Raw genomic sequence first — 102239 nt, 5'->3', positions numbered from 1 at the left:
CAATAAATGTATCTGAGGCTGAAAAATATAGAGCATACCAGAGTCGGAGTCTTATTCTCATTAGACTTTTTCTCATTCGTCTCTTTGGTATCTTTCTTTGGTTTAGGAGATATCAGCTCCACCTTCTTCTTGCTCTTCTTCTGCAGTTTCTCCGCAGTCTTCACTGGATCCTCCATAAACCCAATCAGAGTCAGCTTGCTTGAAGCAGGTTCTGGCCTCACTGTTTCAACTCCTGATTATAAGAGTAAAACAATCAGAAGAAGTAAGTGAGATTATCGACTAAAATTGCTGTCAAAGAAAACCAAAAAGTTCATGAAACAAAGATCCACAAATCCAAACACACAACAGATTCAATCCTTCACAGATCCTGCGTTTCCAAATGATAGAAACAGAGGTGTTTATGATTATTGAGTAACCAAAAGATCATGAAACAAGGATCCACAAATTCACAAATCACAACAGATTCAACTCTTCACAGATCCTGCGTTTCAAAATGGTAGAAACAGAGGTCAAAACGTAAATCAGAGATCAAAATCGTCAATAGTTTAACAGAACTTCACAATCGGTTCACATACTAGCGTAAGACGAAAGAAGGAGAAGATCAAAATCGTCAGGGTTTAGGGTTTAACAAAAGGTTCACAGTCGATTCACGATGCTTTTATCGGAGTAGAATCAAAACCAAAAGGACTAAACACGGACGATTCGACTCAGATTCAACACAACGTAACCAGGAAAAATCCAAAAACAAAAACTGAGAAATCGAAAACGATTTTAGTACCGTTCGATTGAAAGCAAAAACGAGATTGTATACAAAAAAAAAAAGCAAGCATGAAGAATCATGGAGTATCGATTTCGATTTCTAGGGTTTATACCTTCCAAACGACGAGCTAATCGTACGATTCGAGCGATACAACCATCACAGTGCATATCAACCTTAAGAACGACGGTGACTGGCGTCGTTGTAGCCGTACTGTTCTGTTTCTTCTGCTTCTTCTCCTCTTCAACATGATGATCTCCGTAACATTCACAAACCACATCCTCCATCTTCGTCTCGTTCTTCTTCTACAACAGCTCAAAAAAAAAACGAATCACACAAAAGGAAACAAACAAAATCAGAGACGCATTTACAGAGAACAAAAAGCAGAGAGCGAACCTTTGATGAATCTCTGAGATTTTGAGTTTATCGAGGTTTCAACAACAGAGAGGAGAAGATAGAAGACGACGAAAAGTTTCAGAGACGGCTGCTGCGTAACAGAAGGGTGTGTGTATGTGTATGTGTGTGTGTGTGTGTGTTGGAGGGTTCACAGTACCGTACACTTTGTTGTTATAGTCCTTTCTCTTTTACTCAGCTTTTTATTTTTTTCCTATTTTTATTTAATTAAATACAAACTTGCATTAAATGAGGTATATTAAGGTATTTTAAAAACTTTTTTTCTTTTTTTCTAATGATCTTTGTGTTCTCTCACACGCTATCCTGAAATTACCAAAACATGTTTGTAAGTTGTAACTACTAGTCTACTAACTAGAAATTCGATTTTATTTAATTTTGGTTGTTATATATGTTAAAATTATTAATGTATGGCAGTTGTAAAATATTGATACAAGAATTATATTTCACTACGACTGAAAATGGACTTAAACGTGTGAGTGTAGTAGAAGTGGAAGAAAAATAAGAGATTACAAATCGGGCTAGTTATAAAACTATACAACTTGCGGGGACTTATTTTAATACATTAAGCAGATTGTATAAAATTATTAACATTTTGAACTTGTTTTTGTTGATTTAGATTTCCATTGTGGGAACTCGGAAATCTTCTGTTAAGATTAAAAAAAAAAAAACAAAAAAAAAGGATGGTCTAGTGCATATATTTCAAATTAGAATCGTAAATTAAAGACAATTTGTTGGTGGGAACATTATTTATATTCCTTTATATGTGATTTTGTTAGTGACAAACTATATGATAAATAAGTTAATATATATGCATTCTAACAAATATGTGGCCTTTAAGAAAAATTCTATTTATAAGACAAAACTTTTACTACTATATTTTGCTGTTTTTTTCATAACCATATTTTCATTGTATCTTTAATCTTCAAATTTTGTTTAACGCTTTGAATTAGGGAATAATCAAGTAAGAGAAAAAAAAAAGAAAAAAGTAAATTGCACGACGGCGACGATATAGATGGAGAGCCTAACTTAGCAAAGAAATTTGCATGGTTACTGATGACATTGACACCACGCTCAAGGCTGAACGCTAGACTGAATATGTCGATCGCAAATGAGCCAATGCTTTCTCCACCACCTTCAAATAGGTAAGTCATCTTCTGCCTGATCATTTTCGTAGAAGAAATATCAATTTATTAGACTTGTTACAAAAATCCATCCCTCTTGGGTTCTTAGAATAAATGTGAACCCAAGATAAGCTGCTAGTATTGCTAAAGGTTTATTAAGGTCATAAATTGTCGAGTCTCCCAAATTCTAGATAGTTATATTTGACACTACAAAAACATTTCAGGATAAGTGATATTTGAATGTACCTTGCGATTATTAACTTCAATGTGATCTTATGAACGGGGGTGTCAATTTCGTCTACTGATGAATGTGATCTTTATGAAACCTTATTCTTGATCTTAGAAGTTAGTATAACTGAATAAATTATAAAAGATGTAATAGGCATATCGCATATATAGCAAACTCTACATAGAAATTGAACCATTGTTTTGTCAAAGTTTCAATTTATGTTAAATGAATTTGTCTAATCATATACAAAGTAAATTGTTAACCATGATTTAATAAATTATGTTTCCTGTAAATTTCATATACAGATCTTTGATGATTTTCATTATCCTTACATTTTTTTAAAAATATTAACTTCATAAAAAAACATATTTGTCATCATAATTGTTATTAAGTCCCATAGTTACAAAAACAATATCTATTGCGTTTGCATTAAGTTTCCAACACACTAATTACAGCCAAAGCTAAAGGAATAGAAAAAGCTCAAGTGGAAAACAAAAGAAACAACAAAAACTCCATTGAAGGACCTAGACAAGAAGAAAATGAAGAACCAGAGTAAAGTCCACTATAATCTTTCAAGAACCATGAACTCTCTAATCACTCTCCTCTTCTTCTCAATCCTCTCCACCTTCAAAATCTCAAATTCATCTCCATTAAAACCACACCCACTTCCAATCTTACCCATCCCTTCATCCCAACAGCTCCAATGGCAACTCGGATCCATGGCCATGTTCCTCCATTTCGGACCCAACACATTCACCGACTCAGAATGGGGCACCGGAAAAGCCAACCCATCTGTTTTCAACCCGACCCATCTCAACGCAACCCAATGGGTCCAAATCGCTAAAGACTCAGGCTTTTCCCGCGTCATCCTCACAGCTAAGCACCACGACGGGTTCTGTCTCTGGCCTAGCGAATACACCGATTACTCCGTCAAATCTAGCCCCTTTAGAGGCGGAGCTGGCGACGTCGTGGCTGAACTAGCTGCTGCGGCGGCGGAAGCTGGAATTGGACTTGGTCTTTACCTTTCTCCATGGGATCGTCATGATCCGTGTTATGGCAAGACATTGGAGTATAACGAGTTTTACCTGAGTCAAATGACCGAGTTGTTAACAAAGTAAGCTCCTTTTTTCTCATATCAATCAAATGGGTTTGTGATTATAAATTCAAAGTTTTGAAAAAGGTTGAATCTTTTATAGTTATGGAGAGATTAAAGAAGTTTGGTTAGATGGTGCTAAGGGAGAAGGAGAGAAAGATATGGAATATTTCTTTGATACTTGGTTTAGTTTGATCCATCAGCTTCAGCCCGGAGCTGTTATTTTCTCTGACGCCGGTCCTGATGTCCGGTGGATCGGTGATGAAGCTGGACACGCTGGTTCCACTTGCTGGTCACTCTTTAACCGAACTAATGCCAAGATTGGTGACACTGATCCTTTGTAAGTCATTCTCAAATAGTCAAATGGTCAAACTTTTATAGAAAAGAACTTGAATTTGTTGGATCTTGTACAGGTATTCTCAGGAAGGTGATGGCTTTGGGCAAGATTGGGTACCAGCGGAATGTGATGTATCGATTCGACCTGGTTGGTTTTGGCACGCTTTGGAGTCTCCGAAACCGGCTGTTCAGCTTTTGGATATATACTACAACTCAGTTGGAAGAAACTGTCTCTTCTTGCTTAATGTGCCTCCTAATTCTTCAGGATTGATATCTGAACAAGACATTAAGGTTCTTGAGGAGTTCCGCGAGATGAAAAAGTCTATTTTCTCGAACAATCTCGCCCGTAAAGCCTTGGTTAACTCGAGCAGTATTCGTGGCGGTCAAGTTTCACAGTTTGGTCCTAAGAATGTTTTGAAAGAAGGATTAGACAAGTACTGGGCGCCAGAGGAGAATGAGAAGAAATGGGAGTTGTACTTGGAGTTTAAAGACTCAGTTAGTTTTAACGTTTTGGAAATTAGAGAACCGATACATATGGGTCAGAGAGTCGCGTCTTTCCATCTCGAGACGCATAACACTGTAAGCGGGAAGTGGGAGAGAGTTGTGAGGAGCACGACGATCGGGAACAAAAGGCTATTACGGTTTCCGAAGGTTGAGTCGCGGTCTCTAAAGCTTGTTGTGGACAAAGCGAGAGCCGACCCACTTATATCATACCTTGGAATCTACATGGACAAGTTTTCAGTTTCAAGTGGAAACACAACAAAGATAACAACAATCACAAGGACACTCAAGGAGGAGCAACAACTACATGATTTGTAATAAACAACTCTCAAGGATACACCACATAAGTGTTTGGTTTTCCTCTAGAGTATCCTTTTATGTGCATCACTTCATATATGTGACAGTATGATTGTCAATTCTAAAGTAAATAATATGATGAATCCTTGTATTTTGAAGCCTAGTCATAAATTCACCTATGACCTATAAAGCTAAAGAAACGACCTTTTTGCCGAGATTGGGGGTTTATGTACTAATTGTAACTCGGCCCAAGTGTTTTAATGGAAAAGGAGAAAACTTTGATGACAAAACCAGAGAAATCCCTAAAGTAAAGAAAAATGGAAGCCACTGAAACGGTTCTTTGCACGTTGCTTGCCGTCGACCTCACTGACTATTGCTACAGAGTTTGTTCTCGCTGCCAGAGAGTCCTTCCCTCAGACAAGAATGGCGTTACCTCTTCATCACTATGCCAATTCTGCAAATCAAAAGAGCCCAAATTGCTCTACCGGATTCTCGTAAGAACCCTTTCGATTTTTGATTTGCCACTTCATCACTATGCCAATTCTGCAACTCCAACCTTTCGATTTTTAGATATTTTAGCAGTTGTGAATTAGGGATTTTAGAAATTGGGTTTACGTAATCTCTTGTAAGAGCTGTGGATTGAGAAACTTGGAATTCAAAGTTTCAGCCTTTTCTGAAGAATCTGTGTTTTTGGTTAAAAATCTAACAGATGTCTATAGCAACAGATACATCAGTGAAAACTGTGATCTGTTTTGATAGAGTTGCGACTGTTCTCTTTGGTTGTTCAGCTGATGAGTTCTTTCACTTCACCAAGCTCAATCCTTTAACCGGTAATAATAAACCATCAAATTCACTTTACTAAGTTTGAGAAGATTATCAATAGCATCTGACATTACATTGAAAGCTTTGAGATGTTTTTGTTCCCATTGCAGCATCAATGGTGAATCAGGTCTTTGATGGAGAAATGCTAAGGGTGACATTGACTCGGCCTCACAACCGAAACGCTCAACACATGAGAGTTGCTTCTATTGTTCCTCTAAGATCAGGATTTCAGCCTGCAATTGTAACCTTGAGAGAGATTTTCACAAAGAATGCTTCTTTGGGGAGTTGCTCCATAACAAATCACAATCTCTAATGTTGGAGTAAAACATATAAATGCTACAAGCACAAGTTGTTTGATCTCAAATACTATGATTCGTTGCTAAGTCCATTCTACCATCTCTATTGATCAAATCCTTCGTTATCATCGAATTCGTGGTTAAATGATGCTTCAATCTTTGTGAAAAGAACCTAATTCATCACGCTTCAATCTTTCAGAGGAAGGTCCGTCAAAGGAGAAATCGATCCTAATTCATCACGCCTGTTACTTTCTCTTTAGCTTAAGTGAAGCAAAGAGATTGCTTTATATATGTAATCAATGTGAGAGTTGATTGTTGAGAGTTGATTGTTCTGAATGCAGGAGTATCCAGAACATACAGCCTACCAAACGCCGCCGCTGTTTTCTGATGATTAGCTTAATATCTATCTAGACAATTACCATATGCATGAGGATAGAGATAGTTTCCAGAAGTATGATCAAATTAGCTGCTCTGATTATCGGGTTGTTTATATGGGTGGAAAAGGTCTGAGTAAGAAGATCAAACAAACTGTTTGTGTTGTTGTCTGTTTGAGTGTTTTGGCCTTTGGACAAAGCTGATGATTTCTGAACTCTTGCTTGTAGGATCTTGGACACCTCTACACGCTCAACTTTTGTATTGGAGAGTGCTCTATTAAGGTTCTCCAACAGATTCTAGTTAAGTTGCATCAGTGTAACAAATCTGTTATGTGATCTACTGCACAAAATATTGACAAGAAGGTAAAGGCTGAACTATCTACAAAAAAACAAACATAAGCTTTTCGAATTTGAAATCTTGAGTAATCTCGGCCATGGCTTCTGGTATATACTAAGAAAAGAAAAGACTCATTGTTTTTGATATTTGAGATTGTTATTTTCTTCTTCTTTTTTTCTGTTCTCTTCAGGGCATGTCACCTTGCCAAGCAGGCGTTCGATGATGCTATCTATCTCAGAGCTTGACACTCTGAACGAGGAATCATACAAAGACAGCACCTTAATTATGCAACTCCTTAGGGACAATCTGACCTTGTGGACTTCTGACATCCCATAAGAAGGAGGTAATAATCATTCTGAACCTAACCAATCTCTTATTTTATGATGTTCTGTTTTTAGCTTTTTTCCCCCATTCTGGATGTATCTAGTCAGTACTCAATGTTATGTTTTGTTTTGCTTGGAATCTATAAGACATTTCAAACATTTCCATGGACATTCTTGATGATAGATGGTTGAAATAGCATCCAGAAGATATTTCCTATCTGATTATGATTCATATTTTGCTGCGGATTTAAAATGTTTATTTTGTCTGTATATGCAGCAGATGATTCCCATAAGACGAACGGTTCTGCCAAAGCCAGTGCAGGTGGAGATATAGCAGAGGTAAAGTAGAAGGGATTCCTAATCTTGAAGGGAATCAAATTAGTCAATTCTGATACAAGATCTCTTTGCTCTTGATGCAGTGATCAGATATGTGTGCACCCATAATGGCGGCAGCCATGGTCATTATGTTTCAAGAACAACTAAACGCGCGGTGAATAATAGTGAAACGTAGGGTTCCTCTGTTTCCTGTATCATTAATGTCTATGTTACTTGTACAATGGTTTAGTCCCAAATCTCTCTGGTTTGAATGTATTGCATCATTTTGATGCCTGACTCACGACACTGCGTATTTGTAATTTCAACCAGATCTGATGTGTTTTAAATATGCAATTGTTTGTTTAAAATCTTAGGAAATATATTCATTTTCAAGTTTTTATAAATATACAATATTAAAAATATTAAACAAAATTTATTAGACTATAATAATTTCTAAAATAAAAATTTTAAATTAAGGACCCCTATTTTAACCGATGGACCCTTAAAAATAAAAAGTTTCTTCAAAATTTGTTTATTTCACTTTTATTCACTTTTATTCAAAATTAACAATTAAAAATGTTTTTCGCAACTTTGCTAAGACTCCATCAATGGAGATGCTCCATCAAAGTTACTAGCTAGATGGTCACTTGTTGTGCAAAATTTGACAAAATCCCTATATGACATTTTTGTGATTGGTAGTAGTAATTTGTAGTACTAAAATTGACAAATTTATCGTAAAATAAATAAAAAAACATTATGTACAAATAACATTAAATTCATCAGAAATCCAAATGAAAGCTTCTATCAATAACTTTGAAAATAAGAAAATCAAAAGTTATTTACTATTCCAAATGTTGTGTTGTGAAAAAACTCTTCCATCTGATTCTTGTTGCTAAACGTTGTGATCTCTAGAAGTTGGAAGATGATGAAGTAAGAAGATGTTTGTTTATTATGAGTTATGATTGTGATTTTTTTTTTTAATGTTTCTTGCATTGTTAACTCGTTGTATAGATCGGTAAGTTTCAAAATCTAAATTACTGTTCATCACCGAACACAATTCACTTTTAGGCCTTATTAGCTAAATGGTCATTTATTGGGCCAAAATTCGTAAAATAAATAAAAAAATAACATTACATTCATCAGAAATCCAAATAAAAACTTCTATTAATTACTTTGAAAGTAAGAAAATCAAAATTCATTTACTATGAATATTCATTCAACTTTTTAATTCTCAAAGTAGTAGTAATATACAAATTACAAAACTCTCACCAGCCACACCAAAATAAAAATGAAAAGGAGAAAAAAGTAATATACACGTGTCAAAATTATATTGGTTTACGAATAAGAGTTTGACCTTCTAACAGACCTATTCAATCTCTTTGACAAAGCCTCCAAAACTTGCCACGTGGCATCTCCCTCTCTTGAAGGAACATTAAACACAAGGGCCCTCTTAACAGACTCATCCTCCAAGTTTCTCTGTATGACAGACAAATTAGTAGCCGCCACGTGTTCCAAAATCTCCCCTAGCTTTCCGACGTCTCTCTCCGCCACCGTGAGCGAGATATCCGGCCAACGCACGGCGGAAGGAAACGGCAAACGGATCCCGTCGGCGATAATCACGGGAACACAGCCAAGAGCCACCGACTCAACAAGTCTTGGACTCCACGGTGCCCACCCTAGAGGACACAAACAAAAAACAGAACGTGCTATTTCTGACTGGTAACCGGCGAATCTTTGCCGTTGAAGATAAAATCTCCGGTCACCGCCGTAACTCCGCCATATCTTCGTCCTTACTCTCCTGATAGGTTACAAAAAAATTAAGCGTCTTTAGTTCAAGTCACGAGTTTAGAGATAGAGATTGGTACAAGAGAGTGTTTGTTACTTGCTATAGAAGCGACCACTGATGTTTTTGGGATGAAGCTCCATCTTGCCCCGGAAAAAAACCCAAATGTCTCGTTCTTTATTTACCGGAATATTCCTTTGAGTCTTTTCTAAACTTTCCGGTGAGATGTACGGTGGTATCACAACGTTCTCTACCTCTTGGCATGGATGGTTATATGTAACACCAAAAGTTTGCAAAACTATAGAGTTTCTCAAAATATTTGGTACTCCATCAGCAATTGCTCTATCCTCCTTCACAACCAAATATAGATTTAAGTATATAAATAAATGTATATATATAAAACTTGGCAAATCATTTTTTAAACTAACCATAGTGTGGAAGCAAGAGCCAAAGTCGTGTGTAGCCGTGAAGACGTGGTCAGAGCCATTGTTTCGACTCCAAAACGGGTATTGAGTCGAGATGAGGCTAATCGCTTCATTGATGAGTGATCGTGCGTGACCAATCGCTGGAAAGCCATTGATGGTGCTGAAGTTGCAAGAGACATAGACAGGGACGAAGAAGAAATCGGCTTCGTAAGGATCTTTCGTGCGCACTTCTTCATCGAGGCTGAGAAACGCCTTGTGGAGAGCCACCTCCGCGGCAAAGAGGTGGTTGCTGCATCTGTCGTTGGCTAACCAGTCTTTGTTGAACTTTGAAGGTAAGTCATACACGTAGATTTTCAAATTGTTGAATACATCTAAGGGAAAAAAAAACATAGTTATAACTTATGACAAGAATATTGTTTTTGTTCGTGTTTTTTTTTTTGTTTTTCCTTTTGAAAAGTAACACACAAGCCATGTAAAACGTTTTTTTTCCTTTCCCTCTTTTGAATATAATTTAACATTTATTCAAAAAAAAAAAAAAAAACTTATGACAAGTTAAGATTGTTCAACTAAAACGTGCAGTAGACCGGACCGAAGCCTAGACTTATCCCCGATGCCTATAGATAGTCTTAGTCTTTGTGAATATACTATAAAACATAATTGATCTTACCTGTTCTTATGTTGGGACGTTGAGGGGCAAACCCAAGTTTGTGGTCATGGATTTTGGATTCAAACATGGCACGAGAAGCGAAAAGCTTTGGTTTAGGGTTAGTAAGAAGAGGGTTTGATCGTGGAGGAGAAGACTTATCTTCTTGATCTTGATCTTGATCATGGTCGACAAAAAAGGAAGCAAGAAAATAGAGAGTAAGGGAGAAACAGAGGATCCATTTGTAGTATTGTTTGAAACAGAGACTTTTCTCTGTTCTTCTCTGTTTATGCGTTATCATCGTTCTTGTTTCTTCGGGATGAATCTTGTGGCCTGAGCTGGTTGTTCAATTCGAAACATCTGATTTGTTGGGATGGAGTTAATAGGGTTTTGAGTTGGTGAAGAGGGGTTTTCGGATTCGGGTTTGGGAGATGAAGTGGAGATTAAGGAATGGTGAAGGCAGAACAAACAATAGAAGAAGTTTGGAGAAAGATTGATGAAGACTCTCTAATTAAATCTCTTTTTTTCTTTTTTCTTTGTTGACTATTATTAAGCGATATTATACATTCAAGTTTCTAATATAATTTCTTTATTTCTCTTGTATTTGGTGTTTTTTTTTTTTGTTTTTAATTATTATTAATTTCATATGCCAAAAAGTCGTATTTTTGTAGATGATAGCAATACTAGGAGATTATCATCATTCTTACGTAGGAGGTATTTAATTGCATACAAATTTATTATATGTTAAGAGACTCAATCTTTAAAAATCCTTACATCTCAAAGTGACAATGACAGATTTTGCATATTTTTGTAAAGTTGTGAAATTAATAAGTATGACACTTAACTGATTTATGTGAAAAGTATATTTTCGGACTCTCTCAAACCTAATATGAGGTTTTTGGGAATCGGGATCAGGACGCTGTTGGATTCATGCTCATTCATTTCAAGGAAGATTTAGAAAAATAAAATAAAATAAGAGGAAACATGAAGAAAAAAAAAGAAACATGATACTTTTTTTAAAAAGAACATGATAATATTTGAAATATATAATAAATACGAAATTATTGGATTGTTAGGAAACACTCTTTTGCTAAAATAATAATGTCTTTTTTTTTTCTTACTTTTTGCAAAAGGGGAAAGAAGCATGAATATGAGTATAGAAGCAAGAAGACAAAACTTAATTTGGTATATAAGGACGTAAGGTTCACCAAAATATTCAGAAGAAAATATGTCTATGTTAGGCGACTACATAAGGTTGTGGTGTGGAATACGATTCGTTGTGTTACCAGTGAGATTGGCCATGGTTTGGTTCGTCCAACTGATCGTGTGTATGTTTATGTGTCACCGCGTTGATCATTGAAAGATATATTCGAATAAGTAACCTGTTGTGTAACACTATTTTGTAAACAACACACTTAATTTTTTTATTATATGATATTTACAGAAATTTTATCTTAGTTTACGAACTTAGGATTAGCGTTTAAATGAGAAAAAACGCGCAAACATGCGGTAATGGGATCAATTCATTTCATCCAAGTTTTTTTTTCCCTTCAGTTCTAGATAAAGTTATTTTACATCACATATTAGAAATGAACGAGCGAAGGTACAATTCAGGATTAGACACTATATATTAAACTTTGCCCAAATTTTTTTGTTTTTTTTAATAAAACTTTGATTTAAGCCGCAATTTATTTAAAGACTATAAAACCTTATCCTTGATCAGATTAGGTTGAGTATTATATCCGTACACGGCAAGAGATAAGGACCCAACTCGAATAGGGAACCAACTGGAACCATTGTAGCCACCAAATTTTGTTAATGGTGTTCCTTTACTAAAACGAAAATATATAATTATATTAATTAGTATCAAACCAATGAACATTTGTCATACAACGCAATCACTTTTTCCTTCACAAACCAGAGAAATATGAACGAAAAAGCTATAATTACGACATGTAGATTTTTCTTAATGTTATAATTAGATTTAATGACACAGTAAAACTTAATTAGTGGTTTCGACTGGTAACCCCCATACAATTTCGTACTGTTTTGAGTTATGTATCTGACCCAGTTTGTAAGATAATTGTTATGAGGTATATAATATATAGATTCGTAACTATTTTTTATTTATCAATTAAACCTTGTAAATCATATGGTTGCTAATTTGATTAAAAGATATAATATTATTATTTTCTTTATCAATCAAACCACGTAAATCATATGGTTGCTAATTTGATTTAAAAATATAATATTATATTAACTAATTTAGATTATATGAGAAGTAGGAATATGGACAAAAATAGGTTTATAAAACTTATACTTATCCAAATTTATAAAAACGATTTACAATATTATTTAACAATAATAGTGGTTTGAAATAAATAAATTTGTATCCACTTAGAAAATGACGCGCCAACTAATTTTCTTTGGCTTCTCTATATCTTCAATACGATCAAGCTAAGCCAGAGAAGTATAGTCAGCAAGCTAAGTATGGCCCATGGGAAAGTATAAGAACATCGATGTGATGTTTTCATAAAACTATTTAATGAGACCAAAAAAATAATTCGATGTTCAGTTTAGTAAATAAAATGTTAAATTTGGCTCAAAAAAAAAAAAAAAAAACATTACAAGACAAAGAAGAATTGAAAATGAGTTGAACCACCTCTTTGTTTCCGTAAGCATCAAGGAAACTTGTATCAGTGCTTACCACCACCACCACCACCACGAGTGGTCCTTAATATTTTCGAAAACTTATACATGATCGCATACATTTTCTTTTCAATCTTTGCACTAATTGATCAGAGTTCTCGAGAAATAGAATACTAGTGTCCCATGATTTTACATACGCTTTCAAGTTATACTTATACACATTCTCAACTCAACGCGTTTTTGTTTGTTAACTTTTATGTGATACCTTGTTTTTTGTTAACTTTTATGTAATACTTAGGTACGTATAAGAACTTATAAGAAAAAGGAAAAAACACTCTACCAGCCACTTCTTTTTACACCTTTTGTTTATGCAAAAAGAAGGGATAAAGAAGTCCATGCATGTTCGGTTATCAACTTATCACAAATCATTCTTTTTGCTAACCGACCGCATTTCAATAGTGTATGAATAGATAGTTTAGTGTTAGGATTAGCGTCCAATCGCATATTACGTTTTATATATAATAAACCTGATAATATAAGGTATAGTGTCATTTTCAAGAGGTTGCTTGGCAAAGTTGGAATGACATAATGCATGACCAATAATATAATGTTAAAAAAGAAAAATAAAAAAAATACTAACGTAAAAACTGTAGAAATGGGTGGGTGGGTTAGCGATTACTCTATTACGTTTGGTTTGTTTTGTAATCCTTGAAACTATTCCATCTGTTGTATATTCTTTTATTATTCATTAAACATGTTAACACGAATATGGACATTTACATTAAAAAAAAAAAAAACTAAGAACGCTATTACTCCCAAAATCCATAAAGCCTCCATACATACTATTCAAATCGATATGTATTTTCAAATGACGCACCCGCTTATCGTGGGTATTGTTCAGAAGCTAAGAGAAGTAAGACACACTCGATAATTTAGAGGGTTTGTTGTTACATCATCTTTTCTAGTTAAGTCACGATAGTTGTTTTGTAATTTTTTCATGCTTTGATGTTCTGAGTATGGCCAAGCGATATGTTATCTTGGATTTATATTCTTGACATCAATCTCTTTTTGTAATCGTTCTGTGAGTGAGAGACAGAAACAATTTGTTATCTTGGATTTTTCTGGTTACAACTTCTGCACTCGTCGAATCTCTTTCTATGATTATCGGAGTTTTTTTGGGTTTCCAATAATTTAACAGTACGACTAGTTAAATTTAACTATTTTAGAACATGGTTTATTGCTAGATTTAAATCGGAATGATTCTACAACATGGTTTAATGCTAGATTTAAATATTTAATCATTTGATAATCGCAAGCAGCTGTGATTGCGATTGCGCCTACGACTGCAACTACAATTTTAAAATCGCAGGATGTTGTTCGTTTAGCAATCGCACGATTAGTTGCTAGTTAAATAGTTGCGTTGCTGATTTTTCTTGCGATCAAACAATTCAATCACAAGTCACAACGACTGATTGCGTGTTTAGTAGCCGTGTCTTGCAACTGTCAAACGAACTTCTCGCAGTCGCAGGTCGTAAATGAACAACACTTGACTTTATAACTCAAAACCAATGTAAATGAATTAGTCTAATCTCGTCTTTTATAAATACATGCATGTTTTTCAAAAAGAAAAATGAAATTATAGTCAGACAATTATGATTTCGACCAGGACTTCCATAAAAAAATTTAAGTCCCAATCTTACATCATAGGCAAGACCTAATATTATAACAACTCTCCTTCGTAATAGAAGAATATGTTAAACATATTTTTAACATGAACCCCAAGATCTTAAACATCTATATTAATCACATAATAGAATCATAAAGAGAATTAAAGTAATACTTCCACTCATTGTAGAAATGATATTTCCTTGAATGGTTTCTTCTTTTTCAATGGTTTGAAGGCTTGAAAAGAAACTCTTAGATGATCTTTAGGTGGAAGATAAGGTTTCTCTCCCCTTTCCTATAAACTCTTTTCTTTATGTGTTGTTTTTGTTCTTGTGTTGCTTTGTGATGGAGCAAACCATCTATTTATAGGAGGGAAGAGGACCTTACTCCTCATAAGGGTTTTGTCTTCTAATTAATCTCAACCATCCATCATAGTAGATATGAAGACAGTGATGACAAGTGTGAGAACAAGTGTCTAGCATTGCTTCACTCACAACATGCAACTTCACACTTGTTCTCTTATAAGCTTTAGCATGACATGTAGCTTAGTACTTGTCCTTATAAGCATAAGCATGACATGTAGATTAACACATGTCCTTTTGGTTTCCAAATGATTAAAAAAAAAATACAACAAACCCAATTAAATAACTTACTAACTATAAGACCACATACATGGGTAAGAAATAATTATTTTCTACGTTCTCCCACTTGGTCGTTAGTATAATGGTTTTATTCGGGAATCATAAGGCCGGCATAATATGTTATATTTTTTATTTGGTCTTTCATAAGTGTCTTAGCTAATCTTGGAACCAATGAGAGTCATGGCGGTCACACATCATTTTGCAACATGATTCCTTCCATGTACTACTACATTGACTACTTTTCATAGCTAGACCATAAACATTATTCCATAAGTAGGAGTTATCTATTAATGGTCTCTTTGGTGTCTTTTAAGACGTATTCTGTTATCAATAATTCCAACAAACAATAATGTGTGCGCACGTTGGAAACAGAATAGAAGATGTAAAAGTCATAAGAGGGATCTTATAAATGTCAAACATAGGCTAAAATATTTACAAGGCTAAAAAATTAACAGATAACATAATTAAGTGCTATCCTCTAGACCCATACTTTCTGCATGCTTGATAAATGTCTTTGGAGGTAATGCTTTCGTAAATATGTCTGCTACCATTAGCTCAGTGCCTATGTGTTCAATGACAAACTTTTCTCTGTTAACATCTTGCTATAATGATAGATATTTGAGTTCCTCCTTTAGATATCCTATCATGCTTAGAGAAGAAGATTGCGGCTTGATTATCACAGTAAAGAGTTAGAGGTTTGTCAACAAAATTCAAAACCCCAAACTCTGACACGAAATTCCGCAACCATGTTCCTTGAATAGAAGCCTCATAACATGCTACATACTGACCCTCCATGGTGGATGTATAAATCAATTTTGACTTCTGATTTTTCCATGAAATGGCACCTCCACCAAGGAGATACACATAGCCGAGAGTACAGTGCCTAGAATCTTCACATCTACCAAAATCTGAGTCTGAAAATCTAACCATCTGTGGATGTGTTGATTTTTGATATGTCAACATGTAGTTTCTTATTCCCTTTAGGTATCTCAAAACTTTCTTCGCAGCTTTCCAATGAGCAAGTTATGGGTTACTCTGAAATCTACCCAACATTCCGACTGCATGGCTAATATCAGGTCGAGTGCAGACCTGTGCGTACATCAAACTTCCCACAAGAGATGCATAAGGGTACTTTTGCATTTCATTATGTTCCATTTCGTTCTGCGGACATTGCTTAAGGTTAAGCTTGTCACCCTTTTGCATAGGAACATTATTAGAAGAACACATCATCATGCCAAAACTCTCAAGAACTTTATCAATATATGCTTTCTGAGACAATCCTAAAATTTATAGTGATCTATCATGGAATATTTCAATTCCTATCACATAGGATGCCTCACCCATATCTTTTATATCAAAGTTCTTAGAGAGATAACTCATAGTCTCATGTAGTAGACCAAGATCAATACTGGCTAATAAGATATCACCAACATACAATACCAAAAATATGAACTTACTCCCACTGTGATATACATGGATCCACAACATTTTCTTTGAAACCGAATTTCGTGATGGTTTCATCAAACTTTAGATACCATTGCCTCAAAGCTTGTTTCAGTCCATATATTGATTTCTTCAATTTGCAAATCATATCTTCCTGACCTTCGATTATGAAGCCTTCAGGTTGGCGCATATAGACTTCTTCTTGCAAGTCTCCATTAAGAAAGACAGTTTTCACATCCATTTGATGTAACTCGAGATCATACTGAGCTACTAACGCCATAATAATTCTGAGAGAGTCTTTTCTAGACACAGGTGAAAGAATCTCACTATAATTGATGCCTTCCTTTTGACTAAACCCTTTGGCTACAAGTCTGGCTTTATATCGTTCTACATTGCCATTACAGTCGAGTTTGGTCTTAAAGATCCACTTACACCCGACTGCTTTGTGTCCATCAGGCAATGGAATGATGTCCCAAACTTCATTCTTAACAATCGAGTCTATTTAATCTCTACTGGCATCAATCCATTTATCAGAATTCACATCATTCATGGCTTGTGAATAAGAAACCGGATCTTTAATGTTTTCTTCTCCAGATTCTATTTGATAGATCACAAAGTCATGAAAATAGCTGATCTCCTCGTACGATTTGATCTTCTTAATGCTGGTTCCTCTTGTGCTTCATTATCATTATTGGCAAGTTTTTTATTATGGAGTGTGTGATCATTCAATGGGGTTTCCTCATTGTTTAACGGTTCAACAATGCTAGGAACCCCAAAATTTGAAACTAAGGGTAATGGAATATCAACCCTAGTTTCCTAAATAGTTATATCACGGACTTTATCACTCCCACTAATCTCATCATTCTCAAAAAAACTGGCATTATTGGTTTCTACTATTCTCGTACTATGGGATGGACAATAAAATCTATATCCTTTAGACTTCTCAGGGTAACCTATAAAGAAACCACTGATCGTTTGGAAGTCTAATTTCTTTTCTTGTGGATTGTATATTCTTACTTCAGCTGGACACCCCCAAACTTGGAGGTGTGACAGACTAGGTTTCCAGCATTTCCACAGTTCAAAAGAGATTTTTGAAACTGCTTTGCTAGGCACCCTATTCAAAATATAGACCACAGTACGTAATGCGTCCATCCACAAGGATATAGGTAGGTTAGCATGACTCATCATAGATCTAACCATTTCTATATAAGTACGATTACGCCTTTCAGCTACACCATTCTGCCATGGAGAACCAGGCGTTGTGTACTGCGCAACAATTCCTAATTTTTGAAGGAGTATGGCAAATGGTCCAGGATGTTGTCCTGTTTCAATATATATGCCATAAAATTCACCACCTCTATCTGACCTTATGATTTTCACCTTTCTATCTAATTGCCTCTCAACTTCATTAATGAATGCTTGTACAATATCTACAGATTGAGATTTTTCATGCAATAAATAGAGATAACAATAACGTGAATAATCATCGATAAAAGTGATGAAGTACTTTTCACCTCCAAAATTTGGAACGTCAAATGGTCCACAAATATCTATATGTATGATTTCAAGAAGCTGTATACTTCTTGTGGCTCCTTTCTTAGTGTGTCTAGTTTGCTTACCTTTAATGCAATCTATACACATTTTCTTATTGGTAAAATCAAGATTCAGAATGACTCCATCTTTTACCAATCTTTTAATTCTTTCATAAGAAATATGTCCTAATCTTTTATGCCACAAGAAATATGAGTCACAGTACATGTTTTATTATTAAGTCTACTTTCATAATACAAGGAGAGATGTGTCTCATAAGGTTGATCAGCCAGTTTTAACATATAACGACCATCAACTAATATTCTAGAACTAATTCGTTTAGAGTTCAGAAATATATTAAAACAACCATCTCCTTGAGTAGATTTAAAACCATCCAAATCAAGTTTGCTTATAGAAACTAAATTACGAGAAATAGATGGAACATAAAGAGTCTGATATAAATCTAGAAAAAATCCCTCATCTAAAATGAGACGATATGTGCCAACAGCTTCAACTGGTGCCTTGTCTCAATTTCCCATTAATAAGTAGTTTTCACGTGAATTTATGGTCTGGATCGTAAGAAATCCCTGTACGGAATTAGTTACATGTACATTAGCACCGCTATCAATCCACCAAGTTTTGGAAGAAACATAAGTAAGATTAGATTCGGAAAATCTTACGGAACCCATAGGATTACCTTTCTTTCGAACCATTCTCTTCTTTTAGGGCAATCTTTCTGAAAGTGTCCAACCTTTTTACAAAAGTTGCACCTGTAATCTTTCTTTGCCTTTTTCTTCGGATTAACTTGAACATAATCGTTCATTGTGGGTTGTGCTCTTTGATGACTCTTTTTATGCCTAAACCCAACTTTAGGTCCAGCTCCTTGAACATGATGGGAAACTTTAATTCCTTCACGACCAAGTCTAGCCTCCTCTTGGACTAGTTTATTAGCCAATTCATTAGATGTCCACCTTTCATCAATTACATTATAATTGATCTGAAAGGGTCCATACTGAGGAGGTAGTGAATTTAGGATAAATTGGACAAGAAATGAATCGTCCACACTCATTCCTAAATTCTTTAGTTTAGCCGCAAGGTTTCTCATTTCAATGCAATGTTCATGCATAGACCTTGTCCCATCATACTTAATGGTTGTAAGATCTGCCATAAGTTTCCCTGCAAGGGATTTGTCTGCAGTCTTAAACCGTTCTTCTATAGCTGCTAGATAATCTATAGCTTTATCTGCATATGGAAGGGAAGTTTTGATGTTGCTAGCTATGGTCATTTTTTAAAACATCATGCTTAATCTGTTCGCTTTCTCCCATGCTTTATGGAGGGCATTTTCTTCCTCAGTACTAATTACATTTAAGGGATCTGGCTCTTCTTCACAAAGTGCCAAATCCATATCTAGTACTCCTAATATGAACTCACCTTTCTCTTTCCATTATGAGAAGTTGGTTCCTGTGAGGATCGGAACAGTAGAGACCATAGATGGCAAATTAGTAGGAAATAACGCTGCGATTTAGAGATATAACAAGCTTTAATTGAGGTTCAAAATTTAAACAACACATTAATAAAAAAAATTATTGAATGCATATGACTTCAAATTTTAATGCTCCTGTGGGTAGTCATTATTATATATCTTAAGGTCATAGCTTTCAAAGACTTTTCTCGAATGCTGTATCAGATCAATTAAGTTATCTGTGAATATACCTAATTAACTCACATACAAACATTCTAATAAATTATTGATCATGTTTTATGTCAATAGCCTACCTGTGGGTAGCTAATTAATACATAAACATATCAAAATTTAAATATTTTGGTTTTCTATGTGCAAATCACCTGTGGGTAGCTAATTAATACATAAAAATATCAAAATTTAAATATTTTGGTTTTCTATGTGCAAATCATTATAAGATAAAACCATTATGGTGATATCAATTTCTTAATTATGCACATTAAGAGAAACCAATCTTTTATCACTTATTTTTTTTTTAAACAAAGATTGTAACTTGAAACTTAAATCAAACAAAATTCAAGTGTACAAACATCATAACTTAAAGCTTTAATTTTCAGTTCTTTAAACTATAAATCTATTATTCTTAATGGATTAATTAGATGTTCATAACCATAAGCTCTGATACCACATGTTAAACATATTTTTAACATGAACCCCAAGATCTTAAACATCTATGTTAATCACATAATAGAATCATAAAGAGAATTAAAGTAATACCTCCACTCATTGTAGAAATGATGCTTCCTTGAATGGTTTCTTCTTCTTCAATGGTTTGAAGGCTTGAAAAGAAACTTTTAGATGATCTTTAGGTGGAAGATAAGGTTTCTCTCCCCTTTTCTATAAACTCTTTTCTTTATGTGTTTTTTTTGTTTTTGTGTTGATTTGTGATGGAGCAAATCATCTATTTATAGGAGGGAAGAGGACCTTACTCCTCATAAGGGTTTTGTCTTCTAATTTAATCTCAATCATCCATCATAGTAGAAATAAAGACAGTGGTGACAAGTGTGAGAACAAGTGTCTAACACTGCTTCAATCATAACATGCAACTTCACACTTGTTCTCTTATAAGCTTTAGCATGACATGTAGCTTAACACTTGTCTTTATAAACATAAGCATGACATGTAGCTTAACACCTGTTCTTTTGGTTCCCAAATGATTAAAAAAAAAATATAACAAACCCAATAAATAACCTACTAACAGACCACATATCTGAATAAAAAATAATTATTTTATTACAGAATAACCTTTCTCAGGTTGTTTTAGTTTATCATTTTCATCAAGTATTTCAAGATACCTAAAATAACTAGCTTTCTTATATCATTCTTCAGCGAAATGCCCACTCCCCATTTTAGTTGTCGTGTGTTGTGAACCATCTTTAAAATTTATAATTTCTTCACCCCAATGAATTTGTGTCGCACCAATTTGTGGATCCTATATTACCACCAATTCCCTGAACGAGGATCCTATATTAATGTAACATTCATTCTTAGTTGCAATATATCATATATCATATGATGGTAGTTATATGATGACAAAAATTCTTTACTATATTTACCTTCCATATAGTTGTGGTAATATAATATTGTTGCCCATTCAAGATAGAAACCTCTTTAATAGCCTCACCTAGGAGGCTAGGACAAATGCTTGGTTAATAGTAACAAAACCTGGAAAATCAATTGTAGCATCCTGACTTGTACACATCGGCCTATTTTCATGTTACCAAACAACACATAAGGAAAAGTTTCCGTCTATTAGTATATATAACTACCATCATATGATATATGATGAAAATTAACACACTGAAAAAAGTAATCAAAAAATGAGTTAACACATTGACTTACTGTCCAAAAAGTAAAAATTCTAGGGTTTTCGTCATCATAACGACCCGGATACACCTGATTAATAATAATAGGGTACCAATAAAAGGAAAAAAAATATAATTTATTTATACACTTATAAAAATGTTGTTGAAAATATAATGTAAGACCTGCCATCCAACTTCAATGCTGTTAACTTCTGAGTAAGAAGGGCCAGCCAAAACCCACATTTGTGCTAGACTAAACTCTTTTGCCGTTTGTACGTAAAATTTCCACACGTTTATATCTACCTTGGCTCCATGGAACTTTCCATCCACTTTCATTATGGCATACTATATATGTACATGTACATATAAGAAACTCGAGACATGCATATATATTAATATATATATATATATATATCAATAAGATAATAATTACTGCTTTTCAAATATTTGTTGAATAATATATGCACCTCATGTAAAGTGTTAGGAATGTCGTTGGATTCTTTTTTTCCATATATTTCAACTGATTTTCTTCGTAAAATATCTTCTCTTCTCGTTCTTCTAATTGGAATACTGTTTTTCAGGCATATACCATTGATTGTCCAGAGTTGAGTCAACATATTTTGATTCTTGGTGTTTGTTGATTCATTTTTTGATCCTTTAGGAACAAAACGTAGTTGCATCTTAAAAAATGACGTTAGAAGAAATGAAGCTTATCAAACATAATAAATGATATTCCAAACATAGTTAGTTCAATAGTTAGCTCAATAATTTAGAATGGTGTTATATAAGTTTTTTTTTTAAATAAATTTTATCTACTATTTGTAGAGCTTTGACAAGTACATAGTATCTAACGATTGTTTTGGAAATAAGAACACTATATTTATATATATATATATATATATATACAATCTTGAAATATATGTTAAAAAAATATTTTAGTGACTAAAGATCAAGTAAATTTTATGAACCTGAATGGTGTGGTTTTTAAATAAATGATAATCATAATTGGATGATTCTTCATATGAACGCAATCTATTATATATATCTTCATCTGGACTCTACACAAAATTACAATATTTACACATGTAACTACAGATTAAAAATTAGCGAAAATGAAACGTTTTGTGTTTTCTAGATGTAATCATTCTCCGTAAAATCCCGAAAAAAAAAAGAATTTACATTGATCGACTTAAGAAAAGGTTTGTTGAGCTTTTCCAAGAGTTGATCAATTTCAGCTATTAGACGATTCGCTTATCACTACTATGCTTAGAATGTTTAAAACCTCCGCGCTCTTATACGCCAGATGCCTCGGTATGGGGTTTGGCTGACGAATGCGTTGGGCGATTACTTGATGGGGGACGAGTCCAGTTCCGCTTTCAAACAGAGAAATCAATGAATCTTGTTCTGCACCGAGGGCCATGGTCTTTCAACGACTGGATGTTATCCACACACAGATGGTACCCCAATATCAGTGAGGACACGATAAAAATCATCCCCTTCTGGGTACAAATACAAGGTATTCCTATTCTCTACTTGACGAACGCTATGGCTAGATGGGTGGGTAATAGACTAGGTTTTGTCACGAAAGTAGACTATGATGAAAATGTAAACCAAGTAGGAGCAGTTCGTGTGAGGATAGATTGGAATTTAGGAATTCCCCTCTGTTTTCAAAAAAATATCCAATTTATTGTGGGAGAAAATACGATTGTTAAGTTCCGCTATGAGAAGTTGAGGAATTTCTGTAAGAAATGCGGTTCCTTGAAACATGATGCAAAAGAATGCCCTTTATTCTTTGATGCGGCTGATGACTCGGACCCGGAGGAGTCTGATGATGAACATGATGGAGACAACCATTTTGATGGTGGGAATGATATGTCTGAGTCTCCAACTCTCGAAACTGTTGATCCTGTGACTCTCATCCCAAGACTCCAAATGCCTCCTCTGTCAACTACAATTGCGCCAACAAATGGTGTTCAATCTGTCTCCTCATCCACTCTGCCAAGTCTTTTTGAGGATCCTGACCTAACTGCTGAACGGATGCGTTACCTTCATGCAAAGTATCAAGGGAAAGCGATTCAGAGTAAGAGACAAGGAGATCTCCTAGAGGAAAGCAGTGATAATGCACTGTCTGAATTTGTCTTCAGGAAACGTAAGAGAGTAAGGTTTGAGGGGGAGTTTAACAAGGCTGAAGCAGCAGAGGAGATGGCGGTCCTGTAGCCAACTCCGCAAAAGAGGAAAAGTTTCGGTTTCAGTGGGTTCTTGTTCATTCACCAATGGATTCGACGGAGACGCAGGGGGCCCGATACCCCCAGATCCAATATGAGAGTCATATCTTGGAACTGTCAGGGCATTGGTCCGCCGTTGACAAAATCTCGTTTACGTCGTCTATGTATAACTACTAAGTATGATGTTATTTTTCTTTCTGAAACTTTAAACCAATGTGATGTATTATCTAGACTTATGTGTGATTTAGGATTCTCAAACTTAATAGCTGTACCTCCTCAAGGAAGGAGTGGTGGTTTAGCTTTGATGTGGAAAAGTCATGTATCTCTCTCCTTAATTTCAAAGGATGAGAGACTCATTGACATCTCTGTAACTCTAAATAATACATGTTTCCACTTGTCTTGTGTGTATGGTCACCCAACTCAGAGTGAACGCTACCATCTCTGGGATAGATTAAAAGCCTATCATCATCTCGTCTAAATACGTGGATACTCATTGGAGATTTTAGCGAGATACTCTCAAACGAAGAAAAATTGGGAGCACCAGCTCGAGAGGAATAGACATTCCGAGATTTTAGAGATATGATCTCCATATGTGACCTTTTAGATGTTCGATCACGAGGAAATAGATTTTCTTGGGTGGGTGAACGCCATTCACATACGGTCCACTGCTGTCTAGACCGAGCAATGATAAACTCCTCAGGTCAAGCAAATTTTCCTAATGCAGAGTTTGGATTTTTGGATTATACTGGTTCAGATCATAAGCCTCTACTTCTTCACTTTAATGAGAGGCAATTTCAATGCCGAAGAACCTTTCAATTTGATAAACGACTCTGTGATATTCCATCTTTCAATTCAGTGGTTGAGCAGGGATGGTCAATGGAAAACAATAACATTGATATCCCCATAAACCAAAGAATATCTAGTTGTAGACAAGCCATGGCAAAACTAAAGCATCAATCAAGCTTAAATGCTGAAAAAAGAATAAAATGTCTACAACAGAAATTAAACTTGGCAATGGAGAGTCCAATCAGACTAGTACGACAACAAGTTCCACTTTTGCAGGAGCACCTAACGAAAGCTTACAATGATGAGGAAAAACATTGGAAACAAAAGAGTCGTAATCAATGGATGGCTGTAGGTGATCGTAATACTCAGTTCTTTCATGCCTCTGCAAAGTCAAGATATGCACAAAACAGGATGATCTCCATTTTAGATGGTCAAGGAAATCTACTTCGGGGGGATAAAGAGATTGGTGAGCACGCGCAGGAGTATTTTACTCGAGTTTACTTCACCAATGATCACCTTGTCTTTCCCAATGAACTGGCTGATTTTGTCCCAATTGTAACAAATGATATTAATGTCAGTTTAACGAGAGAGTTCACTGACAAAGAAATATACGATGCAATATGCCTAATTAGGGATGATAGAGCACCTGGACCAGATGGCCTTACAGCCCGGTTTTACAAACAGTGTTGGGACACGATAGGAAAGCATGTAATTCAGGAAGTGAAGTCTTTCTTCAGAACGTCAACAATGAAACCAAACATCAATCACACAAATATTTCTATGATCCCGAAGATAGATAATCCAACAACACTCTCTGACTATCGACCGATAGCTCTCTGCAATGTCTTCTACAAGATAATTTCCAAGTGTTTAGTCCAAAGATTAAAACCACACCTAAATGGAATTGTTCTGAAGCACAAGCTGCTTTCATTCCAGGACGCATAATTCAGGATAATGTCATGATAGCTCATGAATTGATGCACTCACTGAAAGTTCGAAAACGTGTTTCACAGACTTATATAGCAATAAAGACGGATGTTAGTAAAGCATATGACAGAGTCGAATGGAATTTTTCACAAACAACGCTACAACTGTTTGGTTTTTGTGATCAATGGATAGCTTGTATGTCAGCAATAAAATCGGTTAACAACTCTGTATTGATCAATGGTGTTCCTTATGGCAATATAAGACCACAACGGGGAATTCGTCAGGGTGACCCTCTATCACCATACCCATTTATACTCTGCTCTGATATTTTAAGCCATTTGATAACTTCAAGTGCAAAGGATGGAGATATTAGGGGAATCAAGATAGGAAACAGAGTACCGAGAATCACTCATTTACAATTTGCTGATGAATTCCTATTCTTTTGTCAAGCAAATAGACGCAACTGTCAAGCCCTGAAAGATGCTATCGATATATATGAATACTACTCAGGTCAGCAAATAAACACATCAAAGTCAATCATAACTTTTGGCTCTCGAGTATACGGTGCAACTCAGGATAGATTAAAGGCGATTCTTAACATACCAAATCATAGCGGAGGAGGAAAATATTTAGGTCTCCATGAGCAGTTTGGAAGAAAGAAGAAAGAGATGTTCACTTATATTATAGACCGTGTGAGAAAAAGAACCTTTCATTGGAGTGCAAAAACGCTATCCCCTGCAGGGAAGGAAATAATGATGAAATCAGTTGCAGTTTTGATGCCCGTGTATGCTATGTCGTGTTTTAAACTACCATAGGGGGTCACCTCAGACATTGAAGCTTTAATAATGAATTTCTGGTGGGAACGTAATGCTAACCATCGAGGTATTCCTTGGATATCATGGAACAGACTAAAATACTCAAAAAGAGGGTGGGCTAGGATTCAGAGACCTAGAAAAGTTCAATGGTGCTTTATTGGCTAAACAAGCGTGGAGACTACTAAAATTTCCTAATTCTCTCTTTGCAAGAGTCATGAAAGCATGTTAATACCCAGATGATAAGTTTTTGGATGCAAAAGAACAGAAAAATCAATCTTATGGATGGTCTTCTTTGCTACATGGACTTGACTTGATAAAGAAAGGCTCACGTTTCTTGATTGGAGATGGTAAATCGATTCGACTAGTATTGATAATTTTTTGGAGGGCAAGCCACCTCGACCGATAAGAACAATTGATCCAAACTGCAACCTGACATCATATATTTTAATAAAGAGGACGGGGAATTATCGTACTTGGGATACACAACAACTAGACACCATTGCGAACCCAAAAGATTGCACAGCTATCAAAAAGGTGTATTTATCCCAAGTAGAAACAGAGGACAAGTTAATCTCGAGATATACACTCTCTGGCGAATATACAGTTAAATCAGGGTACTGGTTTCTCACTCACAACCCCTTTGATCCAAATCCCGCACCAGACATTCCCCATGGTTCAATTGAGCTAAAGAACAATATTTGGAAACTCCAAATATTACCAAAAATCAAACACTTTTTATGGCGGGTTCTCTCAAAAGCTCTACCAACAACAATCCGTTTACGTACTAGAGGTATGTGTATTCCTGCTCTTTGTCCAAGATGTAATCAAGAGGATGAATCAATTCTCCATGCTCTGTTCACATGTCCTTTTGCAAGAATGGTTTGGCGCATGTCAGGCATTTCACCACGATACATAAATCAACTGCACACGGATGTGAAATATTCTATTCGAACTATTCTTAATCTATCAACACATCACAACAACACACATGACTCACTTTTGCCTTTCTAGATATTGTGGCAAATATGAAAAGCTAGAAATTCTTTAGTCTTTGAAGGAATTCGTGAAGGACCTACATTAACTGTTTTAAAAGCTCACTCTGTAACAAGAGACTGGACAAACAACCCCTTACTCTTTGGAAGTCCCAGTCATAACAATTCGACACCAAACATAGATTCCTGGTCACCTCCTACTTTTTCTATGTTTAAATGTAATTTTGATGCAGCTTTTAATGCTCATAGCAATATCACAACGGGTGGATGGATGATCAGAAACCATCAGGGAGATCCTCTAGTTTGGGGAGCATCAAGGCTACTACCTTCAGAATCAGCTTTAGAAGCAGAAGCAAAGGCTCTTTCACTGGCCCTCCAACATGCATGGATCCGAGATTATACTTCGACAATATTTGAAGGAGACTTTGCGACCCTTGTTAAACTTGTTAAAGGACATAAGGAAAATGCTTCTCTATCAAACCTGCTTAGAGATATACAGTTTTGGAGATCAAAATTTTGCCTTTTTCTTGTACTTTTAAAAAGAGATCATGTAATTCAGTTGCTCATTCTCTAGCAAAATTTGGTTGTCAAAATGTTGAATATTATGTTGATTCTGTAACAAAGCCTGTTTGGCTATCGCAACCACTTTGTAATGACTCAGTTTAAATCAATATAATTTCTTTGAGAAAAAAAAGAATGTTCAAAACAAAATTCGCTATCATCCGAGTGATCTTGACAATAAAATACAAAACATTTTGATATGTCTTAAAGAGTTTATTCTTATTAGATCTGTCAATTCTTTTATATATAATGGCCTTGTTCGCTTTCAAGTAGCTCAATGAGCGCCTGCGACAGAGAAAAAAAAAGATAAGAACAGTTCAACCTGCTGTGAAGAAGAGTCGCTACTAGTGTGAAGAAGAGTCACCGCACTGTTCAGATGAGCTGTCGCAATAGTCGCTAGAAAATCTGGCGACTCCTCTCTCCCCCGTGACACTTTTTCTCTTTCTAGCAGACACATCCGCGTCTTCCACTTTTTTTTACCATTATCGTTTTGCTTTTTAGTTGCCGTTATCACCGCTGTTTTAAGCTGTCGCAGTTGCTCATTCAGTGACTTAAAAATGAACAGAGCCAATATGAAATGTCGATCATAGAATATACCCTTGTGATTTGGGCTAGTATTATCGTTTAGTCACCAGTCACCACCTAAATATATACATGTTTATTGCATATTATTGAAAACATCGCTAAATAAACTTCATGCAAAAGAAAAAGCAACAAATCTATGCAATAAAATTTGATACTTAGATTTTCTTATTATTAAAAGAGTATGAATTAACATAAAAATAATATCCAATTAAAATTATATATTGTGTCTTAAAATAGATTATATCATTACATCATTTTGGATATGTATACAAATACAATTAATTTAGTCATATAGATTTGTACATACATGTGGACAAAAAACAATTTACATACTTTTGTAACTATGCAATTATTTGAATATAATGTTATAAAATTGTATTATAAAAAATTGAAAGGATTTTTAAAAACTATATTATTATAAAATATTTTAATTATGAGGGAACCTCTCCAGTAATATATATAAGGGCAATTGACAAAAATGGCACACATTTTAGTTTTTGTTCCAAAGTTAGCATTGATTCTTAAAAATGACAAAATTAGCACAAAGTTTTATTTTACTCAAATTAGCAAAAATGATTGGGCTAACAAAAACTAAAGCCCAGTTTTATTTTACTCAAAAATATTTCAAAGCCCACGATATCGAAATCAACTTCTTCTTCATCTCTTTTCGTCGCCACATTCCAATAATCTGATACGGTGGTTACCGGAGGCTCGCCGCTTTACCAACCTATCTCCTCGCTGTATGTCGTCGCTATTGTTGTCCCGCCGTTCCGTGCTATCAACCGTTTGATTCGCGTCGCCGTATAAACCATCTTCTCAGTTTCCTCTTCGCAACAAAAACCCAAAACGCTTCATCTCTTCTTCTCGTCGTGGTTAGAAATTAAAAGGTAACCACCATTATCTCAAGATATTTCGATTTGCGGTTCTTTTTGGCTGTGTTTATGTGTGTTTAATTTTGAATTTTTTTAAAACCTAAATCAATTGGATGCAAATTTGATAGGGTTGTGTGATTATGTGTTTGATTTTGTGTAAATTGATAGGGTTAGTGATCAAAGCAATCGAATTTCAAATCGGATTATATTTCTTGATAATCAAATTGGATTTTGTCTAATTTTGATTTTCTTAAACCCTAAATCAATTCGATGGAAAATTAAGTAAGATTCTTGTGGGTTAAAATTCAATTCTTGTTGTTTTTGAGTTTTTGAGTTTTTGTTATAGATTATTTCAGTTTTCGGGTCTAAGATATATTCAACAGTTACCTCACTAGATTAAATTGTGATCTTTTGTTCCTGTTTCACTTTGTTCTTATCTGTTTCCGTTTTGTGTAATAGGCTTCTCCTATATACTTGGGTGGAAGACAAGTATACATTGAGGAAGGAAGTCCTAATCCAGAGCAAGTAAGTCTTCCTTTGAAGAAATTGTGTGATTTATGTGTGATTATGTGTGATATTATGTGTTTTGCAGCTTCCGGTAACCCTATTCATCTCATTAGTGATAAAGCAATCGAATTTCAAGTTTGTTTGTTGACAAGTTTACTCACATTTCCTCCATGGTTACTCCATTACTGCTTTCTCATATTTTTCGATCCCTTTAGCACAATTAAGTTTGGTATACGGTTTCTAATTGCTAGAGTTTCAGTGATTAGTGAATGCATATGAATCCGTTTAGTGAAAGCATAATTTAGTCAGATGCTAGTTTTTAAAAAAATTTATGAAAGCATCTATATAATTTAGGATCACTTTCCTGATATGATATGCATTTCATCTTTACAGTCAGATGCTAGTTTTTTATATAATTTAGGATCACTTTCCTGATATGATATGCATTTCATCTTTACAGTCAGATGCTAGTTTTTTTTAAAGTTCATGAAAGCATCTATATAATTTAGGATCACTTTCCTGATATGATATGCGTTTCTTCTCTTTCTTTTATATGTTGCAGGATATGGGTGATTCTTTCCCTATAGATATAAAGCTTCCTGAACTTTGTTTCAACATAGGAGAGGAACCAAGATCAGATGTGAAGATAAACCAGTTTCCAAACTACGATGCTGTCATACAAGTAAAAAGCATCCTCTCAGTTGCGGAGTATGTGAGGATCAAGAATTCGTTCCTGGGACCAATTTTGAAGGTTATCAACAGAGGACTGATGATGTCTGGGAAGATGGTGCACTGTTTTCTGAGCAGAAGTTTAAAGATATCAAAGGAAAATGAACTATGGATGCATTTTGGAGGACAACCAATGAGATTCTCAATAAGAGAATTCCATATGGTCACTGGATTGAAATGCACTGAATGGGGAGCTAATGAAGATCAACGGCACAATCGTTATGATTGGGCTAACACTGAAGATGCTCACACATATGAAGATGTTTTGGATATTCTACAAGGAACTGATCCAGAGGCAGCAGATGAAAGATACTCTCTTGCGATGCTGATCCTTATCGAATGCATCTTCTTTCAGAAGTACAGAGGTAACAAGCTTCCTGCAAAAAACCTTAAGAGAGCTCAGCATTTGGATGTCTTGGCTAATTATCCGTGGGGGAAAGATGCTTATAATCTTCTGATTAAGTCAGTAAAGAAGAATGTCCCATCAAATCTGATGAAGCAAAAATATGACTTACATGGATATCCGTTGGCACTGCACTTGTGGATTCTAGAGTCTGTTCCTATGTTAAAGAAATCTTTCAGCACATTGAGTGTAATTGAGTGACCATCAGCATATCTCTGTGAAAAATACACACGTACAGTTAATCCATCGATTGCTCAAGTGGAGAACATTGAAGCATCAAACCATGTAAGTTATTCTCTTTAATTTAGGACTAAATCGTTTTAAAATATAATCACGATCGTAAGAAGAACTAATATCATTTTCAAATATTGATTGTGTGCAGCTCAAGGTTATTCACATATTACCATCGATACCCGATGATACAGAAGATACAGTCTTCTTGGAAGACACTCCTGATCAAGATTTGAGTATGTTAATAGATGTACTGAACAAGGGATACAAATTGACACTTGAAGACTGGAGAAAAAGAGCATTGGATGTTGGTGCAGTGATGGAAGATATTGCTAGGAATTCTTACCAGTTACGTAACAAGGAGACACTAAAGCCATCCTCTTCTGGAGAGTCACTAATGGAGAAGCTAGATAAACTTTACAACATGGTTACGGATGGGTTCAGAGATATCAATTGCCGGTTATCAAAAATAGAGGAGAGTCTGGGAAAATATAAACCTACCAATACAGACGATCAGGTAAAACATCTTTTTTTTAATCAATTTCCAGCTTCCTCTTTATCAACTGCTAACCATTTTCGTTTTGTGTTGTAGGAGCAACACCAAGATAGTGGAATGTCTCCATTTGCCAGTTCTCCAACTACAAACCCTACATTCCCCAGTTCTCCAAGCGCTGAACAAAGTACAGATAATGTGACTTAAGTTTCTGACACTGAGATTCCTACGGAGGTAAGAATTTGTTTCTTACTTGTATATTAGTAGTCTTAATTATGTACTAATGCTTCAGAAAAACGATTTGTATTTGCAGAGTGGTGATGGGATCCATACGACTAACAATCCTACCACTGAACAATATACATGTGACTCTCAGATTCCTACGGAGGTAAGAATTTGTTTCTTACTTGTAAATTAAAATTTAGGGAAAGTAGTCTTAATTATGTACTAATGCTTCCTAAAAACGATTTGTATTTGCAGAGTGGTGATGGGATCCGTCCGACTAACAATTCTCCCACTGAACAATATACATCTGAGACTCAGATTCCTAAGGAGGTATGAATCTGTTTCTTATTTGTAGTTTGAATATTAGGGAAAGTATTCTTAATTATGCACTAAAGCTTCCTAAAAACATTTATATTTGCAGTGTGGTGATTGGATCCGACCATCTAACAGGTCTACCACTGAACAAAAAACAGTGCATGTGGCTCTGACTTCTGAGACTCAGATTACTAAGGAGGTAAGAATTGGTTTGGTACTTGTATTTTGAATGATAGGGGAAGTATTCTTAATCAATGTATTAAAAGCTTCTAATGTTTTTTTTCAGATACAATTGCTGCAAGAAGTTGAAGTTAGGTATGAGAACAAAAGGAGCAAAGGAAAAGTGAAGGCAATCCTTGAAAACGGAATCAGTGTTTTGATGGATAAATCAAAGAAAGAAGAATTTTTTGGAAAAGACCAAATTCGGTTCTTCGATAGAGAGAATGAAAGTGAACCAAATCCAGAAGTTTTAACTACTGAGGTAAATGAAATGATTCTTAAAAGTTTTTAAAAGTATTCTAACACATTATATTGACAAATGAAATAATTCATATCCAGTTCTTTACTCCAAGGGAAAACCAAACGGAGGAGTTAACCCAAACGGAGGAGTTAACCGAAAAGATCAATACCATCATTGAGGAGATAAACCAAACTGAGGAGATGACCCAGAAGCTCGATTCAGCTGTTGATGTAAGATTTATTATAAAACTTTTTCCTGTTATTTAATTTTGTAGGAAAGTCTTCTTAAGCTAAAAAGGTTTTAAAACGTGTTTTGCTTGTAGGGTGATGAGGAGAACCTTCCTCAGGAAGGTGATGATGAAGAGAACCTTCCTCAGGAAGGTGATGATGAAGTAAACCTTCCTCAAGAAGGTGATGATGAAGTGAACCTTCCTCAGGAAGGTGATGATGAAGTGAACCTTCCTCAGGAAGGTGAGAATCTAAATGATGGTCTTGATAAAGAAGAAGATCATGTACCAGAAGGAGTGAGCCCAAATGATGGTGATGATGAAAAAGAAGACAAACAGAATCCACAAGACGAAGGACCATCATTTGATCTTAAATGTTTTAGTTCACCTGAGGTATGTCAATTTAATTCAGTTCTTGTTTGTTTTGTATGTATCATTGCTGATTTTTGTAAAAAGTACAAAGAGGACATTCATAAACACGTTTCTTTGTTACATCTTGATTTCAGGAAAAAAAGAGAAAGCTGGATAAGAAAGATAAAATTGTTATTCCAAGAAAGAAGCAAAGAGTTGATGGTGGAGGTGAGAAGCATGTTCCAAGGCGAAGCAATCGGCTGACAACTCCATCATTTTCAACCATTACTCCATATAAAGCACCAAGAAACCCTGCCACATATGCTATTCTTCCAATGTTCAACCCTTTCCTGTCTCCATCTTTCAATGATATTGAAAAATTGAATTCTTGGAAGAGCTCAAATATCAGAACAGGGTTAGTGTGACGTTTTAACAATTCTTGTCAACTTTAAAAATTAAGTTTTTATCCAAGTATAAGAGAATGTTTTTTGATAATTCCAGGGTAATAACGGATACAGAACCATTAACCACACATTGGATACATTTGCTAGGAAGACCAGAGAAGAAATTGCAAGAAACGGTACTGCTCACAAATTTTGTTTCAGTTTCTTTTGTGTTGGGTGGATTCATGAATCCTATCCTGAATGTCAGATTATCAAATATTATCGTGTCTATATCTCCTAATACACTAAAAGTCTTTTTTTTTTTTTTTAATGTAGCATATTGATGCAGCTTTGGGATTACTTTGGTTGAGAAGAAACAAGGATCCCATTTATTTTCACAACAACAGACTTCCGAAATCAACCTTTGTGAGGCCAGACTTCTTTTCAAATTTGAAAGCTGGATACTTCAGTTTCAAGGAGGATAACTTTAAATTACAACATGTGTTTCCAAAAGAAGTCACTGATATTGTGAGTGGGAAGTTGCCTTCGGTCTGTCATCCTACTGAGAAGTGGCAGGATCTCGAGGGAGTTTATGGTATTGCCTATAACTCTAAATACAAACAGTTCATTGGTATGGAAATAAGCTTCAAGTCCAGGAAGATTACTGTTTTTGATTGTCGAACTCATGAGAGTAAAGGTGACTTGGTGGAAACTCATGTTAAGCCAATTGCAGGTAAGAACTTATTTGATTATGATAATTTGATTATGATGTGAATCTTATGCTTATGATATATTACCGATAACTATTTGTGTGTATTGCAGAGATGATATCTTATCTCTTAGGCACTGAAAGAAACAGAGGAACAGTTGATCTGTCTCCATTTAAAGTCTTATGCCCTAAGAAGTACTTTCGTCGCATTAAGAGTGAAGCAAACTGTGGATTATTCATCCTCAAAATGGTGGAATGCCACTCAATGGGCGTAGAAGAGATGATGAGTAAGCTTCATGAAGAGGTTTCAGAAGATATTAGAGCCAAGTTATGTTTTGATATCTATCATGATATCATTCTTAAGAAGATTGAGATGTTTAGAGGTTGATTTTTTGTTTTCAGATGGTAGACTTTTTATTGGATTTATAAGTTTACAATGGATTTATTGGAATCATATGTTGTGTGTTTTGGGATTATGATTTAAATGTTAAAGATACTTAGTAAATGGTGTGTTTTGTGAAACTTTTCTTATTTTGGATGGTATTTGTACTGATTAGGGAAAGAATGAAAGTTATTTAGGAAGGGTTTATAGTAAATAAGGATGGCTTTCCTCAAAAAATATAAAACAAGAATGGCATTCCTCAAATGCACATCCGGAGGATCGAACACGAGACATGGTGAAATTGCAAGTGGGAGAGTAACCAGTAGGCCAAAGCCTGTTATTCGGGAAATAGATATAACCTTTAGTATATAACATGAAACATGAAATATTTAGGAATGGATTAGGTAAAGACTGAATGGTATTTAGGAAGGGTTGAGGTAAAAAAACACATACACTCCACAAAGAAACACTCACCACCACCACACACACAATAGAGATTAAGAAACACATTTGTTTAAAAATTATAATATTCAGGAAGGACTCCTTGAATCTCAGGATATCCTTCATGAAACTGTCTTATGAATATCAGTACGCTATGAAGTATACATCTGTAGAGTGTTCCTGGATAAATCTAGTAACAATTGTAAAAAATCAAATGCATAAAAATCATCATATTGGGAATCTGCAAGTACTTTTATTATGTCCTTCATTACCACATCTGCTGCACTTATGATTTTGAGATTTAGAACCTGGTACACTAAACTCTCCAACTGATCTCTTTCTCTTCTTTGGCGGTCTCCCACTCTTTATCCTAGTTTGTGGTGGAGCACAGAAGTATTCAGCTACTGCATCTGGAAATACCCATTTCTTCACATCTCCACTTGGATGAATGCTCTCAGCATATGCTTTAGCCCAAATATCTGTCAAATAGAAATGATCAACCAGTTTGTATTCATCCATGTTTGTACGCTTTGCAGCAACAATGGCGTGAATGCAAGGAATCCTTTCAATGTCAAAGAAACGGCAGGTACAAGTCTTGTTCTTTAGGTGAACAACAAACTTATTCCTATCATCTTTGACCTCAATGTCATGTTGATCCACTTGAAAAACATCTAGTTTCATTGCCTTACTGAAGCTTAATATTATCTTATCTGTAACATTTGGTGTAGCACGCTTGTTGTGTTTGGCAGCTTTTTCCCGTCGCTCATGAAACCATGTTGTAAGGGTTATCCTGATTGTCTCAAGAAGTGAAATCACTGGCAGCTCCCGAGGATCCTTTAACATAGAATTCAATGACTCAGCAATGTTGGTTGTCATAATATTGTAGCGGTTAGATGGTGCATAACAACGAGCCCACTTCCTGAAATCAGCTTCTTCTAAATACTTGGCCAGTTTTGGATTAGAATTCTGTATATCCCTAAAAGCACCTTCAAACTCATGAAACGTAAAAGCATTAGCTGCTGATTCGACAAGAGGCAAGAAGCTTTTACTCTTGAACTTTACTTTGATGTTGTTTTTGAGATGAAAATTGCAAATGCCTTGATGGGATGTTGGATACAATTCTGAGATTGCTTTTTCAATGGATGAAGCACGGTCAGAAACAAATACCAAATCTGGTGCATCAGGGATGATAGTGAGAAAACACCTGAAGAACCAATTCCATGCAATATCATTTTCTGAATCAACAATGGCAAATGCTATCGGGTATAAGTGATAATCTCCATCTTGTGCAGTAGCTGCTAGCAAAGTTCCCTTATATTTTCCTTTTAGGAATGTACCATCAACAACAATCACTCTTCTCATTAAAGAAAAACCTCTAATCGACTGGCCAAATGAGATGAATACGTATTTGAAATTCTTCATAGGATCCAACTCAAGATAAGCAACTGTTCCTGGATTTTTTTCCCTTGCCATGTACAACCATTTCGCTAGATGTAAATAACTGTCCTCAGCAGTGCCTCTAACCAAATTCTGACCTTCCTCTTTTGCTCTCCAGGCTTTTTTGTATGGTATGTATACTCCATGATCTTTTCTGGCCAATTCCATAATCTGTTTTGGTTTGAGACCAATTTTCTTTTCTCCATAGTTGTTGCAGTAAAAACTCCCAAGCAACTTTGCAGTTGCTTGTCTATGGTTGGCATTCCTGTGGGTTGTGTCACAATTGTGTTCATGACAATACTTCTTCACCACAAAGAATTCAGTTTAGCCTAGTCGCACGCAATTGCCAACTGCATTTATCATCAACACATCCCAAAATAACTCTCGTTTTGTTTGACCATCGAACTCTGAACTCAAACCTCCATTCAAGTGCCCAGTTTCTCATCTTGAACATCAACTCTTCCTTGTTCTTGAAATATCTGTCCACATATATATCATCAGCCCCTCGAGTTGAATGTGAACCTACCATAGATATAGGAGAGAGATCTGGAGCAGGAACCAAATTCTCTAAAAAAGATCCTATTCCTTTTTCAGCTGTTGAGATTTCTATATCATTATGTGTCGTAGAAACATCACTTCCAATAGACCGATTAAGTTCCTAGAAAAATAAAAAGATTAGTAAATGAAAAGTAACATTTGCAAGTAACTATAGCTTTATACTTGAACCGTTCCTAAGTAGTTCATCCTTAAAATTCTTGATATTCATCATGTTCTGTGATTTAGGAAGGGGTTCCTAAACATATATGAATCTTGTCTAAAAACTTATATTAAGGAATCTAACCTTGTGTGTTTCATGTGCAGTCGTATGTGAACTTCCTGCAGAGATCAGAATAGGATCTCGATCAGCAGGCAAGGCACATGAATTATTGTTCTTTGCTTTTTCAGCGGTTGAACATGTATCACCAAGTGGCTTAGAAACTGAGATATCACTACCAAATGATTGATCAAATTCCTACAAGAAGAATTAAGTTAAAAAAATATGAAGAATTAAGTATAAGAAAGTTACAGTGAAAACAAAAGTAAAAGTCATGTACTTACCGATACACACAAACGTCCTATCTCAGGATTTTCTTGTATCTTCCTGATAAAAGTGCAGACTTGGCGTTCATTGCGAATGAAGATAGGAGGAGAATCTTCTACAATTAATTTCATCTTTGGAAGTTCATAGCTGAGTGAAATCTCTTTAACTAGACCATCAAGTCCGAAATCTTCAAAAAAAATCTTCATTAAATCCTTGTAAGTGATATTCTCAAAAACTTCACAAAGACATCCACCTTTGTTTGTGTCAACGAAGAATCTCCAATGAAGCTTGTCATTAATTTTCCACTCACCAAAGACAGAGTATATCTCCAACATTCTACAATCAAGCCAACACAACCAAAATCACAGAACAAAAAAACTACCGAATCTGCTAATTCATCTATATAGAGCCATAAATCGCAATTTCTTCCTTAATTCAAAGAACTCAACAATTTCAAACTCTGAAATTAATGATTGAAGATATCGATTGAAGAAGAAGAAAGATAACCCAACAATTTCAAACTCTGAAATCAATGATTGAAGCTATCGATCGAAGAAGAAGAAAGATAACCCAACAATTTCAAACTCTAAAAACGAAGAAGAAGAAAGAGAAATTGAAAGATAAGGCAACGGATTTAGTACCTGATTGAAGCTTCACGGGAAAATCTGAGATCAGAAATGAAGATCTCTGATCGGAAAATTCATGAAGCTTCGCCGGAGAGAAATGTAAGAAATCGGGTTTTGATTTTTTTGAATTTTTTAAAATAAGAATATATCTCTCTATTAATTACTCATTATGCTAGTTTTGGAACATTCCAGCATGTGTGCTAGTTTTGGAACAAAAACCCAAATGTGTGTCATTCTAGGGTATTTCTCTATATATAATCAATACAATGAAAGTACAATGTGTTGCTCTCCTTTTCTGACACATCAGCTTTTGTATTGAAGCAGAGATTGACACATCAATTAAAATGGTTAACCTATCAAATTATAACAATTAATACATCTCAGTTTTTTTCTTCCTACATGGACAAAGCAAATCAAAAACGATTTTGATTAAACGCAGTGATTTATGTTCTTCGTCGCCGAGTACGGCTTGTTCAAACCAACTTTGTTTGCTTCTTCTGTCCAATATCCGGCCAAAGCTCTGATTTTGCGACCGCTAAAACCTTCGAAACTCCCTTTATTTCGTCGGACGATCATCACCTTCCAGAAATTTTCAACCGGAAACGTTCGTCCACCATCAGCTTCATCTCCGTCAAGTTCTGAAGACTTTCAACCAATCGAAGAGCTTCCTCCGAAGCTACAGATAGTGAAGCTTGATTCAAGACGAGGGAGAATAAAGTCCAAGGTTGCGTTTCTCATGTTTGGGTTAGGGCTTTTTTCGATGACCAACGCAACGTTGTCTATGAAGCTCATTCTGATTCGTCTATTACTAAAGGCTTAGCTGCTCTTTTAGTTCAAGGTTTATCTGGTAGACCTGTCCCTGAGATTTTGAGGGTTACTCCTGATTTTGCTCTAATTCTCGGTTTGCAGCAGAGTCTCTCTCCTTCTAGAAACAATGGATTCCTTAATATGCTTAAGTTGATGCAGAAAAAGGCTCTTCATTTGGATGTCAAAGGTGAGGAAGATTCAAGTTCTGGAGAGAGTTTAGAATCCAGCTTCGTACCTACTCCTGAAACAAACGGTGGAGCAAGTGTTGTGGTTTACAAGGAATTCTCTGCCTTCGTCACAATACGACATCGTCGAGGTTCGCATCAGCTCTATTTTATGCATCACTGGTTTAGATTTTAATTCAATTTGTGCTCCATTCTTTTTTTCCTTGTTCATTAAATTCATGTTTTGTTTGTTGGGGATGTTTGGATACAAAAGCATTTGAAGTTTATGTAGAAGATAAGGTCTCAGGAAAAAGGCCTCAAGCCCAAGCCCAACATCAAAGTTTGATTTCCCAATATCAAACTTTGATTCGTGACACACCTCAACGGTCAAAACAGAGTGCAGCGACATTACGGAGAATTGCAGCGACAATAACGGAGAAGTGCAGCAGCGACAATACAGAGCATTGCAGAGACAGTACGAAGTTGGTGACTAACCCCAATACAGCTGTCCTCCAAAATCAAACTTTGATGTTGGGCTTGGGCTTGAGGTCTGTTTCCTGAGGCCTTATCTTCTACAGTTTATGCATAGTAACACTTTCCAGAGAATACATCTATATTATTATTTTCACAGCAACTCTAGCAAATAAGGTTTGAAGTTGACAACTATTTACAATCCTATGCCATTGATATTTATTATTTTCATATATTTATAAATAAAAAATCCAGTCAATCATCCCAAAATCATCCCAAGAATCTCTACCATATCTATGCAATAATCGATTTCAAGATATAAAGTTATGGAAAGCCTATAAATCAGCTATATTCGATTTTGTATGTCCTTAATTACTCACCACATTTAATTTTAAAATATAAACAAATTCAAATACAGAAACAAATTAATGGCTAGGAAAAATATCAAATCACATAAACTTGGCATATTCCCTAAAAATATATATTATGCAATATTTAATTCCTAATTACGTGGTAACCAATTAAATATGTTGTGTGTTAAGAGGTGAAAAAATAAACCTAATTAATTGCCAATAAATAATTGGTCCTTAATCCCAAGTTAGCACCACCAACAACAACAATCATCAGTCTCTTCCTTCCAATACCAACGTGAGTACGAAACAAATTTGGTGATCCTCAGTCTGTTTCATTGTTTTCCGATAAGAGTTTTTTTTTTCTTTTTTTTTTTGTGAAAAAGAGATCTCAGAGAAGTGTCGTAGAGAACCTCTGAATCTGAACAGATTCAAACCGTTTTATATGATAAGATTGATTGTCAATTTGTGATGATGAAAAAGTATACATACTGCTAAATATTTCACTCTTTTTTTCTTTGTAAGTATATTTTTTTGTTAGAGCAATATATATGTTTCGCTTCCAAATGTCATTATCCTTTTTTTTTCCAGTAAATCTCATATTTCAACATGGATTAAATCTTCAGATTACTATTTTTTTAACAACACCAATATAGGGCATGCATAATTAAACTGATTTAATAAGAATTGGTATTATGCAATCTTAATAATTATTAATAAACTCCAACAAAATCTGTAAATTCCAAAAAAATGTGAATTCCAAAAAAGAAATGTTTACACCGCGGGTTAAAATATAATAATAATGTTTACGGATTATAAATATTTAAACTTTATAAGATTTATAAATAATTAAATTTTATATGAATTATAAATATATCATATAACTTAAAAATCATGCGGTGAACCTAAAAAAAATAGATGTGTCATTTATAGAGTTAATCTCAGAATTATAAATGTTTTTGACTTAAAAAAAAATGTTTTTTTTTTGACTAAAAAGAGATATCAAATACAAATATATCATGTTACACAATATAAATATTGAGTAAATCAAATTTAGTCCTATATGAGTAATATCAACAAATATGGTACTAACTTTGTGATAATAAAATTAAATTTGTGTAAATACAGATTTTAGCAATTTAACATATGCACAATACTAAAAAATGCAACAAAATTTTATTGAAATTTTTATGTATCCACGGGTCCAAACCTTGACTAAAAATAATCATAAGTATGTGATGGGAATTAGCGTTAATATTAGTACACTTATATATTTTTGCGGGTTTGCTAAAAAATACAAGCAAAATACACTTATATATTTTTTTATTTTTACAACAACTAATTTCGATTGATTAAATTCCAAAATAAAAGAATTGAAATTAATTAAATTCCAAACGAAAATAATATTTGTAGATAGATAAAGCAAATAAATTACAAACATCAACTTTTAAAAATATATATTTGATCCAACATAATATTTTGGTGTAAGTTATATTTAATATTTTTAAAAAATAATATAATCCCGCGGTGTATCGCGAGTTAAAATCTAGTTGAATTGATATGTCCTAAAGTTGTTCCAGTTTACATCATCATGATATGGTTGAGATGAATTTTTTGTTTTGTGTGTTGAGAGTAATCAAAGTTTCTCATTTTTTTTTCGCTATCCTAATAGTTGAAAATTTGATTATTGAGTAGCATTGTGATAAATCAGATTTAAGTAATAGATCTCAGTTTTGGGGAATGTGCTGTATAATAGTTGAAAGGATTGACTCAATTTGGGGATTTTTTTAATTCGCAAGTGTGAGATTCTGCTTGTTGACGCAATCAAAGTGTGTAAATTTTCAGAGAGGGGAAAGAAGGTGAATATATTGTGTTTTGGTTTTATTCTTGTGGAAATGGATGATGTTGCTGGTTTACAAGAGGCAGCTGGAGCCAGATTTAGCCAGTTTAAGTTAATCGGCAGAGGATCCTTTGGTGATGTCTACAAAGCGTAAGTATCATCTATCTGATTGGGCTCTCTGCAGGTGTGGTCCTTGCAAAGTGGTTGCTCCCAAATACAAAGAGCTATCTGAAAAGTACCAGGATATGGTGTTTCTTAAGCTTGACTGCAACCAAGACAACAAAGATTGTTCTTCCTTGTGTCTTTCTTCTGATGAAACAATACATGAGTCAACGTATGCATCATTTTACTTTGGATATTTATGTCATTAGTTATGTGAGTATCAACGTATATGTATATACCAAATGATATATATAATTTATATATCTAAAATAATTAAATTGTCTTACGCGAAAACAATTATGTTTAGTTATCCTTGCCTAACCAAAGACTTAACAACTTCTCGTATTTAGTTTGATTGAATAGCTTGATGAACCAACCGGTGACTCTGGTTATGAACTTTATGTTCCTTGTTTTGGAAATGAAAGGCTTAGAGCTCCTCAAGTGAGGTTGTGGCTACAAGTTCTTATAACCAGATTCTGATTGTTGATGCAATCAAAGTGTGTTAATTTGGAGAGAGGGGAAGAAGGTGAATATATTTTGTGTTTTGGTTTTATTCTTGTGGACATACATCAATAAAAAAAAAAGAAACAACTACAGCAAATCAAAACCACACAATGAATCATCCTAAAAACAATTCACAAATAAGATGCTAAAGATATAACGAATCTCTTCTCCAATACAAACATACAAAAAAACAAAAAAAAAAACCCTCCCCGCGGCGTAGCGCGGGTACTATCCTAGTTACATTAAATGCATTGTATAAGTCTAACCTCTCCTGTTCTCTTGAGTGATTGACGATGTAGCGATTAAGATTTCAGTCTACATAAGACGACACCAGCGACTGGAACGGATGCTGTCACCACAGAGATCTCAATCTCCCTAAAACGTTTTTGAAGATTCTCTCAGATTTCCCAAAATTATACTTATAGATCTTTGTATTTGTGCTTAATTAGGTAGCTTTCGTTATAGGAGATTTTGATGTTGCAGTTTTGGGTTGGGTGAATCAAAAATTGATGATTCCAGAGTTTCAAAAACGGATTGTGGCTACCTTAAAGACTGCTTTGGGACTGAGCATTGTTATTGCTTGCATGCTAAATGCTGGTCTAGCAAACGTAAAGTATTATCTCACGTGTAGTAGCACTATATATATTTATGTATTTACTTATTATGTTATTTTTCAAATCTAAGCATTTTTTTTTGAATAAAATTTAAAATTTATTCGAAACAATACGTTGTACAGCATGAGTGCAATTTTGCTTAGACTATAACATCTTACAATTCCAAGTAAAAAAGTATAGAAAACTTCCTTAACTCTCAGTTACTTGCGAGCCAAGACAGAAGACAGCTATCAAACTTACCATCTCTTTGAAGCTGAGTCGAATATACCCTACTGCAATTGTATAATAACTAACTATCAAGATGCGAAGAATAATGATCACGCACGTGGAGAAGCAGTGCTTTACAGAAGACGTTGGTGATGTAATTGGTTCTTCTAACAAACTGTCTATGTTCTTTAACAATCACTTTATGAAGTTCAGAGCCGGTCCTAAGATTGCGTAGGCCTAGACATCGAACCCGCGACCTTGGGTATGTTTTTGTACAACAGAACCAACTTAGCTAGGAACTTGTTTCGTTACTTAACCCAAATTATTTTGTATATATTATATGGCCTAAAGCAGATGCTTTGGCTGATTTAGGGGTGGGCCGGGCCTGATGAAATTATAAAGTTTTGTATAGTTACTTATAAGTTATAACTATATAAAACCATATAAAACTTTTAGAAGATTTTATAACTCTAAACCATTTTAAAAAGCTTGAAGATCTGGATTCTTCAACATGCTGATCACGCCGTTTATTCAATCCCCTTCCAAAAGGCAATAAAGATGATCAGTCTGAGCCACTAACTAGGTGATCCTCATCCACAACAACCATATCTCCTAATCAACAGAAGTTACATAACATACCACTATAGATCTGACCAACACTAACCATTAGGCCTGGACAAAATAACCGAACCCAAGGAACTGATTCGAAAAACTCGACTTGAAACCGAATTCAATTTTAAAAATATCTGAATGGGTCCTAAACTTCAAGATCCGAAAATCCGAAGCTGAACACAGACAAGTACCCTAACATATTAGAAAAATAAGTATATATTTGTAATATTAACATATATAGTAAGTACTAGGCCTGCGAATTCAGGTCGGGTCGGATACTTCGGGTCGGGTAATTCGGATAGTCGGATAGTTCGGAATCTGAGAAGTGTTACCGAAAATAACCAATTTAAATAACGGGTCGGGTCGGTTCGAGTATCAGGTTTTTCGGTTATTATTTTTGGTTACTGAAACTAACCGAAATTTTTAGTTTTTTTGGTTAGTTTGGTTATTTAAGTTAAATCGGGTCAAAATTTTTGGTTATTTTTGGGTAAATTCGGGTAATTTCGGTTATTTACGGGTAGTTTGGGAAATTTGGGTAATTCGGGTTGGTTAATTTAGGGTAATTTTGAGTAATACGGGTAATTCGGTTAAATTCGAGTAACCGATCGGTTAGGGTGAACCGAACCGACCGAACCGATAACCGATTATATATTATAACTTCTTCCGATCGATTTTCTTCTCTTAACCGAAACCGAACCGAAAACCGAAAATTTTGGTTTGGTTCGGTTTGGAATTCTCGGTTCGGATAATATTCCCAGGCCGAGTAAGTACGTGTCCAAATATTCAATTTTTTGGGAAATTTTGGAGATTTTTGCGTATATTTTGTTGTTTTGGAATAAATTAAAGTAAAACGCTTGTGTATTGTTGTGGGAATTTTGGATAACTTTAAGTAATTTAAAAGATTTACGGACATATTATTTTTTAGTTTTTGAATATTGGGTAAACCCAAACCGAATCTGATCCGATCAAATTTGAATTGAAACGGACTCGAACTCGAATGTATCCAAATTTCTAAATTCGAAAACCCAAACTTGAAAAATCCGAACCTTAATCCGACTGACTACCCAAATGCCCATGCCTACTAACCATGATGGGTTAATACCCTCGGCATATCGGGTTTTCTTCCTTACCTTTGGATCCGTACGTAATGGTCTCGCACACAATGAGGATATCCAACCCCCTTCCATTGAGAGAGTTATCTCTCCTCTAAACTCTATTAATAAATATCCTAGACTAATTTCGGCTTAGACCCATAATTTGGCTCCTACTTATTTTTTGGAAATTGACTCTTTGTCCAGTCACACTACTCAACCTACCCTAAATTTCCCGATTATTCTAAACATATGAAGTTCTCCACTGAAGAAGAAATTCAACTATCTGGAAGCATCCAAAACAATAACATTACAGAAAAAAATAAAAGATCATGTATTGAGCTTGTAAATAAATTAGTTAATTAACTCAATGTAATTTCTTGATGATTTTAGCTTACATTATGTATGGTTCCAAGACTGAATTTTTTCTTATAAATTATTTGCATAATCACATATATAATTAGATATTATCTGATGGTACATACCTGACTTGTTTTACAACATACTTCTATAACACATATGTTTATGGTTATAGACAATTACAATTTCGACCAGGACCTCCATAAAAGAAATTAAGTCCCCATGTACTATCAAAGCCAGACCTAACATTGTAACAACTCTCTTTCGTCATATAAGAATAACCTCTCTCAGGTGGTCTTAGTTTATCATATTCATCAAGTATCTCAATATTCCTAAAATAGCTAGCTTTTTCATATCCTTTTTGGGCGAAACGTCCACTCCCCATTTTCGTTGTCGTGTGTCGTGAACCATCATTAAAATTTATAATTTCTCCTCCCCAATTAATATGAGTCGCACCATTTTTGAGATGGTTAAACAATATGGAAGGCCAATATCCTACAACTACGTTTTTATTGAATTTTAACCACCAATTCCCTGTATGAGGATCCTATAATAATGTAACATTCATTTTTAGTTTCAAGATATCATCCGATGGTAGTTTATGAAGTTATATGATGACAAATAGTCCTTAACTATATTAACCTTCCATATAGTTGTTGTAATATGATATTGTTGGCCATTCAAGGTGGAAACTTGTTTTATAGTAGCACCTACGATAAATGCTTTGTTAACAGGAACAAAACCGGTGATATCAAGATTGTAGCAGCCAGACTTATACCCATCGGCCTGTTTTCATGTTAGGAAACAACAAACAAGGAAAAATTTTCCCTAAATATAAGTACATAGTCGTGAAAAAAATATATAGAAAGAAAAAAAAAATATCAGTATAAACATTTGACTCACAGTCCAAAAAATAAAAATTCTAGGGTTATCGTCAGCATAAAGATCCGGATACACCTGATTTAAAAAATAGGATACCAAATAAATGAAAAAATTAAGAATATATGTATATAGTTATGAAAATATAGTTGAAAAATAATGTAATACCTGCCACCCAACTTCAATGCTGTTAACTTCTGAGACAGGGCCAGCCGTAACCCACATTTGTGCTAGGCTAAACTCTTTTTCGTTTGTATGTAAGGTCTCCACACGTTTATATCCGCTTTGGCTCCATGAAACTTTCCGTCTACTTTAACTACGGCATACTATAGATGTACATATACATATAATAAATTTAAGACATGCATATATATATGGATAAGGTACTAATAATAACTGCTTTTCAAATGCTTATTGAATTATATATGTACCTCATGAAGTTATGGATTGTCGTTCGATTTTTTTTTTCTTATATCTTTCAACCGATCTTCTTCGTAAAATATCTTCCCTACTCGTTCTTCTAATTTGGATACTGTTTTTGGGCATCTACCATTGATTGTCCAGAGTTGAGTCAACGTACTTTGATTTTTGGTGTTTGTAGATTCATTTTTTGATCCTTCTGGAAAAAAACTTGGTTGCATCTTAAAAAGAAATAACGTTAGAATAAATGAAGCTTATTAAAAATAATTAATGATAACACAGACATAGTAAGTTCAATAAATTTTTTTTTTGTCGGCTATCTCTTCTCATTGATTAACCCAACATGGGCTTATTACAACAGAGATTATAATGTGAATTTTCGGAGTCCAAACCCAAATACAAAGCCCAAACATAAACCCATATAAATAATACAGCAAATAGGAAATTAGGTTTAGAGTGGACACGTGGTAGATACGTGTTAAACGCAAGGGTGTGGTGGAAAAACAACCGACTCGACAGTCCCCACCGTCGTTCCACCGGAGCTAAAATCCGATCGAATCTGAAAATTTTCCGATGAGAGAATCATCTTTTTCGCCGCAAGATTCCAGAAGATTTCAGCATCTCACTCCGAATTTCACCAAAAACTTTTGCAGTTTTCTTCTGAGTATGAAGAAACAGAGGTTCATAAATCTTCAGATCCGTTAACTCTGGAAGACGCGAGAAGATGAGATTGCCAAATTAGTCGCAAAACTTCGCTCTCCTAATTTGTTCTTCACCAGCCACGAATTCCTTCCAACACGATTCACAAACCAAAGGAGAAACCATCATCCAAAGCCGATAAAACGGCTACCAATATATGGTATGAGGATTTACTCTCCTTAAGAATAAGATCGAGCAATCAGAAGATCCAGAAACTCCGATCCACTTCTCAGCTTTTGCCTCTTCAACTGGTAAAAGAGGTTTAATGAGATCTGCAAAAGGAGAAAAAACGAAAAAAACTAAAAAAGATAGCCACAAAAGCTAAATACAGCTCGCACCTAGGCGAGAAAGAGAAACCGGACTTAGCCGGTGACAAAAAACCCACGAACAAAGTCGCCGGAAAATATAGAACAGAGCTTTCTCTCTCTGAAAGGTTTTAGAGAGAGAAGAGAGAAAAAGCTTTTGGTAACTTTAGTTAGTTCAATAATTTAAAATGGTGTTATATTAGTTTTTTTATAATAATAATTCAATAATTCAATAATTTAAGATGGTGTTATATAAGTATTTATTGAATGTTTATAAGTAGTACCAAGTGATTGTTTTGGAAATAGCAACACTATGGGTGCAAATGGTTGCACAGTTGAAAATGTTGAAGGAATTGGAAAAAATTATTCAGCCAAGTTTCACCATTTGAATGGAAGAGGTTGAAGAAGTTGGAAAAAACTATTCAACTCATTCAACTTAAAAAGTTGAAAAAATTAACTAATCCTACAGCAAAAATGTTCAACTTGTTCAACCACTATTTTGGAGATGAATGAGTTGAATATTTTCCAACGCAATTTTGTTCAACTCATTTTTTCAAATTTAAGCAACCATTTGCAGCCTATATATAGAAGATCTTGAATTCTATGTTAAAAAAAAATTATTAAAGAGAAAAGATTAAGTAAATTTTATGAACCTGAATGGTGTAGTTTTTAAGTAAATGATGATCATAAATTGGATGATTTTTCATATGAACACAATCTATTATATCTTCGTCTGGACTCTACAAAAAAAAAAAAATAATAATAATAATACACCTTTAACTACAATTTAAAAATGAGCATAGTTAGATGTAATCATTCTCCGTGAAATCCCACAATTTTTATGTTTTACTTTGATAGATTTAAGATAAGGTTTGTTGATTGTTTTCAAGAGTTGATCTATTTCATCATCACGAGTATTGGAAAATTTGCTTCTTGTGATGATCACTGCTATGATTAGAATGTTGAACACAAAATTTGCTATTATCTGAGTGATCATGACTAAAAACACACAAAAATATTTTGATACGTTTTGAAGAGTTTATTCTACTATCTATACAGCTGGTATTGCTCTAGATAATCGAGCAGAGATTCTCCAGCAGTTCCCATTCGCTTCTAGCCTCTTATCAGTCCGATACTTTGGTCTTCCCCTTCTAACAAAGAGAATGACTGCAGAGGATTTCCTTCCTCTCACGGAGAAAATTCGTTCACAAATTAGCTCATGGACTGCACGGTCTCTCTCCTTCGCAGGGAGACTGCAACTCATTCGTTCTGTCCTCTTCAGCACAATAAATTTTTGGCTCTCTGCTTTTCGACTACCTAAAGGGTGTATTGCAGAAGTCAACAGGTTATGTTCTGCGTTTTTGTGGTCCGGTCCGTCTTTGAACTAAAAAAAGGTTAAGGTCGCCTGGTCAGATGTTTGCTTGCCAAAAAGTGAAGGTGGTCTAGGTCTTCGCTCCATAGAGGAGGCAAACAAAGTCAGTATGCTCAAGCTGATATGGAGGTTACTCTCTGCAAAAGATTCCTTATGGGTGAATTGGGTTAAGCGACATCTCATTCGCACGGGTTCATTGTGGTCGGAAAAAGGACATGCTTACTCAGGTTGTTGGATTTGGAGGAAGCTTCATATATACAGAAACATAGCAAAGCAGTTCCATCGGGTAGAGGTGCGGAATGGAAGATCCACCTCCTTCTGGTTTGACGTTTGGAGCCCTCTCGGCTGCTTATATAATAAACTTGCTGACAGGGGTCCTATCGATTTTGGAATCCCCCTAAATGGTACGGTAGTTGAAGCTATGGACAGCACCAGGAGAAGGTCTCACAGAAAACCTCTGCTCAATCTTGTGGAAGAGGAGATACGGAAGTGTCAAAATTTACGTGTTCAGGGAGAACAAGATGTGGTTCTCTGGAAAGGGGAAAATGACAACTTTCGCAGCAAATTTCTGACTAAGGCTACCTGATCTCAAATCCGTGAAGTAAAACCAGTAATGGAGAGTCACAAAGCCATATGGTTTCCTTTTGTGACACCAAAATTTGCCTTCATCACCTGGTTAGTGGTGAAAAACAGAATCTCAACAGGGGAGAGAATGCAGGCTTGGAATGCAAATACTGATGTGAGCTGTGTCTTCTGTCGACACCCACTGGAAACAAGAGAGCATTTATTCTTCTAATGCCCTTATTCTCAAAAGGTGTGGAAAGAGCTAGCTGAAGGTCTTCTCAGAGACAAATATGTATCAACCTATTCGGATGTTATCTCATTACTACTGGGAAACTTGTTAGATAAGGCAACAAAGTTCCTATTGGAATATACTTTACAGAACACGATCCATTCCTTGTGGAGAGAGCGAAACACAAGACGACATGGAGACACTCCAGCTCCGGAGGTAAAGCTCATCAAACTGATCGATCAGAATGTTCGGAATCGCCTTCTCACCATCGGTGGAGGATACCTTCTTCAGCCCTGGTTTGCTGCAAGACTCCTTTGAGACTATTGTTTACACTAGTTTCTACTTGTATTTACTTTTGAAAAGTATCACAAAGGCCATGTAAAACGTTTTTTCTTCTTCTTCTTTTGAATATAATTTAACATTTCTTCAAAAAAAAAAAAAGAGTTTATTCTTGTTTGGGTCAATCCTTTTTATACATAGTATGAAATGTTTATCATAAAATATAGAGCCTTGTGATTTGTTCTAGAGTTGAGTCACTACATGAATCTATACATATTTATTGCATATTATTGAAAAGAGGCCTATAGAAAGTTCATGCAAAAGAAAATGCAACAAATCTATGCAATAAAAGTTGATACTTAGATTTTCTTATAAATAAAGTATACATGTATTAAAATAGATTAATTCATTATTTCATTTTGGACATATATACAAAATACAATTAATTTAGTCATAGCTTTTAATGTTATCACAAACAATTAAATGACAATCGTATATTCAAAAGCAAAAAAGCAACTAAATAAACAATCTTAACGAAATCATATTTAGATTTGAATTTCATTAGTTTACGGTTATTGTCGATTAAACTAAAATCTAAATATTTTGTATTCGTAAACTAATGATTTATGACAATAACCATACATAATTGAAATCAACCAGGAGGACTCTTTGAATCGAAAGCATCAAATCTCAATCAGGATTTCTCAGCGTTAGTTCAGGAATTTCAGTTGAAGAATGATCACAACAACATGTATTAATTTGCAAAAACCTTATGTATTTGTTTAAGAACATCTCTTTTTCCTGTAAGAATCTTATGTGTTGTTCTTATATCTTAATTCAACCAATCTTGTCTATTATTTTCGAAATATACACATTGTTTAGTCCTTTCTTACTAGAAACTGTGATGACTAATGAAGTTTTCATACACGTATACTTTATTTATATTTTGCATAACGCATGACATGCAAGTATCTAACATCCCCTGTTTCAGTGATTCATAGTGATCAATATATGTTTATAATCTACTAATAGTAACAATAACCTAGACAACTTATGCTGACTACTAGTAATTGCAAGCTTCACACTCATATTAGAGGTGACTCTTTATACTGATATTATGTCATATGTGGATGCTTTGCTCCCTTCCATTAAGTCTGCAGAAGCTTCCCACTCCTCTTGACCTCTGTCTCCTGATGGTTCCATTATTTTCCACACTTCCACTGTTTGATGCTGTTCACATCATCAGCGATAAGGAGAACTTTCCGGTGTTTACGCCTGCTTCGGTAGTTTCAAGCCCGTCGTGATCTGAACTCGTTATTACCGTTGGATCTTCTTCCCCTTCGAACTTAAGAATCTTGTCTTTAATGTTTTCAACATTATCTAGGAAAATACATGTTTGAAATTTGACAAATATCTCGGCATAAGTTTGAGTATCCAAGCTATCTAGCTTCTCTCAAGATTTATCATATATGTGTCCAAGCTATGTTTTTAATTTTAACGAGAGTAGACTACTTCAGACATCTAGTCTACCGAATCTCTCCACCATCCCTAACAGTTAATTACATTCTGACAACTCAAGTTGAAGCAATCACCTCAATGGTGAAGTAGTACAATTTTTGTGAAGCTGTTTCTATCTTTTAGTATGAGTAGATGCTAAAACAGATGCATTATTTGTTTATTACCTTAATTTTTTTTTATGAATATGAACATTTTGTTTAGTTTATATACTGTATGTTGTTCTTAGTATTCAGCTAAACAAATAAAGCTCAATGTAATACCAATCTGCTCTATTCCTGACATTTCTCTACGCATAATCAACCCAAACACGCAAAAAAAAAAAAAAAAAAACTCATTCTTCTTCCTATTTTGCTATTCATTAATCAGTCCCACAAAACCATAAAATTGGTCTATCTAGGTTAGATTTGAGTTATCACAAAGTCTACAAGTTCAAATAGTACAACTTGTAAGAACCGAAATAGAATTGCACTATTTGAAACCTCAAGCATCACATCACATCACATCACATCACACAAACAAAAATTTGAAAGCCAAACTGTGTGGAGGAAGAGACTCTTAAGCAGGGGAAGACAAACTTTCCTCAAAGGAGCCTTACGAAGACAAAGTTATGTTCCTAAAGAGAGCTTGACCAAGTTCGGGTGGTGGCTTGTGCATCAAAGGCATATTGATGTGAAGATCAAGTTCGGAAAGGCCATGTTCCAATGCCTTTGATATCCATCTGCGAGTAAGAGCCATGCGGTGAACATCATCATGTTGATATTTTAGTGAAAATTTCTTCAAGGAATTGTTGTTGCAACATGAAAGTGTTTTATCCACGACATCTCTGAAGCTATCAAATGCGTCTTCACTGTGTGTCTCGGGATAGAGTAAATCAGAGTCGTCAAAATATAAGGATGAGCAGAGAAGATTCATGATTGGGAACAGAGTCCTCCATCTTTTGGGGAGAATTGAGGTAGAAGCAGCTCGTTTAGTAGAAAGAAACGACAAGATATGAGCAATTATCTCATCTGGCCCCTTGCCAGCATTTTCCTGAGGTGTGATGTGGGTAATGGCCAGCAGGTAAGCTTCTGGTTCGACAATTGGACTCCGTTTGGTCAACTTATCCATTTTCTGGGGTCCTGAGGGCCGTCTCAGACCGGAATACCATTAAATGGGAGTGTGGCACTTGCATGCTCTTCAAATGGCTGGCTTATACGCCCAGCAAGATCGCCTCAAGCTTAATTGCTCCAAATTCACCTTACAACAATTCAATCCCCAGCTCTAAACACTGAACAAGATTAATTCCTCTGGTGCACTCAAGGAGACACTCGTGGCAGCTTAAGCACTAAAAGAACCTGGGAAGCACTAAGGGAGAGACATGACCCGCTAACTTGGACAAAGCATGTTTGGTACAAGGGAGCTATACTAAGACATGCTTTCATGATGTGGCTAACACACCTCAACCGTCTACCCACAAGAACTAGGCTGGCAAGCTGGGGAATGCAAATCAAAACTACCTGCTGCATCTGTGGACTTTACCCTGAGACTCGCGAACATCTATTCATCAACTGCGAGTACAGCGAAGAGATTTGGTTGCAGGCAAAAACGCGACTAGGATACAATCATTTTGTCTTCCATACCTGGGAAGCATTTGCGTCCTGGCTTGATAATCCTAATACTTCTTCCCAGCTATCCCTGCGGAGACTGGTGGCTCAAGCAGTAATTAATCTATACTATCTGGCTGGAAAGGAACAATCGACTTCACAATAACATCATGACTCCAACCCATATTTTGTTCAAGATGCTGGACAGGCAGATTAGGGACGCAATCCTAGCAAAGACTCACCGGAAAAATTTTAAACATCTCATGCGCGACTGGTTAAGATATCTCTAGTGATCACTACACTGTGTTAGCACATTCTAAGATAGCCCTTGTTTTTTTTTTTCTTTTTTTGAGCAAGTTCCATCTTCCGGTATCCTAGGTATTGTCTTTTTTACAATATATTTTCATTAATGAAAATTCACAAATTTTCAAAAAAAAAAAAAGTATCTCATCAGGAAGAGAGCTGATTGAATCTACGAAGGCAAATAATAATGATACCTTTTTGCCTTTGATCTCCATAACAAAATTGCATGGCGAAGACGGTATCAATTTACGGTTCTCAAAGTAATTCAACAACGGCAAGAAGGCGAAGATGGTAACAATTAATGAATTAGGGTTCACAAAAGTCAAAAATTAAAATGGACCAAACTTTATTTTGATTATGTTGCATGATTTATTTGCCACTCGTTGTCATTTCGTATACCATATATATAAAATTACTAATTTGAAATAGTTTAATAATTCGACAGAAAACCTTTATATTATAATGGTCAGAACTCAGAAGATATATCATGAGATGAGATGCTTGGCCCCCGTGCGCGAGATTGAAGGACTTTTAAAACCGTTTTAATTTCACTGATTAAAATTTTAGACGAACTAAAAACTCTTTTAGAGATACTATTGGACAGATGTTTTAACGGATTTTAAAGTTTAATTGGTTTTCAAAAGTATTTAATGTGGATTTGAAAGGATTACTGGTTGACTTTATTATGGGGCTATTGGTTGTTTTCTTTACTAATAGCTTCAATATTTATATAGTTTAGCCTTTTTTAATATATAATTCTATTATATTTGTATCCTATACTTTCAGAATATTTATTATTTTTCAATTATTTCATAATGTACAATTTAAATTTTAAAATTTAACTGAAATTTTTTATTATCTTAAGATTTTTAAATAAGTATTTTCCACTACATTAAGTGGGTCTGAATCCTAGTTTAAATAAAAGAATTATCAGAAAGTAAGGTATTACTGTTTTAACTCAGTAGCAAAATCTAATATACATATTTAATAAAGTGGCATATGTTTTCATGATATGAGCTCCTTATAAGATCATTCCGTTCAAAGGAAAAGTTTTTATATAACCGTGGGATACTAATACCAAAAAAAAAAACAAATCAAATGAAAAGGGTCGAGAGTAAAAGACTAATAGAAACACATTATTTTTATTTAAAAGATAGGAAGTAGAAGGCATATACAATCTATAGATCGACAACCTTCTACGCACTTTTTGTCACATACACGACAATTATTGTCACATACACAAATGAGCATGAGAGTTTTAACATTTTTGTCACATACACGACAATTATTGAAAACATAAAAACAACACTGTGAAAGATGACCACCCTTCACCTCCAGATATATGGATGGGTGGAGTTGTCTAGGCAGTTTCAACTGCATTCATCGAGTCTTTGGTGCAGACTGTAGAACATGCGTTGGCACATTTTTCAACCGTTCCATTCACAATTTCACTTGCATCTAATTATCACGACATAATATGAACGGGTATTATATATATTATCAAATATTAAAAAAAAAATTGAGACTGATGATATATATGAGTATGGGAAGTTTGCTTTACCAGAGTTCTGAATAGTAGTTAAAACACCGCAAACAGAGGATACACATCCAACCTTGCAGTATTCAGTGACAGCATCACCTTGAAACAAAATTTCAAACACATCAAGAAAATAAAATCTTGATCCGTTATATTACAGATAATGTACATAATAAATTACAATATTGATCAATTTACCTGTGTTTTCGAGAATGTCATGCATATATCCAGGAGGACATTTCGTCCCACCAATGTTTTTGCAGCCACTGAGACTTGCACATATTGGCCTGGGACTTCCAGCAAAGCGACAAGTGTTATAAATATTTCTAGCAGTGGTGGACGGACAGCAGCTCTTTGCGTCAACTTGAATTTGCGCCATGAATAGACTCATTAGGAGCACACTTAGAATCAAAGTTTTGCCTTCCATCTTTTGATTGATTAGTTGTTTGATTACAAAATGTATGTTGAGAGTTATAAGCTTGTATTGATGAAATGGTGATGAAACAAGGCTAGCTTAAATACTAGTTGGTCTGCAATTTGCAACCACAAAAGTTGTTTGATACCTAAATATCCCATGCTCTACACACACTCTGTACACGCTGCGTGGACCACCCTTATCTCAATTGCTACCTTCACTTCCGGGAACTACATTCATCTCTTTCTTTTTTTTTTCCTTTTTTGGTTAATAGGAACAAAAGGAAAACTCTTAAAATTTTGTTTTTTCTTAATAATTGAATTTGGCTGCTTACTGTTCTTTTTACAATTCACTACTCCGTGTTAATTTTGCTGGTTATATTTATTTTGTCCGTGCTAACCGTATGTACGTTCTTATAATTTGGCTTATAAGATTTGGATGGTGAATGTTCGTGCTAAGCTCTTAGAATTTGCTGTCAACGACATGACGTCCAAAGTTTATGAGGCGGTGAATCGTTTTTCTCATATCTTTATCAAAGAAAAGAAGAATTAGTTTGTACTGGATGGCATAAACTCTGTACTTGAATTAGTTTGTACCTTCATTACATGCTCTACACACACACTCTTACACGCTGCGTGGACCACCCTTATCTCCATTGCTACCTTCACTCCCAGGAAACTACATTCTTCTCTTTCTTTTTTTTTTTTTTTCCATTTTTTGTTAATAGGAACAAAAGAAAAACTCTTAAAATTTTGTGTTTCTTAATAATTGAATTTGGATGCTTAATGTTCTTTTTACAATTCACTACTCCGTGTTAATTTTGCTGGTTATAATTATTTTGTCCGTTACGTTCTAACCGTAATTTATTATGTACGTTCTTATAATTTGGTTTATAAGATGTGGATGGTGAATGTTCGTGCTAAGCTCTTAGAATTTGCTGTCAGTGACATGCCGTCTAAAGTTTATGAGGCGGTGAATCTTTTTTATCATAGCTTTATCAAAGAAAAGAAGAATTATTTGGTACTTGGATGGCATAAACTCTTGGGTAAGTATGTTTTTTTTTTTAAAAAGATAAACCTCTAAACTGAGTAGTGATGGGTTAAATACATTTAAAAATTCTATTAACTTTGGATAAAAGATATTTCTCATTAATGAATCAGAAAGTATACAAAGAGTATTTATACTCTATACAATAAGTGTAGTTAGTTAGAAAGCTAAAGGAGACTTCTCTATACTAATACACTATAATAAACCTTATACAATAATAATTCAATATACCCCCTCAAGTCGATAATTCTTGTGTAGAATAGAGACTTGAAACAGATAACCGTTGGAGTAAATGATGAAAAGGTCTAGGGTGCAGTGGCTTCGTAAGTATATCAGCCAACTAATTCTCTGAGCTCAAATGAAAAAGCTTAAGAAAACCACTCTTAACCTGATCTCTTGTCAAATGACAATCTATTTCTACATGCTTCGTCCGTTCGTGGAAAACGTCATTGCTTGCTATATGAATAGCTGATTTGTTGTCACAAAACAGCTTCACCTGAGTTACCGGTGTGATGCGCAAGTCTCGTAAAATTTGTTGAAACCAGAGTAATTCCTTCGTTGTTTGCGCCATACTCCGATACTCAGCTTCTGTGCTACTTGAACTCACTATATCCTGCTTCTTCGACTTCCAAGATATAAGCGAAGTACCAAGAAAGATGCACATACCAGTGATTGACCTCCGTGAGTCTTTGCAAGTTCTCCAGTCTGCATCAGCAAAGCCATTGAGACAAACCTCCAAAGAAGCAGAGTAGAAAAGTCCTTGTCCGGGGTTACTCTTCAAGTATTTGAGAACATTGCGAGCAGCCTATAGATGGATATCCGTAGGACATGAAAGAAACTGGCTCAACTTGTTGACTGCGAAGGTTATATCAGGTCTGGTGATGCAGAGATAAAGCAATCGTCCTATCAACTCTCGATAGGGTCGCTCATCAGATAAGAGAACTCATGTCTCCTTTGTAAGAACAACTTTGGGATCCATGGGAATATTATTAGGTTTGCAACCCAATAAGCCTGAATCTGCCAACAAATCAAGACAATATTTCCTTTGGCAGACTGATATGCCACTAGCATTTCTAGCTATTTCTAAGCCAAGGAAAACCTTTGCTGGGCCTAGATCCTTCGTCTTGAAAAGCTTAGCAGGACAAGACTTTACGGAGGCAACAGCCTGATCATCGTTGCTTGCTATCAAAATGTCGTCAACATAGACAATTAGAGCAATATAAGAGGTACCTTTCTCCTTAACAAAGAGTGTGTTGTCAGCATAGGACTGAGAAAAGCCATCATCCAGAAGAGCCTTGGAGAAGCATCGATATCATTGCCTTGAAGCCTGCTTTAAGCCGTATATAGACTTGTTTAGTTTGCAAACAGCATTCAGTGGTAAGACTCCAGAAGAAGGCGTATACCCCTGCGGTAGACTCATGTATATCTCCTCATCAAGCTCACTATGCAAAAAAGTAATTGTAACATCCATTTGAGTAAGACTCCAACCATTCTTAGCTGCCAAGTCTAAGATTAGTTTGACACTAGCAAGACGAGCCACATGTGAAAAAGTGTCAAAGTAATCGACCCCTTCCTGTTGAGTGTACCCTTTAGCAACTAGGCGAGCCTTATAACGCTCTATGGAACCATCCGCAAAGTATTTGATCGTGTAGACCCATTTACAGCCCACCACATTCTTACCAGGAGGCAATTCGACAACATTGAAAGTCTGGGTATGCTCCATGTTGTGCAACTCCACATTCATAGCCTCAGTCCACTTCTCTGATGCTATAGCTTGATAAAAGTTTTTGGGTTCTGTTTCGAGAGAAACAGATAGAATATAGGATCTATAGGGTGGTTTGATGTTAGAATAAGTGAGATAAGAAGAAAGAGGATAAGGAGTGATAAGCTTTTTGGTGGATGGTGAAGTAGATGTGGAAGATGTAGGAGAAGTAGAAGATGAAATGTGAAATAGAGAACAGTGATAGTCAGAGAGATAACCTGGTGCTCTAGAGGTTCGCCGTGGCCTGCCATTTGATGGTGAAATAGTGGTCGTCTCGGTAGTCACAGTCTCATTAACAGGCGAGTCACCAGTAGATGCATACGATGGAGATGCATGAGATGTGGATGAATTAGATGTAGGATTATGAAAATAGTCGATGCTATGAGGTATATCTAAAGGTAATACAGTCATGTCAAAAGGGTCAGTTGACCGGAAAACAGATTTATTTTCGATAAAGGGGAAAAAGTTTTCGTGAAACACAACATTGCGAGAAATAGAAATCAGATTATTATCTAGATGCAAGACCTTTTAACCTTTGTAGCCAAAAGAATACCCTAAAAAGACACATTTATCAGCTCGTGGACTAAACTTGTGGCGATCTTTAGAGAGGGTAGAAACATAGCAAAGACAGCCAAAAGTTCGTAAAAAAGAATAATCCGGTTTCTTGTTATTAAGAAGTTCATAAGGAGTGCGATTTTGTAATAAAGGAGAAGGTGTCCTATTAATAAGAAACACAGCAGTGAGGAGGCAATCTGTCCAGTATTCTAAAGGTATCCTAGATTGAAAAAGAAGAGCTTGAGCAACATTCAAAATATGTTGGTGTTTGCATTCAACAACAGAGTTCTGCTGAGGTGTATAAGCACATGAAAACTGATGTATCATACCATGCGTCTTAACTAGATCAGTAAAAGCAAGTTCCGGGACATTATCAGTCCTAATTTTCTTAATATTCGTTCCATATTGAGTAGAAACATGTTGTATAAAAGATGGAAAAACAGTAATGACATCATTTTTATTTCTTAAAAGATATACCCAAGTTGCTCTAGTACAGTCATCAACAATAGTAAGAAAATATCTAAAACCCTCTATAGACTCAACAGAGAAAGGACCCCAAACATCTAGATGGATCAAATCAAAAGGAGTAGAAGATAGATGATTATTTGAAATGAAAGGCAACCTTTTCTGCTTAGCTAGAGGACATACATCACATGGTGTATTACACTTAAGACTAGTAGAAGGTAATGTACCAGAAAGAAGCTTTAACTTGTCCGAGGATGGATGTCCAAGGCGTTGATGCCAAAGATGCCCATCAACTTCCAAGGATCCAGAGAAATGCGAAGATGCGGATGATGATGCAGTAGATGAAGACGTAAGAGCTGACGATGATTGAAGATGGAGAATGTAAAGATTATGCAACATGAACCCTTTACCAATCATCAAGCCCTGAATAGACTCCTGAAGATAACATGAATCAGGATAAAAATGAGCAGAGCCTTGGTTATGTTGTAAAAGACTACTAATAGAAATGAGATTGAACTTAAAAGATGGGACATGAAGAACATTATGCAAGATGAGTGTTTTTGTCAACTGTACAGTTCCACAATGTGTCATTTGGTAATGAGACTGTAACTCCAATGAGGAATGTCAAGTCAGAGCAAACATGACTAGTTGCTCCAGTGTCTATAATTCAACTACCATGAGGAATGTGTTTGGACAGAGAAGATAAACATTGATGCTGAAAAGTAAGGCGGTTGTTCTCAAAACGAAGAGAGAAAGATGGAAAAATAGAAGGAAATGCGAAAGAAGAATTACCAGAAGAAGATTGTATAGCCATAGCACCATGATCGGTGATAGATGAGACTTGAGAAGATGAAGCTGGACTCTCTGAAGGTTTAACCTGAGCATGCAGTTGCTGAAGAAGAGCCTGTATCTGATCACCAGTGAGAGTGGTAACATCAAGATTGACATTCAATTGTGATGGAACTTGTTGTTGTGGATAAGGCGAAGGCTGCTCAGTGATGATGTTAGCAACAGCATGTGTCTGAGGACGAAGATGATTAGAAGATTGTCCTCGAGATTGAGTCGCCGGAGCAGCAGGATGTTGAGAAGCTGGATAGCTAGCAAATGTGCTCTTAAAGCCTGGTATATAACCTGGTGGATAACCATGCAACTTAAAACATTTCTGCACCATATGTCCAGTTTGACCACAGTGAGTACATACAGGCCGAGAACCCTTAGGTCGATAGTTATTTTGAACCGTAGCATAGGCAACATTGTCATACGGTCCTTGATAAGAAGCATTCTCTTGAATGGGAGCCGAGGGAGCCAAGGTCTGAAAGATCATGTTAGCAGGCTTTGGTTTAACAGTCTTTTGTCGTTCATCAGATGTGACCATATTAAAAGCTTCCTCAATACTTGGAATCGGCTTCAACATCAGAATATGTCGACGAGTAGAATCATACGACTCATTAAGCCCCATCAAGAACTTAGTCACTCTACTTCGTTCTTGAAGTTTCTCCCACAAAGCAGCTGCATTGCACTCACACTTCCCACACGTACACACTGGCAGTTCTACATAGTTCTTATACTCTTCCCATAATAAAGTCACCAATAGAGTATAGTAAGAAGTAACATCTAGCGATCCTTGCTGAATCGAATTCAACTTCTGCTCTATTTCAAAGACCCTCGGAGCATCATCTTGTTTAAAGCAAGACATTAGATTCTTCCAAATACCTTCTGCGGTAGAGATAAACAATAGGCTCGCTCCAATTTTTTTATCAACTGAGTTAATGATCCAAGTTGAAACAATATCATTGCAACGCGACCAAGAACCAAAATCACGATGATCATCAGGAAGTTTCTTGATCGTTCCATCTATAAAACCTAGTTTGTTCCGAACATTAAGAGCAACTAGAACTGACCTTTGCCAAGAGTAGAAATCAGCTCCAGACGTGAGACGATCGGATACGATACTCATCCCCGCATGATCTGAGCTGTGTAGAGAGAAAGGATTCTCTTAATGATCTATTATAGTCGCTGGAGCTTGATTCGCAACCGGAGGCATGATTCGAATTAGAGATTAGATCGTGCGATAGGAAGCAACAACCCAAACCTAATCAAGCGAGAACAACCCAATCAAACCAATTAAGACTCGGGTAAGCAAATACGAACAGAGAACGAGAACGATTCCAACAAGATTCGCAACAAAAGAGGAGAGAATGTGAAGATTTGAGGCGCTCATCGAAAAAGAACAAGAAAATCTCCAACAAATCAAGTCGATTCAATGGGAGTACGAATGATCGGAGTTCAAACGAAGAAGAGAGAGAACAAATTGAAGAGAAGATCGAAAGCGAAGCTCAAAAACGGCATCAATGGAGTTCAAAAAAGTTTGTTACACGGAAGAGAGAATGAGAAATTTTATTTTGCTCTGATACCATATTAACTTTGGATAAAAGATATTTCTCATTAATGAATCAGAAAGTATACAAAGAGTATTTATACTCTATACAATAAGTGTAGTTAGTTAGGAAGCTAAAGGAGACTTCTCTATACTAATACACTATAATAAATCTTATACAATAATAACTCAATAAATTCTCCAATTGCTCTTGCACCGGGATTGTTCAACCTGGAATGTTGATGGCATGCCGCTCTAAGCATCTTTTACTTTTTAATGTAATCGTCTCACTTATAAAATATAAAAGACATTTTAGCAAAAAAATCGGTGGAAGAATCGAGTAGCATATGAGTAGATTGAAGAGGGACAGATAAGAGTGTAGTTTGCAGTGCCAGCCCGTCCATAAGGCAGCCAAAGCATTCGCTTTAGGCCACATCCTATATTCTAAATTTTTGTGTTGATTTTTTAAAAATTTCTCTTAGCAGAATGGTTATGTAGCCTCGAAATGCATCCAAGTTAGTGGGTTCTAACACTCAAATAGGCACTATTATTAATTTTTCTTTTGCTTTTTAAACTTCTATATTACATTATTTACAGTTCATAAATTTAGAAAACACTACGTATAAAAATTGCTTTAGGCCTCTATTTTCTTAGGACCGGCCCTGGTAGTTTGTTATCACGTGTTATGTATTTCTTTTGTATTTTAACCAACTCTTTGTAGTTATATATAGATGTACAAATCAAAGATTTTTTTTAACCAACTCTTTGTAGTTATATGTAGATATACAAATTAAAGACAAAAAATCCAAATCGTTTGCTAGGTGTTTCGATTTCATATTATGTAGGGACCAAATGAACGCTTGTTGCCTGATTTGTGTATTGAATTTTCTATTAAGGAAACAAAAAATTGTTGTATAATTTAATTGAACAAAAATAATGAAATGTGAAATAGTGAAAGAAATGGAATTGTGTTTATGTACTTTACCAACAGTTGACGATTCATTTATTTTTGCGACGCAATAGATTATAAGATTATTACTCTTTAAATCTGAAGAAACACAAGCTAAAGTAATCAGCTGACGACAAAAAAAAAAAAAAAGTAATCAGCTACGGTGTTAAGAGCGCTAAGCTTCATGTAAGTCACAAGGTCCAACCATATTACATTTATCTGCATATGACATACTATGATACCATTTTTTGGGGTAGGGCTGCTGAGAGAATTAATACGCAAATTGCTTAGTTTTTTGAACTGGACCGATTACGAAGTTGAGACAGACAAGCAGAGCAACCATTGCAGTCCAGATGGTAATGAGAACAATAGTTGAGGAATGAAGAAGATGACGGCCACCACACTGTTCAACCTCAGATCATTGGAGAAGCTACCATGTCCACTGCGATGCGATCAAGACACAATCTATGATTTGGTAGACACTTAGAAAATAGTATATCGCAAAACCAACAACCATTATAATAAACATTTTCTAATTTCGATGATGATAATGATTAATAAATGACAGCTTCTTACATTATGTATACCAAGAAAATGAATTTCATTCGTAATCCTGTTTTTCATGCATGCGTATTTTTTGTTAATTCACAACTCTAATTGATTATTAATTGAAAAATCCTTATTGTAATGTCATCTTCTTAAGTTGTTTATGAACACGATATAAGAATTGGAAGACAGTTTGAATTATATATCACGAAATTAAACCAACAACCAAAAATAGGTTGACCCAAAGGTAGGGTTTATGTGTTGTTTACCAGTCATGAACAAGCTAGAACAAAGCAAGAGGGATTCTTAACACATATTGTATTTGTTGCTCTCAATTGAACAGAGGACGCGCACCTGGGTCGATCGATTGTAAATTTAACAACAAAAGTTGTAATCTTAGAGAGGATATATCCATATATTTGTTGTGTAACTACTACATAAAACAATAAAACACAACGAACTTATTTTTCTACAGAATTTGATTGATGACACAATGCAATGCAATTCATTTTTTTTTTTGAAGGAAACAATATAAGTGATATCGAAATACTTAAAAACTAAAAAAAAATAATAATAAAAAATTGATATCATTGTTATTAGTATTACTAACTTTAGAATAATAACCAGGTGTGAATTATTAGGATTTAAGTTTTGAACCAAAAAAAAAAAAAAAAACATTTTTTGTGGTTGGGCATGTCCCTCTTGCTTTGTGGTGTAATTTTGGGATACTAGTGTTACAATATGGGTCAATTTTTGAGTAGTCATCAAAAGCCACTAAGCCAGTCCGACGTAGCAGTAGTAGATTAGAGTCATCACAAGGTAGTTCACAAAACGACGCAGTGCTTAGCTTCTCATTAGTGTCCATAAAACAAGCAATCAAATCCGCCTCTTCTATGGTTTATCAGCATCATCCTCTCTTTATAATTGGCTTCTCTTGGTTGTTCAGACAATATCACCATCTTAATCCTGCGAGTCTGTATTTTCTCGTGGTGATATAAGCAGCAAGCTTGTTAAGGAGACGTGCACAGACAATGGAGGAAAACGAAGATGAAAAAGTAGTGCTCGGTGTCTTGTTGGAGACGGGACGTCATTGAGGAGGAGGTGGCTTCATCAACGGTGAGGATTGTCGTCTCATGAGTCATTGGATCGATTCTCCCTTTAGTGTTCACCGCATGGTGAAGAAACAGAGTGTTTGTAAGACTTACAAGCTGTGTCTGAACATGTCTGAAGGTCTTCAACGAAGCGGGAAAATGTCAAGTGGCATCTGCCAGCAGAGCACATTGGAGACAGTGCAACACATCGAGTATGGAGATGGGAAGCATGGGCGAAAAAGGTGTCAGCCTAAAAAATGTTTGTTGGAAGCTATAAATGGGTTGTTAAAGTCAACATGATGATGGGGAACTTCTAAGAACCTACTGGATAAAGAGAGGTGCTGTGAAGGACATGAAGCATTGTAGGATTCGCTGGACAAAGAAGAGTATGGTGAAGATTGTTGAAGCCTATATAAGTGAAGAAAGTCATCTTATTAGGGTTAGCACTTTTAAGGGTAGAAAAGTGTGAGTCTAGAAAGCAAGAGAAAAATATATTGTTTGAGTGGTTTCGTTGGTGAGTGAATAAACGAGTGAGCATAGCTTTTGCTTTGCAGGTAAAGTTGGATAGATTAGGATCGTTTCAGTGGCAAATCACATGTTGTGGTGTTACATGAAACTAATCAAACAAACTTGTAAGATAGTTGTTCGAGGAATGTCTAATAAAGCTCAGTTTACTTATATCTTTAGTATTCTTGTATTAGTATGCAAGGTTCTAGTTATTTCACATGACTCTTACTCGCAGATGGATATCAAAGGCATTGGAACATGGCCTTTCCAATCTTGATCTTCGCATCAATATGCCTTTGATGCACAAGCCACCATCTCTTCTTACTAGCACCTCTGCTGAAGAGTCTCATGAGTCATTGGATCGATTCTTCCTTTAGCGAGTCTTTTCTTAAGACATGATTTCCAAACTTCCAATTCCAATGGTTCTTATGTCATGGTCTGTTCGGTTCGGTTTGGTATTTGCTTTAATATATTACTGCCCACCTTTGTATTTAATTATGTATCATCATCAATTTAAAAGAAAGGACAATATTTCTATAATAATGTAACGCTGCATAATTCTATTATTGGGTTTAGCATTTAATCACTTTACCTGTTTCCAAAAAGAGCATGGAACTTGATGATTTCGTTTTCCTCCGAGGAGTGAACTTGGTTCTTTTAGTCCCAGGCCTCTAATAATTCCGCCACCTTAATCTACAACGACTTCTTCCACATCTTTGCATGCTTTTTTTTTCTATGAATCTAGATAATAATAACGATCTATTTAAATGCCAATGAGATTTTTAGATTCTCATTGTACTTTTTGTTAAAAAATTGCGTCAGTTTATTGTAGAGTTATAGAGTTGTGTTCTTTCAATATATATTATTTACATTTTTTCATGATATAACTTTTCATTTAAGAACTAGCAATTGACCCGCGCTACACGCGGTAGTTAGCGTGTATTTTGGATTTTGTTTTGATTTTGGTTTGTTAGTTTTTTTTGTTGGATATTTTATATACAAATATGTTTTGCAGTAAGTATAATTTAGTATGCTGTTTTATCTATAATAACTTTAGATCATTTTCTGTATGTTGTTAGTTTTCCAGATTTTTCAAGTGACTGGTATAAATCTCTTAAACTCAAGAGAATCACTTTCTCTCTTCTGTGAAACTCTAAAGTATTATTTTATATTTAGTATATCATGGTAGATGGAATTAATTTAAATATATATATATATATATATATATGTATGAAATAGTTGGAAACTGAAATGAAAGAGATAAATACATAAGTTTTAAATAGAATTGCAGAAACTGAACCTTTGCATGCCATTTTCTATAATTGTTGAAAGGTTTTTTTCTTTATTATTATTACGTCTTCTGTTTCTGACATTTGAAAGTGAATGCGAACCATTAAATATAATTATAATTATCCAATATTAAAATAAAAATTTGTATAGATATCAAATTTATTTTATTAAGCGATATATACTTATCTATTTCTTTTAATATTTTCACAATTAATTCTTTTATTTTCTGATATACACTCATCATATTTACATCTACTCTTTTTTCACATTTCATTATCTCATATCACTTATTGCTGAGATTCACTTATAGGTACAGTGTTCGATTCCCTACAAAATAAAATGTGCGATTCACTTATTGCTGAGAGTCACTTATAGGTACACTCTCCTTTCAACGGAAGTCGCACACCTAGGCCATGAGTCCTCTCTTAATCACTTATTTACTCTATGCAAGTCAGCATCCTTCAGCATTACCTCTTCCCTACCCTTTATCGTCTACCCTCTCACTCTCTGTACCAGACTATACTGCCAATGGAGCTACCAATGTGGTCCATGTGGAATTCTAATATTCTTGGGAAAAATGCCATTTCAGATGGCTTAGGCTGGGATTTAGTCTATCAATCATTCAATTGCCTCATCTGGTACCTTAGCAATGTGAACTGTCACCAGGAGTAAACATATGTATGAGATTGTTCCAAACTGTAAGTGTTGGGGATATGGAACCAAGCTTGGGTTTCAACCAAAGTGGTATGTTTTGATGGAATTCATAAGCCTGATGCTAAAATGGAACTTGGAAATTTCATTGTACTTTGGAGAATTTAAGACAAAACTTCTCTTTAAGGACATGTTTTAATCATTCTAACAGAGCTGGGTTCATTCACAAGCTTGGAAGATGGTCAAAACTCAACGAAAACGGCGAGCTTTATCTTCCTGCCCCAACCCCATAGACCTCTGTGCATTTTCAATGCCTTCAGGATCTGCATCAACCACACCAACCGTTTTTAACTACATACCAGCACAATAGATCAAGGGTCATTGACGGGGTGAAGGTAGAAAAAGATTGTCATCACAACTTTTATCACACATGTACACGACAAGAAAAAATTTGACTAAAGAGATGGTATTTGGAAAATCATGCTCACCAAAGAACTGAGTGAAAATGCGGGTGAAGAAGCTCAAGTTGCGAGAGACGTTGAATCCCATGGCAGGAGGAAGAGGCTTCACCAAAGTGTCTATAGTGAATACTCTTTGCAGGAACTGTAATAGAGAGGCAGACTGTACAGCTTAGGAAATGGTTTTTGAAGTTACAAAATTTTCCAGTCTGAGGTTACAATCTAAAAAACGAAAAATCAAAGCTATCCAGCAAACCTATGAACACCCTGTAAATGCGTAAAATATGTTTTCTGAATGTAAAGATGGTTCGAGATGCATGCAGTGTGTCATGATCCAGATTCTATTAGAAACATACTCATTCATATATAAATAAGCAGAAAGGAATGAAAAAACCATTTGAAAAGAAGTAGCTCTAGAGTATCTCCCTAACCAAGATATAAGTAGTCTATACCTGATATGACCTTTAATAACAATAGAGAAGTTCACAAACCTGACCAAGCAACTATTCATAAACTCTCCAGCACTACCAAAGATAGTTTTTGTAACTAAAGTATGTCGCCAAGAAGAAGAAGGCTTACTACGAAACTACACAGTTTGGTTCCACTTAAGACCACAAGCTCTTAACATAATGCAACACATAAAAAATATGATGATCCTTTTAAAAAAATCTTACATTTAGAGATGTTAATTTGATATATGAGATTCTAACCAAGCTAGTATATGAACCATTTGCACTCAGTCCATTAAATTGAATTCGATACAATGTGTTCAAATCCGAAACTTTATGTAACAAAGAGAATTCAAAAATCCATTCTTTTCAGCTTCACATAAGGCTTAGACACAAAACTGTATCAAAGAGTTGCAGAAACATAAAGGATATATATTTTTCCAATTTCTCCAATACCCATTTCGTAAAATATGTGGGAAGATGTCACAGAGGCAAGGTCTCACTATTCACTACTAATTTCCCCCAAATTCCTAAAGGCAGATACAGAGAGGAGCAAATTCATTGTACGAAACCTAGAATTACAATTAATAGAGAGAGGGGGTTTAAGAGACCTGATAGTTGCGATTGAAGTTGTAACGAAGCTGAGGATTAATCTCAAGTAAATCATCATCATCATCGGCGAGACTACCTTTTTGGCACTGCGGCTAGGGACGTGCATCTTCGACATACCATCAGAATCCTTTGTGACCTTAAGCTTTGCGCCGCTAAACTTGTCAGAGTCACCATCGTCGTCGCCTCTCCACGGCGCTTTTGATAACAATTTCTTCTTTACTCAAGATTCATGAACCCGACGATTTGTTGGTCAAGTCGACCAAGTTTGAGGTCAGCGAAAGGAAGGAAAGCATAATTCATATTTTTGAAAATGGAATTATAAGTTGACAAAATGTAAATTGCAAGAGATTGCTATAAATAAGAGAAGGACTTACGAAGATTTAAGGAAGAAGTAGTGGTCTGCACATTAGATGCGAGAAGATGAAACAACATAATTAGCCGTTACCAACAAAAACGCCCCAATTGTAGCGAAATACATGGAAGGAACGGTGAAAGTGTAGAGGAGTGGAGGAATTGAATTTGAATAGTTTGTGTAGGAAGAGAAGATATTAAAACGACATAGCTCGCGAGTAAAGACAGGGGAAAATCGTCTGAAAGTGGAGCGTCCCCGACACCGACGACCAGAGACATTACGCCGACGAAATGCGTTAGTAGGTTTAGATGGATTTAGAAATGGACTGGGCCTTTAAACTTTAAAAAATTTTGGGATAAATCAAGTGGATCAAGTAATATGATTGTTTTATTAGGCTTAATAAAATCCGAAAATCCATAAAAATATTTAAGAGAAGGTGGATGAGGTGGCATCACCAGGAGTGAGTAAAGTGAACTTTATATATAATAGATTGTGTATATTTAAATTTTCATGTTGTCAAACCTTTGTTATTTTTTTTGTTAAAAGGCTTTCAATTATAAACATATAATGCCCAGTAGGCTATTTTCGGAGTAGACCCATACATATATCCTAGAGGGTCCAACTCATTTACATCAAACCGGACTAAACCGTTAAAAAAACAAAACTGGTCAGGTTACAGCTACCGGATTAAACCGGCTACACACGAAACCCTAATCTACAAAACAAAGAACTCGTTTTGTAGCCGCCGTCCATAATTGCGGATTCTCGACCGTCCATAATCTACAAACCTTTGTTCTTTGACACAAATATTTCGCTTAATGCTCAATTATATACTCTAACTACAAAATTTTGAATGACTATCGTAATCTAGATTTTTTTCTTTTTTTTTGTAGAAGAGAGAAATCATAGCCTCGCACAATTTATATAGTAATACACCCTCCCACAATTTATTAAGCAAAAATATTGAACGACCATTTTGCAGGCACGCATGTCTTGTAAGATCCTTTAAAATAATCGAGTTCATCGATTCCAGTCTAGAATGAAAAATATGAAAACATATCGGTAACGAAAACACATAGTTTACCGATTTATCTACTAGATGATTAGGCTTTCTATATACATAAGAAATATAAACAATTCATTTCTTAACTATATCATAAACGTAGTAGGAAGGACAACAGAAGAGATTCACTAATAATCTATGTCTTGAGAAAACCAACCAACTCAACCACCATCTCAGAGTCAATTTCTAACTCTAAGCGTCGAACTCATTTCTCCCTAAGCTATATACTCGTCTCTCCATTTCTTTCACTATTTCACATTTCATTTTTTTTTGTTGAGTTAAATTATCAAACAAAAATTATTTTCTTTTTCTTCATATAGAAAATAGTACAATACACAAATCAGGCAACAAGCATTCATGTGGTCCAGCAAAACGATTTCGATTTTTGTCTTTGATTTGTATATCTACATAACTACAAAGAGTTGGTTAAAAGAATTTTGGCTTTAATTTGTATATCTACATATAACTACAAAGAGTTGAATCTACCCATACGCTTCTCGATTCTTCCACTGATTTTTTGATAAAAATTCTGGTTTTATATTTATAAGTGAGCATGAAATAAAAGATGCTTAGAGCGGCATCAACATTCCAGGCTGAACAATCCCGGTACAACAAGAGCATGGACTAGCAATTAGAGAATTTATAAATGCATTTATCCCATCACTCACCTTAGCCTTTATCTTTTCTAAAACATACTTACCCAAGAGTTTATGCCATCCAAGTACAAACTAAATCTTCTTTGATAAAGAAACGATTCACCGCCTCATAAACTTTGGACGGCATGTCATTGACAGAAAATTCAAAGAGCTTATCACGAACATTCACCATCCAAATCTTATAAACTAAATTATAAGAACGTACATAATTTTAAGAGTTTACGGTTAGCACGGACAAAATAAATATAACCAGCAAAACTTACACAGAGTAGTGAATTGTAAAAGAACACTAAGCAGACAAATTAAATTATTAAGAAACACAAAATTTTAAGAGTTTTTCTTTTTTGTCCCTGTTAACCAAAAAAAAAGAGAAAGAGATGAATGTAGTTCCCGGGAGTGAAGGTAGCAATTGAGATAAGGGTGGTCCACGCAGCATGTACAGAGTGTGTGTAGAGCATGAGATATGAAGGTATCAAACAACTTTTGTGGTTGCAAATTGCCAAGCAACTAGTATTTAAGCTAGCCTTGTTTCATCACCATTTCATCAATACAAGCTTATAACTCTCAACATACATTTTGCAATCAAACAACTAATCAATCAAAAGATGGAAGGCAAAACTTTGGTTCTAAGTGTGCTCCTAATGAGTCTATTCATGGCACAAATTCAAGTTGACGCAAAGAGCTGCTGTCCGTCCACCACTGCTAGAAATATTTATAACACTTGCCGCTTTGCTGGAAGTCCCAGGCCAATATGTGCAAGTCTCAGTGGCTGCAAAAACATTGGTGGGACGAAATGTCCTCCGGGATATACGCATGACATTCTTGAAAACACCGGTAAATTGATCAATATTGTAATTTATTACGTAAATTATCTGTAACATGACGGATCAAGATTTTATTTTCTTGATGTGTTTTAAACTTTGTCTCAAGGTGATGCCGTCAGTGAATACTGCAAAATTGGGTGTGTATCCTCTGTGTGCAGTGCTTTAACCACTATTCAGAACTCTGGTAAAGCAAACTTCTGATACTTATATATATCATTATTATCAATTTTTAAAATAATCGATAAGAGAATATAATGTCCGTTCATATTATATCTCGATAATTAGATGCAAGTGAAGTCATGAATGGAGCGGTTGAACAATGTGCCAACACATGTTCTACAGTCTGCACCAGGGACTCGATGGATGCAGTTGAAACTGCCTAGACAACTATATCTATCCATGAAGATACCACGTACATCTGTAGGTGAAATGTGGTCATCCTTTATAATGTTGTTTTCATGTTATCAATAATTGTCGTGTATGTGACAAAAAAATTTAAGACTCTGATCGCACTCATTTCTGTATGTGTGTAAAAGGTTGACGATCTATAGATTGTATGCCTTCTACTTCCTATCTTTTAAATAATGAATAATGTGTTTGTAATAGTCTTCCACTCTTGACCATTTTCATTTGATTTGTTTTCTTTTTTGCATCCCATGGTTATATAGAAACTTTTCCTTTGAAAGGAATGACCTTACAAGGAGCTCATATAGTGAGAACTGAGAACATATGCCACTTTATTAAAAATGTATGTTACATTTGTCACCGAGTTAAAATAATAATACCTTATTTTTGCGGGGGAAATAATTCAAAAATCTTATAACAATAAAAAAATTAACTTCATATTTATAATTATACATTATGAAATAATGTTAAAATAATGAAACATTTTGAAAGTATAGGCTACAACTAAAATTTCAAAAATCTTATAACAATAAAAAAAATTAACTTCATATTTATAATTATACATTATGAAATAATTTTAAAATAAGGAAACATTTTGAAAGTATAGGCTACAATTAAAATTTTTTCCCTCGAACGGTTTCTTTTCAGCGATCCAACACAACTTTTCATAATCTTCACTGTTTCCGACCGGCGTCGGTTTTTCCAGCGTCGGTCGGCCCTCCCTACCCTCTAGACTTCCCATCTTTCTTTTTTGTTAAGTTTTTAGATAGTCAATAATGGTAAATCATTGTTTTCAAACTTACGTCTTTGGCCTCCTCACAATGATGGTGTTACATGGTCTAAGTCTGGTGGCTTCAATTCAGGCTTTGATCTTGTTGATGATTCCATTTTTGGATTGGGAAAAGCATCGAATCAACCAGTTTTCACTAATTGATCCGAACGATGCAGTTTCAAGCCATCACCAAATTTGTTTCTTCTTTGTAGTTTCGGTTCGGTGGAATCGTGATGTCCTTCCTTGTAGAAGATTTGTTTCCGGTGAGTTAATCCTTTTCCGGTGGAATGTCCGATTATCAATTAGTGAGCGTCTCCCTACCTATAGGTATGGAATTTTCATTTGGGTTTTTGATCCTGGAATCAACAATTTAATCACGGTGGATGAAGGAATTAGTCTTCATATCAGAAGATAGAACTTATGTTCTCTCATCAACAATCTCCTTATGGAGTTTCAAGTCGACAATGTGACTAAAATAAAGACAGTCACATGTGTAAACAAATCAAAACAAAAATGTGTCCAGAATCCTATTGGTCTTATACTAGGTGGAGACGAAGATGAAGGACTTTCAAGTAGTCTTAGGAGATAATGGAGACGTCATACACTATGGAAACAATCGTGGATGAGAAGACAATGGATTTTTCTAAATGATCATAGAGAATCTTTGCCAGAATTATCAATTATATCAATCTCAAGAAGGCGACTCGATCTAGAATCATTTTCAACAACATTAAATCTAATTTTCTTAGTTAAAGTAATGTTAATGACATTTTGGAGTTTCAGCACCAAGCTGATAGCCAATAAAAAGTGTGTCAAGGGGGGACTTAACATATTTTATCTGTTGCCTATAAGACTAAATAACAGCAGGGTCACTTCCACTCCTTCACTGAAATTGTTTCAATTTTATGTATTTGCGTACAACGGTTGTATAGAAATGTTTCTGTATTTTGTAAACACTTTTTGATATCAATATAATTGATTTGTGAAAAAAAGGCTATAACTAAAATTAAAATTATCTTAAGAATATATGGGCAATGTTTGTTAGTTATCGAAGAAGAGATAAATATATATAGAGTTCAAAAAACAGAACAATTTAGATATATATAATTGGTTTTAAAAGATACAACTATTGGAACAAAAAATTATAATAAAAAAAATATGAATAACATATAGTGAAAAAACACAACTTTACAATTAATAGATGTAACCCACTAGATATAAATATTTTACGAAAAGTATAATGAAAAGCTGTAACTATTGTTGACATTTATTCAAATAGCTACAAATTGCTAACTATTATTATGTAGATTAGGAACCGATTAGTAAATATCATTTTACTTTTACACATCCTTTTCTACAAAAAAAAAAAAAGGAAAAAGAAATTAGCCAGAAGAATCCAAGGGTCACAAAGTCAGAATCAACAGATCGCGTTTATCTCGAACCCACTTCGGTTAAAACAAGACTCCGCCCATAAATTGTGTTGTGGACTAAAATCAAATTAAAGAAATTAAATTACTAATGTCAAATAGTATTGCAATTACTAAAATATAAAATACCTAATTAAATATGCATATTAAGATCTTACTCAAATAACAAAATAAATACTTCAGAAAAGCTATTCATGGATTGTTATATAAACATTTTTTAGAAAAAAAATAATAGTAATAAACTACATATATTTAAATTATTAGTCATCTAACCTAATTGATGGTGAAAGGATTAATGGCGGCCGCACTTTTTTTTTTTTTTTTTGAATAAAATGTTAAATTATATTCAAAGAAAAATAATGTTTTACATCAGTTTAGTTTGAATGAAATAAATACTTAGTTTGTTTAAACAAGATCCCTAAGTGATTAAAACTAAGAAAACCATCTCCTCAAAACCGAGTAGCCAGCCAAGCCTGGAGACCCATGGAATAGCGTCGATCACCCTGCCTTTCAATGGCCAAAAGTTGAGCTCTTATTTGCTTGTCAAGCCAGGTAATAAGACTTGTCGCAGATGTGGGATTCTCCCCATGACTTCGTGCGTTACGCTCCCGCCAGACAGAGTACACCGTTAGTTGAAAGGTATATCTAGTTAAGAATCCAGACACCCGATCAGGTTGCGTTCCAGAAATAATGTCGAGAAGCTGTGACCAAGAGGTAGTAAAACGAGTCATGTAAAGGTTTTGTGCTATACCAGACCAAACTGCAGTGGTATAAGGACAGGAGAAGAACAAATGGTCTCTTGTCTCCACTGGAACAGAACAGAACACACAGCTTACATCACAACCATTTCTCCAAGTAACCATTCGATCTCCCGTCGACAACCGATTGTGTACTGCAAGCCATGTGCAAAAAGAATATTTCGGAGTTGCATGACCAAACCAAACACCCTTATGCCAAGCAACTTGATTTGAGGCTGTGCGTGTATGGTTCCAGGTATCCTTTGTAGAAAATGTGTCTTTATAAACATCACCTTTACCGCGCCATAGTACACGATCTGCCCGAGAAGGATTTCTAGACTGATATGGTTGGTGCAGAACCGCTTCAATATCGTTCAACACGGGATTACGGTGAGTCCTTCGCCGTCTCTCATACCATGCGTCATGGAGGGTCATATGTTCTCGGATACCCAAATCAATCATACCCCGTGGACCAACTTTATCCAACAGTCGCCCGTGCACTGACCAGTTATCATACCAGAAGGACGTGTGAGCTCCACTCTGCACTTCCACCTTAACAAAAGTTTTTGCCATATCTCTGTATTTCAACAATTTTCGCCACATCCAGGAGCCAGAAAGTGAAGCAGGCGGTATCGACCAAAAGCAACCCTCTTTAAATAAATTCAGTTTTGACCATTGAACCCATAATGATGCTCCCCCAGAGACCAAACGCCATATCAACTTTAAACAACTTACATCATTTGTCTGTTTCAATGATCTCAGTCCTAAACCACCTTCACACTTCGGTTGACACACTACAGACCAGGGTAACTTAGCCTTATTAGTATTCAGAGTCGGACTAGACCATAAAAACGCAGAACATAAACTGTCCAGCTCCGTAATGGTTTCCCGTGGGAGTCGAAAAGCACTCATCCAAAAACTAGCGATACTCCAAAGGACTGAGCGGATGAGGTCGAGACGTCCTGCAAAGGAGAGGTGACGTGCAGTCCACGTTTTTACTCTGCTGCGGATTTGGTCAAGTAAAGGGGCAAGAGTTCCAGTACTAAGTCGTCGAGAAGTAAAAGGGAGTCCAAGATATCTAACTGGGAGCTGTCCCAGACCATAACCGTATCTTGTGCCCATTAACTCGCTAGCGTCTTATGAGACTCCACCAAGATACAAAGTCATTTTTCCATACTAATTCTTAAGCCTGATCGCTTAGCAAAGAGATTCAATACTTGGACTATACCATCAACAGATCTAATTTTCCCATCAGACAATATCATGAGGTCGTCGGCAAAGCAAAGATGAGTTAAACGCAGATTCTTGCAACGCGGGTGGTATCCAAACTCCTGTAAACCGGCTGCCTTGTCCAACATTTTGGAAAGCACATCCATACAGATGACAAACATGTAAGGGGAGAGCGAGCAGCCCTGTCGCAGTCCCCTAGCACTGCGGAAATAACCTGCAAGCTCTCCATTGACCTGAACCGAGAAAGAAGCCGTGGTAACACATAGCGAGATCCAATGGATGAAAACAGGAGGAAAGTGCAGAGCGCGTAAGACATTAAACAAGAAAGACCCCTGAACGGAGTCAAATGCTTTCGAAATATCCACCTTCATCGCGCATCTCGTGGAGAAAGTGTTCTTATGATAGTCCTTTACAAGCTCTGTTGCTAAGAGAACGTTTTCAGTTAGTAGTCTATCTGCTACAAAAGCTGATTGGTTTCCGGCAATGAACTGAGGCAGTATACGTTTGAGTCGGTTAGCAACTACCTTCGAGATGACTTTGTACAACACATTACAACATGAGATGGGTCTATAGTCTCGCATCACCCTTGCCTCTTTTTTCTTCGGTATGAGGGCTAGTATGGTAGAGTTGAGTCCCTTTGGGAGAAAACCTTTAGCAAAGAATGATTGGACCGCTACAACAAACTCTCCACCAACAATATCCCAAGCTGCCTTATAGAATTCTGCAGTGTAACCATCCGGCCCCGGCGCCTTATCACTTGGCATGGCAAACAACACCTTTTTTATCTCCTCCCCTGTTACCACCCTTGTGAGCCAGCGGCTATCCTCCTCTGAACAGCGAAAAGATAGCAACTCTGTGAGAAAGTCCACTGACATTCCCTCATAATCCGCTGGTATAGTCTGCAGAAAGTCCTGAAAGAAAGTCTCAGCCTCCACTTTAATATCCTCTGTGTTTGTTAGTAACCTCCCATCCCTTGCTTCTATCTCTCGCATCGTATTCACAGCCTCCCGAGTGGCCGCTGCACGATGGAAAGCCTTATTGTTTCGATCCCCCACTTGGAGCCAATGGAGTTTGGATCTCTGTTTTAAAAACTTCTCTTCCAGGGCAGAGAGGCGATCCCATCGTTCATAAGCTTCTTTCTCCTGTTCCAGAGCAACCACAGACGGGGAAGCCAAATTTGCCTCCTGCCGCTTACACAACTCCTCAAGGGCTTCCGTAGTTTTCTTAGATAAGTGACTCAACTTTTGCTTGGCTAAGCATCTGATATGCGGCTTTAGAAGCTTTAATTTCTTGGAGAATCTGTATAGAGATGACGTAGATAAATACATATCTTCTGTGTTAGTCCAGTAATCATGAACGAGCGGTTTAAATTCCTCCATCTCTGCTATTGCATTAACAAACTTAAATGGTCGACGAGAAAGAGGTGTGCCTGCAGCTCTCTGCATATGAACACGACAGCGGAGGTGATCCGAGATGCCCCCTGCTTCAAATACACTAAATGAGGCGGACCATTTGTCATTTACCAGAACCCTATCCAGCTTCTTCGAAATTAATTTCCCATCTTGCTTATTACTCCAAGTAAATAACAGACCATGGTGAGCCAAATCCTTCAAACGACAATCATTGACCACTTAATGAAACTCTTGCATCCCGACAGAGAGAACAGGTCTATTATCCATCCCAGAATGCTCATCCAGTTCTAAAGTAACGTTAAAATCACCCATAACCAGCCAAGGTCTATTGCAAATGATTGGAGATGCACGATGTGCTCTCAAATCTGTCCACAACTCCCTTCTACCTTCAACACTATTTGCCACATAAACAAACGTACAGAAAAACTCATCCACTTGCTCATTGAGCTTGACTGAGCACGTTATGAGCTGGCTACTTTTATAAAACGGTGTTAGGCGTACCTCATTCCTCCAGACAACCCAAATACGACCCAGATTATGATGCTCATAATTAGTCAATAAGGACCAATCCTGAAACATCTTATTCCCAATTCTCGAAACTTTCCCTTCTTTCACCTTAGTCTCCAATAAACAGCCAAACTGAAACTTACCCTCATCCACCCATTTCTTTATCACGGAATGCTTAGTTGATTTATTAAGACCGCGCACATTCCAACAGAACATGGTCATCTAATTTGTTTTTGTGGCATTCCTCTTTTTCTGATCTCTAGGAAGAATCCTAGTGGACTGAGAAGAAGATTGATGTATCACCTTGTGTGCCGTTTTTGAGTCTCGTGGGAGAGATGGACGTAGAGATGACTCGCCCCCTCTGTCACAAACCCTGAGCTCCAGCACTGATTGCACAGGAGGCTTAACAGAGTCACCTAGTCGAGGAGTATCCTCTACCCCTGTCTCTTTTGGATTCACTATTTCCTCTGTTTTCGTTGTTTCCTCTGTTGCCTCAGTGTCCTCCTTTTCTCCATTTCCCTCCACTTCATCCTCTTCCTACATATCCTCTTCGTCCAACACCGCAAAGGTATTGGTGGAGGTCGTGACAGGGGCTTTCGGCAGACCTACTATTTTTTTCCCCGGGCTTAGACTGGTGCGAGGCGTTATCCAACCTTCCTTGTCCAGTACTGCAGTGTTCTTTATGTGACTTGTGTGTTCCCCCTCAGATTCTGTGACTGTTTCCACGATCGAGCTATTAACTTGATTAACTGGAGCAATGACCTTCACTGCCGGGGCAATCTGCACAGAGCTATCAACTAGAGCAACAACAGAGTTATCCACCGGGGCAACGACATTCTCTACCAGTGCAGCCTGCACAGAGCCCTGGTGACTCACTTCGTCACCCGACGTTAAGGTTGCATGAGCGGTGACCTTCACAGAAGCAAGACAGTCCGAGCTCAAATGGCCCCATTTCCTACACCCTGTACAGCGTGGAGGTAACCAAGGGTAAGAAAACTTAATCGTTGATGCGAGCTCACCATCCTCCTCTCCCAGGAAATCATACTCGGTTGGTAATTCCTTAGTTAAGTCTGCTTGAACCAACATTCTTGCCTCATCAAACATAGCACAAGCTTCAGTCGTAGGATGCAGACGGATTGGCTTGCCCACCGCACTAAAGAGAAACTCCAAACCCTTCTCCGTGAACATAGTTGGCGGGACGTTCTTAATCGTCACCCATAATTGAATAGAACGCATCGCAGGCTGAGCATCCTCTGCAAAAGGTGTCCACTTTGATACTATCATGGGAATGTCCATGATATTCCACATCCCTCTGTTAAGGATTCGACGCCGCATTACCTCATTGCGTATGCGAAACTTGACTGTGGTATCGTTAACTTCATACACATCAATTAAGGACGTTGTGTCACCTAATCTCCAGATTTTGTTAACAATCATGTGTATTTTCCCGATGTGTGGTGCTTTCGTACTTAGAAAATTGCCAATCAGAAAATCTTCCCAGAGAGGCTTTGCATCCACAAAAACCTCCTTCGGAATCACAACCCTCGTTTTTCCATTTACCTTTGAAAAATCCAGTTTCTGCTGAGTATAACCACGTTTCTGTGAACCCTGAGTAACAGAAGCGTAAGATTTCTTTTTGGTCTCCAGAGCAACCTTAGAGGAGACCTCATGCGTATGCAAGTCCGAATCTACCTTTTCCCCATCCAATCGATTACTGTCTCCCTCCGTACCAGAACCACTTCTCAGTGACAACCCCACCTCCTGCGTTGCGACTACCCCCTCCCTAGAGAGCAATCACCGGCCGACTAGGAGAAGCCGCCGTCATCGGCAAAGCGTGGCGAGAAAGTTAAAAAAACCCTAGCAGGAAATTGCCTTTGGAGTCGCCAGGCCACGTCAGCAACCTTTCCTAAAATATGGCGGCCGCACTTTTCCATCTGCAAAACAGAAAGAAGCTGACAAGTGAAGAAGGAGATGGAGCAATGTAGAACAGAAATCATATTTTTTTTTGTGTCCTAGCAGGTTCAATTAATCTTATGCAGTTGTAATATTTAAGGTGTCAATCCAGTTGGGATGATGCTATCACTAAAGATGCAATCAAGTAATCACTAGTCAAGCCAAGTCAAAAAGAGTGTTTGTCTAACAATTCTAGAATGATCAGAATGCAAAACGGAAATGAGCTACAAAAATAGAAACGAAAATGTATGACAAGAAGTAACCGTGAGTACAAACAAAATCGAGTCTAAACAAGAATTAAATAGCAAGATGAAAAACGGTCTCAGGAATGCAATATCAATCAAAAGATAGAAGTCCTAAGGATGGGAGTAATTGATGTCGGTGAGTATCCTAGTCTACAGAGTGTTTAACATGTCACAAGCAAATTATCCCTAAACAATGAACATCACTGGCTTAGCTAATCCAATCTCTTGACAGAAGCTACTCAGACTCAACCACTTCCAAACCTAGCTCTCGCTAGAGAAACATAATCAAGCATGGCATGACAAACAAGTTCATTCACGTCAACAAACATCCTAGACAACTAATCTCTTAGGCTAGGAACATAAGTCTCTGGCAATAGTTGGTCAGACATTTCATCAAACACCTTCTGGGCGTAGAAATGTCTAAGACCTAGTTCTAATTGATCAGAGAGAAACTAGTATTTCTAACTCTAGTCCAGAAGGGAATCATACAAATCAAAGCTTAAACACTCTACATCCTAAGATCTTCCACCTAATCTATCCCATCCTCAAGAACTCTAACACTACTCGGATCTAGAAATCATCATCAACGATACAAACTCAGAAAACATTGAATCAAGCATCATTAGATAGATAAAAACAAGGTGAACAATTTTGTAGAAGAAATCAAATGCAAAAACTGAATCAACTCAAAGAAATCGGATTACAAAGTCTGAGAACGTTTTAGGTGGCTAGGTAAAAACTTCAGGTAAAGAACAGAAAACAAGATAAAAGATGTCTTAAGCCAAGACAACAAAATGTATTTATAGTAAAAGCATTTGAATCTTTAAAACTTAAAACGACAAGGTAAATAGTCGGTTTGGGAATCTCCTGAAGCGTGTGAGACGGAGCGTCTTCCTAACATGTGCGATCAAGTCGGTGTGCGTCTAGTGGCTCGATTGGTGACTCGAAAATGGCTCGAACGGGTGGCTCGACTGGTGACTCAAAAGTGGCTCGAGTGATGATACTAGGATTTTTGTGTGTCTTATCCTAGCAGGTCTCAATTAACCTTATGTGTTGTAGTACTTAAGGTGTCAATCCAAATGAGATGTTTCTAACAATCAAGATGCAATCAAGCAATCACAAGTCAAGCCAATTCAAGAAGAGTGTTTGTCTAACAATCCTAGAATGGTCAAAATGCAAAACGAAAATGAGTTGCAGTACTAGAAACGAGATTGCATGACAAGAAGCGGAAATGAATAAAAACATAAACGAGTCTAAACAAGAATTAAATAGCAAGATGAAAAACGGTCTCAAAAATGCAATATCAATCAAAAGATAGAAGTCCTAAGGATGGGAGTAATTGACGTCGGTGGGTATCCTAATCTACAGAGTGTTTAACATGCCACAAGCAATCTATCCCTAAACAATGAACATCAACACTTAGCTAATCCAATCTCTTGACAGAAGCTACTCAGACTCAACCACTTCCAAACCTAGCTCTCGCTAGAGAAACATGATCAAGCATGGCATGACAAACAAGTTCATTCACGTCAACAAACATCCTAGACAGCTAATCTCTTAGGCTAGGAACGTAAGTCTCTGGCACTAGTTGGTCAGACATTTCATCGAACACCTTTTGGGTGTGGAAATGTCTCAAACCTAGTCCTAATTGATCAGAGAAAAACTAGTATTTCCTACTCTAGCCTAGAAGGGAATCATACAATCAACGGTTAAACACTCTGCATCCTAAGATCCTCCACCTAATCTATCCCATCCTCAAGAACTAACGCACTACTCAGATCCAAAAATCATAGTCAAGTTTGCAAACACATAAAACATTGAAACAAGCATTATTAGATAGATTAAAATGTGAAGAACAACTTTGTAGAAGAAATCAAATCAAAATACTGAATAAGTTCAAGGATATTGGGATACAAAGTCAGAGTACGTTTTTGGTGGCTAGGGAAACCTTACAAAAGAAAACGAGATAAAAACTAAGATGATGTCGCAAAGACTTAACAAAACGTATTTATAGTAAAGACATAAAATCCCTAAAACTTAAAACGACAAGATGAAGAGTCTGTTCGGGAATCTCCTGAAGCGTGTAAGATGGAACGTCTTCCTGACATGTGCGAACGAGTAGTGGCTCGAGTGAGTGATGGCGTTGGCTCGAGTGGAGTGATGGCGCTGGCTCGAGTGGAGTAGGTTCGAGTCGATGGGTGGCGACTCGAGCTGGAGGGTCGAGTCGACGGGTAGCGACTCGAGCTGGAGGGTCGAGTCGACGGGTGGCGACTCGAGCTGGATGTATACACTCCCACTAAAACGATGATAACTTTTGAACCATACCTCCGATTGGCTTGAAATAAACGGAATTGGAAAGACGACTCAATTCTCCACAACAATGATGAAGACATCGAAAGCTGAATCCCCCGACCGGTGGCTCGAAGAACGACTCGAACGGCGACTCGATTGACGGTCAAGGTGTTGCTCGAGTGAGTGACGACTCGATCGATGGTCAAGGTGTTACTCGAGTGGGTGACTCAAACGACGTCGAACGGCGACTCAAACTGTGACTCGAACGATGTGTTTCCGACGTCTCCTAGATACCTGAAATACTCCGAAATGCACAATGTATGCAAGAATGATGCAAGAACTACCTAAATATGCAAAGTGTACAAAAGAGACTATAAATTTATGCAAAACAACTAGTTATCCTAACTAAATGCATGGCAAATACATGCTTAGCAGAGACAAAATATGGACATATCAAGTGATGTGTTCCCGACGTCTCCTAGATACCTGAAATACTCCAAAATGCACAATGTATACAAGGACGATGCAAGAACTACCTAAACATGCAAAATGTATAAAAGAGGCTAGAAAATGATGCAAAACAACTAGTTATCCTAGCTAAATACAGGACAAATACATGCTAACGAGAGACAAAATATAGACATATCAACTCCTCTAAACTTATTCTTTGCTTGCCCTCAAGCAAATGACCAAGAACAAAGTATGGAAAAGAGGTGTGAAGATGGGGTCTCAAAACCTAAAACATGTTGAATAGAGTAGTTAGAATCAAGGTCCTTGTTTTTAGTTCTATGATTCATGGTGAAGGGATTTTATTTAAAAGCTGGATTGAAACGATTCTGATCTTTAATCTACACATACAATCCTATCAATCATTCCCTTTAACATTCATTAACAGAGAACCGTGAACCAAGCTAAGCAATGTCATTGAACTCATTTGGCTAGGGTAAAAGGTCAGAGACAAAGATAGTCTCCTTCTCAAGTGATTTTATCAACACAGAACAAGGTTCTCTCATAAAAAGGAGTTGAGCTTAAGAGAAGGCTAAAGGTTGAAACCAACTGATACATACAAAGCAGCGCCCTGTCTACCCAAAGGTCCCCAAAGAAACTCAGCCCTAACATTCTAACCCAGAAGATGGTCCTATCTCTACCCTTCATTAGAAACATCATCTCAAACTCTTTACACTTAGTCTTAGGAGGAGTTCACTTCTTTTCATTCTAGCGGATTGGAAAATCTTTATTATCACTATCGTTCCTTTTCTTTTCTTCTGAGGACTCTAGACATCTTAAGCATTTTTACTTTCTTTTCTTTGTCTAATCTTTTTATTTTATGCCCAGAACCAATAACTCTTTTTACTTTGCTCAACTTAAATCCTTTACTAGACTTGTAAACTTTGAAAACACATCCCCCTCCTAAAGACTTTCTACCCTTTACTTTCTTTTTACTCTTCACTTTTCTGCACAAATCCATACCCGATACCCAAAATCGAGTTCTCACCTAGTCCAGTAGTCCAGATAACGCGAATTAGAACTACACAGGATCCTACTCTTGTCGGTGAGAACCTAACACTTTCTAATAAGCTCAACTTGGAAAATGCCTGACACTCAAGAATACAATTGGCTTGAAAGAACGGTTGGTTACGGGTGCGGGAAACTGTTCCAAAGATGGGAATCAGCTACTTGGATTGACAAGGGTGGTAAAAATGTGAAAGACAATCCAAGTATGTATATGGTATCCATGAGTTCAACTTCAATGCATAACAAGATAATTGCGATTCAGGATTAGGTTCAGATAGATAGGGAATGACGTTAATTCAAAACATGCTTCAATCAAGACTAGAATGCAATTTCAAGAATTCAAAACCTGGTTCAGTCTTACATTTCAAGTTCAATCAACAAGCATCAAAGAACTAAGAACAAGGGCATTGATCCTATCCTATCGAATCCAGCATGCTAACAAGGTTACAATCATCATCAACCCCTATGCTAAATGCAACAACCCTATATGAATAACCCTAGACTCAATCCTAATATGCAAGTGCAAACTACATGAACACTCTGTTTTTGTGGAAATTTTTGATTTTTTTTCCAAATTTTTTGGTTTTTCAATGCAAATAGATGGATGCAAACTCAAACATGATATGATGTAAAAAAATTGAAATAAGAATCACAAAACACAACATCAGATACATCATCTCAAACCCTCCCCCAAACTTAAATTACACAGTCTCCTGTGTAAGAAAAATTTGCAGAAGAATTTAAGAATCACAACAAAAACAATGCATGAATGAAATGGTATATACAAAGGAAAGGTGGGAGTACCTCAGTAGTAGAAGAAGGAGTCGGAGCTCGCCCAAGGAGTCGGTACGTGATACTGACTTTTTCCTTCACCTTGTTTGGGATCCGTGGGAGTGGCCTCAGCTGATTGGTCGACTTGCTGCTCAACTGCTTGCGTGTTTTGATACATGTTCGGCTGCTCGTCACACTACATGTCATCGACTCTGGACTCACCATGGTCCGATACCAACACAAAAACCTTCGTAGGCTGATAATCACCTTGATGTTCGATCTGTTTCTCAACCCCTTGCATACCCTGATGATCACCCTGATCTTCAACTCGCTACTCAACCTCAGTCTCATGCTCATCTTGAGCTGCAGAACGACGCGCTGATCGATGACTAGAAGAGGCTCTGGAACCTCGCAAACTGCGTCTCTGTCTCTCTCTAGACTTGTGTGACGAGTGGCGTGAAGGAGCTGGTGAAGGTTGAGGCTGCCGGGACACATATGAAGATTGGCAAGCTAGAGAATGGACCGGAGAGAGTGTTCGTTGGCTAGTTAGCTCTAGGGTCACGGAGGCACATCCTGGCATTGGTCTGGTGTCCTCGGTGATAGACCTAGGGATGGCGGTTGTGGAAGTCGAGCAGCTAAACTTACGCCTGAAGTTTGTGATAGTCTTGGTGAAGCTGCTTAGCGCCTTGTCTCTGGCCTTCCCCCATCGCTGAAGCTTGTTGAGACGTTCATGAGCTGCTCTGACTCCCTTAGCCATTCTCGGTTCTGAGTACTCCTTGAAGTAAACCAGCTTTGGGCGGTACTCAACTGCGTCTTCCTCCATCGGCTTGGCTCCTGCTTCCGCAACGTCTACATGTTGCTCCTCAACCTCATAATTGTATAGGGTATCCGCGGGAGGGATAAACTCAATATACTCACCCCCCAAGATTGTAGTCAACTCGACGCAAGGGAGGAGTAATCTCGAGGGACCAACCTCACGATGCACAAACTTGTAAAGCAACCTTTCCTACCCCAAACCCCGCTCCAGAGTGCGCAACTGCCGCGGGTTGTTCACGTCGATCCAGCGTGGTGGGTATGACTTGGATAGTAATGGAACACCATCAGCCTCAAGAAACCAAGTCACCACGCTGCCCATACACATCACTCCTGGAGAGTGGTTGCTGTTGAGTCTCGATACCTAAGTCTTATACGACATCATGTAGTTGAAGAGGTACAGCGAGATGGAAGTGTTGGACGTGTCACCTTGCAGCTTGGTGCCATCCATTACCGTGAATGAGAGTCTATTAAGCGCTAGATCAATCATCTCAAGCTCGCCGTTCGTGATGTATCCCTTAATCTCCTTGGCGTAGAATGCATTGGCCACCTCCTTCTGGAAGTAACACAACACTTGGCTTCTCAGGTTTGTCGTCTTCGTTTTCGATGAAGTGAATGTGGGCGTGCTTCCAATCGTCACCCAGAGTGCTGATATTTCATTCCTATCGAATATCTCTTTGATGGTCCTGAAGGTAAGAGTGTAGAACTGGCCGTGAATGCGGAATGTAATGTAGCCCAGACCTCTATCAGACATCATTCCCGGCTCATCCGCATACAAGTGCATCTCCAGAGTAGAGAGGAACTGAACTGTCTCCTCCCTGTATCCATTCTTGGCCAGATGGCACCGCCTAAATAGATACTTAACATCCTCCGCAATCCCGAGTTGTTCCATAGTCTCAACATGAAGGTATCTTGTTTTGTTGAACTCCAACTGCTGAAACAGCTCGTAATACTCCTTGGAAGTCAATTTTGTCTCGGTTGATTTCTGTCGTACAGATTTCCTGAGAGCTTGTCCTGAGCGCAACTCAAGTTCCTCCTGTTCATAATCACTGCCTTCCTCTCTTGAGTTAGAAGCTTGTGTCGGTCTTCCCGTGACTCTTGCTCTTAGTGAGCGGTTTGGCTGGTCTGTTTGACCCCGCTGCCTGTCTTGAACCCCCAACAATTTTATCGACCATGTTTTTCATTTCTAAGAAACACTTCGCCATAGACTTTGGCGATGAGCGCTCTCCAGCCTTACAACCATATGCATCTCTCATTTCATCTATGAGCTCAGTACTCTTCCTGCTCCGCTGAGACATAATGAACTCAAAGCTAAGCGTTAATATGTTAGTGAGCAGATAACTTAAGTTGTCCAGGAAATAACTTAAGTTTGGTATTGAAAAGCAAAACCTGATCTCCAGCCTTGAGCTCCTTGACAACAATTTTCTTATCATGAAAATTCTTGGTTCTTTATTTATATATCTTTGAGCTCTCATAGGCATCAAGTCTGATTTCTTCCAACTCATATAGATCAAGAGTCCTCTTAGCATGAGCTGTATCAATATCCAAGTTCAGCAACTTGATTGCCCAAAGCGCCTTGTACTTAACTTCCACAGGGAGGTGACATACTTTACCATAGACCAGCTGAAATGGTGTTCTTCCTATCGGCGTCTTGAACGCTGTTCTGTACGCCCATAGAGTCTCGTCCAACTTGACAGACCAGTCTTTCTTCAAACCCCAACAATCCTTGACAAGATACCCTTGATCTGCTTATTCGAGACTTCAACATGCCCGCTAGTCTGAGGGTGATACGCGGTAGACACCTTTGTGCTTAACGCCATACTTTCTCAACATATTTCAAACACCTTGTTGACGAAATGAGTTCCACCATCACTGATCATTGCCCTGGGATTCCATACCTTGGAAAAATTATACTTTTGAACAACTTCAGAACAACCTTGTGATCATTGGTAGGACTGGTATTGGCTTCAACCCACTTAGAAACTTAATCAACTGCCACCAGAATATAGACATTACCATTTGATGGGGGATTGAAAGGTACCATGAAGTCTATACCCCAAACATCAAATATCTCTATTTCCAGGATCAGATTCTGGAGTATCTCGTTCCTCCTAGTGATGTTTCCCATCCTTTCACAAGCGTCACACTTGGTGATAAAACCGTGAGCATCTTTAAACAAGGTTGGCCACCAGAGACCTGCTTGAAGAACCTTTTGAGCTGTCTTGAATGTGGCGAAATGACCTCCATAGGTGGAACCGTGATAGTGCTCAAACACTCCCTGCACTTCCCCTTCTGCTATGCATCTTCTGAACAGACCTTTCAGAACCTCTTTTGTACAGATAAAGTTCATCCCAGAAGTAGTGGTTGACCTCTCTGAAAAACTTTTTCATCCTGTAGGGATCCATGTCATCAGGAACTTCTCCACAAACCTTGTAATTCACGAAATCTGCATACCATGGTGCAGTGTCTGAAGTGATCACCATACAAGTGATTTTGAGGTTCTCAACCCCTGTGTCATGCATCTGCTCACAAACCTGGGCGACCAGAAGTTGTTCCTCATGCATTGAAGTGGTCCGCAACTCCGTTTTCAATGCCTTTCTTGTCGACAATCTCCATGTCAAACTCCTGAAGAAGCAGAATCCATCTCAACAGTTTTGGCTTGGTATCCTTCTTCGAGTAAATGTGTCTCAGAGCAGCATGGTCGGTATACACTATGACCTTCGAACCCACAAGATAACTCCTGAATTTTTCGAATGCAAACACAACTGCTAGGAGTTCCTTCTCTATAGTTACATACCTTCCTTGAGTCTCGTCCAAGGTGCGACTTGCGTAGTAGATGACATGAAGCTTCTTGTCAATTTGCTGTCCCAGAATTGCTCCAACTGCAAAGTTTGAAGCATCACACCTAATCTCAAATGGGTGATCCCAATTCGGGGCTTCTACTATGGGTGCCAAAACCAAGGCCTCCTTGATCTTGCTGAAAGCTTCCATACATACTGCATCAAATTCGAACTCAACCTCCTTGCACAACAACCTTGTTAATGGCCTTGCAATTTTTGAGAAGTCCTTGATGAATCTCTGTAAAACCCAGCATGTCCTAGAAAACTTCTGATGTCCTTCACTATCTTAGGCGGTTGAAGCTGAACCATGACCTTAATCTTTGCTTTGTCAACCTCAATTCCTTTTTCAGAAATCTTATGTCCTAGAACGATCCCTTCTTCAACCATGAAGTGGCACTTCTCCCAGTTCAGCACTAGGTTCGTCTCCTCACATCTTGATAATACCCTGCACAGATTTAACAAACAGGAGGAAAAAGTGGAACCGTATACAGAGAATTCATCAATAAACACTTCCACTGACTCCTCAATCAAATCCGAGAAAATTGATGTCATGCACCCCTGAAAGGTAGCAGGAGCATTATACAAACCAAATGGCATACGTCTGAAGGCAAAAATGCCATAAGGACAAGTAAAGGTTGTCTTTTCCTGATCATTTGGGTGGATAGGGATTTGGAAGAATCCACTATATCTATCAAAGAAACAGTAGTAGGGATGACTGGCTAATCTTTCCAACATTTGATCAATGAAAGGCAGAGGAAAATGATCTTTCCTAGATACAGCATTCAACTTCCTATAATCAATGCACATCCTATGTCCTGTGATGGTCCTAGTTGGGATTAGCTCATTTTTTCGTTTTTGATTACAGTTATTCCTCCCTTCTTAGGTACACAGTGCACTGGAGATAACCAAGTACTATCAGAGATAGGATAAATAACTCCAGCATCAAGCAGTTTTAGGATTTCTTTCTTTACTACTTCCTTCAGATTAGGATTCAATCTCCTTTGGGGTTTAATACTAGCATAAGACTCATTTTCAAGATTGATCCTATGCGTGCAAAGACTAGGTGAGATTCCCTTGATATTATCTAAGGAATAATCTATAGCCTTTCTATACTTCTTAAGCTCAGTTACAAGCAATCCCAATTCATCATCACTCAACCTAGCATTCACTATGACATGATAAGTGGAATTGGTTCCCAGAAAAACGTACCTGAGTCCGGAAGGAAGAGTTTCAAGTTCTACCTTGGGAGCCTTCTGTTCTGACCAGTCGTCAGCATGGGAGTCTGGAATGATCACGGTCGAGTGGAAAGAGTGCGGCTCGAGCTGCGTGTCGACGCCAATCGAGTCGGACGCTGGTGACTCAAGTAGGGTCTTGAGGTTGGTCGAGTGGGAGATCTCACGTTTTGAAGTCTCTGCGTCAACTGCACATACCTCCTCTACGTCAGATAGCTGCTCCAAAACCTCTTGTCCATCCGTTTCTCTGTGGGAGTCTAGCAGATTCTTGTAACAAGTGGTCTCCTCATGCATGAACCCTTCTTCTCCATCCTTGGTCAAAGCAGTTTTGAGATGGTCCTCCTCAGCTAATTTCTCCAACAATTCGTCAGCCAGCTGATACATCTCTTCAATGTAAAAGACTTGTCCTCCTATTGTTAGCTTCTTCAAAGTATCCTTGATGTCAAACTTCATAATAAAGTTTTCGCCCAGATTGAGATCACTCTTGCCATTTCTGACATCAATGATGGCTCCAGCAGTCGCCAGGAACAGTCTTCCGAAGATCAGAGGATCTTTTGGTTCTTCATCCATCTCCCGAACCACAAACTCAGTTGGCACTTCCACGTCTCTGATCCTGACAGGTAAGTCTTCTAACATACCATGTGGAAGTCTCACTGATCTATCTGCAAGGATGAGGGAGATGTCGCAAACCTTAAAACTTGTAAAACCCAACCTCTTAGCAACAGAGAGTGGCATCAGATTAACTGAAGCGCCAAGATTACATAGACACCTCTCAAAAGACATAGGTCCAAGGGAGCAAGGTAGAGTGAATGATTTAGGATCTTTGAGCTTCTTGGGTACAACCTTCTTCTGGATGATTGCACTGCACTCAAGACTTAGTACCACCATGCCTTGAACTTCTTTTGATCTCTCCATCACTAAGTCCTTGAGGAATTTCTGGTATTGAGGAACAAGTGCGAATGCATCCAGCAATGGCATCCTCAACTCAATCTCCTTGACTTGTTTTTCGAACAGAGCTTTATAATTCTCAGTAAGCTGCTTCTTAAACCTCACTGGAAATTGTAGAGGAGGCTTGTAGAGTGGAGGATGAACCTCGCATGTTTGTCATCAAAAACAACAGGTTCCTCAACATCTTCAGATTCGGACTGCTTCACTGGTTCAATTGAATCATTGACTGCGTCGACTGGATCCTTCATCTGAGCTTCATCTTGAACAAAATCCTCCCCATCCAATCCCTCACTGTTCAGTGATGTCTGGAACTCCTTTCCTGGGAGGTAATGTTTTCCCACTTCTCAGAATAATTGCATTTGCAAACTCTTTGGAGTTCTGAACAGCCTTCCCTGGGAATTGGCCAGGTTTTGGTGCAGAAGTAGAAGCAGATTGGCCTTCCATATACCTTATCTTTGAATTGAGAGCTTCAAATTTGACGTTCAGATCATTGTAAGAACATTCCATCCTCTGACTGAGGACAGCAAACTTCTTGGCAGTATCCATAGAACCGCTAGCTTGACCCTGAAGAAGTTGTTGCATTATTTGCTTCATTTCTTGAACTGGAGCTGGAGTAAGCTGAACTTGTTGAGGGCGGAATCCTGGCGGTGGTCCTGAGGGAACCTGATAGCCCTGCTGGAACTGTTGTTTATGAGCGAATCCTGGATTGTAAGACCTTGATGTTGTTGTTGAGGCGGGTACACCTGATCTTGTGGATGAGCAACGTTGTTACTTTGGTAAGATAAATTAGGGTTTGCCTTGTATTGGTTTTAACCTTTGATGTATCCAATTTGATTCTGGACATAGCTGATCTCCTCAGACTGCTCACCCTCCCCATCTGGAACTTGGAAAGGGTCATCCTCTTATACGAAGTGGATGCTCCTCTGATGGCTTAGCAAGATACGGTCAAGCTTTTCATTGACATTCTTGAGGTCCTTCCTGTACTTCTCCTCCAAACTGGCATCACCTCAAACTGTGCAGTCGTAGTATTCATTGTAGTTGTCGTCAGACTGGGCGAGACTCTCAACCAGTTGCCATCCTTCATCAACGTCTTTATTTAGGAAATTACCGTTAGAAGCAGTGTCAAGCAGCATGCGGATTTTTGGAAGAACACCATGGTTTAGAGTGCTCAGCAGTGACTCGTTGCTGAAACCATGTCCACTGGCTTTTGTAACCCTTGAAACGCTCCCAGGCTTCATAGAATGATTCTGAGCTCTTCTGAGTAAAACCAGAGATGTCATTCCTGAGACGTGATGTTCTAGCGTTGGAGAAGAACTTGGCCAAAAAGGCTTTCTTGCAGTCATCCCAAGTGGTGATGGTTCCCTTGGGAATGTTTTTCTCCCACTGATGAGCTTTATCTCCCAAGGAGAATGGGAAGAGGCGCAACTTGTAACCATCCTCACTCACACCGTTTATCTTGGTGAGACTGCACAGACGGTTGAACTCGTCCAAGTGGTCGAGTGGATCCTCCATAGGCAACCCATGAAACTTGTTTCCTTGGATCATGGTGATCAGACCACTTTTGATTTTGAAGTTGTTATTCTACATGGCGGGAGGGACGATTCCAGCACACTGAGTATGAGTGTTTGGTGCATCTCCAGCACCAATGTTTCGCGTGTTTCGCGGCCTCGGATTTGGTCTGTTAGGTTGTTCCATAGTGACTGGTGCGGGATGATCAATGGAAGTACGAGATTTTTGTGGTCTTTGTAACCGATTGATGTCGTCAATAGCAGGAAGGAGATTATGATGCCCTCTTGATCTGGTCTGCATGCAAGGTTGCAATGAACAGGTATCTAAGATGCAAAACAAATAAGCAGACGACCAAAACAAGTTAGTAATCAGAATAATTGTGTAATAGAACTTACTCTTGCAAAACCCTAAATCTTAAATGTATCAAAACGAATCCCAAATGGCAACGGCGCCAAATTGATACTAGGATTTTTGTGTGTCCTAGCAGGTTCAATTAACCTTATGCAGTTGTAATACTTAAGGTGTCAATCCAATTGGGATGATACTATCACTCAAGATGCAATCAAGTAATCACAAGTCGAGCCAATTCAAAAAGAGTGTTTGTCTAACAATCCTAGAATGATAAGAATGCAAAACGGAAATGAGCTACAAAACTAGAAACGAAAATGTATGACAAGAAGTAAGCATGAGTACAAACGAAATCGAGTCTAAACAAGAATTAAATAGCAAGATGAAAAACGGTCTCAAAAATGCAATATCAATCAAAAGATAGAAGTCCTAAGGATGGGATTAATTGATGTCGGTGGAGTATCCTAGTCTACAGAGTGTTTAACATGCTACAAGCAAACTATCCCTAAACAATGAACATCATTGGCTTAGCTAATCCAATCTCTTGACAGAACCTACTCAGACTCAACAACTTCCAAACCTAACTCTCGCTAGAGAAACATGATCAAGCATGGCATGACAAACAAGTTCATTCACGTCAACAAACATCCTAGACAACTAATCTCTTAGGCTAGGAACGTAAGTCTTTGGCACTAGTTGGTCAGACATTTCATTAAACACCTTCTGGGCGTGGAAATGTCTAAGACCTAGTTCCAATTGATCAGAGAGAAACTAGTATTTCTAACTCTATTCCAGAAGGGAATCATATAAATCAAAGCTTAAACACCCTACATCCTAAGATCTTCCACCTATCCTCAAGAACTCTAACACTACTCGGATCTAGAAATCATCATCAACAAACAAACTCAGGAAACATTGAATCAAGCATCATTAGATAGATAAAAACAAGGTGAACAACTTTGTAGAAAAAATCAAATGCAAAAACTTAATCAACTCAAAGATATCGGATTACAAAGTCTGACAACGTTTTAGGTGGCTAGGTAAAAACTTTACGATAAGAACAGAAGACGAGATAAAAAGATGTCTCAAGCCAAGACTTAACAAAATGTATTTATAGTAGAAACATGTGAATCCCAAAAACTTAAAACGATATGGTAAAGAGTCGGTTTGGAAATCTCCTGAAGTGTGTGAGACGGAGCATCTTCCTGACATGTGCGATCGAGTCGGTGTGCGTCCAGTGGCTCGATTGGTGAATCAAAAGTGGCTCGAACGGGTGGCTCGAACGGGTGGGTCGAACGGGTGGCTCGACTGGTGACTCAAAAGTGGCTCGAGTGATGTGTTCCCGACGTCTCCTAGATACCTAAAATACTCCAAAATGCACAATGTATGCAAGGATGATGCAAGAACTACCTAAACATGCAAAGTGTATAAAAGAGGCTAGAAAATGATGCGAAACAACTAGTTATCCTAGCTAAATGCATGACAAATACATGCTAAGGAGAGACAAAATATAGACATATCAATAACCAATCATTTAAGTTTGGTCCCGATAACCAAAAAAGTTGATTCTTTCGGTTTCTTCCAAACGCCTAGGGTTAGTTCCATCTCTCTACATTTGCCGAGCCATTATTTACTCGATATATTAGCACTTTCTGTTTCTTAATATTATGTCTCAAAAACTTCTTCATTATTTTGAGAACCATCTAATAGAGAGTATTGTCTTCCATGTTTTCTTCATCAATAACTTCAGCAACCTCTTCAACAGGAAATTCATCCGACTGACAATACTTACGCAGAAAATTGTGTAAGGCTACACAAGCCAACACTAATTATGTTTGTGCTTCAGAAGGATACGGAAGAGCGGATTTAATATCACAAACTGTTCCTTAAAAACTCCAAAATTATTTCAGTCACGTTTCATAGAGATGCATGACGATGATTGAACAATTCATGCAAAGTTTCCAGATCGCAACTTTAGGCAGTAAATTCTTAGAGGTAATACTTAATAGTTACTGATAAAGAAGTTAACATGTCAAAGTGAAACCAAAGAGCTCACTATCAATGAAGTGCTCAGGAGTTCGCCGTGGGGGGCGGAGGAGATAAGCTCGAAGAAATCCAATAAGTGTCCGACAAGATTCAAAGGGAGACGTTACAACATTAATCATAGTGTAAACGCATATTTGTGGCTAAGTATTAATTATGTGTATAATCAACTTAGTATGTATGAGCATAAAATAGACAACATACGAGCTTTGTTAATGGGTTCAATTTTTTCTACATCTCCGGGACCTAGTCCAGAACAAATTCACTTAAAAAAGATTGCAATTACAATTGCTTATGATATCAGCACTAATATACCTATCATTCTTTTCTAGATGAATAAACCATCAAAAGATCTCTCTATCTTATTGATGGGGCGATGCCATACACCTTGTGTGTATCTTTTGTGAATACTTTACTAAGGAGCGCAAATTTTCATTAAGCGCCCTCTTGGTATTCATATCAATTGCTCAACACTAGAGTTGACAATTTTTCTATTCTACACCAAAAAGAATTTTTCTATTATACAACAAATAGGAATTGAAAATTTTTCTTTTCCTTATGGACAAGGAAAGTTTCTCTTCATGTTCCTATCAAGAATCTTCCATTTAAGATATTGGCTTGACCAAATTGGCCCCAAGCTCTTGTACTCAAACTCTTCAGCTCAGCTTCTTGTACTACTTCCTGTATTATTCTCGGAACTAGTCCAAGAATTGCTTCAGACGATTGATACCATCTTCGTTGTATCTAACCCTCTTGGCTTATCCAAGTCGTCCCCAAACTTCTGTATTTCAACTCTTCAAAGTATTCATACAGTTTGGTTTCATGTACTACCTCATGTACTACTTTGGAACATCGCATATGTTCTTACCGCAACTGTATCAAGTAGTGCCTCAACACCTTTTTCAGTTCTGCTCATTGTCTTCATGTGAACTTACACACCATCTATGAGACATCTATGCTGATTCTATCTTGTTGTCTCATATATCACAATAATTGTATGAGATCCTGGTTTAATAGCAATCCCATGACATGTTTGGACAGCTTATAAAACTCAGTCAACACAATACCTTCATATAGGAACGAAACAAACGTATCAAAGGATGATTAATACATTTATTAGGCAACTGATTACTGGATATAAATATACACCATTGTAGACCCAAAAAGGGGATCAAATCCTTTCATAAGATCAATACAACACTACCTTACTTTCTACATTTTGCACACGTTTTATACGTATTTTTCTTGTATTTTCGTTCTTGAGAGTTTAAACCCACAAAATAAACAAAAATTTGAGTGTGTGAATCCAACATATATCCAAAACAAGGAGCCAAAAATTTGCGTCTATTCGTAAATCCACAATCAGATAAATAAATTTTTTCGGAGAGAAAATTTAACATGTGTAATTATTAGGTTATCATGTTTGTGATATATAAAATTAATAGTTTATCAAATATTGTACAGAATTACCTTTTGCAACCACAAATCTAGTAGTCCTTGTTAAGAATCATATAATACTTTTGAATAGTGAGTTGAAACCTCTCATCCACTAAAATCATATATAAATTTCTTATCAAAGTTGCAAATAACCGATACATTTTGTGATATTACTCATTTTTCTAATACGGTAGCTTGGAGCGTCACTGTTTTATACCTGTAACGTCTGTGTCCTGGAATAAAAGTGGAAGAACCGATCAATTTATGTTAATCATGAAATTGACCAGTTTTGTTTAAGTTTATCCGGTCTAGGGCCGGTTTTAGAAAGCCCTAAGTGATGGTTTTTGTAATGCTTTGGACGCCTCTTCTCTCTTATTTTGTGGCTGCTCTTCATTGATGATGTTGAGAGGAAAAAAAAAGAGAGAAGGAGAGAAGTTTGTTGTGGTGTGAAAGATATCTATAGAGGATGATCTAGGGTCTCGATTGTGTTATTGGTCATGTTATTTATGTTGGAACCTGGTTTAGAAGCATGTTAGGTTGATGATTTTTATTGGTTTTAATTGATATGGTATTTATATTAAATTGGAGTTGGTTTGGTTTGTCTTCCGCTGTGCATGTTGATTTTTTTGTTGGTTTATGATTTGGATTGTAATTAAATATTTTATGGTATTTAATTATATTATTATTATTATTTTAAAAAAATTGGGTCGGGTTGTTTCAGTTTGGTATCATAGCAGTTAAGGGGATTCGTGTTAGAGTGGTTTAAAGAAATTTAATTGGTGGAATTATTTTCCTGTTGCTTGGTGCATGATATTGTGAATCGTTGTTATGTGTTGGAAATTGATTATGAGTAGTTAGTCAATTTAAGTGAGTATGGAGTCTTAGAATCATCCTCTTCGAGCCTTCAATGAGATTCCACGGTAAGTTGTTTTGTGTGTTGTTAGTTGTGTAGTGTTTTTTTAGCTTATGTGCGGGAAGTGCAGTTGGCTATTGAAAAGTTATTGGAAAGAGGTGGATCGGGGAATACCGTTAGTGGTGATTTTAGAAAATGGATGTGTTGCAAATGGATTTCCGAGAAGTTAAGATGGATATTTATTATGGATTTTTCTTTTAGGACTTGTGTGTCATTTAGAAAAGGAAATTTCTCAGGATTTCTATAAATGAAAAGTTTCCATAAATAGAAAGTTTCTAAAAATAAAAAGTTTTATAAACAGTTAGAACTTGTCTATTTTTTGAAAAAGTGCGTGTGAACATCCAAAGTGGTTGGAATGTTTGGAGTGTGGCCTAGGAGTGGCCAAGGTAGAGGTGAGTTTCCAGAAGTGAATAAGGTGGTTGGTAAGACATTACGATGTTTTACGAGGATCACGGGGATGGTCCTGGTTGAGGAAATGCTTATAGACGTTATGACCGTTTGCTGTAAGGGCGGGAGGTCCTAAACAACTCATGAAAGAGATGGGGGTTATCCTGAGGGGACGGAGGGTTTCCTAGATACTGATAGCTCGAGGGACTGCGGTCCTGAGGGTGGCAGAGAAGATGGGGTTCTCCTGGTACCGAGATCTCGAGGGTGACGACCTGAGGGTGAGACGGTATTGTTCGAAGACGGGAGGTCTGAGAATGTGATGGTATGGCTTGAAGGTTGCGACCTAAAAGCAGATGAGTTGGGGGCAAAAGTGTCAAGGACGTGGAGATAGGCAGTGAGACCAGATGCGGATTAAAGAGATTGATGGGGGTTCAATCTCAGATTTCCTATTGTGACCGGATGCGGGTTCAATAGACTGATGGGGGTTCAATCTCAGATTTCCTGTGGTGACCGGATATGGATCTCAGGGTTGATGGGGGTTCAATCTTAGGATTTCTGAGTGTTGGAGGGTCAGGTTTATGTTGGTCGGGGGTCCAGAGTTCTGTTGATTGAGAGAGTCATGTTTGGGTTGACCGGTGGTGATGTGATCATGGGTTCGACCCCCTGACCAAGACGCCCGAGACGTCCCGGACGGCTCCGAGACGCATGACCGAGAAGCATCAGACATGGACAGAACGCCTATCTCGAACGCGGCCAAGGCACCGGCGACCCTCCCAGGAGCCTCAACGCGACCAAGGGAGCTCCAGCAAGGCGACCAAACGAAGAATCAACTTGGAGGAGCAAAACATTTCACCTCTTGAGTATTTCAAGGCCGAGCTTCAACCTACACACAAAGGACCCGAGGTTAGCATCACCACTTAGGCACATTGAGCCGCGACCAGCTTTGGGAAGCTTGAATTGAGTGTCTTCACCATCACGCCAGTGTGAAGACATCCCTAAGCCATTAGAAGGAGCTGTACTCTTTTTCCTACTTCGGGTTTGTCCCATTGGGTTTACCGAAGAGGTTTTAACGAGGCAGAGACTCTAGTGCATCTCCACTTCATTCCCACTTGGCTCATGACTTGGAAACACTTATTGACATGCTTGGGAGCCAAGGAAGTGAAGATCCTATCCACGTTCAGCCAATGACGTGGCCACCCTATCCCCTTCCCTTCTTTTCTTTTGAATTTCTTCTTGAACCTTCTTTGACCGTTGGATTGGTCTTTGCTTTACTTTACTTTTGCTTTTGCTTTTGGCCATGTGTATGGTTTAGATCATGGCCACGTCTCTAGGGTTTTAGAGTCTCCTTATGTAAGCCTCACTATATAAAGGCATCAACACTCATTGTAAAAATCAGACTTGAAGTATTGAATTTAATTTCACAAGAGAGAATCTTGTTCTTGTCTCGCCTCTCTCCTTAGTCCAAGTCCGGGACTTGACTACCAAGAAACCCTAGCCGATCTCGAACCGGGTTCGACATCGACTGGTTGACCATATCACGGGTCGAGCCATCTCCCATGTGTCGTCGCATCAAACCACCTTCGCGTCCATCTCTACCGTATCACGTCCGGTTCCTACCGCTTGTTGTACTTCCGCTTTGACTCCACCTTCCTTATCGCATCACCGAGAATCCTTACCGTATCATTGAGGATTCTTACCGCCTCAGCGAGAACCACTTCCGTGTTGCCGAGAGCCGTTTCTGCAGTTTACCTTCAAACTCCGGGAACCGATTTCCGCATCGTCCGTACCGCGACCGAGACTGCTCGACCGAAGCCGAGACCAAAGGCCAGATCTCTCGATCCGCTCGTTCGTTTCAGCTCATCTCTTGCTTCCACCGTTTGTTTCCTCTCTGGATTCAAATCTCCGAGCCTTGTCCGAGGAAAGCCTCATCTAGTTTCCTCGGCCCGAGAGAGTTTCGTTTCGTCCGTCTGCAGTGACCGTCCGTCTGTGCGACTCGGTAGACGACCGCGTCCGGCGGTCACATCAGGTGGGGTCTGAATTGTGTTGACCAGTGAGGTCAGGGTTGTTTGGGTCGTTGGTGTCCTGGTTGCAGTAGACCGGATGGTTAGGTGGTGCGAACCGTTGCAGCGGTGTTTGGAGGAGTTTTGCGGATGATGGCAGTGTGTTTAGATTTGAGGACGAATATTTTGTTAGAGGAGAAGAATTATAATGTCCGTGTCCCAGAATAAAAGTGGAAGAACCGATCAATTTACGTTAAATCATGAAATTGACCGGTTTGGTTTAAATTCACCCGGTTTAGGGCCAGTTTTAGAAAGCCCTAAGTGATGGTTTTTGTAATGCTTTGGATGCCTCTTCTCTCTTATTTTGTGGCTGCTTTTCATTGTTGATGTTGAGAGAGAAAAAAGAGAGAGAGAAGGAGAGAAGCCTGTTGTGGTGTGAAAGAGATCTAAGGAGGATGATCTAGGGTCTCGATTGTGTTATTGGTCATGCTATTTATGTTGGAACCTGGTTTAGAAGCATGTTAGGTTGATGATTTTTATTGGTTTTAATTGATACGGTATTTATATTAAATTAGAGTTGGTTTGGTTTGTTTTCCGTTGTGCATGTTGATTTGTTGTTGGTTTATTATTTGGATTGTAATTAAATATTTAGGGTATTTAATTAGATTATCATTGTTATAAAAAAATGGGTTGGTTGTTTTAATACCATAGCAGGTATGTGTGTACCATCAATTACCCCCAAGCAGTTCTAAAAGAAAAATAGGACTTAGGTATTATTTTTACAAAAGACAATAGTAAACAAAAATATAGATATAAGTATATAACCTAAAAATATATACCATGAACTAAGGCTAAAACTGGAGCTACCATAAAGTTAGGATTGACCATCAAACTCGAAGCAATTGCATATATTGCCATTAAAACCTTACGAAAATTTGTACTTGTTGCAAATTTTGATCTTCTGAAAGTATCTTTAGTATGACCATACCTTGAATTTTGGCCGATAGTGATAAGAAAGGTGGCAACCATTTCTTCAACACAGATAAATATTGTATCTTTCAAATGCGTCGTGTCTTGAATAAGCTGACATAGCTTGAGAAACACATCCGGATACATACGATATGACTGTCGAAAATCTTGAAAATTTTCTCGTAACACATGCATGTATAATCTTGTCTAGTTCTTGTGATGATAATGCTTAAAAAATAAAGTTTGTTGGTTTTTTTATTGTAGTGATAGCTTTGTTTCTTACCTCTCATGTCAAAAGATCAGTATATTGTGATCTAACTTTCAACGTAAGTCTTTCAAACTTCTTTTGAACCTTTGGGGAAATCATGTCTTTTTGTGTTCGTATCAGTCATGCTTCTTGTCCATTTATTTGATAATAAAACTTAGTCTGAGAAAACAGTAAAAAAAAAATTTGAAGACATTTGAGTGCCTTTGTTATTTTTCCATTTTTCTCAACAGAGGCGAAAATCTGAGGAGAGATCAGCTTTTGAGACATTTGAGTTTGTGTGTTTCTTAAATACCCTTTTCAGTTAGAGAATTTGGAGTAATTCTAAGAGGATTGAACTCTTTATACCCTTAAAATAAATTTGTGTAAGTCCACAGCTATGAAGGAAACAATTTTCTACGAAGAGAGAATCCAAAACACCACTAAATAGACCTAGGTGAACCTAAGAAGATTTTAACTTAAATATACAGTATGTTACAAATATATACAGTATGTTACAAATATATTCTGTAAAAAGTGTATTTTTTACACCTAAATATACAGTATGTTACAAATATATTATTTACCATCATCTAGGAATATATCTATATAAACAAATTAAGCCAACTATTATATGTCTATTTATTTTCACTTTTGTATAATTTCTTTAATCACTAAAATTGTTGGTTTAAGAAACTTCTCGAATAAAAAATATATTATATAGTATACTAATCAATGATGTATCATCACAATAGTGTATGACTAACCATGGAGAGAACCTCGGCTACGCCCTCCTCCCTTATGCAGAGAACCTTCCATCCAACCTCCTCCACCATGAAGAGAACCTTGGCTCCGTCTTTCTCCCTTGGGGAGATAACCTTGCATGCGTCCAACCTCGTCCACCATGGAGAGAACCTTGGCTCTGCCCTCCTCATGTGTGGAGAAAACATGTTCACGTCATTTAGCTATCTCAAAGTGGCATGCTACAGCAACCAATGAAACTAAAAGCTCTTTTCCAACGTCACAAAATCTTCTGATAGTAACTAATGTTAAATTTCTTAATGTATTTGTGGAAGTGACTTTGATACATCATGATGTAGCCTCTGTCTCCGAACTCCTATGGATCTATCAAAAACGGTTTATGGTTTTCCAATCTATCTATCTATATTTGTTGTAAGCTTTCGTTTGATCAGCCTATTTTATCTTACTATTAGGTGTATTTTTTTACACCTAAGTATATTGTATGTTACAAATATATTTTTTACCACCACCTAGAAAAATATCTATATAAACACATTAATCCAACTATTATATGTCTATTTATTTTCACTTTTGCATAGTTTCTTTAATCACTATAATTGTTGGTTCAAGAAACTTCTCAAATAAAAAATATATTACATAGTATACTAATCAATAATGTATCATCACAATAGTGTATGACCAACAATGGAGAGAACCTCAGCTACATCCTCCTCCCTTATGCAGAGAACCTTGCGTCCAACCTCCTCCACCATGAAGAGAACCTTGGCTCCGCATTTCTCCTTTGGGGAGATAACCTTGCATGCGTCCAACCTCGTCCACCATGGAGAGAACCTTGGCTCTGCCCTCCTCATGTGTGGAGAGAACATGTTCACGTCATTTAGCTATCTCAAAGTGGCATGCTCCGGTAACCAATGAAACTAAAAGCTCTTTCGCAACGTCACAAAATCTTTTGATAGTAACTAATGTTAAATTTCCCAATGTATTCGTGGAAGTGTCTTTGACACATCATGATGTAGCCTCTGTCTCCGAGCTCCTATGGATCTATCAAAAACGGTTTATGGTTTTCCAATCTATCTATCTCTGTTTGTTGTAAGCTTGTGTTTGATCAGCCTATTTTATCCAACTATTAGGTGTATTTTTTACACCTAAGTATATTGTATGTTTCAAATATATTCTTTACCACCACCTAGGAAAATATCTATATAAACAAATTAAGCCAACTATTATATGTCCATTTTATTTTCACTTTTGCATAGTTTCTTTAATCACTAAAATTGTTGGTTCAAGAAACTTCTCAAATAAAAAATATATTACATAGTATACTAATCAATGATGTATCATCATAATAGTGTATGGCCAACCTTGGAGAGAACCTTGGCTCTGCCCTCCTCCCTTATGGAGAGAACCTTGCGTCCAACCTCCTCCACCATGAAGAGAACCTTGGCTACGCCTTCCTCACTTGTGGAGATAACCTTGCATGCGTCCAACCTCATCCACCATGGAGAG

At 36.8% G+C, this 102239-nt stretch overlaps 8 protein-coding genes, 1 non-coding gene and 6 pseudogenes across 11 annotated transcripts; 7 read left to right on the top strand and 8 right to left on the bottom strand.

Annotated features, from left to right (window-relative positions):
* Positions 1–2910: 2910 nt before the first annotated feature.
* Positions 2911–4901, top strand: LOC104786917 (alpha-L-fucosidase 1). Its single transcript, XM_010512393.3, has 3 exons — positions 2911–3635; positions 3718–3954; positions 4028–4901. Exons 1-3 carry the CDS (start codon positions 3061–3063, stop codon positions 4767–4769), a joined length of 1554 nt encoding a protein of 517 aa, XP_010510695.1. The 5' UTR covers positions 2911–3060; the 3' UTR covers positions 4770–4901.
* A 66-nt stretch (positions 4902–4967) lies between these two features.
* On the top strand, positions 4968–5981 carry LOC104786916 (uncharacterized). The gene is made up of 3 exons (XM_010512391.3): positions 4968–5242; positions 5458–5578; positions 5681–5981. Exons 1-3 carry the CDS (start codon positions 5066–5068, stop codon positions 5881–5883), a joined length of 501 nt encoding a protein of 166 aa, XP_010510693.1. The 5' UTR covers positions 4968–5065; the 3' UTR covers positions 5884–5981.
* Positions 5982–8413: 2432 nt separating this feature from the next.
* On the bottom strand, positions 8414–10808 carry LOC147943780 (putative glucuronoxylan glucuronosyltransferase IRX7). The gene is made up of 4 exons (XM_087450112.1): positions 10091–10808; positions 9427–9794; positions 9098–9348; positions 8414–9013 (listed from the first exon to the last, which is right to left on the bottom strand). The coding sequence occupies exons 1-4, from the start codon at positions 10365–10367 to the stop codon at positions 8551–8553; spliced, it is 1359 nt and encodes a 452-aa protein (XP_087306238.1). The 5' UTR covers positions 10368–10808; the 3' UTR covers positions 8414–8550.
* Positions 10809–14272: 3464 nt separating this feature from the next.
* Positions 14273–22741, bottom strand: LOC109132855 (protein neprosin-like; annotated as a pseudogene).
* Positions 18333–19455, bottom strand: LOC104786913 (uncharacterized). The gene is made up of 2 exons (XM_019245931.2): positions 18692–19455; positions 18333–18581 (listed from the first exon to the last, which is right to left on the bottom strand). Exons 1-2 carry the CDS (start codon positions 19277–19279, stop codon positions 18522–18524), a joined length of 648 nt encoding a protein of 215 aa, XP_019101476.2. The 5' UTR covers positions 19280–19455; the 3' UTR covers positions 18333–18521.
* Positions 22742–24230: 1489 nt separating the features above from the next.
* Positions 24231–27640, top strand: LOC147943779 (uncharacterized). The gene is made up of 6 exons (XM_087512364.1): positions 24231–24798; positions 25248–25951; positions 26075–26141; positions 26311–26421; positions 26679–26864; positions 27300–27640. The coding sequence occupies exons 1-6, from the start codon at positions 24231–24233 to the stop codon at positions 27638–27640; spliced, it is 1977 nt and encodes a 658-aa protein (XP_087368490.1).
* A 2513-nt stretch (positions 27641–30153) lies between these two features.
* Positions 30154–34621, top strand: LOC104789265 (uncharacterized). The gene is made up of 13 exons (XM_087450254.1): positions 30154–31008; positions 31106–31471; positions 31547–31681; positions 31761–31835; positions 31928–32002; positions 32094–32186; positions 32274–32468; positions 32546–32677; positions 32770–33066; positions 33180–33439; positions 33526–33604; positions 33744–34140; positions 34230–34621. The coding sequence occupies exons 7-13, from the start codon at positions 32367–32369 to the stop codon at positions 34502–34504; spliced, it is 1542 nt and encodes a 513-aa protein (XP_087306380.1). The 5' UTR covers positions 30154–31008; positions 31106–31471; positions 31547–31681; positions 31761–31835; positions 31928–32002; positions 32094–32186; positions 32274–32366; the 3' UTR covers positions 34505–34621.
* A 372-nt stretch (positions 34622–34993) lies between these two features.
* LOC147943778 (uncharacterized) lies at positions 34994–37915 on the bottom strand (annotated as a pseudogene). Its single transcript, XR_015557393.1, has 3 exons — positions 37475–37915; positions 37218–37388; positions 34994–37034 (listed from the first exon to the last, which is right to left on the bottom strand). The product of XR_015557393.1 is annotated as an uncharacterized LOC147943778 (transcript).
* Positions 37916–38528: 613 nt separating this feature from the next.
* Positions 38529–42357, top strand: LOC147943777 (sufE-like protein 1, chloroplastic/mitochondrial; annotated as a pseudogene).
* Positions 42358–45434: 3077 nt separating this feature from the next.
* LOC104789264 (protein neprosin-like) lies at positions 45435–48565 on the bottom strand (annotated as a pseudogene).
* A 5974-nt stretch (positions 48566–54539) lies between these two features.
* On the bottom strand, positions 54540–55494 carry LOC104786912 (putative thionin-2.4). The gene is made up of 3 exons (XM_010512387.3): positions 55152–55494; positions 54978–55055; positions 54540–54874 (listed from the first exon to the last, which is right to left on the bottom strand). Exons 1-3 carry the CDS (start codon positions 55378–55380, stop codon positions 54777–54779), a joined length of 405 nt encoding a protein of 134 aa, XP_010510689.1. The 5' UTR covers positions 55381–55494; the 3' UTR covers positions 54540–54776.
* A 4370-nt stretch (positions 55495–59864) lies between these two features.
* LOC147943776 (uncharacterized) lies at positions 59865–61241 on the bottom strand (annotated as a pseudogene).
* Positions 61242–66733: 5492 nt separating this feature from the next.
* On the bottom strand, positions 66734–70370 carry LOC104789262 (uncharacterized; annotated as a pseudogene). The gene is made up of 4 exons (XR_015598068.1): positions 70272–70370; positions 68127–68341; positions 67097–67211; positions 66734–66931 (listed from the first exon to the last, which is right to left on the bottom strand). The product of XR_015598068.1 is annotated as an uncharacterized LOC104789262 (transcript).
* Positions 70371–70677: 307 nt separating this feature from the next.
* Positions 70678–71627, top strand: LOC104786911 (putative thionin-2.4). The gene is made up of 3 exons (XM_010512386.3): positions 70678–71032; positions 71129–71206; positions 71308–71627. Exons 1-3 carry the CDS (start codon positions 70804–70806, stop codon positions 71403–71405), a joined length of 405 nt encoding a protein of 134 aa, XP_010510688.1. The 5' UTR covers positions 70678–70803; the 3' UTR covers positions 71406–71627.
* Positions 71628–91309: 19682 nt separating this feature from the next.
* LOC147943775 (small nucleolar RNA R71) lies at positions 91310–91411 on the top strand. Its single transcript, XR_015558751.1, has one exon. It is a non-coding gene; the product is annotated as a small nucleolar RNA R71 (small nucleolar RNA).
* Positions 91412–102239: the final 10828 nt, after the last annotated feature.

The sequence above is a fragment of the Camelina sativa genome, chromosome 5 (assembly GCF_030686135.1).
Source record: "Camelina sativa cultivar CO46 ecotype springtype chromosome 5, ASM3068613v1".
In the NCBI taxonomy this organism is placed as follows: domain Eukaryota; kingdom Viridiplantae; phylum Streptophyta; class Magnoliopsida; order Brassicales; family Brassicaceae; genus Camelina; species Camelina sativa.
The sequence above is the reverse complement of the archived record's forward strand: the minus strand, read 5'-3'. Positions and strand labels throughout refer to the sequence as shown.

What these genes read in the sequence shown, in the direction of transcription:
- LOC104786917 (XM_010512393.3), top strand. Translation starts at nt 3,061, where the DNA reads ATGAAGAACCAGAGTAAAGTCCACTATAATCTTTCAAGAACCATGAAC. An exon ending in ATGACCGAGTTGTTAACAAA is followed by an intron (nt 3,636 to 3,717) that starts GTAAGCTCCTTT and finishes AATCTTTTATAG; the next exon opens with TTATGGAGAGATTAAAGAAG. An exon ending in ATTGGTGACACTGATCCTTT is followed by an intron (nt 3,955 to 4,027) that starts GTAAGTCATTCT and finishes GATCTTGTACAG; the next exon opens with GTATTCTCAGGAAGGTGATG.
- LOC104786916 (XM_010512391.3), top strand. Translation starts at nt 5,066, where the DNA reads ATGGAAGCCACTGAAACGGTTCTTTGCACGTTGCTTGCCGTCGACCTC. An exon ending in AATTGCTCTACCGGATTCTC is followed by an intron (nt 5,243 to 5,457) that starts GTAAGAACCCTT and finishes AAAATCTAACAG; the next exon opens with ATGTCTATAGCAACAGATAC. An exon ending in CAAGCTCAATCCTTTAACCG is followed by an intron (nt 5,579 to 5,680) that starts GTAATAATAAAC and finishes TTCCCATTGCAG; the next exon opens with CATCAATGGTGAATCAGGTC.
- LOC147943780 (XM_087450112.1), bottom strand. Translation starts at nt 10,367, where the DNA reads ATGATAACGCATAAACAGAGAAGAACAGAGAAAAGTCTCTGTTTCAAA. An exon ending in ACGTCCCAACATAAGAACAG is followed by an intron (nt 9,795 to 10,090) that starts GTAAGATCAATT and finishes TTTTTCCCTTAG; the next exon opens with ATGTATTCAACAATTTGAAA. An exon ending in GCTCTTGCTTCCACACTATG is followed by an intron (nt 9,349 to 9,426) that starts GTTAGTTTAAAA and finishes TTGGTTGTGAAG; the next exon opens with GAGGATAGAGCAATTGCTGA.
- LOC104786913 (XM_019245931.2), bottom strand. Translation starts at nt 19,279, where the DNA reads ATGACCATAGCTAGCAACATCAAAACTTCCCTTCCATATGCAGATAAA. An exon ending in GAGAATGGTTCGAAAGAAAG is followed by an intron (nt 18,582 to 18,691) that starts GTAATCCTATGG and finishes AATTCCGTACAG; the next exon opens with GGATTTCTTACGATCCAGAC.
- LOC147943779 (XM_087512364.1), top strand. Translation starts at nt 24,231, where the DNA reads ATGATAAACTCCTCAGGTCAAGCAAATTTTCCTAATGCAGAGTTTGGA. An exon ending in ACGTAATGCTAACCATCGAG is followed by an intron (nt 26,142 to 26,310) that starts GTATTCCTTGGA and finishes GTTAATACCCAG; the next exon opens with ATGATAAGTTTTTGGATGCA. An exon ending in AATCCGTTTACGTACTAGAG is followed by an intron (nt 26,865 to 27,299) that starts GTATGTGTATTC and finishes ATTTTGATGCAG; the next exon opens with CTTTTAATGCTCATAGCAAT.
- LOC104789265 (XM_087450254.1), top strand. Translation starts at nt 32,367, where the DNA reads ATGGATAAATCAAAGAAAGAAGAATTTTTTGGAAAAGACCAAATTCGG. An exon ending in AGCTCAAATATCAGAACAGG is followed by an intron (nt 33,440 to 33,525) that starts GTTAGTGTGACG and finishes TGATAATTCCAG; the next exon opens with GGTAATAACGGATACAGAAC. An exon ending in TCATGTTAAGCCAATTGCAG is followed by an intron (nt 34,141 to 34,229) that starts GTAAGAACTTAT and finishes TGTGTATTGCAG; the next exon opens with AGATGATATCTTATCTCTTA.
- LOC104786912 (XM_010512387.3), bottom strand. Translation starts at nt 55,380, where the DNA reads ATGGAAGGCAAAACTTTGATTCTAAGTGTGCTCCTAATGAGTCTATTC. An exon ending in TGACATTCTCGAAAACACAG is followed by an intron (nt 55,056 to 55,151) that starts GTAAATTGATCA and finishes TTTTGTTTCAAG; the next exon opens with GTGATGCTGTCACTGAATAC. An exon ending in AACTACTATTCAGAACTCTG is followed by an intron (nt 54,875 to 54,977) that starts GTAAAGCAAACT and finishes CGTGATAATTAG; the next exon opens with ATGCAAGTGAAATTGTGAAT.
- LOC104786911 (XM_010512386.3), top strand. Translation starts at nt 70,804, where the DNA reads ATGGAAGGCAAAACTTTGGTTCTAAGTGTGCTCCTAATGAGTCTATTC. An exon ending in TGACATTCTTGAAAACACCG is followed by an intron (nt 71,033 to 71,128) that starts GTAAATTGATCA and finishes CTTTGTCTCAAG; the next exon opens with GTGATGCCGTCAGTGAATAC. An exon ending in AACCACTATTCAGAACTCTG is followed by an intron (nt 71,207 to 71,307) that starts GTAAAGCAAACT and finishes CTCGATAATTAG; the next exon opens with ATGCAAGTGAAGTCATGAAT.